This window comes from Phaseolus vulgaris, chromosome 3 (assembly GCF_000499845.2).
Source record: "Phaseolus vulgaris cultivar G19833 chromosome 3, P. vulgaris v2.0, whole genome shotgun sequence".
In the NCBI taxonomy this organism is placed as follows: Eukaryota; Viridiplantae; Streptophyta; class Magnoliopsida; order Fabales; family Fabaceae; genus Phaseolus; species Phaseolus vulgaris.
In genome coordinates, this window is record NC_023757.2 from 16,976,034 (window position 1) to 17,120,212 (window position 144,179).

At 37.8% G+C, this 144,179-nt stretch overlaps 8 protein-coding genes, 1 long non-coding RNA gene and 3 pseudogenes across 27 annotated transcripts; 5 read left to right on the plus strand and 7 right to left on the minus strand.

The window, feature by feature from the left end:
• Positions 1–657, minus strand: part of LOC137839241 (uncharacterized) — a 19,528-nt pseudogene extending 18,871 nt beyond the window's left edge.
• A 7,269-nt stretch (positions 658–7,926) lies between these two features.
• LOC137839242 (uncharacterized) lies at positions 7,927–8,726 on the plus strand. The gene is made up of 2 exons (XM_068648365.1): positions 7,927–8,016; positions 8,103–8,726. The coding sequence occupies exons 1-2, from the start codon at positions 7,927–7,929 to the stop codon at positions 8,724–8,726; spliced, it is 714 nt and encodes a 237-aa protein (XP_068504466.1).
• A 7,625-nt stretch (positions 8,727–16,351) lies between these two features.
• Positions 16,352–23,310, plus strand: LOC137806808 (C2 and GRAM domain-containing protein At1g03370-like). 4 transcript variants are annotated; one of them, XM_068607091.1, is made up of 9 exons: positions 16,352–17,339; positions 17,639–18,898; positions 19,968–20,150; positions 20,290–20,573; positions 20,682–20,798; positions 20,919–21,181; positions 22,203–22,371; positions 22,483–22,752; positions 22,893–23,310. In XM_068607091.1, the coding sequence occupies exons 1-9, from the start codon at positions 16,994–16,996 to the stop codon at positions 23,076–23,078; spliced, it is 3,078 nt and encodes a 1,025-aa protein (XP_068463192.1). In that variant the 5' UTR covers positions 16,352–16,993; the 3' UTR covers positions 23,079–23,310. The 4 variants fall into 4 exon arrangements, 1 of the variants encoding a protein (XP_068463192.1); XR_011080414.1 differs by having other exon boundaries at positions 16,456–17,339; positions 22,488–22,752; positions 22,893–23,260; XR_011080415.1 differs by having other exon boundaries at positions 16,728–17,339; positions 22,203–22,354.
• Positions 23,311–32,901: 9,591 nt separating this feature from the next.
• Positions 32,902–33,007, minus strand: LOC137808867 (small nucleolar RNA R71; annotated as a pseudogene).
• Positions 33,008–52,463: 19,456 nt separating this feature from the next.
• On the plus strand, positions 52,464–58,775 carry LOC137806809 (BTB/POZ domain-containing protein At5g47800-like). Of its 16 annotated transcripts, XM_068607106.1 has the most exons (9): positions 52,838–53,011; positions 53,137–53,178; positions 53,641–53,737; positions 55,386–55,698; positions 56,038–56,141; positions 56,232–56,301; positions 56,397–56,795; positions 56,881–57,621; positions 58,093–58,775. In XM_068607106.1, the coding sequence occupies exons 5-9, from the start codon at positions 56,083–56,085 to the stop codon at positions 58,606–58,608; spliced, it is 1,785 nt and encodes a 594-aa protein (XP_068463207.1). In that variant the 5' UTR covers positions 52,838–53,011; positions 53,137–53,178; positions 53,641–53,737; positions 55,386–55,698; positions 56,038–56,082; the 3' UTR covers positions 58,609–58,775. The 16 variants fall into 16 exon arrangements, with proteins under 16 accessions (XP_068463209.1, XP_068463197.1, XP_068463193.1 ...); XM_068607105.1 differs by lacking the exon at positions 53,641–53,737 and having other exon boundaries at positions 52,733–53,011; XM_068607097.1 differs by lacking the exon at positions 53,641–53,737 and having other exon boundaries at positions 52,892–53,011; positions 56,391–56,795.
• A 1,239-nt stretch (positions 58,776–60,014) lies between these two features.
• On the plus strand, positions 60,015–66,897 carry LOC137806810 (calcineurin B-like protein 3). The gene is made up of 9 exons (XM_068607109.1): positions 60,015–60,354; positions 61,786–61,940; positions 62,580–62,662; positions 62,903–62,962; positions 63,345–63,453; positions 63,653–63,705; positions 64,490–64,570; positions 65,180–65,292; positions 66,241–66,897. Exons 2-9 carry the CDS (start codon positions 61,817–61,819, stop codon positions 66,296–66,298), a joined length of 681 nt encoding a protein of 226 aa, XP_068463210.1. The 5' UTR covers positions 60,015–60,354; positions 61,786–61,816; the 3' UTR covers positions 66,299–66,897.
• A 1,122-nt stretch (positions 66,898–68,019) lies between these two features.
• Positions 68,020–71,181, minus strand: LOC137806811 (glucan endo-1,3-beta-glucosidase 5-like). The gene is made up of 2 exons (XM_068607110.1): positions 70,175–71,181; positions 68,020–69,339 (listed from the first exon to the last, which is right to left on the minus strand). The coding sequence occupies exons 1-2, from the start codon at positions 70,522–70,524 to the stop codon at positions 68,226–68,228; spliced, it is 1,464 nt and encodes a 487-aa protein (XP_068463211.1). The 5' UTR covers positions 70,525–71,181; the 3' UTR covers positions 68,020–68,225.
• Positions 71,182–76,133: 4,952 nt separating this feature from the next.
• Positions 76,134–78,269, minus strand: LOC137806812 (ATP-dependent 6-phosphofructokinase 2). Its single transcript, XM_068607111.1, has 2 exons — positions 77,601–78,269; positions 76,134–77,187 (listed from the first exon to the last, which is right to left on the minus strand). Exons 1-2 carry the CDS (start codon positions 78,159–78,161, stop codon positions 76,366–76,368), a joined length of 1,383 nt encoding a protein of 460 aa, XP_068463212.1. The 5' UTR covers positions 78,162–78,269; the 3' UTR covers positions 76,134–76,365.
• Positions 78,270–86,142: 7,873 nt separating this feature from the next.
• Positions 86,143–88,046, minus strand: LOC137839243 (uncharacterized). Its single transcript, XM_068648366.1, has 4 exons — positions 87,649–88,046; positions 86,873–87,507; positions 86,234–86,682; positions 86,143–86,190 (listed from the first exon to the last, which is right to left on the minus strand). The coding sequence occupies exons 1-4, from the start codon at positions 88,044–88,046 to the stop codon at positions 86,143–86,145; spliced, it is 1,530 nt and encodes a 509-aa protein (XP_068504467.1).
• On the plus strand, positions 87,550–87,655 carry LOC137808877 (small nucleolar RNA R71; annotated as a pseudogene).
• Positions 88,047–89,367: 1,321 nt separating the features above from the next.
• LOC137805826 (uncharacterized) lies at positions 89,368–90,662 on the minus strand. Its single transcript, XR_011080249.1, has 2 exons — positions 90,319–90,662; positions 89,368–89,518 (listed from the first exon to the last, which is right to left on the minus strand). It is a non-coding gene; the product is annotated as an uncharacterized lncRNA (long non-coding RNA).
• Positions 90,663–121,344: 30,682 nt separating this feature from the next.
• Positions 121,345–125,388, minus strand: LOC137839244 (uncharacterized). Its single transcript, XM_068648367.1, has 5 exons — positions 124,466–125,388; positions 123,815–124,408; positions 122,442–122,913; positions 121,570–121,973; positions 121,345–121,399 (listed from the first exon to the last, which is right to left on the minus strand). The coding sequence occupies exons 1-5, from the start codon at positions 125,386–125,388 to the stop codon at positions 121,345–121,347; spliced, it is 2,448 nt and encodes an 815-aa protein (XP_068504468.1).
• Between the last annotated feature and the right edge of the window lie 18,791 nt (positions 125,389–144,179).

Consider the following 144,179-nt stretch of genomic DNA (forward strand, 5'->3'; position numbering starts at 1 on the left):
TCCTTGCTGGGCAGTCTAACCACTTGTGCTCCAAAGCGGTTGAGGTAGTCCTTCAGCGACTCGCCTTGGTACTGTCGTACATCGAACAAATCGTATGACACCACTGCAGGTGCTTTGTTAACGATGTACTGCTCAGTGAAAAGCTTTGAAAACTGAGGGAAGGAAGTGATATGTCCTTCTGGTAGGCTCACGAACCATTCCATGGCGATTCCACTTAGTGTGCTCATGAACATTTTACAGTACACAGCATCTGAGCCCCCAGACAACATCATCTAGGTGTGGAACGCCGTCAGATGCGCCTGCGGATCTTCTACCCTGTGAACGACGCCTTCACTCCCACCAGGTTGGGAGGCACCATGGTTCCCATGACTTCAGGGAAATGCATGGGGAACGCTCTTGAAGGCGACGGCGGCCTCGACACCTTTCTTCAACCGCGCGTTCCTTCTATGCCTGCAACGTCCTCCTTAGCTCTTCATTGACGCGATTCAGCTCGTCGTTCCTACTCTGCGACGCAGCCAACTCCGTCTGCATCCTCTCTTGTTCCACTCTCGACGCTGCGGCGTTGTCCTGCAGCGTGCGCACCACTCCAGGACCTGCGCCATTGTCACGCTCCTTCGTCACAGATGGCGCAGGTGATGGTTGTCTGTTTCTTGGCATCTTTCCCAGCAAAGATTGGCAAAACTTTGGTAAGCTTCAAAAACGTGGTGTTATGGGACCACGATTCACTCGTGCCCCACGGTGGCGCAAATGATCCTGCCGACAACTCGAGCGTGGAGGAATCGTTTCGTAGCTCTCTCTGCCCCGTCTACGCGACTGTGCTATCTGCAAAATCACCCTCAAACCTTCTCTAGGATCTCCAAACGCGACCTGCAAAACACACAGACGACGCCTCTAGCGGCCGTTTGCACTCCGACGATCAAGTTAGATCACATAACCACCAATGAGAAAAACTAGTAGTGTGTGTGAAAACTCTTGCTCTCTTTTTTTTCTATCTCCCCTGAATTTCACCCTGATTCTCTTTTATGCCTCTCTCTGTATCTGGGCCTAACAGAATTCTGTTTATGCCTCTCTGGCATGTGCCAGAACCCTGTTATGCCTTTCTGCGACAACGTACCTCCAGAATCAGTAGAGTGTGAGTGTCTGTGCGTGTCTGCGCGTCTCTGCGCTTGGCTGCGCTTGTCTGTACCCTTAGCGGTACGGAGTGCACCTTTATCTGGACCACGCCCTTCTCAGATGATGACACGTGGAGGCATGCAACTCACATCTAACCATACACGTGTCACTACTTGAAGGGCTCTAGCGCTTCTCTTTGTGCGCCTAAGTTATTCCCTTGCGGAGTAACTTAGCATATTCTTCCATCTGGGTAAATCGCATACTCTCAAGAGAACGCCAAGTGTGGCTGGTCTAGGCACACTCACCAAGCGTTGCTCTCTGCGTAAACGGCTTACACTTCACGGTATCACGCACGTAATGGGTTGAGGGAATAACCAATCACTGACTGGTTTACTAGCTCCCTCAGGCCACTCTCGTGCACGATTCCCTGAGATGTGCTCATGCGAGGTCCATGCGTAACGCTCTCGCTAAAACCTCAGTCCCAGTTTAACTGCGTGTAACACGAGACCCCGATGACCATGCACCCGATGACTGATCAGTGCTCTATTGCTTCTCGTGTTCTGCCCCTAGGCGTTCATCCGGGAACTGGTCTGTTGGTGGCCACTTGGTTACTGACCACCGATCACCGTTCTGGGTGATCTGTCCCTGACTTCTCTGCCGCCTGATCTGTCGGTGGTCACTTGGTTATTGACAACCGATCACGTTCACCCTGATCTATCTGTCACCTGGTCCACGTGTCACCCTGCGAGTGGTCCACGTGGTTATCTTCTGCTGACGTCATCGACTACTGATGACCGACCGGATCAAATATATTAATAGAATAAAATTATTATGTAAAAATATTTTAATTAACATCAATTTATTCTAGCAATGAAAAATACATTAAAACATCTCTATAAATGTCATTAATTATTTTAATAGTTATAAATTAAACATGTTTGCAATTAATTTATCGTATATGAATTAAATGAGTATTATTTAGAAAGAGATTACATTTATATTTTCAACATCAAAATTTTATTCATTTGTATTATTTAATTATTTCACTAAAGTCTATAAAATAATACTAACAATTTAAAATAACTAATATTTTGATTTAAGTATATTTTTTAGTCCCCTATTAAATATAAGTGTACTTTGATTTTGGTTGTAGTCTGTTCAAACTTAAAATCATTATTTTTGGTTCCAAAAGTTTATTTAAGATAGATAAATAAAACTTCTTTTAGAATTATAATTTTTTTGGAGATCTTAAATATTAGCACTGTATCACATACACTTGGAAATGTTACCAGATAACTTTATTTTTCATTAAATATAAATACTTAGTTCCAGTATTACGTTATTATTACTTATTTTAATCTTATATAGATAATTACATTATTTTAATACATGTTCGTGTACTTCTTAAGTTTTATGTACTTCAAATTAAAAAAATATAAATTTTATAGATTGAAATAATTAATATTTTATTAAATAATATTATTGAAAATTACACACAATAAAGTTATAAAAAATAAATTAATGTAACAGTGTTAAATTAAAAATTAAAAATAATAAATTTAATTAATACTTATAAGATCAACCATTTAAATAAGAAGACTTGTACAACAAAGTAACAGATACACTTTTATAAATAAATATAACTGCTAAGAAGTTCAATAAAATGTATTATTAAAATAATTATATTATAATGATCAATAATATATTTAAAAAATACATATTTCATTTAGATAATAAACTAATGTAATTACACCCTTTTTAGATTAGTTTACATATATTAACTAGATTATCTGCCATTTTATCAAACACTTCTAAATCAATTACTAAACATATCACTTCAAATCTATAGTTAAGGACTACTAGTTAGCTTATCAGCTAGTTTTATCACACATACTCATAGTATCATAATCTGGTTATTAAATCTTTACAAGGTAAGAGTTTAATAATCAATTATTTTCTTAAGAGGAATAATAAAAAACGACTTTTATGACTAAAAAATTATTGTTAAATGTACTGGACAGACCTCGAACATCGGTGTCAGACATCAACGTTAACCTAGACATCGAACTTCGGTGGTGCAGTGATATTAATGGGCCACGTAGGTGAGCCTCAGACATAATAATAAGTTACTATCCTGACGAAAGAAGGACCTAAGTCACGAGAGGGTTCATGCATGTGGTGTTATAACACGTTCAGGTTCTAACTCAAGTAAGTATTCCTTGAAGGCACTAAAACCATGAGGGTTAAGGTTTCCAAGGATAGACTGCATGCATGACATGTGAATACTTAGGGCACCCATAGAACAGTGGCTCCGCAATGTTGGTACATGAGTTGGTACCTTGGAGGCCATACTGTTAAAGATTTTGCACTCCAGAACAGGGGCAAGTCTTGTGTCGCGGGCCGCACTAAGCTTGTCGACGCGTCACATGATGCCTCCCCAGTAACCCTAATTCCACTTAAGGAAAGATCCCCGTGGACAGGAGTTGACCTAAATACATCCTATATAAAGAGGTAAGAACCCTAAACAAGTACGTCATTTCTAAGACTGAAACTGCTTTACATACTTACTGTTTCTTAGCTCAGTAATGACTTGATCGTCGAAGTACAATCAACAGGTAGGACCCCCCTGTTTCAACGGAGCCACTCTCAACCACCCCAAAGAGAGCAGAAACCACCAGAAAATAGAAGGAGCCACCATTTGCCTTTGAAGTTAACGACGACTGAGTCAACCGGCGAGAACATTTGGCGCCCACCGTGGGGTCGATAAAACTAGGTCTCATTCACAATCGTATTAGCGACACGAGGAATACGAGACAAGGTGCATCTGCACTATAAGGAGGAGTAGTGTCTCCATGAAGCAACTCATGGAGACCATTCCACACTCTCCAGCAGGCTGTAGCGACGTCCAAGGCTGACTAGACAAGATTCTGGCTGAAGTTCAAGCCAAGCAGGCAACTAGCCAGAACCATTACCAGAACGACTTGGCAGCTTCACACGCAAACAATGAGGAACAACTTGGCAACTTCACACCCAGAAGCCCATATCACGGCTTTCCACACCCAGATGATGATTTCAGGAGGCACACACGCTATGCACTGTAAGCTGTTTATGAGTACGTTCTCAGGCACGACATTGGACTGGTTCATCAGTCTCCCTGATGGACATATTACCTCCTTCAACCAGTTCTCAACATTATTCAGAAAGCAATACATCGTCAACCAGGCTCCCCCTCCTGTCTCTTACGATCTTTTTGATGTAAAGCAGTATTAGGGAGAGCCTTTGAAGGACTTCTAGGTTCGGGGCATAGTGGTGAAGCTTCACACCAAAGATGAAAATATGACGGTACACGCCTTCAGAGGAGGGGTGCTGCCACCTTTCAGCGATTATCTGATAAGGTGCCACCCAAAGACGTTCAACGAGATTCGCCACAGAGCCGTAACCCACATCGTGCAGAGGAAGAGGTCATAGAGAACATGAAGTATCGACCCAATTCGACCTCGGGGAACTGGTCATCCTCGGCCTATGAGGGACATGAGGCCATGACAGAGAAGAAAGCCTCGGGGAAATATCCGCCATATGAAGCAAGATAGCCTCAAATCAGGGCACGTGTGAAGGAAAATACCCCCACCAAACACAATTTTTGAATGGACCTCAAAGAGCTGATTGTCATCCCTAACGTGGCAGATAGACTAAGTCTCCTCCAAAGACCGACAAGAGCCTAGGGCACAACAAAGACACTTGGTGCGAGTTCCACCAAGCCTTTGGTCACAACCTACGCAACGTTTGTGTTGGGATTCCAGTTAGATGAACTGGTTAGGAATGGTTGCTTGAAAGAATACCTGCAAGAACTGCAGGGGGCTCCGACGTCAGTAGCCCCAGCAGGAGTTCAGGGGCATGAGGTGCCCATCCATAGAGAGATCAACCCAATCTCTGGAGGATTCTCAGGAGGAGGATGTACAACCTCCTAGCGCAAGAAATATGCCAGATAAGTGATGGCAGTAGAAGCCCAGGAGTCAGACCAGACCCCGAGCCCGACCTTGTCTTCACCAAGGCCGACTTGCGGGATGCGGTCCCACATGATAATGACCCAGTGGTGATCTCGGTAGTGACAATGGGAAGAAAGGTACACCGCGTCCTCATCGACTAGGGAAGCTTGGTCGACGTGATGTTCTGGTCGACCTTTAACAAACTACAACTGTCTCCTGACCAGTTAAGGTCTACAATGGTTGTCTGTATAGGTTCGCGGGAGACCAGGTAGAAGTGCGTGGACACGTAGAGTTGAGGACAACCTTCAGTGACGACACAACTCCCACACTGCTAACATAAGGTATCTTATTGTTAATGCTCCGTCATCTTATAACATACTTTTGAGCATACCTGCTAAGAACAAGATGGAGCAGTGATAAAATAAGATACAGTTGAAGGGGCGGTGATCACCATCAAGTTTGATCAAAAAGAGGCCAAGAAGTGCTACGAGAACAGCCTCAAACAAAGAGAGAAGTGTACGCCGTCACCACCCAACCTCCAAGGGATGAAGGGGTCACTCGGGAGAAACGACCCGAGCCCGCAGAAGAGGTGCTAGAGAGAGAGAGATTGAGGGTAAGAAGTTCAAGCTTGGCAAATCCTTAGGCCAAGAGCACATGACCAGATTGTCGAGGTCATAACACGACACCTAGATGCCTTTGCATGGTCTACCTCAGACATGCCTGACATTGACCCCGATTTTTGTGTCATCATCTCACCATGGACCCACAGGTCCAAACTGTCCGCCAGAGAAGGAGAAAGTTCAATGATGAGAGGGGTCAGGTCATCAGGGAGGAGACCCAAAAACTGCTGAGCATTGGTCACATCAGGAAGATCCAATATCCAGAGTGGCTAGCAAACATGGTGTTAGTAAAGAAGGCTAGCGGGAAGTGGAGGATGTGTGTTGATTTCAAAAAATCTTAACAAATCCTGCCCAAGGACTCCGACCCGTTGCGCAACATGACACCTTAGTAGACAACGCATCAAGTTGCAGACTTTTCAGTTTCTTAGACGCTTTCTCTGGATACAACTAGATCTGGGATGCATCTCAGGGATGAATGCAAGACAGCGTTTATGACAAAGCTCTCCTGATACTGCTACAAGGTGATGCCTTTCAGACTCAAGAATGCAGGGGCAACCTATTAGAGGTTGATGGACAGACATGATAGGGCGAAATGTTCCAGGCATATGTGGACGACATGGTGGTCACCTTCTAGGTGAGGGACCAACACGTTGGTAACTTGGAAGAGCTATTCACCACGATAGCCAAGTACAAATTGAAGTTGAACCCCAAAAAGTGTGTGTTTGGGGTAGAGGCAGGAGAGTTCTTAGGGTTCCTACTCACTGAGCGTGGGATAGAGGCAAACCCTGAGAAGTGCGCTGGAATTATAGCCATGAGGAGTCCGATCTCGGTGAAGGAAGTGCAACAGTTGATAGGGCGGATGACCGCTTTGTCCCGATTCGTGTCAGCAGAAGGGGATAGGGGCATCCATATTTCCAGTGTTTAAGAGAAACAACAGGTTCGTATGGACCAAGGAGTGCGATTCCTCAAGTTGAAGGAATACTTAGCCAGCCCACCAGTACTGTGCAAGCCATAGCTAGGTACCCCGCGCTTGTACTTCATAGTCACAAATTGGGCGATCTGTTTGGTCCTTGTTCAGGAGTAGGATCAGGCGCAAAAGCCGATATATTTTGTCAGCAAAGTCTTGCAAGGGCTTAAGGTGAGATACTAGGCCATAGAAAAGACAGCTCTAGTAGTGGTGTTTTCAGCCCGAAGACTTCGCCACTACTTCCAGAGCTTCACCGTAATCGTAATGACAAACCTTCCCATTCGCAAAGGTCTTGCAGAAACTCGATGTGGCAGGAAGAATGGTGCGTTGGCGGTTGAGCTATACGAGTTTGACGTGCAGTACAAACCAAGAGGACCTATCAAAAGCTATGTTTATGCTAACTTCGTTGTAGAGCTCTCCTCGGTAGCCACACACCAAGAGGAAGCATATTTCAGATGGGTCCTCTCCCTAGACGGGTCCTCCAACCAACAGGGTAATGGGGCTGGCGTCATCCTGGAAGGGCCAAATGGGTTGTTAATCGAGCAGGCCCTACGGTTTGCCTTCAATGCCAGTAACAACCAAGCGGAGTATAAGGCCTTGATTGCTGGAATGTTGCTAGCCAAAGAGATGGGTGCAAAGAGTTTGCTGGCAAAGAGTGACTCCCTGTTTGTCACAGGACAAGTTACGGGAGAATACCAGGCCAAGGACCTTCAGATGGTCGCATACCTAGAATATGTTCAGATTCTAAAGGAGACTTTTGCGGTGTTCAAGTTAGTACATGTCCCTAAGAAACAGAATGACCGAGCTGACTTGTTAGCAAAGCTCGCTAGTTCAGGCAAGGGGGCCAGACAGAGGACAGTCATATAGGAGACCTTGAGGACACCTCAAACCACCACAGGTAGCGCAACAGAAGTCCAACAAATAAGTACCTCTGAAGGCGTTAAGAAGAGTCACCGGTCGTTGACTCAGAAACGCTGAAAACGCCCAGAATAGGCGCGTACAAATTATCAAGGGAAGATTCATTGCACGTTTTCCTAGTTGAAGGAGGCGAAATTTGGATGACACCCTAGGGAAGATTCGTTGCACGAAGGGAGATTACACGAGGTATGCACAGCGGTGCAAGCAATGCCAACAACATGCTGACTGACACAAGGCGCTCCCAGAGGAGTTGCAATCGATCCACAACCCATGGCTGTTTCATACCTGGGGGATCGACATTCTGGGACCATTCCCTTTAACGATGCGACATATGAAATACCTTGTAGTTGCCATTGAGTACTTTACAAAGTGGATAGAGGCCGAGCCAGTGGCGCAAATCACAGTCCACAAGGTCCAACACTTTGTGTGGAAAAACATAGTATGTCGTTTTGGAGTCCGGAAACGTTTGGTGTCCGCTAATGGCACCCATTTTGCAAGCCAACAGTTGGGCAAGCTGTGCACAAAGCTTGGAATAAAGCAGGTGTTTGCATCAATCGAACACCTCCAGACAAACGGGCAGGTCGAGTCTGCCAACCGAGTTCTGCTCAGAGGTCTAAAAAGAAGGTTGAAAAAAGCCAATGGACTTGGGCAGAAGAGGTTCCTAGAATTGTGTGGGCTTACCACACCACTCCCCAATCCACTACCAAGGAAACACCCTTTAGCTTGATGTATGGTTCGAACGCGGTGATCCTTGTAGAAATCCAGGAGAGCTCACCACGTTTCCAAAACTTCGTGGCTGAAGAATCCAACGAAGAAAGAAAGGTGAGCCTGGACCTACTGGATGAAGTCAGGGAGGAGGCTCACATCAAGGCTAAAGCCTTGAAGAGAAAGGTGGAGTACAAGTACAACTCCAAGTTGAAACCTCGACAATTCCAGGTTGCCGACTTGGTAATGCGAAAGTCCCATCCCTACCAGCTAGAGAACAAGTTATCTCCCAAGTGGACTGGTCTATTCCATATAACAGAGGCACTTGGGAACGGAGCGTACAAGCTCGAGACCCTAGAAGGTGGGACGATTCCTCGAACTTGGAACATAGCAAATTTAAAGTTTTATTTCAGTTGATTATTTCATTGTACACAGTTTTAGGGACACTCTTTTTCCCTCATCAGAGTTTTTTAATGAGGTCACCCAATAAAATTTTAGTTAAAGATATATTCTTAAAATGTATTGTATAGTGAAGTAAAGTGAACCTCTCCATTGCGTAAAAACGCCAAGATTGGAAATAGTATGGTTCTTAGTGAGCCTCCCTCTTGGGTGAGAACGCCAAGGTCGAGAACAATGTGGTTTCCAGTTAAAATCCTCCCTTGCCGCATAGGCAAGGACGAGGTCAATAAAGTGAACCTCTCCCTTGGATAAAAATGCCAAGATTGGGAATAGTATGGTTCTTAGTGAGCTTCCCTCTTGTGCGAGAACGCCAAGGTCGAGAACAGTATGGTTCTCAGTTAAATCCTCCCTTGCCTCTATACGGCAAGGACGAGGTCAGTAAAAGTGAATCTCTTCCTTGGGTAGAAACGCCAAGATTGGGAATAGTATGGTTCTTAGTGAGCCTCCCTCTTGTGTGAGAACGTTAAGGTCGAGAACAATATAGTTTCAAGTTAAAATCCTCCTTTGCCTCTATGCGGCAAGGACGAGGTCAGTAAAATGAACCTCTCCATTGTCTCATAAGACAAGGTCAAGAATAATATGGTTCCCAGTTAAAACCCTCCCTTGCCTTTATACGGCAAGGACGAGGTAAGTAAAATGAACCTCTCCCTTGTCTCATAAGGCAAGGTCGAGAACAATGTGGTTCCCAGTTAATAAATCTCCCTTGCCTCTATACGACAAAGGTCGAGACCAGTGAAGAGAACCTATCCCTTGTCTTATAAGACAAGGCTGAGAACGGCATGGCTCAAAACGAGATGTCTCCCTTATCCTTATACGCCAAGGTCGAGAACAACATCTTCCATGTCTTTGTTTGACAAAGGGTAGGGCTAAGTAGGAGCTCAAGCAAACATCGCCTCTACCTTAACGTTGTGAAGAAGGTTAAGGTCAAACAGGTAGGTAAAGAAGCGTGCTACTTAAGTTAGAAAGGCCCTAAAGCATTGTTAAACTAATTCGACACAAGCAAAGCAGCTAACAACAAACGCAAATGAGCAAATAAGGAGGAAAACAAATTTTATAAATAGAAATATATGTACAGAGTTATCAATTGTTCATTAGGCTGTCAAATAATTACAAAGAGAAATCATCATAGATCATCCACAAGCTGCCCATCCGCGACCTTCTTCACCAGCGCAGTTTGGGAGAGATCCACCTAGGATGCACACAAGCAACCTGGGCTATGGCATCTTCAAACCTTGCGGCGTAAGATTCTGCGGCGTCGTTGGTAAGCTCCTCCTTAGTCTGTTGGAAGAGCTCATCCTTACGAGTTAATTCTTCCTTCAGCTTGGCAAGCTGCTCCTCCAGTTGGGATGATTTCTCCTTGAGTTGAGCTGACTCCTCCTCAAGCTTGGCTAATTTCTCCTGCAACTGGGCTACCTCTTCCTTCAAGCCAACCACTTCAGTCTGGAGATCCAAGACCTTGGCATGATCCCCCCAGAGCTTCCTCGGACTTTTCGAACAGGATCTTCTTAGTTGCCAGGTCAAATTTGTGAAGATCCGCCGCGTACAAGTACAGGGCGGTCTCACGACGTTTGAGCTCTTTGACTTGAAGGGTGTCCTGGCTAACTGCCCCCCTTAGCTTCTGCATCCTAGACAAAGTAACGTTAGATGCGATGAGAATGTCCCCAAGGCACTTTGACGCGTGCTCCAGTAGAGGATCCTCCTCCATGTTCTCTAGTCTCTCTTGGTCCTGGAAGGCAGACAGGTCAGCAGGAGGCGCACCCGTGATCGCCCCCTGAGGCACTCTCCCCCTACCCTCTTGCACCACAAGGTCACAAAGGGAAGAGGCATTGGGAGGGTGCTCCTTGTAGAATGGGGCACGATCATCCGAACCTGAAGTCGCAGGAACTGCAGCATCAACTTTATGCTTCCTCTTGAAGACGAGGCCTGACCAAGTGCCCTCGTCTTCAGAAGCAACGACCTTAGCTACCCCGTTCTGCCTTTGGTCTACGGGGGCTGGGGCAGAAGGGTCTGGAACAGAGGTGGCAGGGGTAGAGGCATCAGTGGTATAGCAGCCTTGAGTTGAAGAGCCACAACAGCTAGCTACCTCCTCTTCTCAGCGTTAAGTACCATACCTGCACAAGAAGATGAAACACATAAGAGTTTAAACCAAGTAAAGTGCACAAGCAAAAGAAACATGAGCAGAACTAGAGACAAACAACTACCAATATAGCCCTTAAGGGCTTTAGGGCTGAACTCGAGTTTGAGCAACTTAACCGTGTTAAACGGTGCTTGGAGACCGGAGAGGAGGTCGCACACCTCTCGTTCCCGTGGGGGTAAGTCCTCGAGGCATCTGGACTTTTTGAGCTTAGGTTTCTCTGCCCAGTAGAGGGGAAACCCGTCCAAGAGGGTGGGTCCCTCTTGTTGCACCGAACCTTGAAGAACTTCCCCTCGAAGCCTTTGTATGATTACTGAAGAGTGTCAATAGAACCCTCACAGCGACTCCGATGAAGCTCACCCACAACTTCTTGCCTGGGCTCTTAGCTTCGAAGAAGTATAGAAACACGTCCACTAACGGCGTATGATCGAGGCAGTGACACAGGATCGACATTGACTTCGGTGTAGCTGTTTGGGTGTAGCTGGGCGAGGGTGACATTGACTTCGGTGAGGAGGGCTCGCTCGAAGCCAATGAAGGGTAAGCGGAGGGAGAGTTTTTTGAACACGGTGGGTAGATAAAACAAAATGGTCCCTCTGGGTCTGAAGACTCATCGCAACAAACGGGTTCACCTACCCTGCAAGGCATGATCCTCACAGATTTGTCGTGCTCCTTCCCAAAGATGCGAGACTTATGGCAAGTTTCGCTTTTCCTATAGGTCACTATGCTCGCAGGGGTAGTAAAGCTGGAAGTTTCCTCTAAAAGGTTGTTAGGTGCCCAGCGGTACAAGGATTTATAGTTAGAGGCAGAAGGAGTTGGGTTTGGAGTTGAGTTGGGAGTTAAGGTTGGAGTAGGGTTCGGTCGAGCCATATCAAGAAGAAAACCTAAAAAAGAAGGGAAAAAGAAGAAAAAGAGAGGGAAATGTGCGTACCCCAGAAAAACAAGGAAACGCGAAAGCGAAGAACATAAATCATAAAATGCAGAAAACATAAATAGTCATAGAACAGTTAAAGCATATTATGAGCATCGAAATAGTAAGACGAGGGCGATAATGAAGTAAAGGGCATACCTTGAAGTAATCGCGATGCGATGAGTTGAGTAAGAAAGGAGAGAAGGCAGAGTGTTATGAGAAATGAGCGTTCAAAGAAATGAGAAGTCTAAGAGAAGTAATGGAACAGTGAAAGGAGCATAGGGTTTGAGGGGTTTAAGGTACCAGGAAGCATAAGCGGCAGTGGGCCTTTACCGTTGATCTTGCCATGTGTACGTTGGTGAAGAAAGTATGGTGAGACGTCACCTCAGTGCACTATGCACGACCTATCACCCGTTCGCCACGTAGGTCGTCGTGGGCGATCACTTAGCCTCTTCGTTGAAACAAGTTACAACTCGAGCCTGGGGGCTTGTGTACTGGCCAGACCTCGGACATCGGTGCCAGACATCGGCGTCAGACCTGGACGTCGGACCTCGGTGGTCCGATGGCATTAATGGGTCACATAGGTGGACCCTAGACATAATAATGAGTTACTATCTAGAAGAAAGAAGGACCCAAGTCACGAGAGGGTTCATCCATGTGGTGTGTATAACACGTTTAGGTCTAGCACAAGTAAGTATCCCTTGGAAGCGCTAAGGCCCATGAGGATTAGGGTTTCCAAGGATAGACTACATGCATGGCACGTGAATACTTAGGGCCCCCATAGAACAGATAGCCCCGCAGCGCTGGTACATGAGTTGGTACCCTGGCGGCTATACTGTTAAGATTTTGCACTCCAGAAGAGGAAAGTCCTGTGTCGCGGTTGCGCTAAGCTTGTGCGACACGTCACAGGATGCCTCCCCAATAACCCTAATTCCACTTAAGGAAAGATCCTCGTAGGATGAGGAGTTGACCTAGATACAACCTATATAAAGGGTGGTAAGAACCCTAGACAAGTACGCCAATTCTAAGACTAAAACTGCTTTACATACTTACTATTTCTTAGCCCAGTAATGACTTGATCGTCGAAGTGCAATCAATAGGTAAGACTCCCTCTGTTTCAACGGAGCCACTCTCGACCACCCCAGGAGAGAGCAAAAACCACCACGAAATAGGAGGAGCCACCATCTGCTTTTGAAGTCAAAGACGGCTGAGTCAACCGGCGAGAACACTAAAATTAAAATATTTATTGTTAAATTTATTTGCGATCAAGTATTAGTGAAAGCAAAAATTCTAATTGTAAATCAATATTGGTTAGACTCCTAAATCAAATCCAATTTAGTAAATATAGATATATAGTTATAATATCATAAAATATTTGAGATCATATTATAATAATAATTATTATAGTTATAAAATATTAATTATTATTATTATATAATTAAATTATATAATTAAAATTACAATAATAGTAAGAATATTAACCATGGTATGATTGAATAAGGCATTTGGTATAGTAGTTTGATTATGTTTTCTCATTTTTTTTCCATTTATAGAATCCTAGATTTAGTGATTAAAATTTAGTTACTGTAACATTCCAAAAATTGCATCTAACTATTATAATATAAAGTTCAAAATAACATTCTAAAATCCTACAAATCCCAACATCTGTATGATCATTTGTTCGTGTACGTAATACAGTCATTGTAGTTCACAACACAACAAGAAAAACAAGGGTAAGCTAATGAAAATAAATTTCACAGCCTACTTAATCCATGCAAAAAGAACCAATTAGACAAATCATTTATAAATATTTCTTTAAATATTGTCATATAAAATTTCAATATCAATTCCCTCATTCATATAAACCACACATTGATCTATTTTCAATCACAATCATTGGATTTCATTTCAATCCATAACAAGATTTCATTTTAATCACATTGACTACACATGAATCCATCGTCTTCCGGAAGAGTCATTAAGTATGCTCCTAACAGATACTAACATCTAATCTGTACATAAAGGATTAAGATAAGTTCAAACATCCAATACCGAGTGTCTACAACGAGACCCGATGTATATGAACTCCCTCAATAGCTTCTCACCACTTGATATATTAGTCTATATGACTTACATCATCGGTGAATCTGGAGAATCCTGATAAATATAGGTTTTTCATACTTAATGTACCATCAAACAATTCATACATTATCCCAAATGTATGACATCAATTTGTTATAATTTTCATCATTCATATATGATACATATCATTCAATCACATAATATTTTAAAATTCATAACATTCAAAACATTTACAATGTCAAAAACAATATTTAACTTCCAAACTATCAAAATCTAATAGTTATACTTGTTGACACAACATAAAATCAAACAATTTTATCAAATAATATCACTGCAAGAGAAATTTAAACTTGGAACCACGTTCCCTCCACATTCAGATCTTTTAGCTTAGAATACTATTGAAAATTAAAGTTAGTTTCCATTACCTATAATTCCTTATTTTGATGAAATTCTACCTCAAACAGGGTAACCACTGCAAAAAAGGAACATAGAGCAAGTTTTCCAAACATTACTAAGTTTTAGTATGAGCTTAATCAAGTTGAGAGAAACAATTTTCTCAACTGACCCCACTAATATTGATGACTAAATCGACGACTAAATCACATGAAAAAAGTAAAAATGAACTTATTTTATTTGAAAATTTGATCGGATAGAAATGTACAATGACTCCTCAACTACAGTGTGACGTGATCAAATTTTGAAATAAATGAAGTATAAAAGAGAAAAAAAAAAAAGTTGGAAAATAGGTAAGGAGTGGGGCTTTTTTTTTCTGTCTTTATATTTACGGTTTCTTACCGTTACCATTGTTTTCTATCATTATTTCAGGCACTATACAAATTAGTATTGTTAACAAATTATTTAGTTATTTTTTCATCATATATTTGTGACATATATAATTAATCACTATTTCATTTCCAATTTGCAATAAACTTATTTGCATTCCTAAAATTTATTATTAAATAACTTTTTTTAATAAGGTGCTTACAAAAAAACAAACTTTTTCATAAATTAATCAAATAAACTAGTAATTATTTTGTTACCCTTACAAGACATAGTGCAAAATACTTTTGATACAAGAAACTAATTAATCAATTCAAAACTAATAAACTTATAACTTACCAAACCAATTAACTTATCAACTAGAACCTAGTTTATCAATTATCGGTTAATGCTTGTTTTGTGAAGCACATTCTTAGTATTTGCAATATAATGTTAAGAAGTAATGTATATTTCTAAAATTTAAATATTTAAAATAAATATTATTTATGTATTTTAAAATGAAATATTAAAACAAGAATTTCAAATTCGGAGAAAAGAAAGTAGAAGAATATTATATAAGAACTAAAACTAAATTAAAGTTAGAACTGAGAACCTGTTTTGAAATTCCGACAGGTCATAAATTAGTTAAGACATTAATTCAAGGTTGGATAAAATTGTCTTAATAAAATAATATATAAAATACTGTTAAAAATATAACATCATACCTTAATAATACTGAAAATTAAAAATAGCATATATTATAAATTTATAATTCAAAATAAACATAAGCACACAATAATATTTAATTTTAAGTTTCAATAATACATAATAATGTTATTTAAAAATAAAAACTTTTTCTGAAATAAAAATAAAAACACTTTACATTTATTATATTTTAAGGAAAAAAAATATTAAGATAACATTATATTAACAAAATATATTTTTTTTTCTCTTTTTTTCCTGTTGACGCACTAAGAATATATTTTTTATTGAATTTTTCGATTTTTGGCGGGTTTACAAACAAGAATAAAACTTCTCCATTTTAAAAAATGAAAATATATTTAAGATTCTTTCAAGTGACATTAGATTGATTTAACATAAAAAAATGGAACTGTATATAATGTTTATGGAAAATGTAAAGTGTTTTTTCCATTGACTTTTTAAAATGTTGTTATATGAAAATAAAGTTTTGTTAGATATTATATAACAAGTATATATTTTTTTTTACGTTTGGCTTAATGTTTAATGAAATTCCCTTTCAATATAAGTGAATTTATGTTTTAGATTCAAAAGATCATAATGATTGATGTTTTGATTTCTGCAATAAAACATTGAAAGATTGTTTGAAGAAAATAAAGTATTGACAGATGTATTTCAATTTTATGATTTAATAAGTACCATTGTCTTGAAATATTGAATAATATATTTATTAAAATAAAAAAGAAAGTAAAGATATCCAAGTAAAGTTATTTCATAATAAATATGATTATTTTGAAACAGTAATGTAATAAAACAGTTAACGACAGCTTGTGTGTGATTCCTTTGAAAATGTCGTTCTGATAAAAAGGGTAAGAAAAGGGCCTCAATTTCATAACCATGAGATTGTGATGAAATTTGTTTTGGCAAAAAGGTAAAGAAAAGAGTGGTAGTGTCTTTGTTGAGCGTATATTAAGAGGATATGGAAGAAGAAAAAAAAAATTGAAATGTTGGGACATAACATAGTAGGGTTGATGATTGCAAGGTCAAAGAAATAGCATCTGTATAAAATGGGAAAGCAAGAAAAACACAGGAAAAGGGAAAGGGAGAGACTCAACCCACCATTCCGCGTCTCCCTCCTTTTCTAATTTTGATATTCAAATTTTCCATTCATTTCTCACCCTTCAATTCGTTTGTGTCTTTTTAGGGTTTCTCTCTCGCATCACCCGCTCTTAAAATTCACCTCATTTTTTCCATTTACATTTTTTTCTTGCCATGCTGACGGGTGATGGCCCAGACTTTCTGCACTTATTTTCATTTTCCCAAACCATCAGTGATGAGTCTGTCGCGAAAAGATTGAATTGGGTTGAATTCTGAATTGTCTTTTTTTTTTTTTTTTTTTTCTGGCAGAATCAATATTATTATACATGTTTCTGTCAGATTGTTGGGTTGATTTTTCCCCTGGTCATGCGTTTTATCAATTCAGTTCTGGGTTTGGCCAATCCAATCTGTTGTTATTGGGGCTTGATTATAAATAATCTTTTTCCTTCTGCATGCACTGCATTTCCCTTTTGAAAGGTTTTTTTTGCGGTCTGCTGAAGGAAAACGTTGACTTTCTTGCCTTAAGATTGTGGGTATAATTAGAAAATGAAGCTTGTGGTTCGTGTGATTGAGGCAAAAAACTTGGCATTGACGGATACCAATGGGTTGAGTGATCTGTACGTGCGGATACAGTTGGGGAAACAAAAGTTCAAGACCAAAGTGATGAAAAGTTTGAATCCAATGTGGGATGAACAATTTACTTTTTGGGTCGACGACCTTAAAGATTCGCTTGTTGTCTCTGTGATGGATGAGGACAAGTTCTTTAATTATGACTATGTGGGACGGCTTAAGGTGCCTATCGCACTTGTTTTTGAAGAGGACATTAAATCCCTTGGCTCTGCTTGGTATTCTTTGAAATCCAAAAACAAGAAGTGCAAGAACAAGCAATTTGGTATATTGTACTGTTCAACTGAACTCCCCTCAACCTTATCCAATTGTTTAGGGCATTTTTTTTACATCCCCCACCCTTCTCCGTTTGCTTGGTTGTTTGTTTATTATGTGAAATTCATGATTTCCTCCTGTTGTTATATCGCTTTCATGCTAATGTAGACTACTGATCACGGAATGTAAATGGCATTTTGTTGAGTTTGAAGGGTCCTCTGCATCAAGTCCTTTTGGAAAATTTTGTGCTCGCATGAGGATCATGTTATTGAACTTAAATTGTGACAATTGCTTTCATTTTCTGGACAGGTGAGATTCATTTAAGTATATTCATTTCCCAAAGTAATGGATCTGGGGAGTCAAATGACATCGGTGATCAGTTAGTACCTCCAAGAAAATGTCCTGATGCAATTACTAATTCTCCTTCGATGTCTTCTGTCAGCTTTTCAAACTTGTCTTCTCCTGTAAGGGAAGACACTGCATCTTCCAGTTCTAAGGAGGAGAAATCTTGTATGCATCAAAAATCATTTGCTGGCCGAATTGCTCAAATTTTTAACAAAGGCACTGATGTAGCTTCAATGTCACCCAGCAGAAGTATTGACTCAGACCAATCTGAAACATGCAAAGTTGAAGTTGGTGAGATCAAGATTGAGGAGGACCAGGCCCCCCCTATTATTGAGACTTTCGAAGAAACTATGAAAAAAATACAGTCTGCAGAGCAAGGAAGTGAAATTCCAAGCAATTTATCAGGAGGAGTTCTTATTGATCAATTATACATAGTTGCACCACGAGACTTGAATGCATTGCTATTTTCACCTGATTCTAATTTTCCCAAGGCACTGGCTGATCTACAGGGCACTACAGAACTGCAAGTTGGTCCTTGGAAGTTAGAGAATGGTGTGGAGACCTCAAAAAGGTCGCTTAGTTACCTCAAGGCACCCACTAAATTAATCAAGGCAGTCAAAGGCTATGAGGACCAGACATATTTAAAGGCTGATGGGAAGAACTTTGCTGTTTTCGCCTGTGTCAGCACTCCAGATGTTATGTACGGCAGCACCTTCAAGGTAGAACTACTCTATGTGATCACACCTGGACCAGAGTTGCCATCAGGGGAACAGTGTTCACGTCTGGTGATATCTTGGCGAATGATTTTTGTACAGAGCACCATGATGAAAGGAATGATAGAAAGCGGAGCTCGGCAAGGTATGAGGGAAAGCTTTGATCAATATGCTATTTTGTTATGTCAGACTGTAAAAGCTGTTGTCTCAAAGGACCTTGGTTCTAGTAAGGAACAAGCTTTGGCAACATTACGACCAGAGCCTCAGTCAGACTGGAGGCTGGCACTGCAGTATTTAGCTAACTTCAAAGTCTTCTTAACATTCTTAATGGTCATGTCCGTGTTTGTGCATATGTGGCTGGCATCTCCTAGTGGAATTCAAGGGCTTGAATTTTTTTGGCTCGACCTACCAGATTCTATTGGGGAATTAGTTGTATGTGTTATCTTGGTTCTTCAAGGTGAAAAAGTAGTGGGTCTAATCTCACGCTTCATGCAAGCCAGAGCACGAAAGGGTAATCCCTTTATTGCCTTAATTTTTTTTATGATCCTTTAACTTGAGAATTTGCTTGATTTTAAACACCCATCAGATTGCCTTAAGAGAGAAAAACAAAATTCGAAGGTGGGAAACAGCAGATCCTCCTAAGAAAAACCAGCAAAAAAAGGCAAGCCGAATTGCAGCAAAGAGTAATTTATATTTAGCTCAGAAGAAATTTCTCAATCCTATGCGGCGTTTTGACAAAACCGTAAACTGAAATGTATTGGGGGACTTTTACTCCAATAATAAATTACTGGATAAAATAGCGAAATTAATACTCTCAGATCAAATAAATAAATAAGTGATACGTAAAAATTGAAAGCCTTGTACTTATTATTGAGAACGAGCTTACTTACCAGAAAGAGTTAAACCTAAAGGTGAAGAATGTATTTCATGTTTTGCTCAGACACTGCTCTGGATTCTCTCAAGTAAAGAGTTAAACCTAAAACGAATGTTGTTTATTTACATTAAATAAAAATATGACTTCAAATTTCAAAGAAATGAAAATCAAAGAAAAATATTTTGTAAGTACCAAATGCAAAATTCTCTCATTTTACATGGTAATTTTACTTTGAGTATAGAATAAATCATGTTAGATGAGGAGTACTCTGACAATGTTCGTTATTGCATCTAATGATGAATAATTCATATCAATACCAAGGCTAAACAAAGCAATGATTGCTGAATTTTATAGGATGAAAAACAGTGATTTGTTTTACAAGGATAACAATTGAAACACTCACTTTATAGGTATTAAAAACATTTTTCAGCTTTTTTTTATCATTAAACTTGTATCTTTTTTTCTTTGTAGGGAGGAAACAGTAAGAACTTGACAAATGCTAATGTAGTATGGACATTTCATTCAATTACGTTTTATTTGAATTAATTGATTATGCTTTTTCTCTGACACCTGACATGTTTATTTTTTTCATGGGTTGGCCAGGAATTTCTTCTCCCTTCTTTCTTAATTATCTAGCCCTTGTTTACATTATTTGCTGTTTATATGCCTTTCCTGATATGGCTTTTTTGGGGTATTACATTATTAGGTAGTGATCATGGAATTAAAGCACAAGGAGAAGGATGGATGCTAACTGTGGCCATAATAGAAGGAAGCAATTTAGCTACTCTTGATTCTAAGACTTTTTGTGATCCATATGTGGTGTTTACTTGCAATGGAAAAACAAGAACCAGCTCAGTCAAGTTCAAGAAATCTAATCCTTTATGGAATGGTAAATATATTTGAAACCTGATACTTTATCATCAATGTGCACCTCCAGTGATCTAACAAACGAGTCTAGTTTTCTTCTACATGTGATCTAGGTTAGATGATAAAGTATTCTTTGTTAATAAAATTGCCTGTCTTTGCAGAAATATTTGAATTTGATGCAATGGATGATCCTCCTTCTGTGCTGGATGTGGATGTTTATGATTTTGATGGACCCTTTGATGACGTTACAGCTCTAGGACATGTTGAAATCAATTTTCTTAAAACAAACATCTCAGATCTTGCTGATATATGGGTTTCCCTTGAAGGGAAGTGGGCTCAGGCAAGTCAGTCTAAGTTGCACTTAAGAATTTTCCTGAACAACACTAGACGTGGGGATGTTGTAAAACACTATATAAGTAAAATGGAGAAAGAGGTGGGGAAGAAGGTAAGGATCCATCTATGTTGTCAGGCATTTTTTTTATTATTAATTATTTTGTACTTCTGTTTTATCACCCTTTTCTACCTTTTTCTTTTCCTATTTACAAAATTGTAGATTAATTTGCGGTCTCCTCAAACAAATTCAGCCTTTCAGAAACTCTTTGGGCTTCCACCTGAGGAATTTCTCATCAATGACTTCACTTGTCATTTAAAAAGAAAAATGCCCCTGCAGGTGTGGTTGGTTTGTAATGTAGTGTTGAAAGACATTGTAAATTCTATTTTTATTTTAACGGGCTCATGTTTTCTTTCGTATTATCTCATTAAGTTGTTGTCAATTGTTTGTTTTCTTCAGGGTAGACTGTTTGTTTCAGCAAGAATAATTGGTTTCCATGCAAATTTGTTTGGACACAAGACAAAATTCTTCTTGCTCTGGGAGGACATTGAAGATATTCAGATTATTCCTCCTACATTTTCATCAATGGGAAGTCCGATAATTGTCGTAACTCTTTGGCCTGGAAGAGGTGTTGATGCAAGGCATGGTGCAAAAACACAAGATGAAGATGGCAGACTGAAGTTCCGCTTCCAATCCTTTGTGTCTTTCAATGTTGCAAACAGGTAGACTGGGGACATTTTATGTTATTGTACAAGCTTGCTTCTTCTATTTGCTTATCTGCAACAGCAAACTATAATTTTTGTCTGCTCTCTGTTTTAGCAACCCTGGTTACTTTTAGTATAACGACACCAGTATCATTTTGAGTTTAAGCCTTGAGGTTGTTTTTGTTGGAATAATGTATATCACATGATAAAATTCATTTAGTGCTCATGAAAATTAGTATTTAGGAAGCTAGGCTGAATCAATGTTAACCTAGGAAATAGTGTCTGTCTACTAACACTGTTAAGAGCCTATATGTATGAATGCTATGTGTATATGTATATAAACTCTAGAATAAGAAAGCATTCTCATTCTAAATTTTCTCTTAAAACATTTGGTTCTGTTTGTCGTCGCTCCCCCTCTAAATTAAACAATTATGATGGTGAATTAATGTTAGACATTAAAAAAATGTCCATATCAACAATTCCATTGCAACTCATTTTATCAATTCCTATCCCGATGCTCTGAAGAAAACCATTAACTTCTATTATATTTTCCTTTGTTGTAAATTGCATTTCCTTACATTAGTTGGTAACTAAATTGATATTCCAATATAACTTCATGGAACTAGAAAAATAAAGTGCGAAAGTGTTTTTCTTAATGTGCTTAGGTGTCTGCAATTCTTTGTTTAACCAGTCATACAATATCAAGTTGCCAATGGACGATGAAGAAAAACTATGCTAATTTGTGTTTTTTGTTTCATGTTGATCAAGATATGGTTCCATAGTTATTTTTTGTATGAAATATCTGATAATGTTATCTTCCAATTGTGTTTGATTATATTATTTTACACTAATGTAGTTGTTTTCCAACTAGCCACTAGTTTTTGACCACCTGAAAAAATGCCCTTGTTTTTGGAGGCTTTGTCATCCAACTTGTCAATAGATGATTTCAAGAAATTATCTGTGAAATTAATGGTGACAAACTACATTATTAAAGATATCCTATTTTACAACTCTAAAAACTATTCTGGTGCTGGTATAGGACTATCATGGCTCTCTGGAAGGCCAGATCCTTGAGTCCTGAGCAGAAGGTTCAGTTAGTTGAAGAAGACTCTGAAACTAAAAGCCTTAGAAGTGATGAGAGTGGGTCATTCATCGGTCTTGGTGATGTCAGCATGTCTGAGGTTCATTCTGGTGCACTTTCTGTTCCTGTAATCTCTCTCTCCTCCCGTCAAAAAATTATTGGTTCATTATTGATTTTTTTGTACAACTTGACCAATGCTCGTGTTTCATTATAGTTTCTTATCTTTGAATTAATTTAGGCCAGTTTCTTGATGGAGCTATTTAGTGGGGGTGAGTTGGATCGTATGTTCATGGAAAAATCTGGCTGTGTTAATTATTCTTATACCCCTTGGGTATCTGAGAACAGTGGTGTATATGAGAGGGCAGTGTATTATAAGTTTGAGAAGCGTATTTCACGTTATAGAGTTGAAGTAACGAGCACTCAGCAAAAATCTATTTTAGAAGGAAAGGGTTGGCTATTGCAAGAGGTTATGAACTTCCATGGAGTTCCCCTTGGTGATTTTTTCAATGTAAGCAAGCCAAATTTAGCTTGTTCCTCAACTTTCTATGATGTATTTGTTATATCTTTGTTTTCTAGGCTTACCTTTTTGTCGTCTTACTGCTTCTGTCTTTTTACCGTTGCCTTATATCTTCTAACAATGCTCTACAGTTGCACATTCGCTATCAAATTGAGGATTTGACCCCAAAGGCATGTAAAGTACAGGTATTGTTTGGAACGGAATGGCTGAAAAGTACAAAACATCAGAAGAGGATTACAAAGAACATCCTAAAAAATCTGCAAGAACGTTTAAAGCTGACATTCAGTCTAGTTGAGAAGGAGTTTTTGGCTAAATAACGAATGAATCATCATAAACCTTTTACAATTAGGAAAGGTAACGGATGTTCTCACAACACCATTACAATATAGATTCTTGTAGATATGATACTGGGCTATCCTTAACATTTCGTCAAAGAAAATATAGTTCTCAAATTCTACGACTTTTTTAGAATAATACTCTTGAATATCATTCAACAAAATTTCGGATTGCCTAGTGTTTCACCAATTAATAAACCAAACTTTCAGACTACACACTCCTTTCAGAACAAATATTTCTCAATTCTTCAGCTCGAACTGGGATATATGATGGCTTCACAGTATAAGGTCCATATCATTTGTTTCAATGGGTATAAAATCACAGATAATGATGCTGATTTGCTACCAAAATTTGTTCTTCCTACCAGACTACTGTTTGGAGATATTACTAACTGGTTTGTTGTAAATGGCTAATTAGACTCTGCGAAAAACACTCAGATTTCATCAGCAGTTGCTAGCAGTTCAAAATTTGGTTTGTTGTGTAATGGTTACAGTCCTTTGCTTCCAAAGTATATGTGACAAAATAATAACTAGGTGATTGTGAGAGATGTTTTGAATGCTGTAAACAATTCGCTGCTCGAGTATATATCTCTCACTTTCCCTAGTAAACTTTTTTTCAAAAGCACGTTGCAACTATGGCGTAGGCCTACCACTTGGAAATTGTCAGAATAAGTATGCTTTACACTACGATAATCGAATTGGTGCATCTGTATATACTTCTGTCTTGCGAAAATTTTCTTACTTGAAGAACCAAATTTTACTTGTAAAAAACATAATAAAGACAGACTAGTAAGCATCCACAATCAGTCTCAAACTTGGCAACAGTAACACCATAGTCATGAAAGAGTTTCTAACTTTCTATTAGTGCTCCATTTAACAAAATCATTTACTACATGGTTCATGAATTTAAACCCAATTACGAATGGGTGTTTCTCTTCACCTCATCAAAGTTCTTCATGCACCCGGGGTGTTTGGAAAGATTCCAGAAATACTAATCCATAAGTTATTTTAAAAAGGGATAAAATTTTCTTTTCAGATATTGATGGGGTGCAGAAAGAAACACTCATAACGAATTTACAAATGAACAAGAATTTGTGAATAATTGGAGTACTCAGTTATATAGGATAGGATGAGGATTAAATTGAGGAAATACCTTTTAATTGTCAGATTCAATATACTTCACTTAAAAAAGGTTTGAATTCATGCCCTTGCTTGCATTGCTGAATTCTTTTTGTCTCATTTTTTTGAATTTTTTACAAGAATAGTGCAATTTTGCACCAAATTTATTAAAATGGTCAAATTTGAAAAAAAATATGAAAATGGATTAGTCATGCTTGAGTAGCATTTCATTCTTAAAAAGCTTTTAACCCCGAACATAACTTCAATTTATAAAAGAATACACCATGACTTTGATTCGATAAAGAAGACTAAGGAAGTCGTGAGCACGACTAGGTTTAACACTAAACACTAAAAAAAAATCAGTATTATATACAGATTTTTACACATGGATCTGAGTTCGTAGGTAAATTCAGCATTACCTACGGATATTACTTACGGATATTACCTACGAACAACATTACATACGGACATTACCCACAGATTCTGAATCCGTAGGTAAAATCAGCATTACCTACCAACTATTACCCACAAATTCTGAATCCGTAGGTAAATTCAACATTACCTACGGATCTTATTACCTACCAACTTTTATCTATGAATCTCTATTACCTACCAACTATTACTCACGAATCTCTATTAGCTACGAACTATCACCCACTGATCTCTATTACCTACCAACTATTATCATAATAATTATATATATAATATTAAAAATATTAATATAATATAAAAAATCGTAATTCATATTCATAAATAATAATAATCATAACTAATTTATACATATTATTAATATTAATATAATAATTTAAATAATATAATTAGTATTATATTAAAAATATAAATAATATTAATAATAATAATATTAATGATATTAGTAATATAACAAAATTAATAATATCAGTAATAATAACATTAATAATATAAATAATATTAATAAAAATATATATAAAATTAACATTATTTATAATATTAATAATATTAATAATATTAACACTATTTATAATATTTAATAATATTAATAAATATTTAATAATATTAATAAATATTTAATAATATTAATAAATATTAATAAATATTTAAAATATTAATCATATTAAATGATATTAATAATATTAATAATATTTAATAATATTAATGATATTTAATAATATTAATAATATTTAATAATATTAATAATATTTAATAATATTAATAATACTTAATAATATTAATAATACTTAATAATATTAATAATATTTAATAATATTAATAATATTTAATAATATTAATAATATTAATAATATTAATAATATTAATAATATTTAATAATATTTAATAATATTTATAATATTATTAATATTAATAATATTTAATATTTATTAATATTAATAATATTAAAATATTTATTAATATTAATAATATTAAAATATTTAATAATATTACTAATATTTAATAATATTACTAATATTTAATAATATTACTAATATTTAATAATATTACTAATATTTAATAATATTACTAATATTTAATAATATTACTAATATTTAATAATATTATAATATTTAGTAATATTAATAATATTTAATAATATTTAATAATATTAATAATATTAATAATATTAATAATATTAATAATATTAATAATATTAATAATATTAATAATATTAATAATATTAATAATATTAATAATATTAATAATATTAATAATATTAATAATATTAATAATATTTAATAATATTAATAATATTTAATAATATTAATAATATTTAATAATATTAATAATATTTAATAATATTAATAATATTGAATTATATTAATAATATTTAATAATATTAGTAATATTGAATAATATTTAATAATCTTTATAATATTTAATAATATTAATAATATTTGATAATATTAATAATATTTAATAATATTAATAATATTAATAATAATGATGATATTAAATATATGAAGAATGTTATTAATTTTTATTTTATTAATTATATTAATATTGATAATCATACTCATAAATATAATAATAATCATAACATGACCACAAAATTTGATTAGTGTAATGGTTAAAACTTCTATGGACCTTTCTCAAAAGACGTGACTTCGAGTCTCATCTGCTGTAGTTTAGTTTTAACATTAATTATAATTGTCATAGCATATATAATAATAATCATAAAAATTGGCAAAAAATAATATTTGTAAATAATAAAAAAAATTCAAATAATAATTAAAATTTTAAAAATAAAGTATATGGAAGTCCGTGGGTATTACATACAGATTTTTTTCCGTAGGTAATGTTGATTTACCTACGGATTTTATCCGTAGATAAATTGGATTTTTCTTGTAGTGAATTAATGTTGTTAAGTTCTTTTTGTAAAGTTGTTAATTTTAGTGTAAAAGTAATACTCAATAGTCGTCATACCTCTTACAACTTTAATTCAATTTGAATAAAGTCCAATCTCATCAAAGGGAGGATAGAGTGAACTATATGGCTTGAGGCACAGATAAAATATCCAATTTATGACTGTGTTGGTGTTGAACCAAAGGTTCGGGGTTTGTCTAATTGATCGTCAAAATGAACCTGAGGCGTAGACACAAGCTTTAGTTTTAACATTAATTATAATTGTCATAGCATATATAATAATAATCATAAAAATTGGCAAAAAATAATATTTGTAAATAATAAAAAAAATTCAAATAATAATTAAAATTTTAAAAATAAAGTATATGGAAGTCCGTGGGTATTACATACAGATTTTTTTCCGTAGGTAATGTTGATTTACCTACGGATTTTATCCGTAGATAAATTGGATTTTTCTTGTAGTGAATTAATGTTGTTAAGTTCTTTTTGTAAAGTTGTTAATTTTAGTGTAAAAGTAATACTCAATAGTCGTCATACCTCTTACAACTTTAATTCAATTTGAATAAAGTCCAATCTCATCAAAGGGAGGATAGAGTGAACTATATGGCTTGAGGCACAGATAAAATATCCAATTTATGACTGTGTTGGTGTTGAACCAAAGGTTCGGGGTTTGTCTAATTGATCGTCAAAATGAACCTGAGGCGTAGACACAAGCTTTATGAGAACTAGATAAAAAATTTATTATCTGAAAAAAAAATCATAAAAAAACCAACGCACTAAGGAAATAACATGGTCTTTTATATAGAAAACCAAGAGCATCTTAAGCCAAAAAAAAAAAACACATAAATTTAGATGGTCTAAGTGAAACATACTAGACGGTCTAAGTGAACCTGAGGCTAGATGTGTTAGAATATATGACCTTAAACGAGAGGGGGCTGAATTGTTTAAGAGAGGTTTTTGAAAACTTTTTCAGATTTAACAAAATTCTTTGTGTGAATCCAGAACAGGAATCAAGTTTGCCAAGAATTTAAGCAATAAAACAACAAAGCAACAGAAAAACAATCGGTTGTTTATATCAGCAAAGCCTAAAACAGGATGTAAATGAGTTCAGAGTAAGAGAGAGAGATACACCAACAGTTTATACTGGTTCACTCTTAAACCAAGAGCTACATGCAGTCCTTAGAATACTACTAGGTAATCCACTAAGAAATCAAACCAGATTACAAAACAAAAACCACCAAAGTAGTGACCTTGAGCCCTTCAAGAAACACACTACCTTTGGCAAAACATACCAAGAGTATTGATCTTGACCACCTAAAGAACAAACAACACTCCTTGGCAACACAACACCATAAATACAGTAGGTTTAAAAAGGATTACTCTTGTTCACAGTACAAAATGAAATCAATATAATTGCAATCCCATTCCACTCTCTTTTAAAAACCCAAAGCTTGATGTGAATGTTCAAATCTTAGAATCAACCTTGTCACAACTAAAAAACACAAACTGTTTCTCTTGCATGTTTGAAAACATAAACAAACCATTTATATTTTCCAAAGATTGGTCAAAACATTTAATGAAGGAATGTATTCAGTTGAAAAACATTTAAAGCAGATTCAACATTCAAAACTGAATTCTGTTAGGATTTTCAAAGAAACAATCGGTTGAAACCACGAAACAACTGATTGTTTGACTTGACAGTTAAGTCAACCATACTAAAACAATTTTCAACCTTTTAAAAACTCATAAGAGTAAACCAACCAGTTGATTCGACAAAACAACAGGTTGTTTTTCACTTAGTTGGAAAACACTTTATTTCAAAAAGGTTTTAAATCACATCAGTTTTAGATTCAACAAAAGAGTGGATCACATTCTATTATATCCAGATCCCACCCAGAAACAACAACAACACCAGCCTTTTGATCAAACATCTTGGATTTGGATTCTTCAAAGCACTTGATCACTCTTTGATGGATTTGTGTCTCCTTTCTTGCTGTTTTTGTTGATGAATGCGGAAGCTCCATGGATTGATGGTGGAACAAGGTTCTCCTAAGAGTTGTGATAGCCTTAGAAGTGCATGACAAGTAGGAAGAGTAGGAGTGGTTCGGCCAACTCCCTTTGTAGGTGAAGGTTTGAAGATTAAAAGCCTATTCCTAAGAGAGTTTAGGCAAGGAGTGAGAATGGCACAATTTTGGCAGCATTTCACTATTCAATTAATCTTCAATTTACATGACCCAAACTCCTCTATATATAGCAAGAGTGGGCTGAAAATGAAAAGAGAATTGGAGGGAAATTCAAATGTTGGCACATGGGAAGGTGACTCCTAATTTCAGCACATGTGAGGTAGGTTCTAGAATTCTTCCATGTGATAGGAGTTCTAGAACCTTACGCTCCACTTAGGCTAAATGTGGGTTGGACCTAAGTTTAATTAGGAGTAGGAAACTCTAATTAAACTTAGGTTAGCATTTTAGATACCACTTTGCATGTTTCAACAAAAATACAAAAGAATTAAACTATGCTACTTTTGACAAAAAATGTAAAAACTATTCTACACTAGAGTTTATGACATGTAGAATGTGTCCTCTTGACCCCTCTTTGACCATAACTCTAGTGATTGCCTTAATTTGATATTTTGGTGGCCTTTGAAAGGATTGGTGTCAGGGCCTCTTCCATCACTCTTGATCAACAATCTCCCCCTATTTGATGAAGACAAATTCCTGGTTGCTTGTGTTGATCTTGATTGAATCTGAAACAACACCTGCAAAACAAAAAGCTATGCAATCCAAAGCATCTCTTATAGTAGGTTATGATCATATATCAACTAGTTTTCTGCATAAATCAAAAAGTAGAAAAACCAGCCTAAACTAACCACAAAACAGCTCCATACAAACCAATAATGCAGTAGAAACTTAAAACAGAGATATAGCAGAGTTATAACAGTTTGTAGGACAACACAAAAACCATATTCTCCCCCTATTTGTCTTCACAAATAGACTTTAGGAAGAGATAAAAACAAAATATTCCAAAATAGAGCAATACAAACATAGAAAGAACAATAAAGACTTGTCTTCCAAGCTTCACAATCGGTTGTTTCGTGATATCAACCGATTGTTTTTCTTCAATCTTCTCTCCCATATTGCAACTCAAACAAATGATTCTGAACAACTTCAATTTGTTCATCAAGGGTCTGAAAACGTGTATTCATGCTTTGAAATCTATTGTCAAAGTTCTGAAAATTTGTAACACAAAGATCATGAAGATTCCTTTGGTTTTCAGCAAAGCCTTCTAGCTTATTCACCATGTAGCTCTCAAAGGAAGACATTGAAGGAGTCCTATTTCCTTGATGTCCAGCACTTGTTCCAACACCAAAGTTAGTAACAGGTTGTTCTTCATCTGGAACATCCATATCAACACCTTCAACAGCTTCTTGATCTTCTTCGCCATGTTCAGCATGAAAGCCACTTGAGGAACCACCATGTTCACCATCCTTACTTACCCATCTTCCATTGATCTTGGTAAAGCCCATCTTGCTTAGTGATCCATTGTTCACTTCAAATGTTGATTTCACCAACTCAAATGTTTCATCCTCAAGATTCACTTCAAAACAGTTTAAGAATTTAGAAATCAAGTTAGCATAAGGATAATGATAATCACTTAACCTCGTAGATTTTTGCATGTGTTCCTTGATGATATGGATCCAATTAATCTTGATTTTGCTCATTATGCAGTATATGTAGACAAGATCTTCCTCACTTAGAACAAAATGGTTGCTCCCTCTTGGTGTTAGAATCCAAGTGACATTAAGAGCCAACAATCTTTCATTCAATTTTAACCCTCCAACCGAACAAGTTCTTACTTGTGCATGAGGATTCTTCAAACAGCTTTTGTAATATTGAATTTTGTTGAAGTCTTCCACCACACCAATGTTTCCTTTATTGATTCTCAAGCCAGTATACTTTAGGACAGTCACAACAGCCCACACTTCATGAGTGATCTCTATATCCACACCTTTGACATGAGAAACAAGATTGTTACCTTCAAACTTTAAGTTGGTGTAGAAAACCCAAATGAGGTATGGATAGATGTTCCCTTTCATCTCCAAGAACCTCTTCAGTAGTTGTTCTTTGAGAAGTCTTCTCACATCGTCCAGCTTTTGACTCTTCAACCAGCTAAAAGAGACAACTTTTGGATTGTTTATCACTTTTCTTCTTGTTTCAAAGCGATATTTCTCAATCAATTCATTGTCTCCTGAAAACCAGCCCTCAAGACATCCTCCCGATCTTACAACTCTAGTTTTAATCCTTTTTTATGATGGAGGAGTGGAATTCATGAAACCAGAATGTAAGAAATAAATAAATAAAAAAACAGAGGAAGATATGAGATTGATAAGTGCCAATGTGTAGTTTTTATGATTGAGAAAATTGAACACTTTGGAACTTAATTGTTGCTTAATGTAAGAAAATTACCCTAATTTGAGAATTATTGAATCCAATTATATATTTTGAACCAAGAAACAAATGAAGAAATTTAATCTCAATTTTTGTGTAAATTGCAGATGAATATGAAGCATTGAAAGAAAGAAAGCAAAAACTTAATTGGATCACAAGAAGATTTAGCTAAAGTTAGAGAATTGCTAGCTCAAGCTAAAACTGTCCAGAGTTGATTAAAGGTGCAGTACTAATCTAGCTCAGGCTAGAATTACTAGCTCAAGCTAAAAATGCACCGAAAGATCTAGCTTAAGCTAAATTGGCTAGCTTGAGCTAAAGTTCAATATATAAATTTTGAAACACAACTCAAAAGGAGGCGGTGGAAAAAGATTGGATTTTTATAGAGAGAGATTAGTGAGAGAAGAAGAAGGAGAACTCTGTTCTTAGGAGAAGAACTTGCTCAGATAAGCCCTTCTTATCCAATCCAGATCAAGAATGAAGATTGAAGGAGCTGTCATGAGTGGCTAAGTGCTTTCTAACTTGGGATTGAATGTAATTTACTTTGATCAAATGTATTATTGGTGATATATATATATATATATAATATTCTCTTTTCTACTCATTCTAGGTATTTTCGTTTCATGCTTATTGCTTGATTCTATCTGATCAATGGAGTCTTGATTTTGATCCTTAAATTTAACTAGAAAGTACCTTTAAGGATCTGAAATAGACAAAAATACCTGATAACTTGTAATGCTAGGAATAGATTTCAGGTTATTGATTGCATCATAATTTTGTTCCTAAAGCTGGATGATTTGTTATATATCTAAGGAATCAGGGTTTGAGAAATTATCTTATGAATTTCATCTGTGAGGAATCAAGATGAATGACTTTAAATTAAGCATCAAGAATAAGTAGTTTTGAGTATTATATATTGTATTATTAAAAAATACACATGATTGAGATAAACGCAATTCAATCCCAAGTATCTTTCTCTATATTTGATAAGTTAGTTTTGTTTTTGGTTGAATCAAACCCTAAATCTTTGAGTTACTTGTGAAATCTTTAATTTGTTTATGAAAAAGTTCTCAAAATTATTTTGTATACTTAATGAGTTTTATAATAGAACATCTTAATTAGAATTTTTCTCTGTGGGTTCAACATTCATACTTTAAAGAGTACTATATTACAGTTGATTCGGTATACTTGCCGAGAAAAATCAACAAGTTTTTGGCGCCGTTGCCGGGGAACAATTTCTTATAAGAATTTCTGAAGTATAAGTTATTAAGTATTGTGAATAGACATTTTTTTAGGTATTATTCTTTTATTCTGTGTTAATCCTAGCTTGAGTTGTCTTACTTACATGCTATTAAGAGGACAGGTTCCTAAAGATCAATTGGAATTTGATCCAGAAATTGAGAAGACACCTAGAAAAAATCAAAGCAAGAATAGAGAAGAAAAGAAGAAGCAAGGACAAACAAAAGGAGAATCTTCCAACACTCTCAACTCACACAATCAAACAGAGTTCCAAATGGCTGAAAATACACAAAATCCACCTAGAAGGACATTGGGAGACTATGCTATGCAACACGGACCGAGGCATTTTTCCAGCATAGCCATACCTCCTGCCACCAAATCATTAGAAATGAAGCCAACTTTTCTTAGCTTAATCAGCACTCATCAATTCACTGAAATGGATCAGGAAGACCCTTATACTCATCTATCCACATTCTATGAGTTGGTTGGGACCATGGGCTTTGAGGAAAATGATATTGAATCTGTTTATTTGCGTCTATTTCCTTTCTCACTTGCAAGCAAAGCAAAAGAATGGTTAAAGTCGCATTCAAACCAGATTCTAAGTAGTTGGAATGATGTAGAAGAGAAATTCCTACATAGATTCTTCCCACTCTCTCGATATATCAAGGCTAAGTCTGATATCTCCACATTCAGGCAAGGGCCAGATGAACCTTTTTGTGAAGCTTGGGAACGTTTTAAAGTGATGTTAAGAAGGTGTCCTAATCATGGCTTTGAGGATATTGCTCAATTGAACATATTCCACAATGGTTTGAGACTTGATACATGTTGGGTTCAATAATGTCAAAGTTCAAGAGGAGGGTGAATTGAGTTTTTAAAAACTTTCGCACAAATTTGATCTTTGTGCTTAACAGAGGAAAATAATCTATTTATTTAGCAATGAACAAATTTATTTTTATTTTGCTTAGTGTGTTAAGACAATTATACAGTTGTGAGATTCTGTGATATTAAGCAAGTTGATCAGCTAGCAAATGTTCACATTAATTTCTATGGAATAAAATGAAACAGCAGAATCAGTACAATACAATTCTTGAAAACACAATTGACCTTTTGATTAAACTTGTCAATTGATTGAGTTAACTTTCACTGAACAATGAACTCCAATTATGTTTAACAACCCATACAGTGTTTCAAAAAAAGTTTTAAATTGGTTTTCTAGAAAATAAGAACAGTATGAATAAACCCAAAATGAACAGATTCAATTTTAACTGAACAGGTTTATTTTTCTGACAGATCAGCAAACAAAACAGTAAATGAGTGCAGAGATCAAGAGAGATTTGAACACAACGAGATTATACTGGTTCACTCAATTGAGCTACATCCAGTCTCACCTAATCCAAGGTGAAATCCACTAAAACACAATTCAAAACACTTACACAACCACTGTTCTTGAACCCTATAAGAACATGGCACACCTTGCTGAAAAACACTATTCCAGCACACACAACTCTTCAAGAAACCCTATCAAGAAGAGTTTTACAATCACACTTTACAAGGAATTGAAAGAAGAAACGAATACACCTGGTATGAGAGTACAAAAATCTGTCTTAGACCGGTAGATCAGATTGCACACAGTGTGACAGCACCTCCAACCAAGCCTTAGAACCAAGCAAGAACAAGCACAATTTCTAGTTTTGAAAATCCTTCAAGAACATGTATTTATTCAATGCAAAAACACTCAATCTCTGTTGTAAAACTTGTTTTCTCAACGTTTATTTCATGTATGAAACAACTCTCCTTTTATAAGAAACATTTTATAAAAGACTTTCAAAAAACAGTTAAAGCAGTTATAAAATGAACAGATTGAAAATAAAATGAACAAGTTTGTTTTATGAGAGCAGTGAGAGATTTTGTTAGATGTAAGAGACTTAGTCAAACTCCCTGGTGCAAAGATAAAGTTGTGAAAACCCTTTTAAGAAAACATGGCACCAAACTAAAAATAATCTATTCATTTACAAAAGAACAAATTCATTTTTAAAATGATAACAAGAACTTTTTAACAAATGAAACACGGTCGTTTTGATGGAATGAAGACTTAGTCAAGATACTTGATGCATAAAACATGATTTTCAAAAAACACTTAATCAAGGCATCAGTTTAAGAAAAGAATCTATTCATTTAGAGAAGAACAGATTCATTTTCTATGCAGTAAAGGATATTTTTACAAAACATGTGAAAAACATTTTCATAAGACTTGTGCTTGCTCTTATCACATGGTCAGGGGTTAAGAGGTGGGTTACCCAGCAAAAAGCCCACTTTAAACAACCTCTAATCTATACCTAAGACATCCTTAAAGAAAATACAAACACTAAGGAAAATTACACATTTGGCTTCATCAAACACTTTGTCTTGAAGAGGCAACATCCATCTTCAACAATACTAAAATGATCTTGGATGCTACATAAGGAGGTACAATGAAGAGTGTTGATGCAGAACAAGCTACAAGAATCATTGATGCCTTAGCCTCAACAGATTACCAAGCTCAACACGATAGATATACAGTGCAAAAGAAAGGGGTGCTGGATCTTAGTACTTCAGATGCAATTTTAGCACAAAATAAGATTTTGACTCAGCAAATTGAGGCATTAACCAAGAAAATGTCAAAACTGCCTCAACAATTACGTGCAGTAAATTCTCCTTCAATTCAGAATCAAGCTTTGAAGTGTGATTTTTGTGGGGGAGATCATCTTAATGGCCAATGCTTTTATCAAAATCCATCAGAGGAAGAAGTTCAGTATATGAATAATCAAGGAAGGCAAGGAGGCTTTTCATCTAACTATCCAAATAACATGGCTCAAGGGTGGAGGAATAATCCAAATCAAGGTTTTGGATGGAAGCAAGAAGTTGGATCATCTAACAGGCAAGTTCCTTGGTTCCAACGACATTATCCTTCCATTCATGAGAGAACATCAAATATGGAGGATACTTTTGAGAAGTTCATGCAAGCCTCTCTATCCAATCAGAAAAATACTAAAGCATCAATAGGAATTTAGAGACACAGGTGGGGCAGCTGGCTAAACAGTTAGCTGATAATCAAGGAAGTCAATTTTCAGCCAATACACAAACCAATCCAAAGGAGCATTGCAATTCTATCACTACCAGAAGTGGGAAAGTTATAGAAAAGGAATTGGAGATAATTTAGTTATTGAGGATGAGGTTTTAAAAGATATAGAGATTGAAAAAAAACAAATTGAGTGTGAGGAAAGAGAAAGAAGGAATAAGGAAGATGTTGTAGATATTGGAGAGAAAATAGAAAAAAAATCAAAAAAGTGAAAAACAAGAGAGGAGTGTTCCTATAAAAGATGTACCTTATCCACATGCTCCTACAAAGAAATGTAAAGAAAGACAATTTGCAAGATTTATGGATATTCTCAAAAGATTGCAAATTAACATTGCTTTTACTGAAGCTTTAAAGTAGATGCCTACATATGCTAAATTCATGAAGGAATTATTGACAAAGAAAAGAAAATTCAATGACCATGAGATAGTTGAATTGTAAGCTGGATGCAGTGCTATAATTAAAAAATCATTACCACAGAAATCCAGAGAACCTGGGAGTTTCACTTTGCCAGTTACCATAAGAAATCTTACTGTTGAAAAGGCATTATTGGATCTTGGAGCTAGTATTAATTTAATGCCTTTATCAATGCTGAAGAAAATTGGAGATGTAGAAGTGAAACCAACAAGAATGAGTTTGTAGTTGGCTGATAGATCAATCAAATATCCACATGGAATAGTTGAAGATCTGTTGGTAAAGGTAGATAAATTTCTATTCCCAGTAGATTTTGTTGTAATGGATATTGAAGAAGATGTTGAAGTACCTTTAATACTGGGAAGACCATTCATGAAAACTGCCAAAGTTATAATTGATGTAGACAAAGGAAGATTGAAGGTTTGTGCTCAAGATGAAGAAGTAAGCTTTAATGTTTTTGAAGCAATGAAATATTCAAATGATCAAAGAGAGTGTTTTAGAGTGGATGTGATTTTTGTTGAACCTTTAATGACATTAATCAGGCGTTAAACTATATGACGTTAAACGAGCGCTTGCTGAGAGGCAACCCAAAGTTTTGTTTTGAAATGTGTCTTTAATTTTTGTTTTGATTTAGTAGTATGTTTTAATATTTGATGTCTTTAAAACTAGTTTGATATGTGAAATGGTCATGTAGGTTTGAAATGTTAGGTGAAATGAATGGATGGAAGAAAGCTTAGAAAGGTTTGAAACTTTTGGCAAAGATAAATTGAAAATTTCATTGCAGGGTAGTTTTAGCTTAAGCTATAACTTTTAGCCTAAGCTAGATATGCAGAAAAAGAAAGAAATTTTGTTTTGCAACTTTAGCTTGAGCTAAATTGAGCTAGCCCGAGCTAAAAATCTTTGTTGCTCTCTGTCAAATTCTAGCCTGAGCTAAAGTGAGCTAGCTTGAGCTAGAAAACTCTGTTGCTCTCGGCCAAATTTTAGCCTGAGCTAAACAAATTTGTTGCTCTCAACCAAATTTTATCCAGAGCTAAACAAATCTATTGTTATCTGCCAAACTTTAGCTTGAGCTAAAAAGATCTAGCCTAAGCTAGTGGGTTTTGTCTAAAAAAAAAAAAAACTGCAGCATTTTAAAATCAATTTGAAAATCCTGCACCCTAACTCATTTTCAGTAAAGCGTTCCCAGTTTTAAAAATTTCATCCCAAAGCTTTCATACTCATCTACATTTCCATTATCAAGGTAAATGCTTTATGTATAAATCTATCATCTCCATAGCCATCATTGTTGCCATTTCCATTCAAGCTTGTTGCCTTCTCCATTCATTTTAAAATTTCATTGCTAAATTGTTATAAACTCAAAGATTCAATCTTGTTGATATTTTAATGTTTTGTTATTGAATATGATTGTTATTTTGAGTTTATCCAAAGTTAAGCACTGTCTTCCATGGATTAAATACCAAAAATTACTCATTCAATGTCATTCTATATCATGCATACCAAGTGTTTGTTAAAATGTCAATCAAATAAAACACTTTGGTTTGAGAAATGCTTATTCTTACAAGTGCAGAAAAATGAGTCACACCAAATCCACAGTTGGTACTAAATAATTCGTCGTTGACACCCACTGAATTTGATGATTATCTATCTTGGCCTGGGGATAGGCACAATTTTTCAGGGGAAGCAGGAGTGTCTGGAGTTGGGATAGACTTAGAGAAGAATCTGAAATAAGAGCTGGAGAGGAAGATGTTATTGGCTTCTATACAAAGGATGCACAAGAAATGGGAGTTGGACCATCTTGAAAGGTTGTATAATAAAATGTTTGACTTAACTCAAATTTGTGTGTTTAGATGTCTTTGCTATATATTCACTATAACTGCCAATAGGAAAAAGTTTGATCATCGAGCTAAAATTGGAATCTTTCTTGATTTTAAACCTAACACACAAATTTATATAGTTTATGATCTTTGATATCATGGTATTAGTGTTGTTAGGAATGTTATTTTATGAGGTTGAGTTTCCTTATACAAAGTTTTTTGAAGAAAACAAAAATCCTTCATTGATTTCTTTACCTATTCATCGTAATAATCAAACTACCTATGTTATTGATTTCATGGAAATTAATACTAAGATGGAAACTATTAATAATCACAATATTATTGAGATCGAGGTTGATAACACAAAACATGAATCTATCATTGATCAAACTGTTCTTAAAATATTCACTAGGGATAGAGTCACTCTTGCATATTTTCATGATTTTTCAACTACTCTTGCATCTTGTAATAGCAAAGTTAGATATCCCATAAAATCCTTTATTTCACTTGTTAGACTTTTTATTGGATTTAAATAGGTTATCCTTTCAATTGATGCTCATTCTGAACCAATAAGCAATGAATTTTCTTCGCAATAAGAAGAATGGAAAAAAGCCATGAATGATGAACTTTCGGCCTTGGAAAAGAATAATACATGGACTATTACAACCTTACTCGAGAGCAAGACTACAATTGGCTGCAAGTGAGTCTATAAAGTATAAAGTTGATGGTACACTAGATAAATATAAAGCTCGTCTTGTAGCAAATGAGTATACTCAATTAAAGGGTTTGAATTATACTGATACATTTTCTCATGTAGCTAAAATGACGTTAGACTTTTATTATCTTTGGCTTGTTCACAATTGACGCATTAAACAATTAGATGTTAAGAATTCCCTTTTACATGGAGATTTAAAGGAAGAGGTTTACATGAAAATTCTCCTTAGCTTAAATCATAACAAAGAAAATCAAGTTTTTCATTTGCATAAATCTCTTTATGGGCTTAAACAAGCTAGTAGACAATGAAATGCTAAACTTTCCGATTTTCTTCTTTTGCATAAATACAAACAAGCCACTGGTGATCATTCATTATTCCTTAACTTTTCTGGTTCAAAAGTGACAACTTTACTTGTCTATATTGATGATGTTGCTTTGACTATAAATGACATTTCTGAAATTAATAATATAATCTCTTTACTTGACCAAACTTTTAAAATAGAAAATATAGGTGATTTAAGATATTTCACTGGCTTTGAGGTAGCAAGAACCAACAAAGGCTTACACTTATGTCAAAGGAAGTACACCCTTGATCTCCTTAATGAAACATGAATGATTGGATGTGCTCCTATCTATACTCCTATTAACTTCTCCAAACATGCATGTTCCAACTCTAGAGATCTTCTCAATAATCTTTCTTCTTATAAAAGGTTCATTGGAAAACTCATTTATCTCACAAACAATGGGCTTGACATAACACAAGTTGTGTGTCACTTAAGTTAATTTGTCGTTACACCTAATACTAAACATCACCAAGCTTCTTTGCACAATCTTTGATACCTTAAACAAACCTCTAGTTTAGGAATCTTTCTTGTTATTGATAGTGATGTCCAGTTTAAATCTTTTAGCGACTTCGATTAGGCAAGATGCCCAAATACAAGGTGATATGTAAGTGACTACTACATTATTTATCTTGGTCATTCACCCATTTCTTGGAAATCAAAGAAATAGACTACTATATCTAGAAGTTCATCTGAAGTTGAGTATATGGCTATTGCCTCAAAAACTTGTGAGATCCAATAACTCACTTACTTAATGCCAGATCTTCAAGTGCATCACACACAGACGTATCTCTTGTACTGTGACAACCAATATCTACCTTTCAAATTGACGGAAGAGGCCCAAGCACAAGCCCACATGCAAGCCCACCAAAGGGTAGATTTGGGCCAACCATAGAGTTATGGCCAAGAGGATCCAAGAAGACGTTCTTTTACATGTAGACTCTAGTGTAGAGTAGACTTTAATTTCTTGTCAAAATTAGTATAGGAACTTTATTTTTAATTTTCTTAGAATTAATTTTGGCACCTAAAACACCAACCTAGGTAAACTTAGAGTTTCTAAAAAAACCTCTAAATTTACCAAGGCCGGTCTAGAAAGCCCATGGAGGGGGTGAGCATAAAAACTAGACACACCCCTCCCCATGTGCTCATTTGTGCACTCATGTGCCATGTGCACCCATGTGCTTCACATTTACATTTCATTTGGCTAGCATTAGGGTTGCATTATGGTCCTCCTTAGCCTATAAAAGGAGAAGCCTACACCTTGTATTTTCAAGTTTATTGTGAGTAAAGTTATGCTGCCATTTTGTGCCAAGCTTTGCTTCTCCTAGAATTCTAGGCTCTAAACTTCACATCCTTCACCTTTCCTTGGGTTGGCCGAACCTCCCTATAATCATACCTATCATGCACCTTCAAGATCAACATCACTCTTAGGAGGATCTTGCACACACACCTTCATAGCTTCCGCACCATTTTCTTACATGCTTCAAGAAGACCTTCATGAAAATGCCATCATTTGGTATCAGAGCTTGGGTTCTTCAAGATGAGTTGCTTTTTGTCTTTTCATTTCTAGTTCTTATTTATTTCATATTGTTCATCTTATTTCCATAATTGTCTTGCTGTTTTTTTCATTTTAATTTGTTTTGGTGTGCTTTGTGGAAGATCCAACCGAAGCACTTTTGTTCAATTGATCTTGAACAATTTCTTGTGCAATTTGTGATAGGATTCCATACACCTTTGAGTTGTTGTTTTCTTTTAGGCTTTTGAGTCTTTATTGCTTTCTTATTTGGTTCATATTATGCTTTTGAGTCTTTAATTTCTGAATCCATACATGTTTTGTCAAGTCATGTTCATCCACATTGTCAACAATTCTTAGTAGTCCTTTTATTTGGCTTGATTGTTTCTTGATTTTGGGTATCTTTAATTGCTTTGAATCTGCTGTTCTTTGATCTTTTGGTGCCTTTTTAATTTTAGATTTAGTTCCATTTGTGTTTAGATCCTACACAAATTCTATTTCACAAATTCCATTGTGTTTAAATTTTGGTATCTTGCTGTTTTTGTTTCCAGTTTCCAGAATCCCCTGTTTCAAATTTTCTGTGCTGGCTGTTTTGTTCCAGAAAAATATTTTCACTCATAGGAAAATTTTGATTCTCTGGAATATGCAATTTTGAAGTGTTATAGAAAGGAAAAAAAAAAGAATTAGTCCAAAAGAATCAACAGAAAAAAAATGATAAATCTTTTAAAATCAGTGTGCAAATCTGAGGCGCTACAGCTGGCGTAACTGAACACCAAAATTGCAAAATTTATTAAAACAAATTGGTCCATGCGTTTTGAGTGATTCCAAAGCCAGATTTTAGCTAAGATCTTGAATATCTTGCATATCAAATTTCAGAATCATATCTTAAAAACACAGCTCAACATAAATTGGGGAAAAACACGTTTCTGGTCCACAACATTTTCCAGTGGTGCTGTTTTTTTATTTGGTCATCTAATTCTAGTGTCATTCTTATGATTCTTTTGTGTGCCTACCTTTATTTTGGTACCTTTTATTTGCTTGCTTAATATTTCTTGGACCTCTTTCTAGTTGTCATATTCTAACTCCTTTTGGTGGTACTGTTTTATTCAATTAAATTGTTTCTTGCTTTTGTTCTTTGACCTCTAATTTGGTGCTGGAGTTTATTTCTCCTTTGGTGCTTAATTGAATGGAAACTTGACTTGGGTAAGGTCTAGTCTTTTGTTAGGTGCTGGAATTGGAGAATTAAAACCTTCATTCTAAGGGGAAACAAAGCCAAGGCCGAAACAAGCTTTCTTGAAAAACACCACAAACACTTGGAGGGCCAACAAACAAAGACAACAAGGAAGTGCATTTAGCAAAAAGAGGATCAACAAAGGGAGTTTTCTTAATTTCCTTGCAACTTAATTTGTGTTAATTACCTCTTAATTACGATTTAGACGGTGAGTGTGTCTTCAAGGGCTCAAAGTGTCCAAGAAGCCTCACCTAGGGCCGACTAGTATAGAATTTTTAATTAGCAAATTGTTAATTGTCTTTAATTGCTTTCCTTGCTTAATTAGCTACGTTTTTCATTTGTGTTGCCTTGTATAAGCTTTGTTAATATGTCTTGCTTGGTTAATTAGCTAGTTGCATTGCTTTCTTGCATCAAAATTTTGATTTCTCCAACTTAATTGTGTTTTAAGTGATTTACTAAGAGAAAGTTTTGTGTGAAGCATTAAGGGATAGTTTTTGGCTAAGGCAAGGCTTGGTACTTAAGTAGTCCACTGTGACTCACCTCCCTTACCTGGAAGACTACCTTCTTTGACTTCCCTAAATTTTCTCAAGGTAAAATACTTGTATACACAAAGTTTTAGTCATGTCTTCTTCTTCTCATTCTACAAAGTCTATTGGAAGTGAATTAAAATCTTTAAAAACTCTTTTGAAAGAAGTTTCACAAACTGTGCAATCAATTGCATATAGACAATTGGAGAGTGAGACTAAACTTAATGTATTGACTAAAGCAAAGAATGAGAAGTCTCAATTTTCAAAAAATTTACATTCTCATGCATCTAGCTCTAAACATCATGATTATCTTGGGGAAGAAAGTCTTAGGAAAAATGAATATCATCAACAATTCCCTAGGAGAGCTAGGAAAGAGAGACAAGAAAACCTAACCAAGCATATCTCGCACACTCAAGCTAGAGAAATTCCATGTTTAGAATACCTTGGCATGATCAATTAGCATCTCAATGTTTCAATGAAAGATCTATGATCTTAAGGGACAAAGATGAGAATAGTAGCCAAGAAAAAGAAGCTAGTGAGAGTGAAGAAAATGTAAAAATAGAAAAGCCAGAGAAAACCCTTGGGAAACAAAAGGCGTGGGAGAAGAGTGTTCCTTCCCACAAGGTCATTCAACAAGAAGGAAAAGTTGAAAATACATTTGAAAATATACCTCTTGTTGAACAACCTAGCCTTACCTTTTGTAAAGGAACACTTGCAAGCCTAGAAAAAAAAGAAGAATCCTTAAAAAAGGCTTGCATAGATAAAAATATAGTAGATTATTTTACATACATGCCAAGATATCACCAAGTGAAGGTCAAGTCATCTATAGGCATCTACAAAGACAATTTTTTATGTGAAGTAGTGCCTAAAGAAACTTGTCATGTCTTCTTGAGACGACCTTTGCAAAGAATTGAAATTTCCATGAACAAAGGTTGTATCAACGAGACTACCTTCACACATAAAAGAGAAATTCTTCATGAAGGAGAACTCATGGGTCAAATTAGAGTTGATAAAACTCTAGAGCTTTTAAAAGGAAAATTATTGTCACCCATGAGAAAAGATGTTCAAAGACATTACCCTAGATACATTCCGTGTTTTAAAAATACATCTAAGGCGATGTCTCATGAACTCTATACTCCTTCACCTTTTGCAAATGATCCTTGGGAAGACATAAGCCTAAATTTCATATTAGATCTTCCTAGGACAACAAAAGGTTTTGATTCCATTTTCATGGACATGGATAAACTCTTCCTTAAAGAAGTGACAAGTCTTCATGATTTCTCTTCAAACTTAGTGTTGGATAGAGCTCCAAAATTTGAAAACCATCATTTGAGGATTCTCTGGGAAAAACTTGCAACTAAGTTGTCCTTTTCAAATTCTTATCATCCTCAAAAGAATGGTCAAAATAAAATTGAAAACATAGCTCTTGTTACTATGCCTAGAGAAATCATGAAAGACAACCACAATTCTTGGGATGAGTATCCTTTTTCTATTGAGCATGCATACAATAGAGTAGTCCACAAGACTACTAATATTTCTACATTTGAAGTTGTATGTGAACATAGTCCTCTTTCTCTTTTTGCGTTGTTACCACTTCCTAAAGGAATTATGCCTAAGGAACAAGTAACCACTATTGAAAATTTTACAAAGCATGAGAGGATTAGAGAACACATGCAACCATCAAAAGAGAAATATTGTAAAAAGTTGCCAAAAACAAAAGAAAAACAAAAATGGCAACTTCATAAAAATTGATTTGTATATAACTGCTTCAACTAACTCATTTTCTTTATTTGATAATTCCCCTAGGTGGACGTTTGATCCGGGAGGGCAAGCATAGTTGAAGAAGCAAGAGGTTGCTATCCGAGATCAAATCTCTAGATCTGAGGATAGATCTTCTCAAGGAGAAGGAGATGATGGACACCATCCAGCCACATCCATTTCTCTAGCCATGAAGAAGAAGAAGCAATGGATTTGAGGACAAATCCTTTTCAAGAGGGAGGGGATGATGGAAGAGGCCCAAGCACAAGCCCACATGCAAGCCCACCAAAGGGTAGATTTGGGCCAACCATAAAGTTATGGCCAAGAGGATCCAAGAAGACGTTCTTTTACATGTTCAAATGCCATTAACTCTAGTGTAGATTAGACTTTAATTTCTTGTCAAAATTAGCATAGGAACTTTATTTGTAATTTTCTTAGAATTAATTTTGGTACCTAAAACACCAACCTAGGTAAACTTAGAGTTTCTAAAAAAACCTCTAAATTTACCAAGGTCGGTCTAGAAAGCCCATGGAGGGGGTGAGCATAAAAACTAGACACACCCTTCCCCATGTGCTCATTTGTGCACCCATGTGCCATGTGCACCCATGTGCTTCACATTTACATTTCATTTGGCTAGCATTAGGGTTGCATTATGGTCCTCCTTAGCCTATAAAAGGAGGAGCCTACACCTTGTATTTTCAAGTTTATTGTGAGTAAAGTTATGCTGCCATTTTGTGCCAAGCTTTGCTTCTCCTAGAATTCTAGGCTCTAAACTTCACATCCTTCACCTTTCCTTGGGCTGGCCGAACCTCCCTATAATCATACCTATCATGCACCTTCAAGATCAACATCACTCTTAGGAGGATCTTGCACACACACCTTCATAGCTTCCGCACCATTTTCTTACATGATTCAAGAAGACCTTCATGAAAATGCCATCACAAATTGTCTTAAATCCAATTTTTCATGAACACACCAAGCATATAAAAACTTATTGTCACATTATCTAGGAAAAGCTTTATAAAGGGGTTATCAAACTCTTTTGCATTTGTTCAAGTCTTCAATAAGTTGACATGTTGACCAAAGCTTTGCTCCTTCGATGTTTTATAATCTTTGTTCCAAGTTGGGAATGCTCAATATTTACTATCAGCTTGATAGGGGGATCTCAAAATTCTGGTAGATGGTCTAATGTCTGATGTTGAATTTGTTGTTGGATAGAATCTCTAGTCTGGGTAGACTGTCTAGTTTGTGTTTCATATGTTGACTGTTTAGTGTGTGTTTTATCGTAGACCGTCTACACCTAGTCTTTGTAGTGAGCATTTTATGATAGATCGTATAGTATGTAGATTGTCTATCCCTGATTTTTCTTTCTTGCATTTTCTAGTTTAATGGTTACCAATTTTCTAGTGGTTACAAGTCTTCTATATATGTATACACAATAAATATATATATATATATATATATATATATATTTTGTTATTGTTGTTCTTTGATAGCATATTACCTAATAAGACGTGCTTTGCTTTGTTTTCTTCTTCTATTTTTTTAATTTCAATTTCTTCTTATTTTTCAATCAAATTTAATATAAAGAAATTAAGCCAAAATTTTAAGAAAATCATATTATTTTTACTATAAAATGTTATATATATATATATATATAATATTCTATAAAGACGAGTTTAATAATATATTATAATACATTTTCATTGGAAATTTTGTAGGATGTTTAAGAATGGTATTTTAAATGCTGAGTTGAGATTAATTAATTTTGTTTGGATGGTAAAGTCATTTTATTAAATGTCTATATAATTGTATATATTTCTTGAGTCTCACCAAAAATCTATTTGATTAAGGGAAAAGTTAAAATTATTTACTTCTCTAAAAATAAATATAACTTATTGCAAATAGATAATGAGCAAGTTAAAATTTTGACAACTTGTGTATGTTTGGATGAGTGTTTATGAAATTGACTTAAGTAATTAGAAGTAAGTTTGAAATAATTAAGTGTTATGTGCACATAAACTTTTTATCTTAGAAACAAATTTGTATTAAAACTACTTAGAATTCTCCCCTTATCAATTAAGCTATCCAAAGAGTTATCAGTTACCTGAGTTGGAGAATAAATCAGATGCAGAAAAAACCCTTCTTAGTCCACATAACCTACCTGCAGGTTTATAATTTGAAAAAATCTACAAAAAAAAGTGAAAATTGAATTGAAAAATACAAAATAGTGTGAGAAAAAAAAGTATATATATATATATATATATATATTAATGGTATTGTTTAATTATAAATTATTATATATGAAAAAAATGTTATTTTTAATTGTATCAAATTCTTTTTTATTGATCAACAATATAAATTTGTAATGGTCCATAACATAAAATTAAACTCAAAATATAGCTAACACGAGCTTAGCAAACTGAACTTTTCAAACCAAAATTGAGTTAAATTTATTTGATCAGCAACCTTGATTTTTTTTTTCTTTCTCAATCGATTCAAAATTATATTTAGATTAAAATTTGAAAATACTTCTACAAATTTCAAACCACAATATAAAGAAATTTAATATAAGTAAAAAAAACTATTTTGAAAATAAAGTACTTTAAAACTCTAACAACTTTATTTAACACATATAATATAAAATAAACTGAAGTTACAAGTGATAATATTAAACCCAAAGTTACATATATAATAATCATTATTATTTTGTCTCGTAGATAAGAAAGAAGCAGGTACAAACATTCACTTTGATAATTCAAAATAATAGATTAATTCAAAATAATAATAATTTAATTAAATTTGTTTTATTTTTAATTTAAAATTCTATTTCATGCTATTATATTATTAAAATGAATTGTAAAATGAGTATATTCTTTTAGGGAGTGAAAGTATATTTTTTTTTAATCATATCTTCATCCCTAGTCTTTCTATTTCTTAAATAAACCAACCCTCTATATGTTTACTTGGACAAAAAAAATGACACATTATTGAAAGAGAATATCCAAACACTAATTGAACATTTGATTAATTCAGTTTTAGTTCAATGAGACTATTGTGAATATTTTGTATCACTTAAAAACATTTTTTTTTTCTCATGAATAACTTTACGTTTGAAAGTGGTAATGAAAAAATAATTATCACCTGTATAACTTTTGTCCTCAATTCTATCTCTGCCTTCAGTTTTACTACTTTTGCTTCAAGCTCACGGATATGAGCCTGCATAATCAAATTCTGAAGTTATATATATATATATATATATATATATATATATATATATATATATATATATATATATATATATATAATAATCTTAAGTAGGATGAAAAAGTAACATGTTTGGAAATTGAAAGACTAATTCTATCAATTTAAAAGTATAAGAATCACATAATTTTGAAAACAATATAGAAATAAAAAAATTATTTACTTTTTTTTGTTTTTTTAAGGATGAGTGGGTTTGCACAAACCTGTTTCTTTTCAATAGATTTTCTGGCTGAAATTCTATTTTTGAGAGTAATTTCTCTTCTCCATATAATATACTCTTCAGTACCCTTTTTAAACCTTCTTCTTCTAATCCATCTTGGTGCTTCACCTTTAGAATCATGCTCAAAATGTTTCACCACATCTAATGTATTGCTAGCAGATTCATTACTTGCAAACAGTGAATCATGATCTATATTATTGTTTTCAGTTTTGTTATTTTCTGTTCCTTTGCTGAAAAATTTACTTAGAAAAGCAAAGTCAAATGCACAATCATACTGTTCATCATAATCACAAAAGTAATCCATTAGTAAATCAAAAGACTTTTAATAGCTTTTCTTATCACCAATCTTTATTTATTTAATTATATTTTTATCTCAGAACTTAGAGTGCAATTCAGTGTTTTATGTAAATTGGTTTTATGAATATTTGCATGCATTGTCAATGAGAATATATAATGATTAGTTTAAACTACATGTTTTTCATTTTCTTAACTACAAAGTACAACCATGTTGTGTAAAAAAAATATATGCAATATTTTAATTTAATAAATATCAGAGAGAAATATCATATATATATATATATATAATTAGTTAGAGTTCAATAAAAATAAATTAAGTAATCTTATCTGTTATTTGATCACATAAATATTATATTATATTTGAATTAAAACTGTTTAAAGAATTACATTAAATATTTTTTAATATCATCCAATTGACTTGAAGAAAAAGAAAATATAAGTATAATATTTTTTTTTAATTTCTTGAAATTGACCTTAAAGATTAAATTATATATTCCAATGAAAATTAAGTAGATGCAAGTTTTAATGTTATATTTTAAAAATAAAAAAAAACGATATGAAAGAAAATATTTCCTGGCAAATAGTTGTTAGAGATAATTTTGTATGTATTGTAATTGGTAATTTGTAAATAGCTACTGCAGTTGCCAAAAAAAATAGACATAGACTGTGTATATTAAGTTTTCATGTTTATTGACACCTTTAATACCTGGATAAAAAATAAAATAAATTTCGCAATTGGTAAAAGGTTGAGCCTTTATCCTTTTTTTAAATAACAATTAATTTTACGAAAAGAAAAGTAATAATTTGACACGTCCTTTGTTCTATAAGTCAGTCACAATAAAAAAATCATTAAATAAAAATTAATTTTAAAATAAAATAATTAATTATTATATTAATTAAATTAAATAATATGAAGATTAAAACTTGATAATAAATTAAATACTAATTTAAAAATTATTTATTAAGAAAAACAACCATTTTATATATTAATAGTATTTAATTTAATTAAAATAATAAATCATTATTTTAATATTTAAAATTATTTTATATTTAATAATTTTCAACAGTTTTTATCAGTGAATTAACCACTCTTTTAATAATAAAATATTAATATTCAAACATAAATTTAATTATTTAATAAAACACTAATAAAAACAATTATAAGATGGTTATATGAAATGATAGGATGCAAACATATCATAATCTTTCATTTTAATACTTTGCCTAATTTTCTATAATTATATACAAATTTTCCTTTTAGTAGGAAAATATTAATTTATAGAATCTAACGGATTTTATAGGTGAACTAGGCGTGGTACTGTCACATTATATAAATTTAGCTTATTTTTCTAAAATCACACAAATTTATATGAAATAGTGTGAAAATTACTAAACAAACATTTTATTTTTACTTTGGGGATGTGTACGGTATGAGGACATTCCACTTTCATTCCAGCGTCTCACAATTATCACATGACCTCCCAACAATAGGCACATGTCTCTCATTATGCACTATACATGCAAACATGTTTCTATGTTTTGTTAATGAAAAAATAATTCAAACATTATGTACATCTAATTAATCATAATAATGTATTACGAGACTCAATAAATAAATAAATATATTAATATTATGTATTTTAATGAATAAGTTTAAGATAATGTATACTTAGAGATTTGAAATTACATGATAAAATATTTGCTGAAATAAAAAGTTTAAAATAATTGAAATTTGGAGATTTGCTAGAGTAATTTGATTTATTAAGATTAAAAAAACAATTTTTTTACCTAAAATACTCAAACTTTAAGTTTTGCATATTTTATCATCTTTTAAATTTATATTGTTGGGTCAACATTCATTAAGAATTTTTTTTGAAAATTCTTAGAAGTTTTTTTCTCATACAACACCATAAAAATTATATTAAGAAAACAATTATTGTTGTAATATAATGATTCCATGAAGTGAATTATTATTGCAACCTTAAACAAATTGTGAATCCTTGAAACCAAAACTTTTTCTGCAGTGAGAAATTTTTATTTTTTTTAGTTTTATAGCCATTTTTGTATTTTCCTAATTTTTTTTTTTTCTGAATTTTGTGACTTTTGAATTGTATATAAGAAGCAAACAAAAACACAACACCATCATCACTAAAAACACAACAAAACTTACCTCACAAACATGACTATCCACCACTAATAACCATCACAAACAATCACCACCAATTGAAAATGAAGAAAAAAAAAATCATACTTTCCACCGTACTCACAAATGTATTATTAGACATTTTTTTTTTTTTACTTATGTTGATTTGGATTTTACAAAAATTAAAATCAATAATGATTATTTTTTATTTCTTTGTCAAGATTTTTTGTTGGTAAAAAGTCAATGTTATTTTTCGATGTTAGATTTTTCTTTCATTAATATTATTTTTCATTGATATTATTAGAATTTATTTTATGAACACTAAATAATGTTGATTTAGCCATTTGTAATTGATGTGAGCTACTAGAGAGGCTTCTATATTGACGGGAAAATGATTCTATCTTACTAAATGTTATATATTTTTGTAGATATGATAAAACTTTATAGCTTTAAATTAATATCGAATCTCATAACGAAAAGTGATTTGAAATTAGGAGCAAAACGTGGTTAACTTTATATAAATAGGAACAGAACGGAATAAGTATGACAGGAAATATTATTTTGTCCTTGTTTGCAAAATAATACACAATATCTGACAAAGTTGTAAATGCAGGATTTGCAATAAGATTGTTGGACAAGGGAACCACAGAGGACCAATGCATTGAATGAAGGCCATTAGTCAAACAATAGAACCAAAATGTAGTAAAAAAATTGGGGAACCAGCTTAAGTTGGTAGTATTAGTAGGTCCAATGTGATGGAGTGTGAATTGACTACGCCCATTTTCTAGCAACCATTTCCAACCCATACTCATTACCAAGTACTATTCGATTCATTAGAGGCTCACAAATACTCACTCCCATCTCCTACCAATTATTCATCATGTCTACACCAATTTGTGTTCCATCTCTTCAAATTCCTCAAAAGCGACACATGACCATGATTCATACGTGAAGGCCTGCTTTCTTAAATCTCAAGTTTTCAACCCCCACTTCACTAACCCAGACATAATCATAACTAATTAACTGCTTTTACAACATTTTTTCCTCCTTACCATAAAAACACATTTCTATCTTCATCCTTATCAAACCCATATACCCTCTTTTCGATTCTTCTTTCAGTGCTGTGTATTTGTATTGTCACCCAACTTTTACTCCAATTTCAAAACAACGGTATTGGTAGATTAGAGAGCGTCTAGTATCTTCATAAAAGTAAGTTAGGTGCAGTGACTTGTTACCTTTTAAATTAGCAACATGTTCAGAAATAATGGTGGCCAGTCATTTCCTTTGCCCTACTTAAATAACTTCTACCTTCTTTTTAAGTCACTTCGAAATATACCTGCACTATCTTAATCGGATTCTAAACAATGTGTATACTCCATTCTCTCCTTTTTCCTTCAAGAGGTTTTTCTTTCTATTTTCTGAATACAAATGAATAAAACTATTGAAGGAAGATTTATGACACTGTACGCATGCACCATGTTTGGTACGTTGCTGATTTCCAGTTTCATAAAAAATGAAATGTTAATTATACATGATCTGTCTTAATATATTTAACTAGAGCATGGCATCAGTTGATGTAACAAAAAGTTGGAAGTTTCCCTTTCTGAAAGGCATGATAAGGTAATCAACGAATTTAAGACCTGCGGGCTGGAAGATCTTCCAGGCATAAATTAAGAAATCCAACCAAGAAAAAAAGTGAATAATGTGAGACAGCTAGTTGATAGAGTATTAACTTAAAAAGTGTGAGTGAGTGAGTATTACATCAAAAGTTGCACAGTTTCTTTCATCCCTTTGAAATTTAATTAAAAACGATGCATATCCATATATGGTTTATAGAAGTAAAATATATTTAGAGAGTTTCCTTTTACAACCTTTTATGATGATGCAAGGGGAAATAAGGTTAAGGAGCAAAAAAGCACATCAGTTAAAGTGCTGCTGCACACAGAATGAACAAAATGTATTGCCATCAGACTGTCATCAGAAAGACTATTATCTTCACGTAAAGGCACATGGTCGGCTTCATCTTTTTTCACCTTTTTCAAAGATTAGTTTTAATGCTCAAAATAAATACAAAATCTAACTAAGAAACCCGAAAGAAAATGATGATAAAGATCTGTATGATCATGATCATGTTATTGAGATCATGATGCTCATCATGGCCATCGTCATCTCCTTGTCAAGGCATCATTTGTGTAGGACCATTGAGGAAATTGCTTTGCTTTGAGCTTATTTCACACAGATAGATATTATATATACATATGGTTGTAGGTCTCAAAGATTGACACCAATACCAAATCCATTGTTTTTATCTTTGTAGCAGCTTATTCTTTAAGGGTATTAAGTCATAGTTAGTAGATGTTAGTTGAGGTGAAGGGATAGAATGAATGGATGGGTGGGGTTGCTAGTGAGTGACAGGGAATCAAGTGGGTCCCCAAAGGGTTAGCAAGACGATTGACGCACGAGTGAATGAACAGGAACACAGAGAAGAAGGGCACACGCATGAAGTATTAAGCAAAATGAAAGGGTGACACGCAGGATAAAGAGGAGTGCTTGTCTGTGTTTGGCCTCCAAAACAACCAACACTCAAGTCAGACCAATCCCATCACCAAGATATAACCAACGGCATAGGGCAGGACACGTGGCTGACATGCAGATAATCCATTCGAGTAATACAACATTATTCACTTATATCACACGGCATAATAAATAACTAAATTTTAAGTCTTTAATCAGGAGTTCAATTCTTAAGTGTATACAAGCAGAAAAACATTTTTGTTAAAAAAAATCAAATTTTTAACCTGATATTAGTACTTTTGAAGAACTAATTTAGATACCCTTTTAAAAAAGTATAAGAATATCCTGCTGAGGTTTAGTGGGGGGAAGCATGATGAGGAATGCACAGAGGATCTTTTATCTCTGCACAGACTTGGCCCCACACAAGCTTCTTTTCAATTAGTATAGGAGCACTCCAAAGTCATAGCCCACTTGCAATGCATGCTTTTTGTAATTCAAATCACAGAGCACCAAATTTCAAGCTGTTGGGTGAAGAAGGAAAAGACACTGCTTACTCCTTTTGTTTTCATTTTTTTCCCATGTCTTCTTTTCCCCCTCTTCTATTCCATTCTATTTACTATTCAATGGATTTATCATGGCATGCTTTTGATACATTACCATGTTGACTAATCCCAACGAACCACTCCTTCTCTCTCCATTCCCTGCTGTACCCCGTAACACTTGGTTAGGAGACATTGTGGTACTCATTTTTCTTTAGTTGGTGTCTCCCTGGCTGTTTCTAACCGAAGCATAAGTTACAGACACACCCTATTCCCCAGTCTCTCTCTCCCTCTTTCTCTCTCTGAGGATTACTTGCATAACACTACTACTAAAGCACTCAGCTTACAGCTTCTCATGTTCATGTTCATATGTATGTTGGTGCTAGGCCACTGTATCTCTCTAGCTTCAGTTTGGTTACTCATGCTGTTTCATATAATTTCTTCAATTTGTACACTATAGCTACTTCTAAACCGTGCAGCCTTTTCAATTGTAAAGGTTTTTCTGCTTCCTACAGTTGCACCAATAATATAGCAACAGGTATGTTCTCTTCTTCCTTCTCTCTTTCAAATTCTCGACACGTCTCCAATTCCTTTGTTTGGTGTTTGATGTCTTTTATTATGTTAGTGTAGAGTAAGAACTATAGAGAGATAAATATGTGACAAAGTAAAAGTTATTTAATTAAAGCATTAAGGTTTTGACTTCTCACTCCTTAACCAATTAAAAGCTTAAAAAGGTGAAGAATACTTTTGTCAAAGGATAATAGAAGTTTATCAAAAAGGAATTTGTGCTCAAAAAATTCCAAAAGAAAAGGGACAAAAGTAAATGATAAAGCCCTTCGACAGTGGGTAACTGGCAGAGAGTTTATGAATTCCAGAAGAAGAGAATGTCTACATAATTGGCTAAACACCTTATTGAATGCCATCAAACAACATAAAAATAGATAACATTGATTCAGCACATAGCTGACTTTAACCATGCACACACATTTCTGAATTTTAGTGTTCATGGAATCGGGATCTGTGGGGATTGCCTATATGGAAAAGGTGCTATGGCTAGCCTTCGAATGCAATCTTAATTGGAAGAAAGAACAATAATGGTAGGTTTTTCATTCTTCTGTGTAGTTGAAGGCAATAAGTGCCATGCCACAAACACAGGTTTTTACTTTTTGCTTTACTACCATTTGTCTGTCAAAGCACAGACCATGCTGCATGTTAGATTTTAACCAATGAACAGTGGGGAGGGAGAGCCTATCTCTAATACCACATCCTTTATCAAAATTAATTTTAGATTCCCCTTCCCTTATTTATTTCCACTGCCTTATTTTTAATCCCTCAACATTACTCAATTTTTATCTCATGTTCTTCTAATTGCGCTGTTTGAATCTCCCAAGTTTTTTTTTTTTTTTTTTTCATTTGCAATTATGTCTCTCAATCCTTACCGGTTTCATCTTATATCTAACTCATTCTATATGACTTCTTAATTTGTTTAAAATGGAAATACTTTTCTTTTTAAATCATTGTAGTTTGAAGATGTGCTTTTTAACTGCTACATTATATTTACTCACTACTATCTCATACCTAGTTTGTCATAATGTAATTTCATTAAATATTAAATGAAAGAAAACTAAAAAGACTTGATTTGTGCAATTGAAGTTTAAATAATTAAAAAGACTAAAAATGCAGCTAAGTTTTTTTTAAAAGTCAAAATCTTTAAAAAAACGTAAGGATGGTTTTATGAAATAAAGCAGTAGTGTACTATCTCAGTAATTCCTGGCCAAAATTGAGAATAAAAGAGAAACAAATTGAAGAAAGGAGAAAAGTTTGGCCTCCACCTTTCTTGATTCCTATATGCTTAGTGGGGAATAAGATAATTGAGATGACCATAGCAGTGGACCACTCTGGCCTATTCTAAGTTTAAACTGAAAAAAAAAGTACATTGGTTAATATATCAAAATTCTCTTGAGACACGACGAAAGTGACTTAACAAAGTAGCCACACAAGAAATTATTTGCCTTCGGTTAGGAAGCTTTTGGTAACACTAGTTTTTAGCTGGGTGCATCACTTTCTCTCCGATTTTCATATCATTGTCTGAACAAAGCCACGTATCTTTATATACATGGAATTAATCAAAAGTGTATCTTCTAAAGAGATTGGCATTGGGGTGTGTATTAGTGCATATCTGTTTTGGATTTACTACACTTTTGAGAGCACTGTATAAAAGCTCTAATCATTAATGTTGCCTCACCTAACTCTTAATTCCCAACTTCCAAACATTGCATAAACATGCTTTACCACTACCCGTTCTCTAGCCAAGACCCAACCGCCAAGGTAATCATGTATGTTTATGCATGCTCAGTGCATTTTCTGCCGTGCTGCAGCTTCTTTCTTCATTTGCTATTATTATCAACTTGTGTGGGGCTGCATCAGTATTCAGTACCCAAAACATATACTATTGCCTCCATTCTACTTTTTAGAGTTTTTTTTAGTCTTTCTGACACAAATTTAAACATATCAGCTAGGGATCAAGTCATGCAAGGATTATCATGACTCGAGTCAACGTTTTAACATAATTAATACTAATTATAAGTAGCACTTTCCCAATTTCAGCTCCCTTCTTTCTCTTCTATTATTTTATACTTTGGTACAAAAACTATATGGTCAGTATCGTATCCTATGAGTTACAAGATTATCTGCCAACAAGGGTTACCAAATTTCATGTTGTTCAGTTTGTGTTACATGTGTCAGGAACTGCGGAGGAGGCAGAAAAATCTGAAGCCTGGTGTTAGTCAGTGAGAGTATTCCGCATCTGTAATACTTTTAGACTTTAGTTAACTTCACCTACTCATCTATTCTACTTTAACGGTTGAGGCAGAAACTTTCAAAAGTGTACCATAGAGAGAAACATAAAAGAATGTCAATTGGCAAAACTCTAAGCAATTGGTGGATAACGGCATAAACTGGAATTTGTTTTTTTTTTTTTTCTTTAATATGTGGAGGGCAGCATCTTCAACGAATTGAAGGGCTTTCAGGATTGTATATAAAAATCAATGAGGTTGAGGTATGGTCTTCCTGCAAATTTCTCTCTCTCTTATTAAGAAGCATTTTCTTTTTCGTAACCGACAGAGTGACCAGGACAGGATATCATGTCATATTCTTCTACCTTCATCTACAGTGATTTCTGATTTCCTTTTCTTTCTTCATCCCTTTGCTTGAAATAAAGAAATCTAAGTTGGTGCTTCCGTATTCTGCTGTTTCATGGTCATGCATCATGACATAACCCTTTGTTGGATTTAGTTCTCTCTCTCTCTCTCTCTCTCTCTCTCTCTCTCTCTCTCTCTGTGACTTTATGAGATCTATTGTAGTGTCGTTCAAGGTGTAGTCATACCTGAACTTGCAGGTTTTGAAGTAGAGGTTTTTTCTTGACGATTTCAAACAAATAAAAATGAAGTTCATGAAACTTGGGACAAAGGCAGATACATTCCACACTGAACAAGCTACCAGGTATTTTGCACTTTGCAGCAACTCTTGGCTAAAAAAAAATCGACATAATACAACTTTTTTTTCAAAATAACATGTATTGTCGTAATGCAGGACTCTGATATCAGATATAGCTGCAGACCTTGTGATACAAATCAATGATATCACTTATCTGTTACACAAGGTATCGGGATTAGAATGAAAATGTGGTGTGCGTGGAAAAGATGAATAAAAATTTAATCATTGGTTCATCTATAATTCTGCTCTTTTTAGCTGCAGTTTCCGCTTCTTCCCAAATGTGGCCTCCTACAAAGGCTTTGCTATGACACTGGTGATTCGGAGAGTGTCTCTCTTGAGCTTCATGATATACCTGGAGGAGAAGATGCTTTCGAACTGTGTGCCAAGTTTTGTTACGGAATTGCAATCAACATAAGTGCCCATAACTTTGTATCCGCTCTCTGTGCTGCCAAGTTCCTTAGAATGAACGATTCCATTGAGAAGGGAAACTTTGTTGGAAAACTTGAGTCTTTCTTCAATTCATGCATTCTTGAAGGTTGGAAGGATTCCATTGCAACGCTTCAAACTACTGCTACTTTGCCGGAGTGGTCTGAGAATCTTGGTATTGTCAGAAAGTGCATTGATTCAATTATTGAGAAAATTCTCACACCACCTCCACAGGTCAAGAGCTCAGATCCATCAAACCTTCTCAGTTTTGTGTGACCGTTGGATTTTTTTGTAGCTTATAAACGATTATTGTGTGCAGGTCAAATGGTCCTACACCTACACCAGGCCAGGTTACACAAAAAAACAGCACCATTCTGTGCCAAAAGATTGGTGGACGGAAGATGTTTCTGATCTTGACATAGATCTTTTCAGGTGCATAGTTATGGCTATTAGATCAACATATGTGCTCCCTCCACAACTTATCGGAGAAGCTTTGCATGTCTATGCCTGCCGGTGGCTACCGGGCATCACAAAGCTTAAAAGTTCTGGCAGTTCAGTGTCTCAAACAGAAGAATCTAAGGAGAAAAACAGAAAAATTCTTGAAACAATTGTAAGCATGATTCCTGCAGATAGAGGGTCTGTGTCGGTTGGCTTCTTGTTTAGGCTTCTCAGCATTTCAATTCACCTTGGTGTCTCCTCGGTGACAAAAACAGAACTCATAAGGAGAGCCAGCCTGCAGTTTGAGGAGGCAACAGTGAGTGACTTGCTTTACCCTTCAACATCCTCTTCTGACCAGAATTATTATGATACAGAGTTAGTTCAAGCAGTGTTGGAAACTTTCTTGAAGCTTTGGAAAAGAATGTCCCCAGGTGCTGTGGATAACAGCTACTTTTTGAGATCAATTAGAAATGTTGGAAAGCTTATTGATTCCTATCTTCAAGTGGTCGCAAGGGATGATAACATGCAAGTTTCAAAGTTTGTCTCTCTTGCAGAAACTGTGCCCAGTATTGCTCGAGAAGACCATGATGATCTGTACCGGGCAATTAACATCTATCTTAAGGTGAACTACCCATACCACTCCTGCACTCACTTTTTAATTTTTCACAGTTCCCTGCTTCAATGCTGCACAATTGCACGTGAAAAATCAATGACATTGACAGCTAAAATAGTGCTATTTACTAACGGAAAAAATATTAAGTGCTATGATTACTTCCTTTAACATGATTTTTCTTTAACAACAAGCATAAATATAACAAGTCTATGGTTAGAGTGTAAGTGTGAATGAAGAAGTCCAAATTGCATACGAATGGAGAGAGTACCTAGGAACATGATGTTTTAAGATTTTGGATTAGATGTGATGGCGAATTTCATTCATATATAAAGTTGAGTTGTGATCTGTTGACCGAAATTCTTAGATTGTTAGAATGTAAGAACGAGTGAAGAAGTCTCACATTATAGGAATGAACAAGTTGTAAGTCAGATTCACATTTAAGGTGCTATATGATGCGATTGAAGTTTTATTCATGAACAGATGCATCCTGAAATGAGCAAAGCAGACAAGAAGCGGTTGTGTGGGATTCTAGACTGCCAAAGATTGTCCCCAGAAGTGCGTGGACATGCAGTAAAAAACGAGCTTCTGCCATTAAGAACAGTGGTGCAGCTGCTCTACTTCGAACAAGACAAAGGGTCTAAGGCAACCTCCAGTCACAAACTGCCAAAGCCACATGAAATACTTCTGGGAGCAAAAGATAGAGCAGCTACCACAAGAGACACCCAAAGCAAACATTCTTTAGGTCCAAACAAAGAAGAATTCAACGGAGAAGAAATTAGAGAAAGGGATCATCACCACAAAACTAAAAGATCAGATGGCAAGTTGGCATTGGACATGGAAAAAAAAATGGTTATTAGAGGAGACATTGCAGAGACACAATCTGAGAAGGGCAGGGTTTTGAGAGATGAAAGTAGTTCAAGCGGAAAGGTGGACAAGGATCCTAAAAAAATGATAAGAAGGGCAAGAAGTAAATCAGAACATGGTGTGAAAAAGTAAGATTCAGATCAGCATGACAGCAACAGTAATAATAATCTTTGTAACTTCAATTCTTATTATTTCTTTTTTAACGTCTCATAAATGTCAGCAATGTATAAATCCTTTGTACTATCTCTTTCCCGAAAGAGTTTTATGTGGGGAAATTATTTTTTTACATTGTTATTTTACATCCTTTTGTTTGATAAAGAGAGATACACAGAGATAACATGTGTATTAAAAATGTCCCTTCTAACCAATACGTTCATATTACAAATGCAGTTTAGCTATGAAAGTCCATTGTAGGGAAATCAGTTTCATACCACCAGTCTTCAAAATATACAGTTAAGTTTTGTTCCTATCACAAATTTCTATAAACAACTTAAGTTAATTTTCACTCACTTTTCTTGAAAGGGCCTAATTTATTAATATTAAGTGAAAAAAATTAAATGTTAAATAAAAAAATTATATTTATTTTTTAAGTTTAGTTTAATGTTATAAATAAAAAACAACAACTTTATTTTCTATTCATTTTAATTCATTATCTCTCTAAAAAATTTTTATTTAACTTTTCTCTATAAGCTCATGAGCTTATATATCTTCTTCGTTATTACTTTTTAGATAGTTAAGAATAATTTTAGATCAACTAGTAATAATTTTGTTTGGGATAAGCTTTTATTTCCTCCTTGAATTTCAAGTTCTCTTTTCTTCATGTAACGAAAATTAAAATAAAATAAAATAATAGTTATCCAACAAATAATAAGTGATTTGTAATGCGATCTATTGTTAGATGATCTGAATGTTTTGAAAAATATAAAGAAGATTGTGAAAGAAAAATAACAACAGTAGTTGTGTGTGTGTGTGTTAATTTTAATGTCATTTCTAATTTGATTCTCAACATGCATAAAAAATACCAATAATTAAAACAACAATTACAATATAAATTATTTATTATAAATCTAAAATAGAATTTATATATACCAAAAATATTTATTTGTTACATATCTTTCTTATAATATAATTTGTAATTTGAATTATTTATTATAAATTTTAATCTACAAATATATATCTATTTTGTAAAATACTAATTATACATCATTTTTATTATTCATTTGCCTTATAAATTTTGTCAACTATGGAGGAACTAGTAATTGTTGTAGGTTGAGGATTATGAAGATAGCTAAGCATTAAGTGTGCCTTTGTTTCATATTAAGAAGGTATTCAAAATTGGAATGATTTTGTATGATTTTTGCATTGAATAAAAAAATTATACTTTAAATAAATTTGAACAATAATTAAATTTATTGAATCTTGTATCAAGATGCATTAGAATTGGAACACAAAAATGAAGAGACAGTTAGGCACGTGGGAAGGTTAGTGTGCACGTGCTAGGATCCATGACATATGGCTTCCAAAGAAGGTAATGTTTCAAATATGAAATAGGGTTATTTGGTTATGATATTCTCATTTCTACCATTCTTTCCATAAATACAATTCACAATTCAGAATCAATTGAGTGAGTTTTGTTGGGCAAACAAGATTGTTCAATTTTGCATACCTTCTTACACTTCCATTGCTCATCAACAATTTCATCAAACCCTCAATTTGTTTTTTCTTTCACCAAAAATATATATAAAACCAAAAACCCACCTTGATGCTTGCCTGTTCCTAAATTGCGATTACGATTTTCGAAGGCAGACCAACATGTCCGAGAATATTCAGTCCAACTCCCCTTCGCTTCCCCTTCTCTCTTTCTTCTTTCTCTGAAAGGTAAACCCCACTTCTCCATTTCAACTCTTCTCACCTCAATTCTGTTAAAGTTCTGTTTTTTTTTTTGTATTGTTTAATTAATCCCTTTAGATCTCGTTAGAAATCCCCAATTTTTTTTATATTTTATTTTGATGTGTATTATCAAAAATCAATGGAGATGTATCTGTTTATCGTTGCACGGTCAGTATGCGTTTAGGTTCTGGATTCGAAATCTGCAATGAGATGTGTTTCTCCAATTCAGGAGGGACGTGCCCTGTGTCACATTGTTGCTTTATTTTTGCCTTGATTGTTTCATGTCCAGCTAAAAATCCCGTCTCAATTTTGTGCTCTGCTGTTGAAACTGTGATATTCGATTACCTGGCTTTGGAAGTTATCAGTTAGCTAATATGTTTTCGTCGCATTGAATCGGATTGTCGCTTGTTTTTATAACCAAGTTTATTGGCAGATTAAATTCGTTGATTTCTCTCTGATGTCATGTTTCTGCTTTCCATGGTTGAGGGTGTAGAGTATTTGAAATTGGAATGGGGTGATTCTGTTTTATTGTGTCTGGTATAGAATCATTCTTTAATTGCTAGTTTTTGTACTACTGGCACCTTTTACTGTTAAAAAGCAATCTTTAGAGGGTAGTAGAAATACTTCCCTTCCGCACACTGCATAGAAATTTTAGGTGGAGGATAGAAGGCTCAGTCAAGTTCGGTCTGGTATTAAAATTATATTGAATTGTTAAATTCCCTAGGAAAGTGGTAACAAACAAAAGGTTGATGTTTTTGTTATAGATTCCTATGGGGTGCAAACATTTTATTGATACATACTGCTTTCTAATACTATGCATGTACCCTAGTTATGCTAATTGTAGAAGCATCTGTTGCATTAGATTTTGCTTAGTTTGTTGTCAGACAAATAAAGTTGTATCCTAATCCTTTTCTATGCCTCTTCCTCTAAGTCTGAGTTGCGACGAAGCTATGTTTCAAAGGAAATGAGAAATAAAAGGTTTTCATCCATTAAACTGTCTGAGCTTCAAAACATAGATTGACAATGTTTCATTCTGTTTGTCAACACAAGCTAGAATCTGCTTATTGCTGGCAGTATCACATATCTAACATTGTGTCAAGTCAAGCATAAGTTTAGGCTTGGTTATCTGCAATTTTCTCAGGATAAATAGTAGTCATTTGTGTGCTTCTTCTTCTTCTTCTTTGCACCATCTTTATAGGTGTTTTTGTGCAGATGTCTGCTTAAAACTAAATTGATTTGTAGGTGTCTTCCTTTATATGTTGAGAAATCTTTCAAAGTTGTTATATCAAAGGGCAGAAGTAGACTCGATATGATTATCTTACATTTAACACATCACTTTGTTTTTCTTTATCAATGACTAAAGCAAAAATAAAAATATATGCATATGATTAGCTTATCCTTTAACCTCCTGGATTTCAGGTATGGAGTGTTTTGACATCTGGAAGAGATCATGGTTCAGTGCCTAGACGGATTAAAGCATTTGTGTGCTGCTCTGGTAAATTGTTGTGATGCCGATTCGTCAAAGCAACCTAGAGGTTTAGAAAATCCAGAACTTCTTGCAAGAGAGACAGTGTGTATGTCATTGTCCCGAATTTCTTTCTTATGTTGAGTGAGGAGCTTTTTGTGGGAGTAAATAGACCAGTTATTATTGTTATTTCAGTGTTGCCATTGACAGTTATTAAATTAGCCCCCATTTTCATTATTTTCTTGTGTCTAATTGTGCCTGTATCTCTTTTTTTCCTTATCTTCCCTCTTTGGTTGTCTCAATATTTGGAAGACTAAAGTGGAAAACACTTAGTTATATATGTCTTTTACTGTTAACTGGAGATGGAGGCCATACATTATTGAGGACCAAATTACATAATGAAGATGGGAATAAAAGATTCTAGGATACAATTAGATTCTGAGATTCATAATTTAACACATAACTTGTACAATCTGAATGGGAGATGATGCTCACTTCAATATTATCATTTTATTTTATTTTAGTTCCTTTTATTGGCTACAGAAATTGTTGAAAGCTGTTGAAGACTTAGGTAACAGTTAGATGGAAATGAATCTATATAACCTTGTTCAGTTATTGTCCCTTTTTTAAGACTTGATTCAGTTATAGAATATTCATCTGTTTTCTTCTCAATTTTCTTTTTTTATAAAAATACTAGGAAAGAGATATTAACAAAATAATATTTTCCTGTGTTTTATTGTAAATGCAGTTAGTGTAAGTGAGATTGAAGCGCTGTATGAACTGTTCAAGAAGATCAGCAGTGCGGTGATTGATGATGGTCTGATTAATAAGGTTTTTTATGTTATCTTTTGCTCTGTCCTTCTGTCATTTTGTTTTATGAAATTCTGATATTTGTATTTTCAACATTCTGGATAATGGCATCCTTCCTAGTCTAACCTTTTAATCATAACTTCACATGGGCATTATGTTTTATGTACAAATCACAATATTTATATTGTTTATGGCATTTTTTTGTAGGTCTAAATGTTGCCTTTTTGTTTGTTTTGATGGTTTCCTTATTTTACATGGCAGGAGGAATTTCAGTTGGCATTGTTCAAGACAAACAAGAAAGAGAGCTTATTTGCAGATAGGGTATATAGAGCATTAACTTGTTTAATTTCCATCTGCCTTTTACATTTCCCCCCTGATGAAAAAGAAACAACAATATAATTATATAACAAATATTTGTGCGCACTGTTTTTCTGAAAATGCCATAACTTTTGATAATATTTTCAATTTCCATAGTAAATTGTTTTTCAACTACCTTTATATACTTTATAATCTGGTTGGTTTCTTTTACCATGTTACAATTTGGCCTAACAAATGTGACACTCTATGCTATTATTGTCTAATCTTTGATTTGTTAGGTGGGTGCCCCTTTCTGCGTGCTATATATTTTCTGATTACTATGAAGTTAGTTGCATAGCATATACATATCATATGAACCTTAGAAATTTATTTTTCCTGTTTGTAGGTGTTTGACTTGTTTGATACAAAGCACAATGGCATACTTGATTTTGAAGAGTTTGCACGGGCTCTCTCTGTCTTTCATCCCAATGCACCAATTGATGATAAGATTGAGTGTAAGGATGAAAATTCTTTAGAAGACTTCTGCTATCTGGTCTACATTTTTAATGTGGGTTTTGAATGGAAAGGGCATTTATTGGAGAGGGAGCTAGATCATGTGTTGTTTCTGTAGTTGTCTTTTTATTTCTTTATTGCATTTGGTATTGATTGTAATGTATATGCCTGTTGAGGAATCCCAACTTTTCCCTTTTGCAGTTTCGTTCCAATTGTATGATCTCAAACAGCAAGGTTTCATTGAAAGGCAAGAGGTAACTTTGTTTTCTCATGATGTTGAATAATGAAGTTTTTGTCTACCAACCATGTAGGACTACTTTTTAATTGCGTTTGGCTCATCTGACAACCAATGTGGGACAGAGTCATCTGTTGGGAACTTGAATCAGCCTTGAGTTGCATAATTTTTTTCCTAAGCCAATCGCATGTTTATTTTCAATTATTTTGTGGTCCATCATCCTGGGCTGAAAACAAGTCTAGCTCAAGAGTTTTCAAAGGTTGATTGGCCATCCTTATCTAAAGGCCAAGGCTTTGACACTGGGAGAAAAATAGTTCAACTATAGGTGATAACCTGTCAGGAATTAAACAACTTTATGATTTTTTTGGTGATATTAATATACATGACCTTATCTTGGAATATAATTTGACAAATTGTTCTTATCAGTTACTGATGTGAGAGCTGAGAACAACCTAGATGAAACTGGTAATGTATTGCAAGGACCTCACTTGGGAAAATGGGTTGAATATGTTTAATTACCAAGAGATATAGTTAGATGCCTAAAATCAGAATTAAATTATCATACCCGAGTTGAAATAACCATTTTTATCTTATAGCTTTAACATTGGAGGTTAAGCATTCTCAAAATTTACACATTAGTTTTATTTTTCCTTCTGCCTCTTTAAAACTTGAGTATCTTTATAATTTAACTGCAAATGAATTTAAAATCATATTTTAGAATAATTGTAGGGCAAAAAAATGTCTCTTTCCCTGGAATCTGTTTCATACTATGATAATTGATGATTGATGTTATTTGTGTATAGGTAAAGCAAATGGTAGTGGCCACTCTAGCTGAATCTGGCATGAATCTTTCAGATGATGTGGTCGAAAGTATTATTGACAAGGTGCTTAAATTACCTGATAACTTGCATGTCAAAACTTATGCTCATTACTAGACTGTATATTTTAAGCATTTGATAAGTACTTGTTTTTTGCTTGCTTTCTGTTTTTCGTAAGTTCTTTTTGTGTTAGAGTAAGCATGGCATTTATTGTTTATATTTTTACTCTTGAAAATCTATAGAAGTAAAAGTAATATTACGAAGCATGTGAAATATATATATGCAATGGGAATTATGAAGTAAAAATCTGTGTAATTTGTGTTTGTAATTGTTTACGACAGGCAGCTAGTTCTGTTGTTTCTCAAATTTAAGTATGTATGTCCTTTTGACAGTTTATGTCCATCCTTCATTGTATCTCACATTAGTGATTCATTAATGCAACAATTGTGTGTACTCTACGCAAATAATGCAACGTTCCTCATAGTCTGTCCGAAGTGCTACAGAATTTCTATTAAATAAAGTAAACCATTCCTTCAGCCTTATTCTTGTGAACATCATAAATTACTAGAGTTTTGTGTGTTCAGTTGATAATGATGAGGTTGGTATATAAAATCATTCTTGTGTTACTATAATCTTCTCTGGTGATCTGTCACTGATAGTTCTTGAGTTATTTAGACATTTGAGGAAGCTGATACCAAACATGATGGGAAGATTGACAAGGAAGAATGGCGAAACCTTGTCTTGCGGCATCCATCTCTTCTGAAAAATATGACACTTCAGTATCTCAAGTGAGTTCCTTCCTGCTATGACCACTATTTGGATTTTGAATTTGTCTCGGAAATTAGTGAAATGTTACCTAGCATATTGGGATATGTTTGTTAAAATGAGTTGCAACATTATTAATGCAAACCGTGAATGCTAGCCAGTGTTCTAAGGCAAACCACAACCCCCAAATTTTATTAAAAAATGTTATTAATGAATCCCTTCTATGATTTATATTATATTCCTTACACAATTCTCAATAGGAATTTACTATTGTTTTGTTAGTTGGCTCGATTGATTTTTTTACCAATTCAAACTGGATACCAAAAGCCTATAATAATATCTAATAAAGAGAACAGGGGGTGTTTCTTTTTTCTTCTTCTTTTTAATGACCTCATTTTTATAGTAAAAGTTTCAAATCTTTACTGACTCGAATGTCTTTTAAAAGATTGATATAGGTATTCTAAGTAAAATCATAATATAACGGAAATGATATTTTACTATTTTAAAATTATTACAATCCATGCATCTTTCATCTTCCCCTGTCCCCTCTTATTCTCAGCACTTTCATAATTGCATGTGTATTGTTTTCCACTTTCAAGTTAGGAATGAAAAAGGGAAAAAAAAGAAAAAACTTAACCAAATTGTTTCGAAATAAAAATTGTAACTAAAAGTTTAGAAGTTCTTTGCTAATGCAACGTATCATTAGAAGAATAATTAAAAAGAAGCAAAATATATCCACATGTTCATGACCTATCTCGACTATGCATGTAAAATTGTACATGGGTCATTCATATTAGAAGTTTTGTTTAAAATTGTAGCTGTTTGGATTTTGGTGTCAATACGATTACCTTTATGATTGATTTTGTCCTGGATGGCATTTCTAATAATATATCTGTGTTTTACTTCTCACGAACTATTTTATTTTACAAGCTCAAGCATCTAACATCTGACTTAAATTGTTTCCTTGGCAGAGATATCACCACTACATTTCCCAGTTTTGTTTTTCACTCACAAGTTGATGATACTTGACGCAACTAGATCATGCATGTCAGTTTCAGTGTTCTTGACTGGGGTTCGATGTGAAGGGTTCACTAAGGGGTGGATGTGGACTTTGTTTATATTTTCATTATGAGTAGAACTTTGTCTTCCCGTTTTGGATGGATGAGGTTTATAGATTGAATGAATGGGTTTGCTTATTTACTTCATTTGAGAATAAAAGGGGGAACAAAATAGATTATTCGGGCGTTTCAGCATTAGCACCTTGGCATTACTTTTGGTCAGAAATATGTTTTACCACAAGTCTTGTGCAATTGCTTCAGCAAGCTGTGAAGAGTTCTTTGAACATTGCCCAGGTTAAGAATTGCTGCTCCAGAAACATGAGTGCATGCCAGCTGTTGTGCCTAACCACCTTTGCCTTTCCTCCTTGACCAAAGGATAATGTCCCTTTCTATCCAATTTCTTTTGCTCTTATATTTGCCATTATTTTTGTGTAGGTCATTGGTGATTAAAAATCAGTTAGCAGCGTATGTTTTCTTGTAATTACAATTTTTTTGCAAGGGTATGTATTTGAGATATTATTTGAAACATTATTTTTATGAATGTCTAAAAGCAAAAGATGGATTGTCTTCTTTTCTTGTTTTTAATGTCTACAAAATCATTAGATTGATAATATGCCACTCAGAAATGTGCAGATGTAATTGTGGCAGAAGTGTAAAGGTAAATCTAATGATAACAGGAAAAAAAGTGTTTTTATTCTTTGTAATTTTTGGTTAAACTAAATTTTGTATAAGTTAAAATTCATTTATGTATAAATTAATTTATAAAAACTTTCTTATTTATTTTTTCTAATTTATGTATAAATTAATTTAATTTGTCAGAAAAAAATATTACATATATGTATATATTTTAAATTCCTAACAATTACTCCAGTTGAATAATATCAGTAGCACATATTAAATCGTGGTACTTTAACGAATAAAAGCTATAGGAATTAAAACTTAAAGAAGTGAAAGAAAAACAAACGCCTTACTTTATTGGTAGGAAGAGAAATTTAAATAAATAAAAACGTAGAACTAATATTAATCTAAATAGCTCAACTTTATAAAAATTATAATAAATTTAGACTTTGTTATAGTTAGGTACTACCTCAAAAGTTATTTTCGTTAACTTGTTTTCCATTATTTATTAAAAGGTATTGAGTATGTTTGTAATCATATAATTTGAAAATTGCGTTGATTTATAAATTAAACTCTTTGGTAAGTAATAAAATTTAGAAGTTTGTAGGTACAACACTTTTATTGTATAATGCATACTTAAGTTGGTTGAATAAACGTGCGACTTATTGTAAACTTTCCATTTTTATAGATAAAAAAGTATTACATATCTTATTTCCTATTTGGCTGAGCAAATAAATAAAAAAACATATTTAGAAGCACCTAGAGCTAAGTGTAGTCGAAATTTCCAAAGTATCGAAGTGGTTGGTGAATGGTGAGTTAGGAAACAGACTAGGAGTAGAACAATCATGAAATGAATGATCTCCATTACTAATTGAAACAATTTTATGATCCTCAATGTTTATGCTGTTTTCTGCTAAGCTTTGTTGATGATTGTGCCAGTTTTTAAGGAAGCTTCTATAAAATGTTTTTTTTTTTTTACTTTTACTTTATTCAGACGTAAACATGGATTTGGATCCTCTCCACATGCCCAAGTTAGAAATTAGAAATGGTAATAGTGTAATAGAAGTCACGAGAAGAAGTAGAAATGATAAAGGATGTGTAATATTGAATGCTGTGGTGTTGAGATCATCACTTGTATTATGATACAACAATGCCTAGTTCCTATAGTGGTTACAGAACCAAGAATGGAGTTGAATATTTTGTACTATATTATCAGCCCATATAAATCAGATATTCTACTTGACTACTACTATGAAAAAGCCAGTTATGAAACCTCGGAATCACAATGAAAAAGAAGAGATAATTTGAATTATGATTAGAAATGGTAGTAGAACCCACCACCGATACCTGGTCTGAGAAACAGAGGAGTGAGAGCCTTTGTCTGTGACGCCCACAAGAAAACGACAGTCACCAACTGAAGGGTCTCGGAAAGTGATCATACCAAGCCCATCAAAATTGCAGCTTCGTGAGTCTTGCATTTGCAACTGATAGTAACTGTTGAAAGCATATGAAATGTTACCCTTCTCCCCAATCCCGTTACATGAACCTCCATAATCAAGTGTGGTGCAATCCGCAACACTGCATGCAATTCTCATATGGTTTGCTACGTTTTGAGCATCTATGGAGGGGCTTGCTACACACCATCTGGATGGAAGATACTGCACATTCTTTGCATTCTTCAATTCCTTGTTTCCAAGGCCAAGGTTTAGAGGATACTTAGCTTGCCCATCAAACGAGAATATCCCCCAGTGTCTTTCAAACCCTCCTGGCAGTATGCTCTTTGCTCCTTCATCAAGCAGACTGAAGAGATAGATGTCCATAGGAGGAGCACCTGGCCTCAAAGGGGTCCCTTTGTTATTTAGAACATGACTGATGAGACCTTGATTAAAAACCTTTGATGCAGTCATATTTGCACCAATGGCTCCATCTGAGGGCCAACCAATTTCCCCAATTACTATAGGCATCTCACCATATCCCACTTTAGTTAGGGCTGCAACTAAAGTGTCATAGTTTCCATCAAATGCATTGGTGTACACATTGTTTCCATCTGTGACAGGATGACTAGTTCCCTCAAAGAATGCATAGTCTTGTGGGAAATCTTTGTTGTCATAGAGGCTGAGGAATGGGTAGATATTAACAACAAATGGGGCACCGTTTGAGTTCAGAAACTGAACCAGCTGAGTGATGATTTGGGTCAGTTCCGGCCGGAATGCCCCTTGGGAAGGAAGTGAAGACTCATATGCATCTGCATTGCAAGGCACAACTAGTTTAATGTAACTAGCAAGATTTGCTTTCACTAAAGACTGCTGTAGACTGAGTATGGCTGGCATCACCAAGTTCTGATATTCACCATTATAACTAGTGAGGAATGGTTCATTACCAACAGCAATGTACCTGTAACAAAAACAACAATGGTTTCAATGCTGTTAAACATCAAAATATTCTAAAGAAAAAAACTAGCTGTAAGTCTGTAACAGCTAATACTTATGGCTGGGGAAGAAGCGGAAAGTTAACAGAAGCCAGGGTTCAAAAGAAAAAGTTCTTTAACTGTATACATGATATTTTAGTTAAACTTACAGACAATGTTCTTCAGGCTAAATGAATAGGATCTTTCTTATTAGGACAAATACTTCAAGGTATAGTCTTCGATTGGCAGAGCTCAAATTCAAGACTTCAACATAATAATAACATTCCAGACTTTAAACGACTGCATTAAGCGACTCATGGCAACGTTTCTAGATATTATCGGTTACGTAAACAGTTTGCCATAAGAAATTCCAGTGCAATATGCAAAGCACGTCTCAGGGAGAGCAGAAAAACTCAATTTGTGTGTTATCTACTCTTCTTCAATAAATTAAAAATATATAAGGTTGAAGATAATCAAGTAAGGAGTTGATTCTTGACACCATTTGATTGTAAAAGATAGCTTTATCATTCAGCAAACTTCCTCCATGTGGATGCAACAAAATAAACCACTCCACACTCTTATCATGGCTTCAATATTAATGTTAGACATTGTTAAGGAAATAAATAGCTATTGATTTTGAAACTTAAGGTTTGATTCTTAAACAAGTTGTTCATGTATACTAAAAAAACTTTGTTGGAAAAGACAAAACACACTTCTTGATAATCTCTACATACACTCAAAAGAAACTTGTCTCTAAGTAAAGGTTGGTGGAGTGCTTGGTGTAATAAAAACAAAGTATGGTTTTGAAAGGAAAAGAAAAACCTGATATCAGCACCATCTTTTCCGATGTAAGCAGAAACATTCTGGCGAAGCCACAAATCAGCAGCAGTAGGGGAAGTGCCGAGGAGGGCCAACATCTGATTGGGGATCCCAACCATCACCTGAATCCCACTCCCCATGAGAGCTTTAAGCACCTCAGGCTCTGCCTCAAACACCTTTACTTTTGGAATCTTGTTATCTTTCAAGAGATCAACCACCGTTGAAGGCTGCAACTTGAGGAAAGAAACGGTGCCCCAGTTTACTCCTATTGCTGATTCTCCCATCGGAACAACCCATCTGCATGCCAACAGCCACATCACTATAGCACCACCCAACAACCTTCCCTCCAACATTCTAACACTCAAAAAAGAATAAACAAACACGCTTTAACGGCTCAAAACAAAGATTTTGCAGCAATTTCAGGGGAAGAGACACGGAATGCAGAGCTAGAACTATCTCAGTGCTCACACACTAACTGTGTTAACTGCTAACAGTAAAGCACCTGAAGTTGAATGGGAACTTCCTTGCCTTTTTTTAGCTCAATAAAGATTATTTCTACGCGGGATTTATGCAGCTTTACCTAAATACCCTTCGTGTCTTTCTATTTCTTTCTAACATTGCAAACAGAATATTGTTGTTTTCAGATTTTCTTAAGAAAATTGTTATGCTTCTGAAATCCACTTTTCATTTGTTCACACACACCATCATTTATGTTGTGTGATTAGTCACTTATTTTTGTTGTTTGGGGCCTATTCTAGTTTTTTCCATAAGTTATGTAGAAGCAAATTAGTTCTCTAAATATTCATGCATGGAAGGAGGAGAAGAGGAGAAAAAGAGGAAACAGGGAATAATCGGCTTATTGTTAACAATCAACTAAGTCACTAATCTATTAAAGAAAAAAAAATAAAGGTATTCTAACACCTTCCCTTAAAGCTGAAGTGTGTATAGCTTAGAAACAATATTGATAAAGAACTTTGATCAAAAGATTTTGTGAAAATATCCATAGTTTGGTGAATATATTTTATGGGTAAGAGGTGAAGAACTTTAGTTTGAATTTTGTCACAAATCATATGACAATCAATGTCAATGTGTTTTATTTTCTCATTAATGTTGGATTTATTAGCTATGTGTCTAGCAATTTAGCTTAGTTATCATAATAAGAGTTGGTTGGGGAATAAATGGATACACGAAAATCACGGAGGAGATAAGTCTGTCCTTGTAATTTATAAGTAGTTGTGTGACCAACACACAATATTTAGCCTCAGATGATGATCTAGATATAATATTTAGTTTTTTTCTTTTATTTCCATGAGATGAGGGATGATCAAAAAAATATGCAGTAACTAGTAATGGAACGTATAATATTGATGCACAATGCACAATCAGAATCATTAAAGCCTTTAAGTTGAATTAAAGAACTTGAAGAAAAAATAAACCTTGAGAAGGATTGGACTTAAGATATCTTAATATCCATTGAAAAGCTTGATGATGGTGATTAGTTGGATTCTAAAGGAATTGACTGATAGACTACATAACAAAAAAAATTATGATCTTGTGTTGGTGAGGTAAAGTAAACATCTAATAAGTCTACAATAGGTATCATTATCATAAAGAGGAACATTTGTCCCAAAAAGAAGTTTGGTATTGCGTGTGATTGGCATAGAATATGGTTTAGAAGCAACCATTACAATATCGACTAAAATGTCAAGAGCATGTTTTCTTTGACCAATATGTATTTTCTTGTGTGATTGAGCTACTTCAAGATCGAGGAAGTATTTAAGTCGTCCAAGTCCTTGATCTTGAAGGTTCTATCAAGAAATTGTTTCACAATTTGTATTTCAACTATGGAATCTTGGACTATAATGATGATATCATCAACATACACAAGTAAAATTGTGAAAGTAAATGTTGTATTTTTAGTAAACAAAGAGTGATCAGATTTGGATTAAACAAAACCAATGAAAAAAAGAGAGGTACATAATTTGGCAAATCATTCCTACTAGCTTGTTTTAACTCATATAAAGACTTTGTTAGCTTGAATACTTGATTGGGTTTAAAAGCAGGTTAGGTGATAAATCCATATAGACTTCATCATTTAAGTCTCCATGCAGGAAAATATTATTAACATCTAATTGTTCCAAGTTCTAGTTTTGAATAGCAACTAGAGCAAGCAAGAATTGAACAATTGTGAGCTTGGCAATATGAGAAAAGGTGCCTAGGTAGTCTACTCCTTCAAGTTAGGTATAGCCTTTTGTGACCAGTTTGGCCTTATGATGCTCAATGATGTCATCAACTCTATGCTTTATTTTATGAATCCATTTACATTAACTTTATGCTTTATTTTATGAATCCATTTACATTAACTCTATGCTTTATTTTATGAATCCATTTACATCTAATGGGCTTCTTTTCGAGTGGTAAGTTAGCCAAAAACCTTGCATTGTTAGCTTATAATGCTTATATTTCACTTTTCATGGCAAGAATTGATATGATTCCAATAACAAGATAGAGATGATTCTTTGACATTTTATGGAATCAACTTGAGTTGGAGATTGAATAGGAACTTTTATAGAAATGGATCAATGTTCTATGTTTCAAGAACTCACCAAAACTTGCACCAAAACACCAAAACTCATATGGAAGTCCATTTCTTGTCAATTGAACCGATTAAAATGTATAAGAATTGAATTGAACTGATTAATTGCCTTAAAAGTGGAATGAACCGAACAAATTCTTAGAAAAGGAAGATGAACCGATTATATTCAGCAAAGAAGAAGATGAACCGAACAAAACAACAAATGAAGCTAAAACACCGAATAGAATTGCAAGAAAAGGCCTAAGACATGTTTAAGGGGTTCATATGGACATGGAAATGGAAGAAATAGATGGAGAAGAAAGAAGACTTATGTGGTTGTAGTTCTTGGTTGATGAACACGCCACTTGAAGTGTGAATGCTCCAAGATAAGTGTGAATTGCCGCCACTTGAGGAACCAAGACACTCAAGATGAGACTAGGAAGAGGAGAAGGCAAGTTCTCACTCACTCAATCACCAATTTGGGAGAGTTTTGTTACTTCAAAAATCAATTATGTATTTAGAAGGACCCAAGTCCTCCTTATATAGGAGAATGACCGGTCAAAGAGTATACAAAGCTTACATAAGAAGCTAACCAAAAGTCCCTTTCTACATTACCCACTCTAGCGCCTATAGTGAAGTATGAAGGGACACTCTAGAATGTTCTAAACTAATGTCTAAAGATGCTTTACAAAAAGAGTTATCTTTAGGTTTCCCTCTTAGCATCTACCTACACACTATTCTATATTATTTACAAATTTATACAAAAGAAACTATAAAGAGAGACATTAATTGAAGCCCATTCTTGAAAGCTTGTAGACTTCTTTGGCTTTAGGCTTGGTCCTCTCGTTATTTTATGTCTTCTTTAAATTTTGAGAAGACTTTTTACTCTTTTGTTCATCTTTGTTCTCTTTTATTCATCTTTGTTCTATTTTGTAATATGGTATCAGAGCCATTTCGAGTCTATCCTAACGAGTGTTTGTTGGGCTTATCAGACCACCCACTATCGGACCGTTATCGGACCACCCATAATATGTTATCACACGCACGAGTTGTCACTCTCAGCGTGAGGGAGGTGTGTTGGAGATCCCACATCGACTAGATATTATGACATTTCATTGTATATAAGTGGGTGCAAACCTCACCCCATGAGTCGGTTTTATGGGGGTGAGTTAGGCTTAAAGTCCACTTCGTAATATGGTATCAGAGCCATTTCGAGTTTATCCTAGCGAGTGTTTGTTGGGCTTATTAGGCCATCCGCTATCGGGTCATTATCGGACCACCTATAATATGTTATCACACGCACGTGGGTGCAAACCTCACCCCATGAGCTGGTTTTATGGGGTTGAGTTAGACTTAAAGTCCAATTCATAATATGATATCAAAGCCATTTCGAGTCTATCCTAGCTAGTGTTTGTTGGGCTGATCAGGCAACCCGCTATCGGGCCGTTATCGGACTACCTATAATATGTTATCACATGCACGAGTTGTCACTCTCGGCGTGAGGGGGGTGTATTGGAGATTCCACATCGACTAGAGATTATGACATTTCATTGTATATAAGTGGGTGCAAACCGGTTTTATGGGGTTGAGTTAGACTTAAAGTTCACTTTGTAATAAGGTTCAATACTTCCATTAATGAATTTTAACTTCTTTTTTTATAATAGAACATTTCTAATGCTTATGCTTTAGAAGTGATAATCAGTCCCATTAAGTTGAGGAGTGACAATGACTTTACTAAGATTTTCTTCCAGGTGCAAGTAATAAAGATTGGTTGGATTCAAAGATTGATCAATGAGATTTAAAATTTTGATTAATAGAATATATGAAAGAAAAACAAGAACATATGAAGAATGAGAAAGAGAAGAAGATGGTTGCAAAAGAAACAAGAGTATGTTTTAATGCATGCTATATTTATATTGTACCTCTATAAACTATGTAAAAACAAATTAACTCTATAAAATATTCAAGCGAAAGAGAAGAGGACCACAAAAAGATTTCCCCCTACTTAATAATAACAACAAAATAAGAAATATATAACAAATAAAAGAAATAGAAAAAGAAAAAGAACCAGCCTAGTATTAAAAACCAACTAAGTCATTAATTTATTAAGAGAAAAACAAAATATTCTGATAAAACTTTGTTTGCTCAATAAGGTTATTGATTTGGATAAGTAATATTCTCTGACCATTATTATTATTATTGGTATCTTATTCTTTAAAGATATACTTAATTTTTTATTAAAATTCCGACTTCCCTAACTTTATAAACACACATACATGGAAACTAAGTCACATATGATGCTTGATTTCATTACTTTAGGAACTCCCTTAATTTAAAGGTTGGGTAATACGAGCAAAAGAATTGGTACTCTTCTCCAATTCTTCCTACACTCTAATGTTGTAGCTACACTGTGCTAATGTTTATCTCATTTGTTAAAATGAAGTCAAGTTTATTAATAAAATTTATAATATGTTTTAGCCTTGTTTTCCCTCTTATAGTGACATTCCAAAACCAATGCGGAGAGAGAGAGAGAGATGCGGTTTATCGCGAAGTTTAACGTACTTTAAAATAATATTTAATATATATAGTACACATAATGAATATTTATTTTTAAATTATTAATTAATATACATAAATATGTATGCAACGGTTAATTTTAATTGTATTATAAAATTATTTTAATTAATGAAGTTATTAAAATTATGTTTTGTCCTTTAGGGGGTTTTAATATTCCCAATCCCAATCAACACAAAAAAAGAGGCAATAAGTATATTTGCATTTGCAAGCGCAATGGTTGCTTCCTTTTTAAATTGACAAAGCAGAATTTTGGGCAAAATTTTCATTCAACCTTTGTTCTTATTCTCCTCTCCTTCGGCGTTCAAACCGCTTTTAGGAATCGAGCATCAATTGGGAATTTGGGCTCATTAGCATAGAATATTGGAAGCTCATTATCCTCATTTTTTGACTATGCTGTCTCCCACTACAACAAAAAGATAATATTTTAAACGTATAACTCTTTCTAACACCTACCATTCTCTTTGATACTCACATTTATTTATAAACTCTGAATAATTTTACACAAAATTCTAGTATATGATTGGAAAAAATAAAAAAAAAGTTAAAAAATGTGTTGCTCGCATTTTTCCCAGAAAGGAAACCTCAATGTTATCTGCAGACACTAAAATGCGAATCTAAATACTATAAACAAAGAAAAAGCATTTGTAAAATAAAGCACCACAAGTTTTTGAGGATAAGGTATCATTTTCCCTTCTAATTTGTGAAATAGATACAATAAGTTCGGGAGTTCAACCTCGCCCACATTCATAACCAACTTGTAAAGTGAATTCCAACTTCAATGGAAAATAATAAATTTAGAATTAAAAATAGTTTAATACAGTCCCATAATATATAATTTAATATTTGATAAGGGATCTCAAATAAAGTTCAAATTTTGGTAGAAAGGAAGTCGATATATAGTTAAATTCGAACATAAAAACTAGTGTTACAGAGTATGCATAAATTACACTGATTTGCAAATACGTGTTTCACTCTTCTTGAGCCATTAGGAAGATTATGGCATAAAGCTATAATTATCGACATACTTTGATGCTGTCTTTGTCTACCTCCTTACAAAATCAGGTTGGTTGGTGACAGATCTGACCCACGACCATTTATGATCTTTGGTATCAACTGGGTTATTTGCTTGTGCGACATCCTCCAAGGGAATGTATGCATAGTTTCCATTAATAGGACCAGTAACAAATCCAGTATACCCTGCCATAACACCGTGAATTGCAGAGTGTGCAAGGAGTGTACAATACAAGTTATCAGTGGCATTTGCGTGGACTGCACGAATCATGTAGGTAGGATCAATGTACTTCACCGTAAATAATTCATGGGGGTGGTCCCTGGCCCACCAATTCTTTAGCTCTGATTTCAACCATACACCAACATCTAAGAAGACCAAGTTCCCTGATTCATCTCGTTCTTCCTTCTGTGAATCAGTTCTGGGGATTATGTCCTGGCCAGCACCCTCAGCAACCACAAGCACCGCATGTCCATTTTCCTTCAGTCTCTGCCCAAGAAACTCAAAGAGCCCTCCTTTCCCTTCCAAGTAGAAATCTATTTCGGGAATTAAGCAGCAGTCAACATCGCGGCTGCTGAGTGTTGCATGTAGAGCAATGTGGCCTGTGCTTCGACCCATCAACTTCACCAGGCCTATGCCGTTCACTGCACTCTCCGCCTCCACATGAGCAGCACTGATTGCTTCCTGAGCCATTTCAACAGCTGTCTGGAATCCAAAAGATTTATCAATTATTCCCACATCATTATCCACAGTTTTAGGGATTCCAACCACTGCAACTTCCAGTTTGCGACGCCGTATTTCATCAAATATCTTCACTGCTCCTCTCATAGTCCCATCTCCTCCTATAATGTACACCTGTTTGTTCATGTGCATAATCAACATGGTCATTTAGTGTTTTTTTCTTTCTTCCTTTTTTTGCATTTCTGTATCTACATAATTTTTTTCCACCAAATACACATGTGTGTGTTTTAAACAAAATCTACTACCTCACTAGAGCTTCTTTGCATTATTTTGAACAACATTTAAAGTCAAAACACAGGGATAATACGCAATTTCAATATAGAAGAATAATAATCAGCACAATTCTTCAATCAATAGAAAACAAGGGAAAATTCAGAAGAGCTCAAAGGGTTTTCTTCTATTAATAGATTTCTAGTTTGAATTACGTCGCAGCTTAGTTAACAATCACGTAACATAGTCCTCTAATACATATGCATTGAGTGATTATTGGCATGAGGACAGAGAGGTTCGATTAGAAGTTATTAAACCTGATTGAAGGCGTGATTTTGGATGGCATCGACGATATCTTTGAGGTCAAAACCGCCTCTGGATGTCTGGAGGAGTGTGCCACCGACGTTGTGCCAATGGTGAACAAGTTTGGGGTTGAGGGGGAGTGGCTCGGAGGAGTAAAACCCTCTGTACCCAGCGGTGATGCCCAGAATATGACGGACGCCATAGAGGTGCCACAATCCCATCACAAGCTCTCTGACGACGGTGTTAAGGCCGGGGCAGAGACCCCCGCAGGTGACAATGGCGACGCGGACATGGGAAGGGTCGAAGCGGATGTTTTTTCGGGGACCGGCGCGGTGGTAGGCGAAGCGGGGCAAGGGAGAGGGGTCGTTTTCGATCTGACGGAGTACGAGGTCGGATTGAGTAAGGTAGAAGCCATGTTGTTGCAGTTGGCGGGTGTGGAAGTAGGGATTGTGGTCGAGCGGGTTGGGGCGTGTTTGGAGGTTTGGAACATAGTGGCTCAGGCAAGGTACTTCTTTCAGGTATATGGGTTTGAACAACTTGGATATGTCTGATTCTGAATTCGAACATTCCGCCATGGCTATCACTGTAGCTTCTCACTACTTCTTAGTCTCCCTTTCTAGACAAATTTCCAAAAAAGGCGCAGAGTAGGTGGCGCTGCATGGGTTCAGGATGTTGACACGCCACGCCAAATTCTCACACTAGTGCGCCATTTTTAGACACTTGTCCAACCTATTTCCATTTTTTATTTTAATTTAGTTTTAACATATTAACACCTTCTTTCTATTATAAATTCACAAATTTTCTAAAGTTTTATAATAATTATTTTAAAATCAGGTTCTATAACATATGGGAAAATTAGGTTCTTGTTTACTTTATATAAATTAAAATGAGAAATAAAATTTTAGTATAGATTTTTTAAATTTAGGATTGGAAGAATGCACTCCTTTTACTAAATATTTTAAAAACTTATTTATCATCTATCATAAAGATAAAGGTAAATTTCTTTTGTTTAGAGAGAAAGATGAATTTGATGAAATAGTTTATATATCAAAAACTTCAATTTAAAGTAACAATATAGATTAGACGTGACCTAATGAATTTAATCTGTTCAATTCATATATATAACATTAATAAGATGATCAATGATGTGTAACTATTCATCTCATTGATTCATTTGATACAATGTGAACCACTACTTTGAATGCAACAGAAGACATTTGTAACACACAAAACTGATAAAATAATTTGGATTTATATTTTTAATCTCTTAAAAATATTTAGTAAAAAAAAATTATTTTTAAAATTGTGACTTTTTTAAATATTATATTAATAATATTTAATATTTTTAAAATATTATTAAATGGTGTGTTAATATTAAGTTAAAAATGTAAAATTGTTTATTACTTAAAAATTTAATATTAATTTTAAAATGTTTGTATAATATAGAAATTGTATTTTTTTAATATAATAGTAATTGAAATAAATAATTATAATTAATTTGTAATTATAAATTTCATGAAAGACATAAATTAAAATTTTCTTGATAAGATTATTATAAACTTAGTTATAAATGATAATTAATTTAAAACAACAATAGTCAATGATGTGAGTTGATGTACATATTAAAGGTTGTTTCGTAATCTTCATTTTTGTTCTTATTTCCAAACAATCCTCCAGAAACCTTAGATATTTATTTCAAAAATGTATACAAGTCAAAATCATGCTTGTATTTTGTTTGCATGTAATAAATATATGTGAACGGTGAAGTTTATTGTAACTTAATCACACCATAAATCTTATGTTTCCTTCATTATAAATCTTTTACTCATTGTGTAAAAAATATTACACTATTTTTTAAGCATAAAATGAGTAAATATGACTTTGATACCATTCATTCTCGTGTAACCTTGATCAATTCAAATTAAAAATAATATATTTAATTTTCAAACTAAATTGTTATATTTATTAATATTAATAAATTAAACTAATGATAACGACACATTTATAACGTGACAATATGTTTATCAATAAAATTATAATAATATTTATAATTGTATATTTTCTAAATGGTAATTTTCTAATCGATATTAAATTTATAAATTTATCGACAATAATAAGTTTAAATTAATAAGAATAGTCTATAACAGTCTTTTTTTCAGTTAATAATAATTACATTATTATTATTTATTATACAATAATAATAAAAAAATTTCTTATTATTTTATTAATAATTTAAGTTATTAAATTTTGAATTTAATACTAATATTATATATATATATATATATATTAATTATCAGTGTTAACATTTATAAATAAAAAATTATTAACCGAGTCAATAAATATAATTTTCAAAATCTTTTGTTTCATGAGGTAAAGGTACTAATGAGAAATTTTGTTAAGAGATGATGAGTAATTCTATTTATTTGCCATCAAAAATAGATTAAAAAAAAACACATTTTTATAAAAAATCATTTTTTTATATTTTTATTATAAAAGTTTTTATGTTAGATAGAAATCTAGTGTTATCTCTCAAATAATAATAATTATCTGTGATCACATTAAAAGTAAAAAAAATCAGTTGACAATCCTAATTATTTTTCTTCAAAATAAATGAAAAAAATACGAAAATACCATAAAAAAAAAATTAATTTTGTTCCTGCTAGTTGACTCGATCTTCTTCGTGCGTAGCTACGAACTGAGTTTCAAGGATTCCTTTGCCTTCGTTTCAATCTTCACCATTCGCCGCCGTGAATACCTGAAACAGAGAGACAAATTGGCGTCCTCGCGGCCGTTTACACTCTGACGCTCAAGTTAGTTATGACAGAAAACACCGTTGCACCTCCGTCACAGAACACAACTAACACCGTGCTCAAGGAAATGCGTAACTCAAACTCTCTCGCTCTCAGTCACTTGTATGTAAAGTGTGAAAACGTACCTTAGTCTGTTAGTAGCGAGACCTTATATACCTTTGCCTGTGCTTCTGCCACGTGTCTTCCTCTGACTTAAGCGAATCTGTGGGTGCAACCTTACGACACTGTAGCCCAAACTTAGGGAAATCCCAGTGTGTAAGGCTCCCTTCTCGAAGTGCATCCTGCGCGGGGGGTGACTGTGTGGATGCCAACTCATGCGCCAAAGCTTTTAGTCACTCGCCCTGGGAGTGTTTCTGCCTTCCTCACGTGCCATGCATGCAGATTACCCTATGGGACGTGACCCTCCCATGGGTCGTTTCTGTCCCAGTGGATTTCTAACGATGGCGCGTACTGCCGCGTCCCCACACCTCATGCACAGATCCTTCGTGAGTTGGGTCTCTCCCTGCTGGAACTGGGCGTGTGGCTTGGAAACCACCTTTCTCGTCTATTATCACTGTTCGGCGTGCCGCCTCCTATTGTACCGTCCCCTCCACGGTCGTTCCTACCCGTGGGTATCGGGAGGTGACCCCTCTCAGATACGAGCACATTCTTGGTCTGAACCCAGTCAACGCCCAAGGTCGGTCAACTCTCTTGTTTACCTCATTGCACCCTGATGGATCCCACTATATATTGACTTTGGTCAACGTCCAATTACGGGGTCGGTACAAATTTTAGGAGAAGTTCACTAACGGAGTACCCTGTGATAAAATAACAAAGTATAAAAACCTCCATAAATGTGAATGATTTTTTTAATAAACTTCAATAATGTATTTTTATTATTTTAATTTTACTATTCTCAATTGCCGCCTTCCCTTTCCTCTCCCGCGTCATCAACTCAACCGTGTTACTACAAGAAACTCACTCTTCTTTAATCGCTTCTCTAAACCCTAATCAAAGAAATTTTCTTTATCTTTCATCTCAATCGTTCATCCTCTTCGCAAACCACACTCTATCCCTCCATTGATTACAACAACCTCACCTCTTCCCCGATGATGCATCCGCTGCTGGCTCTCTTATTTAAGTCTATTTGTGATTTTTCTTTTATTGTTAGTGTACATTGTCCTTCGTTGAAATTGGTTTTCTTATAAGTTTAAGTAATTATTGATTTATTACCAAATTCTATGAGATTTCAGTTACCAAATTGTTGATTTATTACAAGTTGTTATTCATGCTATAGGGGACAAAGCAAATGACCTTATCTTGGACCTATACAGTAGCTTCTACAAATGGAATGAGAGATTGAAGATTCAGGGTAACATTTTATATTAAATATAGCAAAATCAAATAATTTTCTACTGATAATGGGGAAATTTTGCTTCAGTGATGTTTGTTCTAATATAATCACTGTAAGAAAAGTTAACAATGAAAATAAACACTAGTTTCAGATTGAGCATGCCCAGCAATTGGCAGCCGAAACCCTTATCCAATTTGGTAGACAAAGGGTTGTTGCTTCCAGGTTTTTCATTATCATTATCTTGTGTTTTTTTCATTAGTGTTAGTACTATTTATAGCCATATATGAAAAAGGACTTGAGATTAATATATTGCTGAATAAATTTTACAATGACAAATTAACTTTTCCTCTCTCCTCTCTCACTATGCAAGCATTGCATGTTAATTGCTCTTCCGTACCAAAGTCCTATTCTACCCCATCTTATTTCTCTTGCTATATGAACTGGTACTAGAAAAATCACACCAGAATAACTACAGGGTGCAATTAGAATGAGAGGGTTGGTCCCATATTGGTTCAATCCAGTAACTAGGATTTCATTTTTACAATGATTCCCTCATCTGGAATATATGAATTATGTAATATTGGTTCTTCTTTATTCTATTGAAGTGTCTTGCAAATCTCAATAACATAAAGTAAATGTAAATGAAATCATGAAAATAGAGTTTTACCTTTTATGCATGAAAATACGACAAATGCTATGATATTAAGTGAAGAAAGCAATGCAACTAGGAGGTATTGGCTTATTACGGTACATTAGCATAAGAGCAACACAAACATATCAAAATAGTGTCCCTAGTTTTGTTTCTGCATAATTTTGTATGATCAAATAATTAAGCAACCTTTTACATCTTTAGGATTTGAATGAAACTATTGATATGTTTAGGTGACATGTGACAACTGTCCATGGGTAATTCAATAGTCAAAATTTGCATCAGTTAGACTTTTTTATTCAAACCAAAGTTGTCAAACTGCATTAAGATACATAATTTGTTTAATTTCTGTTCAATGTTTGTGCTGATTGTTTTATTGATGTTTTGTGTGTAACTCTAGTTCCCAAAACTATCATAATGTATCAAATATTAGTTAATATAATAGCCTTGTATGTATCAAATATTAATTAATATGAGAGATGAGTGTTATAATGTTTTGCTGTAATAAGGAACCCCTGTAGCGCTCCAAGTGGGCACCTATGTCATCCTTAAGCCTGAACACTTTTGAGTCATTGCTCTTTCTATGAAGGGTTTAGCACTCATAGCACCCAATACTAGTTGAGCCTAATAGTACTCCCCTACTTCGCAAACTATTTTCACTTGTTTTTTTTTTCTCAACCCTTTATCTCTAGGATAGCTCTTATAGCCATTAATATGCCTTAAAGACAATGCTAGGAACAGTCATTCAATCATGGAATTATCTAGCTATACTAATCTTAGTCTTAATAATATCACTAACCTCCTTTAAAATTATAGTGTGGCATATGTTATTACTTATATATTTCACTTCCTTGCGAACAAACAAATACAGAAGAACCTTTTGGCATAATGAATAAAGACCACGGAGTTGGATTCTATTAGTTATATATTTCCTTCACTTACATGCTTGACGTAGGCATATTCTTTTCTATCAAAATTATGTACTATTTGTCTATTTACTTTTAATGTAATGTTGTAACAATATCATTCTTATTTTATTATTATTATTATTATTATTTTATGACATAGTCAATGTGAAACTTGTGTCACTATTTGATGATTATTTTAAAGTATAAAATAATGTTGAAATTCTCTCTTTGATTTGTTTTCTAGATGACTCACTGATGACTTTTTACGGCAAGTGCACAGCGTTTGTCAAAAGTAATAATTGTCCCTAAGGACGGATATCGATCCCACAAGGAACAGTGAATTATCGAGTACAATAATCGCTAAATATAAAAACAGAACAATTAAAAGAGTTTTGAATTAATTGTGTTGACACTGATCAATAAGAAAACAAACAAAGAATAATTAATTGTTTCAATTGGAAAAATAAGGATTAGTTTCAAGTCTATTCCTAGCACTCAAATATGTTAAGTATTGTTGTTTAGGTCCGAACCCTAAAAATACCTCCCGGTCAGATTTAAGATTCTCAATTTGTCACGGAAAATTAAAAGTAAAACAACAATACCAATAATCAATCAAGAACTGAATATTAATATATAAAATATCACCTCAATACATAAGAGTTTGAGCAGATTACTCTCAATCCCAAAGGGTAGAATTAGCCACGCATACTTCTATCACCTTCCATTCTCCCAATTGGGTTACAACTCACTCTATGGTGTTTTCCTCTCAATCTGGCACACTAAGGTTGAGCCTCTAGCCCTCTATTTATCCTAGTTTTCTAGGGTTAGGTTGTCTATTGTGTCGCGCTAATGGGCTAAATGATAAAACATAAAAAAAAGCCCAATCTTCCTTTGCATCTTTTTCCATTCTGGGACCTTCTATCTTTATCTTTTTAGCTCAAATCATTCATCTTTAATCCAAATCTCCAATCTTCCTTAGAAATCTGCAATTAACACCAAATTTGGGAATAAAATACTCTTATTCAAATAAAGATCATAAAAAATGTAAAAAGGTATAAATTCATAAATTAGGGATTATTTTATATGTAAATTAGCAATAAATCCTCATAAGTGCCTATATTTTAATATGAAATATTACTAAAATTAGACACTTATCACTCTCCCCAACTTAGAATCTTGCTTGTCCTCAAGCAAAGTAAATGAATATATTTGAATTTAAATATCAAATAGCTTAATTCACTAAACAACAGATCAAATTAGAAACTTATGATGTTTCCAAATTCAAATATAAAAAATTATAGACACAATCAATTTCCAGGATCAAATCAAAACAAATAAATGACAATTCAATTCATCAAGGAATATCTTCTCATATGCTCACAGGTAAGTGTTTCTCTATATTTTCACTGAATCATAACAAATCACAATTGCTTTTCATTTCATCTTCAAATCACAAACATATTAGAAACATGAATCTTGAGGTCTTTTCCAGGGTTGTAATGAGGCTGGGCTTCCAAAAAATATTGGTTTTTCTTAGATAACAAAATGCACATCTTAAAGAAGAAGAACATACCTACAATTCAATTATAGAGAACATATATGTTATCTAGTTATCACTTTCTTTCGATGTCACCTTTTTCCCCATTTTCTTTCTTTTCATGATTTTCATGAATTTTTTATCTTTTTTTTATTTCTTTTTCTTCTTCTATTTCTCTTTTTTTTTTCAATAATAGGAAAAGATTCTTCCTATTTTCAACTTTTTGAACTTTCAAAATCAGAACCAACCATTCCCTTTTCTATATGTATTGCATCTATATTCTCCTTCCTTAGACATGCTAAAGGGTAGAAAATTATATCAATAAAGGTTAAGGTGCAATATTAACAAAAAATTTCTTAGCCCAAAGGGGATATAAAAAAATGGAATTCTAATATAAAGGTTGGCTTTTTGGCCCTGGCTCCTAATTAACACAAACAAATGCCTCAATCATCTTCATGCTCTTTTATGATGCAACAAAAATAAAAATTAAGCAACCACAACTGTCAAATCATCAGTAAAACTCTCAAAACTGTTTAAGGTTCACACACTCACTTGGTTTAAATGGTCTCATTCCTTTTTGTCTTGTCATTATCTGTCCTAATCAATCATCCTGTTAAATTTTCATGTATCATAATTTTAACTACATTTGAATAGGGATTCAATCATATTTTCTTTTCTAACCTGTGTCTAATTCATCTCACTACTTAATATTTAAACACAAATTCTTTTTTCCACAATTCAAAATTAATATTCTAGTTCTTTTTAATTTGAAAAAAATAAACTAGAAAACAAACAAATTAAAACTGAAATTTAGTCAAGAAAGATAATTCAAGACTTAAAATTACCAAACTAATAAAACAGGAAATTTATTCAAAATAAGCAATAAAAACAAACCAAACAAATAAGCAAATAAACAAAAAACAAAATAACCGAAAAATAAAATAAATAAAATAAGAAAAAATCCAAATAACTGAAAAGAAAAGAGAATTAGAGAGATAAAACCATATTTTTGTTCAATCCTCTATTCTTAAGAAGTCATCCAGCATTTTGTTAAAATTTTTATCTACAGTCTTGCTTCGTTTGCTGGATCTGCCCCCCTGAATAATAGAATCTGTCCCCAGGTCAAAAATACATAACCTGCAAAATGATTAGGAGGCATATAAGATTTTTTTATTATTATTCTTATTTACTTTTCTTTTTTATTTTTTATTTTAAATAAAATCAGCAAAGGTAATAAAACAACATAAAACTAAAATGTGGATTGGGTTGCCTCCCAGTAAGCGCTCGTTTAACGTCATCTAGCTTGACGCCTGTTTATTTCAAGGTGGAATATCTCTGTGATCCATCCTTCTGTACACATTCTTCCCCTGCATTAAAATTTTTAAGACCATTAAAAAGATTTAAAGTTACCTCCTCATCTTGAGTTCTAACTTGAAGTTCTCCTTTGTCGACATCAACTATGATTCTAGCAGTCTTCATAAAGGGTCTTCCAAGTATCAAGGGAACCTCCTCATCTTCTTTCATGTCCATCACAACAAAATTCACAGGAAATATGAATTTATCCACCTTGACGAGAACATCTTCAACCACACCATATGGATACTTGGTTACTTGATCAGCTAACTTTAAAGTCATCTTGGTGGGTTTAATCTCCAAATCACCTATTTTCTTCAGCATTGCCAAAGGAATTATATTTACGTTTGCTCCCAAATCCAATAAAGCATTGGCTACTAATAAAGCACCTATAGACACGGGAAGGTTAAAACTCCCTGGGTCCTTGAATTTTTTAGGCAAGCCTTTTTGAATAATGACACTGTATCTATCCTCCAGCTCTATATTTTTTTTCTTCAATATAGCTCCTATTCTTTCAAAATCTTTCAAATGTTGAATCTTGCTTCAAATTTCCTGCAAAATAATTTTTAGGGAGCAATTTATTAAAGAATTTTCTTTCCTTCTCGCTTTTTGAAGGAGAATGAGGATATGATAAATCTTTTTCAAAAACTCCTCTCTCCTTATTTTCACTTTTCTTCTTTATTTTTTCCTCCTCACTTCTCTCTTTCTCATCTCTCTTCCACTCTATCTCATCTTTTTCTTCTTTTTCAGCCACTACATTATCGCAATGCTCTTTTGAATTGGTTTGCCTATTGACTGAAAACTGGCCACTTTGTTCCTCCACAATTTGTGAAATTTGTTTGGTCAGCGGTCTCATCTGGATCTCTATACTCCTAATCATGGCCATGCTATTGTCCTGCGCTCTCACAATATTGTCCTGCGCGCTCACAATCTTTGTCAGAGCGTCTTCAACTTTATTCATTCTTTCAAGCATGGATGGATCATCAACTTCAGGTGAATTGTTCTGATAAAAACAGTGACCATTAGGATGAACACCTCCACAAAAATCACACCTGATTGACTGACTTTGGCTTTGAGATGAATGAACAACATATAATTGTTGGGGCAATTTAGCCATTTGTGCAGTTAGTTGCTTAATCTGTTGTGTCAGAATCTTATTTTTAGCCAAGAGTGCATTTTCTAACAACCCTTTATTCTGAAGATCTTGTCCATCATGTTGGGCTTTATAATCAGTTGATGCCAATGCATCAATAATTATTGTCGCTTGTTCTACATCAAGGGCCATTATTGTGCCACCAGCTGCAGCATCTAGGAGCATCTTTATGTCAGATCTAAGACCATTCAGGAATATGCTCAGTTGAGAAATATCTTCAAACCCATGATTTGGGCATTTTCTCAATATCATCTTAAATCTTTCCCATGTATCACAAAAGACTTCATTTGCTCCTTGTCTGAACATAGAGATTTCAGACTTTGCTTTGATGTAGCGAGAAATTGGAAAAAATCTTTGCAAAATTTTTTCCTCTACATCCTTCCAGCTAGTGAGGCTCTGATTTGGAAGTGATTTGAGCCATTCCTTAGCCTTTTCTGCCAATGAAAAAGAAAACAAGCGCATATAAACATTTTCAAGATCACCTGATTGAAAACCCATTGTTCCTACCAATTCATAAAATGTATCCAAATGTGAATATGGATCCTCATGTTCTATTGCTGTAAATTGATAGGCACGAATGAGAGTGAGAAAATCGGGATTTATTTCCAAGGCCTTGGTAGTAGTAGGTATTGCAATACTAGAAAAATGTCTTGGTCCTTGGTACATGACATAATCTCCAAGTGTCTTCTTAGTAGGTGGTGCTTGCTGTTCTGTCATGTTGCATGTTGCTTTCTTCCTAAAACATATTAGTGGAGAGAAAAAAACAGAGAACTTTTTTTTCTTTAAAAAGAATAAAATAAAATAAATTTGAAGATAAAAATAAAAACAAAATATGTAAAATAAAATAAATAAATAAATAAAACCAAAAAACAAAAATAAAACACTAAAATGACGTTAAGAGAAAATTAACAAAAATATTAAAAAAAAAATATAGATAAAATAAAAACTAAAAACAGAATACAAGAAAACTCTAAAAACAAAAAATAACGTACTAAAAAAATAAAAAATAAAATAAATACTAGAAATAAAATAAAATAAAATAAAGTTAAAAAAAAAATTGAAAACTATAATTGTAAACAACTAATATTCTAACTAACTAGCTTACGTAGAAATAAAAACTAAAACTAATAATAAAATATAATTAAAATAAATAAATAACAGTTACGTAAACATAAATAAAACTACCTAAACTAATCCTAAAAAAACTAGAATAAAATATAATAAAACAAAATCAAAATCAAAATCAAAACAAAATAAAATAAAAATAAACTAAATTAAATAACGTAAAGAAAAGAAAAAAAAATAATATAAAATCAACAACTTTCTTTTTTTTAAACAACAAATCTATTATACTAAAATCAAATCAAATCTAATTTTAATAAAATAAACAAAATCAAAACAAATAAAAAAAATAAAATATTTACAATATTTAGGAAATTATACTCAACAAATCAAATCTGGTCCCGGCAACGGCGCCAAAAACTTGATAACTTTTTACGGCAAGTGCACCGCGTTTGTCAAAAGTAATAATTGTCCCTAAGGACGGATATCGATCCCACAAGGAACAATGAATTATCGAGTACAATAATCGCTAAATATAAAAACAGAACAATTAAAAGAGTTTTGAATTAATTGTGTTGGCACTGATCAATAAGAAAACAAACAAAGAATTAGTTGTTTCAATTGGAAAAATAAGGATTAGTTTCATCTCTCTCACTCTCAAGTATTTTGATTAGCATGTCAATATTAAGTTCTTTGATTGAAATTGATGCCCGTATAAAAATCATTTATATCGATTCCTCGCATATAAAATCCTTAAGAATGTCCCCTAACTATCGATCCCTCGCATAATTATAAGAACAACTTAGAACGAAGCTCAGACGTTTAATAGCAATTAACATTTCAAGTCTATTCCTAGCACTCAAATATGTTAAGTATTGTTGTTTAGGTCCGAACCCTAAAAATACCTCCCGGTCAGATTTAGGATTCTCAATTTGTCACGGAAAATTAAAAGTAAAACAACAATACCAATAATCAATCAAGAACTGAATATTAATATATAAAATATCACCTCAATACATAAGAGTTTGAGCAGATTACTCTCAATCCCAAAGGGTAGAATTAGCCACGCATACTTCTATCACCTTCCATTCTCCCAATTGGGTTACAACTCACTCTATGGTGTTTTCCTCTTGATCCTGCCTGTTGACCGGAACGCTGGAAACTGCCTCGTCAAAGGATCGACGTGCGCACCGCTTCTCACCTCCGTTCCTCTTCGGGATCTATCTCAAGAACCTGCAAAGAAACAACACGGCGCCGCTGCGGTCGATCGCACTCCAACGCTCAAGTCAGTGACGGTATCACCAAAAACTAAGAGAACTAGAACCGTGCAAATCCTCTCTCACAGTCAGCTCTATCACTCGCAAGCGTAAAGTGTATGAACTGAACGTGCGTACCTCAGAAAGTTTGTTAAGAACTCTTATATACCTGGTGGCTTTCTCTCTCCTGGCAGTTACAGACTCGGACACGTGGCTCGCATCCAACTGTACACGTGCCATCATCTGGAGGCTCCCTGACTTGGCGCTGCTTCTACTCTCATTTTGGCTAAGTTACTTATGCATGGTACTGCCCAGTGCATAGCTAACTTAGGAGTGCGATCTCTACTGGAACTGGCGAGTTAGGGCCTTCATACACCTTCCCTGTGGTCTCGCCGGCCGCCTTTATAATCTGCTTCTCCTTCATCTTCGGCGATGTGCTCGCTCTGGCGATCTCCGACCGCTTGGTCGCCTGGGTCTACATCTGGCGACTTCATCTTCAACCTGGCGATCGCCTATTCTGGTAAGCTGGAAGTCGGAACACGCCAGCTTAACAACTGGCGACTACACGTGCCCCCCGACTTTCTTCCTTTATGCCAACCTGGCGCCTTGTCAACACGCCTATACCGTAGCAGGATGCCACGTCATCACACCCGACCACCAGGGCGGTACACCTCTCAATCTGGCACACTAAGGTTGAGCCTCTAGCCCTCTATTTATCCTAGTTTTCTAGGGTTAGGTTGTTTATTGTGTCGCGCTAATGGGCTAAATGATAAAACATAAAAAAAGCCCAATCTTCCTTTGCATCTTTTTCCATTCTGGGACCTTCTATCTTTATCTTTTTAGCTCAAATCATTCATCTTTAATCCAAATCTCCAATCTTCCTTAGAAATCTGCAATTAACACCAAATTTGGGAATAAAATACTCTTATTCAAATAAAGATCATAAAAAATGTAAAAAGGTATAAATTCATAAATTAGGGATTATTTTATATGTAAATTAGCAATAAATCCTCATAAGTGCCTATATTTTAATATGAAATATTACTAAAATTAGACACTTATCACACACTTTCTTTCTTCCCCTAGTTTTCTATGTGTCTTGAATATGCTTAGTTCACTTACTGGGAGGACTTCTTTTGTTTGACCTTGGATTTGGTGTTGTGGCCAATATTGCAATAGAGTCGGTGTTAACTTTGAATTCAAGAAGAGGGTAGTGTTTCATCTCAAAACGGTTGTGTATATTCTAGGTTCTGGTTTTTAATTAGTTATTCTATTGAGGTGTTATTGGGTTCTTAGGAATAATTTATTGTTCTCTTTTATTTTAGGTATAGTTATTTTTGGGCCAATAGTCAATTTAGTATAGTGGTTTTTAAAAAAATCAATTTGGTCCCTATGTTTTTTTAAACGTATGCAAAATGGTCCTTTCTGTTAAGTCGCACCAAACAGCGTCAACTGTTGCTTATGTGGCAAAGAGAAGGGGTTATGGGTTTAGTGTGACGTGTGAGGTGTAGTGACGTGGATGGTTACATTAGTTTAGTGAAAATTGAATTGGGATTAGGGTTTAGGGAATTTGAATTAGGGGTTACGAATTTTTAATTGCAATCAAGGTTGAGGGTTTCTGAGGTACGCTATTGTGAGATGCGATTTTGCGATTTGATCTCGTGGTTGGATTGTGAGGTGTGATCCTGTGGTGCAATCCCGAGCTCGTGAAGTGCGATTGTGTGGGGCAACGTTTGTGGAACCCGAAGGCATTATTGAGCGTGGTGCAATTTCGTGGGTGGTCGTTTCTAAGGTTAGAACTTTTTCACTTACTTTCAGAGTGGTTCTGTTTGTGATTACTTTGAGAGAACATTTACAAAGTAGTTTATGATTTAGGGTTCACCATGTGCAAGATTTTTCTATGTGTGGTCCAACATTTGGTTTCTGACATAACATGTGGTTCAACATTTTGTATGTGTATATTTATAGTTTATAGGGATAGCTTTTATAAAGTCCATATCATGGCAAAAGGTTACTTTCAGCTTGTGGTCCACCATAGTGGGACATTTTGTGATGCGAGATATGTTGGTGGTGATACATCAACATGGTCATGTGACGGTGATAGATGAAGTTACTTTAAAATACTTGACATCCTAAAGGAGATGAGGTTTTTAACAGTACAGGTATGGTATTCACGTGAAGGTTTTGGAAAATAGATTGGATGTTCTGGTTGATGATCGTGGTGCAACAGAAATGCTAAAAATTGCAAATACACATGGTGAAGTTCATTTATTTCAAGTGCATGTTGTTTCAGAGGCAGAAGTGTTGTTGACTTTAGGTGATGGTGTGGAAATCGAAGGTGTTGAAGGTAATGTTGAGGATGGTGGTGGTGTGGAACCCGAAGGTGTTGAATATAATGTTGAGGATGGTGGTGATGTGGAACCCGAAGGTGTTGAAGCTGATGTTGAGGATGGTGTTGGTGTTTGTTGAATCAAGTGTGTTCAAGTTTTGAAGAATCCAAATCCTTTGAGTTTGATGGAAGGCTGGATGTGCTTGTTGTTGCTGAGGTGCTTTAGAATAAGATCTGGGGTAGATTATATTTGTAATCCACTCTTTGTTGAATCTAAAGCTTAAGTGTTTTCAAATCTTTTAAGTTTAAAGTGTTTTTCAAACTAAGTGAAAAACAACCTGTTGTTTTATCGAAACAACCGATTGTTTTATACTTAGGTGTTTTTGAAAAAGTTTGAAAACTGTTTTGGATGCTTGACTTGTTGTCAAACCCAAACAACCGATTGATTCGCTATTTCAACCGATTGTTGGTTTGGAATCCTAACAGAAAAACAGTTTTGGTTGTTAAAAGAGCTTTAATTAATTTCATAACTGAATACGCTCCTGCTTTAATTGCTTTGACCAAGATTTGAATACAATAAATAGTTTGTTAATGTTTTATAGCAAACAACAAGACAGAAAAACAGATTAGAGTTTTCAAAGAGTTTTGAAAGCATTTTGTGTTTGAACTTGACCTTTGGTTATTTAAGAGAGAAGTGGAATAGGATTACTCTATATTGATTTCAGTTCATTCTGTAACAGTGTAATTCGTTCTATGATTTGTGTACATTCTGGTGTTGTAAAGCCAAGAAGGGTTGTGTGCTCTTGAGGTTGTCAATATCAACATTCTTGGTGGTGTATGTGCTGAGCCAAAGGAAGTGTGTCTCTTGAGGGGATCAAGGTCACTTCTTTGGTGGTGTGTGTATGTAATCTGAATTTGATTACCTAGTGGATTCCCCAGTGGTTTCTGGGAAACTGGATGTAGCTCTTGGGTTAAGAGTGAACCAGTATAAACTGTTTGTGTAATTCTCTCTCTCTCTTAAACTCTTTAATTTCAGTTGCTGTTATTTTACTGGTATAAACAACCGATTGTTTTTCTGCGAAACAACCGATTGTTTTTCTGTTGCTTTTCTGTTTTGAGCTTTGTTCTTGGCAAACTGAATTCCTAAATCTGGTTTCTTGCAGAGAATTTCATTCTATTCTAAAAAGTTTGCGAAAACCCCCTTTAAACCATTCACCTCCCCTCTAGTTTAAAGCCATACATTCTAATAGTGTGGACATTGGTGATCATCATGGTATGGAAGGTGTGGTTGAAGAAGATGATGAGGAGGACGAAGGTCATGGTGGTCAGGGTATTGGTGTGCTTATTCATGAAGATATGGAATGTGATAATGATGGTGGTTGTCCATTCAGGGAGGAACTTGAAATTAGTTAAAAATGATAATTCGAGAGTTTGGGTGTGTTGTATTGGAGCACAAGGACAATGTGAATGGTTTGCGTATTGTGGGTTCTTACCCTCAACAAGTTGTTGGCAGTTAAGAAAAGTAAATAATGTACATACCTGTACTAGGCAGTTTAAGATTGATTTGTTGAGCACTAAATGGTTGAGTGGGAGGTTGGAGAGTTCTTTAAGTTAGAATCCAAAATTGAGAAGTAATGATGTAAGGAATAAAGCTGTAAAAAAATGGAACACAAGTATAAGTAAGTCAAAAGCTCAATGGAAAATGACCATGACGTTGAAGAATCTCCATGGTTCATATCAAGAGCAGTACAAACGAATTTATGAGTATGCAAATGAGCTGATGCGTGCAAATCCGGGGTCTACAGTGAAAGTGAAAGTCGAAGACATGAATGGCTTAAAAGTTTTTAAGAGATTTTATGTGTGCTTAAAAGCCTGCAAGGATAGTTTTATATCATGTAAGTCCATAATTGCTTTGGATGGGTGCTTCTTGAAAGGCTTTTATGGTGGTGAATTGTTGACAGCAGTTGGGAGGGACCCAAATGATCAGATGCTACCACTAGCATATGTTGTGGTAGAGGTTGAATGCAAAGAATCTTGGAGCTGGTTTTTGCAGCTTTTAATTGAAGATGTTGGGGATGTAGATGTGATCCGATCGGTCATCGGTAGTCGATGACGTCAGCATCAGAGAACCACGTGGACCACTCGCAGGGTGACACGTGGACCAGGTGGCAGAGAGGTAGGGGGACGATCGCCAAGAGAGGTGATCGGTGGTCAGTAACCAAGTTACCACCGACAGATCAGGCGGCAGAGAGGTCGGGGGATAGATCACCCAGAATGGTGATCGGTGGTCAGTAGCCAAGTGACCACCAGCAGACCAGTTCCCAGACTCGCGCCTGGAGGCAGAGCGCGAGTAGCGAATAAACACTGATCAGTCATCGGGTGTACTGTCATCGGGGTCTCGTGTTACACGCAGTTAAATTGGGACTAAGGTTCCCAGCGAGAGCGTTACGCATGGACCTCGCATGAGCACACCTCAAGGAATCATGCACGAGAGTGGCCTGAGGGAACTAGTAAGCCAGTCGGTGATTGGTGATTCCCTCAACCCATTACGTGCGTGTCATCCTGAAGGGTAAGTCGCCTACGCAGAGAGTAACGTTTGGTGAGTGCGCCTAGACCAGCCACACCCGACGTTCTCCTAAGAGTATGCAATTTACCCAGATAAGAGAAGCATCCTAAGTTACTCCGCAAGGGCGTAACTTAGGCAGACAAAGAGAGGCGCTAGAGCCCTTCCAGTAAGTGACACGTGTGTGGTTAGATGTGAGTTGCAGGCCTCCACGTGTCATCATCTGAGAGGGGTGCGGTCCAGACAAAAGAGCACTCCGTACCGCTAAAGGTACAGACAGGCGCAGCCAAGCGCAGACATGCGCAGACTCTCACGCTCCCCATCGCTGATTCTGAAGGTACGCTTTCTCTGAAAAGCATGACAGGGTTCTGACACATGCCAGAAAAGCATAACAAAATTCTGTTATGCCCAGAAGCAGGGAAAGAGAGATAAAAGGCAGAATCAGAGTGAGAGCAGGGGGAGAAAAAAGATAGACGAAAAACAGAGTGCAAGTTTTTTCTCACACACACATTACTAGTTTCCAGTTTCTGGTGGTTCTGTTGGACTAACTTGATCGTCGGAGTGCAAACGGCCGCTAGAGGCGCCGTCTGTGTGTTTTGCAGGTCACATTTGAAGACATCTGAAAGAAAGTTCAGAGGGTGATTCTTCAGGAGACGCAGTCGCGAAGACAGGGCAGAGAGTGCCACGAAGCGATTCCTCCACGTTTAAGTTGCCGGCAGGATCAAGATGTATGTCAAGGCGTCGCTTTCATGTCTGACCAACAAAAGGTATATTCTTTGCTGTCAATTATTGATTTTGTCTGTGTATAGTTTTCATTTAAATATTGTATATATTTAACTATTGCATATATTTTGACAAGGTTTGTTGTCTGCCATTCAAGAACTGATACCTGAGGCAGTGCAACGGTTCTGTGTTCGACACTTGTACTCAAACTTTAGAAAGAAATTCCCAGGAAAAAAATTAAAAACTTTAATGTGGAGGGCAGTTGGCAGCACATAACCCCAAGCATGGGAGAGGGAGATAAAGGCTATAAAGGAAGTCAATGACGAGGCTTTCAAACATCTCATTGCACTACCTCCCAGACAAGCATTCATACTTGTTCTTTTACTCATGTCAGATTTGAGAATTAAAGTTATCTTGTATAAGCTATCTGGTATAAGCTATTTGTTATAAGCTATCTCATATAAGGTATCTGGTATAAGGTATCTGCTATAAGCTATCTAATAAGGTATCTGCTATAAGGTATCTGCTATAAGCTATATGGTATAAGCTATCTGGCATAAGCTATCTGGCATAAGCTATCTGGTATAAGCTATCTGGTATAAGCTATATGGTATAAGCTATCTAGTATAAGTTATCTGGTATAAGCTATCCTAAATAAAAATGTGTAAAATCAGAATTTGGAATATTTGATGGTACCAATTGAAAACAGAGTAAATTCCTTGTTGTCCTTGTAATTGTAGAATACCAGCTAACCTTGTAAATAAGTGTATAGGAATAATAGGTGTCTACTCATGTCAGTACTAAAATCTAATGTTGTGTTGGTATCAAATTAGGCTAATTGAGATTCTGTTGTGCATGTCAGTCCAATCTTTGTTTAGGCTAAAGTTTGGTCCCAAAAGGTAGGCTGGAAGAGATTGGTTTAAAATTTTAATACTGATCCATATCTTCTTGCTTATGTTGTATAGGATTCGTTAGTACAAATAAGTTAGTTAGTTTATAAAGATGTCCAACTGTCCATTTGTACAATTGTCATTCTGTTGTAGCTGTTAGCTATTTCTAACAATAGCTAAGTGATGCTTAGTAGTAGTAGCACACAGGTCCTAAGTGGTGCAGAGTCTAAGATGGTATGTAGAGAATTTTTATGAAATCATTTATTTTCCTTTAGGGTTCTGGTTCGGATCAGGGTTCACATTCACTCCAAAATGTGACTCACTTGTCAACAATATCTGTGAAGGCTTTAATAGTGTGCTTGTAGTTGCACGTGCAAAACCTATCATTACCATGCTAGAAGATATAAGAACTTATATAATGCAAAGATGGGCAAATAATAGATTGAAAATTGCCTCATTTGAAGGATCAGTATGTCCAAAGATTTTAAGCAGGTTACAAAAGGAAGCATATCAAACTTGATCTTGGATACCCAGGTTAGATGACAACTGTACCGTCCCGCCCCTGGGCGTTGACCAAAGTCAAAGTCAATGTCGGGGCCAAGGTCAACATGTGGTGAGACCATGCGAAGGGGTCAAAGAAAGGAAGTCAATAGAATAATTACACAAGGCGTCGCTAGGACAAGGCGTCGCCAAAGAAGGGGCGTCGCCTTAACATGGCGTCGCCGAGATAAGGCGTCGCCTAGACAAGGTGCCGCCAAGATACGGCGTCGCCAAACAAGCCACCGGTAGTGTCACTCCCCGATACCCGTGGGTAGGAAAGACCATGGAGGGAGTGACGCCATGGAGGCTTCGGGCCCGCCAAGTGCAGAAACAATGATAAAGTGAAGAGAAGGGTGGCTTCAAGGCCATAGTACTAGCGCCAGTGGAGAGCAATCTGACTCGCGAAGTGCCCATGTCACCCCAGAGAGGCCCTTGGGATAGATACGACTCATGAGAGGGTCACGCCCAGGGCTAACCGGGTGCAGGGTACGAGAGGAAGGTAGATACGCTCTCAAAGCGCGTGACTAGAGGTTTGGGGGCATTAGTTGGCACCCAAAAAGTCACCCCTTGCGCCAGATGCACTCCAAAGAAGGAGGACTCACACGACGAAATACCCCCAAGTTGGGTCACGGTGCTGTGAGGCCCTCCACGTGTAATAACAGCCAAGTCAGAACAGAAACATCCATTTGTCAGGTATAAGGTAGTTAAAGCTATTTAAAGGTAATTAAAGTTTACGTTTCAAGCGTTTTAAGGTACTTTAAATGCTTTAGGCGGTTTAAACGTCTTAAAGGCGCTGAACGTTTCATAACCTTAAATGCGCTTTAAGACACTTTAAATGCTAGAGGCGTTTAAATAGAACCTTGGATGTTGGAAACGCGGTTGGAACTTGATGGAAACCAAGTAGAGGATGCTCAAGGCCATGAAGCCCAAGCCCAACAAGGGGCCCAAGCCCAACGAATTACTAGGAGCATGGCAAGAGCTTTGGGACAAGAGTATAATAAAATGGCTTTTCTTATTTCTTTTGTAGATTAGGGGTGTGAATGTAATAAAAAGGTGTAAGTAGTAAGGGAGTCTAGGGGGGAGTGTAGATAGGAACCTAGGGGGTGCCAATCTAGGAAGGAAAGTCACACTTCCTTCATTGTCTAGATTGGCGCCGAATTTCATTGCATTTGTGTGCCATTTAGCTTGCATTTTCAGCACCTCTAGGCTATAAATAAAGGTGCTTAGCTTGTACAATTCAGATTGGAATTTTATAGTAGAGAGACTATACTCAATTTTGGAGAGAATTTGTGAGTTTTGAGTCTTCCTCTTCTTTGCCTTATCTTGTGAGCTATGGTGAGCTTCAAGTGGTGGCACTCCATCACTTATCTTGGTTCAAGGTTCCAAGTGGCGTGAATGGCTTCTTCCAATTCTCAAAATCCAGCAAGCATCTTCTTCTATAAGTGTTCTTCTTCCCTTTTCTTCAATTTTCCATTCGGTAGTTTTGATTCCTAGAGTTTACTTCTTTTTCTACCGTTTAATTTTGTGTTTCCAGCATTGTGTTCTTAATTCTGTTTTGGTTCAGTAGCTATCATTTAAATTCTGTCCAGTTTTAATTCTTGTTCTTCTTTCCTTTTGTTTTGATTCAAGTTGACAACACATGAACTTCCATATGAGTCTTGGTTGGTGCTTAGTTTTGGTGAGTTCTTGAATTTAGAACATTGATCCAATTCTAAAGTAAAGTGCCTTTCAAATCCAGCTCAAGTTGTTCCTAAGAATGTCAAGAATCATGTGTTCTTGTAGTTACATTCACATCAGAACTTTTGGCAAATTTTCCCAGAACACACTCTATTTGCTTTCTCGAGTCTTGAGGCTACGCACAAGGGACTAGAGAAAGGTTGTTTGCCAGAAGGAGAAAATATACACAGTTCCTTTTACCACCTTCAAAGTACCATTCTCGGTGCTCCGATACGGAGGTGCAGAGTTTTGGTGTTTCTTGCTAGCTGACTTGAGCGTCGGAGTGCAAACGGCCGCTAGGGCGCCCATTTGTCCTTCTTTGCAGGTATCCACAGATTACCAGAGGGAAGGTGTCCCTAGCTGACGGGCAAGGTTGCTCACAAGGATGTACCCAGGGCAACCGACCGGAACATTTGGCGGGTGGAGTCGGGATCGCAGTGGTTGCTCTCGGTCGACGACTCTTCCAATCAGCAAGGAAGTGGTGCAAGGATAGTCTTGGAGGGACCCAATGGTGTGCTGATTGAGCAAGCTCTGCGTTTTGCCTTTAAAGCGAGTAACAATCAGGCTGAGTACGAAGCACTGATCGCAGGGATGCTCCTGGCTAAGGAGATGGGTGCGCAAAACCTCTTGGTGAAGAGTGATTCACAACTGATCACGGGACAAGTGTCGGGTGAGTTCCAAGCAAAAGACCCACAAATGGCGGCGTATTTAAGGTACGTCCAGCTGCTGAAGGGAGCATTTAACGCTCTTGAGCTAATACATGTCCCACGAGAACAGAATGCCAGAGCTGACCTGCTTGCCAAGCTGGCCAGCTCAAGCAAGGGGGGCAGGCAGAGGACAGTAATTCAAGAGACGCTCAAAGCTCCGCGAAAATTCGTGGAAGATAACAGGGTGGATGTCGTCCATATTAGCACTGCGAGAGGGGGGCCAAGGAGTCATCGTTCCTTGACTCAAAATACAGTAAAGACACCCCATATCAGCACATACGCGGACACGCCCGAGGGAGGAAGGCATACGCAGATATATGCTTTAGCCGAAGGAGACACCTAAATGACACCATACAGACGGTATCTGGCGGATGGGGTTCTCCCAGCGGAACCAGAGGAGGGCAAGAAGATTAAGAGGAATGCTGCAAGATATACCCTAGTGGACGAAGTATTGTTCAGACACGGGTTCACCCACCCCATCCTGACGTGCGTAAGCGGCAACGAGTGCACCAGGATAATGGCGGAGCTCCACGAAGGTATCTGTGGGAGCTACGTGGGGGGAAGGTCTTTAGCTTCTAAAGTGGTACGCGCAGGTTTCTACTGGCCAACAGTGAAAGAGGATTGCGTGCGGCACGCCTAGCATTGCAAGCAGTGTCAGAAGCACGCTGATTGGCACAAGGCGCCGCCAGAGGAGCTGAGATCCATATACAGCTCGTGGCCTTTCCATACGTGGGGGATTGACATCCTAGGTCCATTCCCCCTGGCGATAAGGCAGATGAAGTACCTAATCGTCACCATTGAATACTTCACCAAGTGGATAGAGGCGGAGCCCGTGACCCAGATTACTGCGCACAAGGTGCAACACTTTGTTTGGAAGAACATTGTGTGTCGCTTTGGCGTGCCTAGGCGGCTGGTGTCCGACAATGGCACACAGTTCGCTAGCCAACAATTGAGAAACCTGTGCGCAGAGGTAGGCATCAAGCAAGTGTTCGCATCAGTCGAACACCCCCAGACTAATGGGCAAGTAGAGTCAGCGAATAGAGTTTTGCTGAGAGGACTAAAGAGAAGGCTAGAAAAAGCTAAAGGGGCGTGGGCGGAGGAAGTGCCAAGGATTGTATGGGCATACCACACCACGCCCCAATCTTCCACCATGGAGACGCCTTTCAGCCTAGTATATGGGTCAGATGCGATGATCCCAGTTGAGATTCACGAAAGCTCGCCACGTTACTAGAATTTTGTGGCTGAAGAATCCAACGAAGAGAGGCGAGTGAATCTGGACTTACTGGACGAAGCCAGGGAAGAAGCAAGAATAAAGGCCGAGGCAGTGAAGAGAAGAGTGGAGCGACAATATAGCTCCAAGGTGAAGCCCCGACATTTCCAGGTTGGCGACTTAGTTATGAGGAAGGCTCACTCATATGAGCTAGAGAACAAATTGTCTCCCAAATGGACCAGACCCTTCAGAATCACCGAGGCTAAGGGGAATGGTTCGTACAACCTAGAAACTTTGGAAGGGGGCCCCATTCCGCGCAACTGGAATGCGACCAATTTGAAATTTTATTTTAGTTGAATTATGTAAGTGAACAACAATGTAACAATATTATCAAAGGGGACACTTTTTTTCCCTATCGGGGATTTTTAATGAGGTCACCCAAGTAAAAAACAAGTTCAAGAAAAACTTTGCCTCAGTTTTTTCTCTTTCCACTCGAAGTGTAAGATCAAGGGGTAAAGAGATAAAAGACAAAGACTCGAAGCGGCGTCAGGCGTCGCCAAACGTAGGCGTCGCCAAGAAGGGGGCGTCACTAAGCATAGGTGTTGCCAATAAGGGGCATCGCCACGCATAGGCATCACCTAAACGAGACGTCGCCAACAGGAGATGCCGCCAGGATGGAACGTTGCCGAGATAAAGAGTCGCCAGCGTGAGGTGTCGCCAAAACGTAGGCATCGCCATATGGGAGTATAACTAGCCCCGACCATGGTGTTTTTAGACACCCTGAGGACGATACGGCGCTGCGGTAATATGCCTCTCCTCAGGCGTGGGCACCAAGCACTGAAGAGATAAGGGACCAGTCGCCTTGGTGTCTGAGACGCCCCATGGACGATACGGCGCTGTCATACAGGCCTCTCCGTGGGCGCCGGCACCAAAGCGCGACTTTGTCCCTAGTGTCAGACACGCAAAGGACACCCAGAGCAGGTCTCCCCTTAAGCGTGGACACTCAGTACAGGTAAAATAAACCCTCCCAAACACAACGGAGGGAACGCGCACAGCGTGGCAGAGGAAGCGAATGTAGACGAGAGTGCGCAAAAATAAAGGAGCGGCGTTTACAAAAACCAAAATAGGGCGCGAGAGTTAAGGTTACAGATAAAGTTTGAGATAAAGATGAATGAGACAAATGAGACAAACATGTATATGCCCTACGCTCGTATGAAAGTGCAATCAGGCCACCTTTCAGTGGCCTTTGGAGTCTGAATGGGAGGAGGACGAAGCCTCGTTCTCGGTCCTTAGCGCCTGGGCAAGCTGCGACCTCTGTTGCCGGTTTATCTTCGAACCTGCACCAAAGGAAACTAGCATGGTAAAGGCACCACAAGATAAGTCATGCAAAGATCTAGTAAAGATGAAGAATGGGAGGTTTTAAGGTAATCTCTTGTACATATATATTTCTCCAAGGCTTCGGCGTTGTACTCCAAACTAATCAAAGCGGCAGCGTCAAAGCCCCCCGCCTCAGCCAGGATCCGGCAAGCCACCTGGTCGTTCAAAGGTAGCCTGTTAAAAGGTTTGGACTTCAAGTCTCTCGTCTCTCTCACCCAGTACAGCGGTCCAGGGCGGAAGGCACGAGATCAGAACAACAAACTTTAAAAAATCTACCCTTCCACCCTGTGAAGGAGTTTTGGAAGGGAGTCAGGAGGACCCTACCGGGAACATTGCTGAGGGTCACCCAAAGGTTGTTCCTTTGCCTGTTCACCTCAAAGAAGTGAAGAAAGATGTCCAACGAAGGTGCGCACCCCAGAAAGCCAAAGAGTATGTCGAAGGCTTTGACGAAAGCCCAGCTGTTAGGATACAACTGGGCTGGAGCAGTGTTAATCTCTGTCAGTAGTTCCCTCTCAAACCTGGAGAAGGGCAGGCGCACGCCGATGCTATTGAAGACCACCTGGTAGAAGTAGAAGAAGGGGACCCCATCGTTGGCCCGTTCGTCTCCGCACACCGGCTCCCCTAAGGTGCAAGGGATCACGGTGATATCGTCATCATGCCTCTTCGCGAAGGCACGATGATCGTAGGAGCGCGGATCCCCCATGTGTTCCCTTATGGCCCTGGTAGAAAGTAAGCTAGAGCACTCGTCGAGGAGCTCGCGCGAGGCCCATGCGTAAAGGTCCTTGGGGTTGACTCTAGGGGGAGGAGGATGGGTAGACATGTCGGTACAAAGTATCAGTGAAGGAGCTGGAAGATCGAAGGAGAACAACGTGTTAGAAATGCGGAAGAAAAACGCCAACTAGGAAAAACGGAGGAGGAACTCTTTGTGAGGAAGAGGAGCGGTGCAAGGAGGGTGTGAAAACACAGAGATGATGAGTGCAGGCGCAATATTTCAAAGACCCAAATATTACAGTTGGAGCGCCAAACAACGCAAAAGAGAGCACCGTGCGATCTAGCCACGTGTCAGGGGATGGGAGGATGACCCTGGCGCCACTAGTTAACATTCAGAAAACGTCGCGTCGACATAATGCCCAAGGGTACGATGCGCCGTCGAAGATGGGAGCATCTTGTCAAAAGCTAAAAAAATGTCAAGATCAAATCAAGCAAGGGAACATCCCATCAGCCATATGGGAAATGCCACGTGGATGGTGCGGGCGAGACCCTAAGCTTTCCGCTACGGCAAGTGTCGCGCCCCCAGGCGTCGACCAGAGTCAAAGTCAAAGTCAATGCCAAAGCCAAAGTCAACAGATTGACCGCACCAGGCATCGCCAAGACCTTGAAGGCGTCGCCAGTATAAGACGCTGAAGGCGTCGCCAGTATAAGGCACCAGCGACATCGCCTCCCCGATACCCACAGGTAGGAAAGACTGGAGGGAGACAAAATTGCGAGAAGCCAAACAAGTCATCAGCGGCGTCGCCTCCCCGATACCCACAGGTAGGAAAGACTGTGGAGGGAGACAAAATTGCCAGAAGCCAAACAAGTCATCAGCGGCGTCGCCTCCCCGATACCCACAGGTAGGAAAGACTGTGGAGGGAGACGAGATTGTCAGAAGCCAAATGAGCCACCGGCAGGGTTACTCCCCGATACCCATGGGAAGGAAAGACCATGGAGGGAGTGACCCTATGGGGGGCTTCGAGCCTTCCCGGTGCTTGGCGTTTCTAGACACCCTAAGGACGATACGGTGCTGCTTTAGTAGGCCTCTCCTTAGGCGTGGGTGCCAAGCACCAAGAATTAAGGGACAGATCGCCTTGGTGTTTGATACACTCCATGGACGATACGGCGCTGTTAGACAGGCCTCTCCATGGGCGTGAGCACTGAAGTGAGACCTTGTCCCAAGTGTTTAGGCCTAGAGCAGGTCTCGAATTTTGCGTTTGCAGCAATGGCGGAGCGGCCAACGCCTTCACGAGGCAGAGGCCTCATAGATACGAAGGCTGAACAAGTTTTGAGGTGCACGTTAGAAGTGAGGGGTAAAAGAAAGAGGAGAGAAGGCTACGTGCTACCTAAGCGCCATATGTACAGGATCGCCCAATACAGCGAAAGAAACAGATAGAAGTACAGGTGAAGCAATTGAAGCATACAAGAATGAAGAACGAAGGTGAAGATATCAGCCAAATAATGCTTAACGCCTCAAAAGTATGCAAACGTTAATGTCAGTTACAAAACCCATTGTTCCAACAAAGTGCAAATGGTTCAAAATATTTACAAGGTTATCAAGAACAAAGAAAAAAGCACAAAGAGTAAAGGTGGAAGCTGTGAGTTTGCGGTTCAGTCGCCCAATTAGAGAGGCACAACTTTCCCGTCGACGACATGGTGGGTAGGGTCGCAGTTTGAAACATTGATTCCCGGGTTCTCACAAGACACCTGAACCAGAGCCTCTTGGAAGCCCTCGTTGAATAAGCCCGCCATCTCTCCGGTAAGCTCTTGGACTTCCCTCTCCAGCTCGGCGATCCTAGAGTCCTTGGACACCAGCTGTTTGTCCAAGAACTCCTTCTCCACCCGACGCTTATTGACTTCAACTTGGAGAAGGTTCAACGCTTCGACCTTCACCCCCAAGGCGCCCTCACTTTCAACCAGCTTCTGCCTCCAAGCAGCATTCAGTTCTTCAAGCTTTCTCTGCTGCTTTTCGGAGGAACGAGCCACCTCTTGGAGACCAATATTTTGGATTTGCTGGGAGGTAAGGTGGGCTAGCATGTCAACATACGCTTGCTCAACTTCATGCGCGTATGATTCAGCCCCCTCCTTACCCTCCTGAGCCAATTTCAGCGAAGCTTGGTGAGCTTCCTCCCTGAGCCCCCAAGTTTGCTTTTCCTGTTTTAGCGCCCCCATCTCTTGCTTCAGTTTTCGGAGGATCTCCTTCCCTTTGGCAGCACTTTGAGCCTGGGAGCGCCAATCGAGGGCTACCGCCAAGAACGCCGCCATATAGTAAGGCATGCCTCCTCCCCTATGAGGGCTTTCAGGCGACATCCCTTCATTGAACCCCTGTGCCAACTGCCTGTAGACAGGGGGGGGGGGAATCAGTAGTTCGCGGGAGGAAGGAGCGGGAGCCGGCGCGGGAGGAACAGAGCCCAAAGCCGCAACCACTTCAGACAGGGTTAGCGGCGGAGGAACCGACTCAGCCCCTTCATCTTGTTCCTCTTGGACTGCTTGGGTCGATGGCGACGTAGCGTTGGGAGGGTCATCCCTTAGAGAGTTCCTGCCACCGGGAGATGTGGCTGACATGGTAGGAACCCTCGCATGTCTCCTCTTTTTGAAGACCAGGGGACTACCTGAGTCTTCACTGTCAGAGTTTATCTCCAGCACCCTTTTTCCTTTGTCTGGGCGTGCTGGAGCATGTGTTGATGCGGCGGCCAGGGGGATCGCAGCAATGGGAGGAGGGGAGGTAGGAGTTTGGCAGGTTTGGGGAGAAGATGTTGGAGTCAGTAGGGAGGCGACGGGAGTTGAAGGAGTGGTGGGCGGCACGTCAAGAGCGACGGAATCCCCATCTCCTTTGGTGGATTTTTCCTTCTTCAGGAACTTGGCAAGTGCAAGGCGCCTTGAAGAAGCCATCACCGAACCTGCGAAAATCATAGCAAAGACTAATTCAGATAAGGCAGAACGGGAGCAGCAATCAAGCAATGCAGAGTAAGGTCATATAATCCCAGTGGTTCATACAATGCAATCACATTCAAATAAAACCAAGCAGAGTACAAGCAAGTTCTAGTGGGGGAAATCAAAAGCAAGTACCAAAATAGGTAGAGAGACCGTGGGCATTGAACTCGTTGGCAATGAGCTTGGCGGTGTCAAAGACCACCCCGAGCCCAGCCAAAGCCTTGCACACCTCCCTGTCAGCGGGAGCGAGATCATCCAAGGCCAGGGGCTTAGTCGATATGGGCTTTTCCGACCAGTACAAAGGGAAGCCCTCCAGTGCAGTGGGATCGAATTTGGTTGCACGCACCTTGAAGAACTTCCCTTTCCACCTATTGAATGAATTCTGGAAGAGGGAGAGGATAATGCGGCCGGCGACGCCAGAAAAGCTCATCCAGAGGCTTTTGCCCTGTTTCTTTACCTCAAAAAAGTGAAGAAAGACATCCACGGAGGAAGGGATGCCCAGATATCCACAAAGAATTTGAAAACCCCTCACGAACGCCCAGCTGTTGGGATGAAGCTGGGCAGGGGCGGTGTTGATTTCGGTGAGCAACTCCCGTTCGAAGGGAGTAAAGGGGAGACGCAGGCCCACTCTCTTGAATACCATTTGGTAAACGAAGAAGAAGGGGCTTCCCCCAGTAGCCCTTGCGTCCACACAAACGGGTTCCCCAGGCTTCACGCGACATACTAAGACGTGGGAATCATGAGTTTTGTGGAAGGCGTTGAAGTTATAGACCGTGGGGTCACCCCTGTGAGCCTCTACGTCTTTGACGGAGTTCAATGTAGAGCACTCCGCAAGGAGGTCATCGGAGGCCCATCGATTCTCCTCTTTGTAGGGGGACCCGGGGGGCAGAGGATCGGTAGTAGCTTTGTCTCGTGCCATCAGATCAAAAGCTGAAGAGTGAATAAAAAAGAAAGGGTTCAGCGAAAAGGGGTTGTTGAAGAAGAAAAAGGGGGAAAAGGAGAAACCCTAGGCAAACCCTACCCACGCGAGAAAAAGAAGAACGAGGGGAAACAAAGAAACACGCGAACAGCACGAGAACACAAGAAAGTAAACAGCCCCAGGCAGTTCATACATACATCACAGCAATGCAGTGAAGAAGGAGAGTCAGCAAGGGCAGAAAAACCGTACCTTTGAGTGTCGAAGTAGGGGAGGAGTGGAAGAGCGAAGGAGAGAACAGAGATTGCAGAGAGAGAGAGCTCGAAGGAGATGAACAGTGAGAAATGCGAAGAGAATGAATGAAACAGTGGTTTCGAGCACGAAGTTTGGGTAACTTAAACGTTACGAGGAGCGCGAGGGGCAATAGATGGTGACCGTTCGATGATGCCACGTGTCGTAGGATTAAGCGCTCGCTGGGAGCGCAAGGGACTTTTGATGATGACCGCGTGATGGGCCACGTGAGAGCGATTAAGCATGGCCCAAAAAGCATCACTTTTCCCGTCTCAGAGGATGTCCCATCAGCCATTAAGAACGTTTCAACGACTCAGGGAATGTCACGTCAATGGTTTGAGGAGTGCCGTGTTAGCAAGAATAACACATCATCAGGATGCCACGTGGATGGCGTGGGCGAGGCCTTAGTCTTTCCGCTGAAGACAAGTCATCAGCTCAAGACTGGGGGGGGCTTGTGTACCGTCCCGCCCCTGGGCGTTGACCAAAGTCAAAGTCAACGTCGGGGCCAAGGTCAACATGTGGTGAGACCATGCGAAGGGGTCAAAGAAAGGAAGTCAATAGAATAATTACACAAGGCGTCGCCAGGACAAGGCGTCGCCAAAGAAGGGGCGTCGCCTTAACATGGCGTCGCCGAGATAAGGCGTCGCCTAGACAAGGTGCCGCCAAGATACGGCGTCGCCAAACAAGCCACCGGTAGTGTCACTCCCCGATACCCGTGGGTAGGAAAGACCATGGAGGGAGTGACGCCATGGAGGCTTCGGGCCCGCCAAGTGCAGAAACAATGATAAAGTGAAGAGAAGGGTGGCTTCAAGGCCATAGTACTAGCGCCAATGGAGAGCAATCTGACTCGCGAAGTGCCCATGTCACCCCAGAGAGGCCCTTGGGATAGATACGACTCATGAGAGGGTCACGCCAAGGGCTAACCGGGTGCAGCGTACGAGAGGAAGGTAGATACGCTCTCAAAGCGCGTGACTAGAGGTTTGGGGGCATGAGTTGGCATCCAAAAAGTCACCCCTTGCGCCAGATGCACTCCAAAGAAGGAGGACTCACACGACGAAATACCCCCAAGTTAGGTCACAATGCTGTGAGGCCCTCCACGTGTAATAACAGCCAAGTCAGAACAGAAACATCCATTTGTCAGGTATAAGGTAGTTAAAGCTATTTAAAGGTAATTAAAGTTTACGTTTCGAGCGTTTTAAGGTACTTTAAATGCTTTAGGCGGTTTAAACGTCTTAAAGGCGCTGAACGTTTCATAACCTTAAATGCGCTTTAAGACGCTTTAAATGCTAGAGGCGTTTAAATAGAACCTTGGATGTTGGAAACGCGGTTGGAACTTTTGGAAAATTTTCCCAGAACACACTCTAGTTGCTTGCTCGAGTCTTGAGGCTACGCACAAGGGACTAGAGAAAGGTTGTTTGCCAGAAGGAGAAAATATACACAATACACAGTTCCTTTTACCACCTTCAGAGTACCATTCTTGCTGCTCCGATACGGAGGTGCAGAGTTTTGGTATTTCTTGCTAGCTGACTTGAGCCTCGGAGTGCAAACGGCCGCTAGGGCGCCCATTTGTCCTTCTTTGCAGTTATCCACAGATTGCCAGAGGGAAGGTGTCCCTAGCTGACGGGCAAGGTTGCACACAAAGACGTACCCAGGTCAACCGGCCGGAACAACAACATTGATACACTCTTTAAAAAAGTTAAGCAGGTTACTTGATACATATGTCTAACCAATTTCATCATCACAACTCTTCCGTAGATCATCTATTTGAATTGAGACATACCTCTACCATTGGAGAAAAGTTTACGGTTAACTTGGACATACATAACTGTAGTTGCCAAAAATGGATGTTGACTGGAATACCTTGTTGTCATGCACTTTCTGCAATGAAATTTGTCATTTTCGATCCAATCAACTTCATTTAATTTTGGTTCAAGAAGGAAATGTAAGAATTGATGGCTTAAACAAGAAGGGGGTGAATTATTTATCTAAGATTTTTGCAAATATTGATTTAAGAATGAACCTTTATCAAACAATCACAGATAAGAAATTAAGGAAAGCAATCAAACAATGATACAAAAACTATTTACATAATTTTAACCGATTGAAATTACGTTTTAATCGGTTGTTTATATCAGCAACAAAAGCAGAATTAAAACAAACAGTTATAAGCAGTTTTAGATAGAAAGATTTACACAACAAATTTTATACTAGTTCACTCAACCTTGAGCTACATCCAGAACTCAGAACAACCTCTGAGTTCCATTAGTAATCACTCACATATTACAACACCCAACCACAAAGAGGTGACCTTGAAAACCACAAGACCCACTCACCCTCTTTGCAACTACACACCTCAAGTCAGAACACCCTCTGACTGTGCAGGATTTCACACACACTTACAAGTTTATGAAAGTACAATAACAAGAATCATGAAAGGAATAAAAAACACCTGAGATTACACAAACCAGGAAGTCCTATGATCATTATGATCTTATATAGCCATAACCCTTGGTTAAAGTTAGCATTATGTGGGTTGTTTTCAAAACAGAAAAACAAATCAAATCAGAACCATAAAACTGTTTTTGTCAGTCAAACAGAAAGTATAGAAAATCACATGTTGATTTGACCAAACTTTAAAAGTAGTTTTAATTTCCAAGATTAAGAGGAATCTGATTCATAAAGAGTAGTTATAGCAGAGATAATTTGTATTCAAACATGTAATTAATACAATATTGACCACATATATCATTGTGTTTGAACAAAATTACAAATCAAGACTTAGAAATTAAAAACAGATTTGCTAGTGCTAACAAGGAGGAAACAATCGGTTGAATTTCTGCATTGATAAAAAGTTTTGAGAAAATCATATTTTCAAACAGTCATGCTATATTCAAACATCAAGGTTTATAATGCACACAAATTTATATAAGAACAAAAGGAATACATGCTAATTATAATATAAGCATAGATAACAACATAGAATTGGATTTAAGAACCAATGTTCAACAGTGAAAAAAACAAGTAATTATCCTTCAGATTTAAGATACACAAAAGTAAGCAGTACATAGAGTCAGGACAAGGCTTTGAATTACAAGCAAATCTTCTTGAGATCCTGATCATTCTGACCCTTCAAGTAGAGTAAAAAATTTGCAAAACAGAACCTGTTAAATCACAAGATTTGATCCCTTAAAGAACTTGGGACCTTTTGTGTTAGACTTGTCTTTGGAACCATCAAATCATCTTGGAATCCATTTAAAGATCCCTTTAGGAATAAGAGACTTTCGAAACCTACAAAACGTAATTGAATGACCTTTCTTCATGCAATAGAAGCATGTAAGAACCGGTTGAATCGACCTTTTAACCGATTGTTTTTTTGGTACAGACGAAAAAGGTTTTGAAATCTCTTTTCCTTTGCTTTGTGGATAAAAACCTAAACGAGCTTTTCCAAAAACACAATTTTGAGATGCAAGAACATCTTCTAAGTTGGATTTTCCAGTTGTAAGTTTGTAAAAGGTTTTCAAAAGATAGTGAATCTTTCTTTCAAGATTTTCACAATTTTCACAAACTTTTGAGTCACAACTGCAAATTGAGTTTTTGTAAATGAAATCAATGTTTTCAAAATCTTCCTGTTTTTCCCAACTCTTCTTCGAGAGACTTGACTCTATTTTCCAGCTAGTTATTTAGACCTTTCAACCGGTTGTGAGATAGTGCTAATCGGTTAGCCTCTTCATGAGTTTCTTTAAAAGCTTCAAGCAATTGATAATAGTTGTTACATTTGATTGAAGAGGATAAACTCATGCTACTGGATACAAATGTTCTAAGGCACAGGTTTGCTTCTTCATCATCAGAAGAGCTAGAGGAAGATACCTTATTGTCATCCCATGCAACATATGCCTTCTTGGCTTTTCACCTTTTCTCATTTTTGAAATCTGCTCTTTCTTTGCTTTCATTGTTGGGGCATTTTGCCTTGATATGACCCTATTCACCAAAGCCATAGCAAGTGTACTTGTTAAGATTAAAATCACTAGATTTTTTAGAGTTATACCTTTTTGAAGCTTGGCATTTCTTCTTCAAGAACTTGCTGAATTTTCTTGACAACAAACTCATGGTGTCTTCATCACTCTCACTTGAGTCTTGTTTTTGTTTATGATTGCAAGCTTTGAGTGCATTGCCTTTGCTGTGTTTGTCCTCACTTTCTTGGACAACAAGCCTATTAATCTCAAGCTCATGCTCCCTAAGCTTACCAAACAAGGAAACAGCTGTAATTGATGTCAAATCTTTTGATTCTGAGATGGCAGTGACCTTTGGTTGCCATGTTCTATCAAGACATTTCAAGATCTTAATGTTCAACTTCTTCTTATAAAAATACTTACCAAGACTCATCAAATGATTGACTATGTGGGAGAACCTTTTCTGCACATCAAAAATGGTTTCTCCTTTCTGCATTCTAAAGAGCTCAAACTCTTGGATAAGAGCATGTTTCTAGCTCTCTTGACATCATTTGTCCCTTCATGTGTGACTTCAAGAATGTTCCACATTTCCTCGGACATCGTTGATTGCTAGTAATGGTGGGTCACGTAAGTTGGGTCCCACAAGCGGCATGGGCTAGTGTCTCGCAAGCGGCATGAGCTAGGGTACCGATTAGTGGTCGGATGTCGATCACTAGGATGTGTCGTGTGTCCTCGGCAACAGAGTAAGGCCTATGTGACATCGGACATCGGTGATTCAAACAACAGAATTGAACCACGGAAGGTGGGTCCCAGACAACACATCAATTATCAGTAGGGGAAAGACTAAGTCACAGGGTGCCCATGCAAGCGGTGTGAATGGCGCCATTGGGCGCGACACGACTAAAGAGCCTTGTAAGCCGTGAATGCCTGTTAGGGTTAGGGTTTCCAAGGGAGGCTGCATGCATGGCACGTGATAGTTAAGGCACCCCCAGAACGGATGCCCCCAGAGATTAGGTGCACAAGTAGGTACCCAGGCGACCATTCTGTTAGAGGTTGCAATCCAATAGGATAGCCTTACACGCTAGATTGCACTAAGATTGGGCAATAGCGGCGCAAGGGCATTCCCCCAGAAACCCTAAATGCGGGTAACAGAAACAAGAAGAAACCCTAGAATATATAAAGGGTAGTAAGAAAACCCACACGGTATGCAGTTCTTGAGACTAGAACTATTACACACATTCTGTTTCTTTTCCCCAATATTGACTTGAGCGTCGGAGTGCAAACGCCCTCTAGGGCGCCCCTTTGTCTTTGCAGGTACAAAGTGTTTCGATCAAAGCAAAGCACGAACCAATGCAGAGGGAATCGGGCGTGTGATTTTCGTTGGAGGCACGAGGGCAATCGAGTCAACCGACAAGAACAAATTGTAAGAAGTTTCTGGTACATTTTCCAAAAATTATTTCTTGTTGAAATCTTATGGAATAATCACAAGAGAATTTGGAACGAAACGCGACAAATTTAAGCTCAAAGGGACGAATATTCAGTTAGAAAATGATCAAACAGTTTCAAACAGAAACGAACCGTCCTTTCAATCGTGGCAATGATGAATAAAAAATTCATTGCAAATCAAATGGAACGAATTTTAGGCTCAAATCTCAGCCACATCTTAATACACACAATAAGGAATGTCTGGTAAAAATTTCAAATATAAACACCCAACGAATAAGGCGTAATAAATCCCGGACCGAGGGCAAACAAAACTGGAAAACTTGTTTTTCTTAAACACAAAACGTCCTTGCTTTTCTTCCTTATATCTTTTTCTGTGTTTTCTTTTTGGACGTGCCTCCTTGAATGGAAACAAACGACATATGAAAGTACTTGTGTAAGTGTTTTCGAGAACTTTTTAGCGTAATATGAACTCATAATAAAATTGCAGAAACTAGAGCAAAATTTCGCTAAAGAGGAAAAAGGAGCGCCTTGGAGTGCAAGAACTTTCAGGAACATTTTCCAAAAAATATTTCTTTTTGAAATCTTATGGAAGAATCCCAAGAGAATTTTGGACGAAACGCGACAAATTTAAGCTAAAACGAACAAGTATTCAGTTAGAAAATGATCAAAGGGTTTCACATAGAAACAAACCTTCCTTTCAGTCGTGGCAATGATGAATAAAAAATTCATTGCAAATTTTGTCGAACGAATTTGAGGCTCAAATCTCAGCCACATCTCAATACACACAATAAGGAATGTCTGATAAAAGTTTCAAATATAAACACTCAAGGAATAAGGCATAATAAGTCTCGGACTGAGAGCAAACAAAACTCAAAAACTTGCTTTCTTGAAAACAGAACATCCTGACTTTTCTTCCTTATATCTTTTTCTTTGTTGTTTTTTGGACGTGCTTCCTTGACTGGATACAAACGACATGTGAAAGTACTTGTGTAAGTGTTTTTGAGAACTTTTTAGCGTAATATTAACTCATAATAAAATTTCAGAAACTAAAGCAAAATTTCGCAAATCTGGAAAGCGGAGCGCAAGAAGTTTCTGGAACATTTTTCAAAAATAATTTCTTTTTCAAATCTTATGGAATAATCCCAACAGAATTTGGGACGAAACACGATATATTTAAGTTCATGCGAATTTTCCTTTTTGTTGTGGCAATGATCGATAAAAAAATCATTGCAAATCTTGTCGAATGAATTTGAAGCTCAAATTTCAGTCATATCTCAATATACACAATAATGAATGTCTGGTAAAACTTTCAAATCGAAACATCCAAGGAAAAAGCGTAATAAGTCCTAGACCGAAACCAAAAAAACTGGAAAACTTGTTTTTCTTAAAAACAGAACGTCCTTGTTTTTCTTTCTTATATTTGTTTATGTGTTTTCTTTTTGAACGTGTCTCCTTGATTAGATACAAACGACATAGGAAATTACTTCTGTAAGTGTTTTTGAGAACTTTTCAACGTCATATGAACTCAGAATAAAATTGGAGAAACTAGAGCAAAATTTCGCAAATCTTGAAAGTGGAGCACCTTGGAGTGCAAGAACTTTCTGGAACATTTTCCAAAACTAATTTCTTGTTGAAATATTATGGAAGAATCCCAACAAAATTTGGGACAAATCAATGCAAATTTCAGCTCAAACGAACGAGTATTCAGTTGGAAAATGATCAAAAACTTTCACACAAAAACAAACCTTCCTTTCAGTCGTGGCAATGATGAATAAAAAATTCATTGCAAATCTTGTGGGATGAATTTGAGGATCAAATCTCAGCCACATCTCAATACACACAATAAGGAATGTCTAGTAAAAATTTCAAATCTAAACACCCAAGGAATAAGGCGTAGTAAGTCCCAGACCGAGAGCAAACAAAACTTGAAAATCTTATTTTATTTTATTTTATTTTTTTTTTTTTTTTTTTCTGAAAGCAGAACGTTCTGGCTTTTCTTCATTATATCTTTTTTTTGTGTTTTCTTTTTTGGACGTGCCTCCTTGACTAGATACAGAGGACATATGAAATTACTTGTGTAAGAATAAAATTGCAGAAACTAAAGAAAATTTCGCAAATCTGGAAAGCGGAGTGCCTTGGAGTGCAAGAATTTTCTAGAACATTTTCCATAAATAATTTGTTGTTAAAATCTTATGGAAGAACCCCAACAGAATTTAGAACGAAACGCGACCAATTTTAGCTCAAACGGACGAGTATTCAGTTAGGAAAATGACGAAAGGGTTTCACACAGAAATGAACATTCCTTTCAATCGTGGCAATGATGAATAAAAAAAAATCATTGCAAATATTGTGGAACGAATATGAGGCTCAAATCTCAGTCACATCTTAATACAAAAAATAAGGAATGTCTGGTAAAAATTTCTGATCCTACCGGTTGACCTAGCGCAAGAGCGTTGCCTCATCACGATCCTCCTCACCAGCTTGACACCACGTGCCCTTCAAGTCCACACCACAAATAGCCTCTCTGAGAACCTGAAAAACATAAGGTGGCGCCTCTGCGGCCGGTGGCGCTCCGACGCTCAAGTTAGTGACACAAACACCCAAAAACTGAGAGAAAATATACTCTGTAGAACCGTACTAAAGTGCACACAACCCTAGCAATGAGCCGTAATGAAAAATGTACCTCTCCAGATTCTGTTAAGTTTACCTTTATAGCTAGGTTTTTTCTCTCTCCAGGAAGTTACACTTTGGACGCGTGGCTCGCATCCAACCCTGCACGTGTCACCATCTGGGCTGGGGTCCCAGGTAGTACCCAGCCCTACACGTGTCATCATCTGAGCTAGGATAGCCCGAGCGTCATTTCTCTATTGCATCCAACCCTACACGTGTTATCATCTGGGTTGGAGTAACAGGTAGCATCCAACCTTACACGTGTCGTCATCTGGGTTGGGGCAACTTGGACGTTATTTCTGTGTAGTAACCAGCTGCGCGGTTAAGTCCTCTACTCAAGGAGCAAGCTAGCACGCAATATGCCCTAGAACACCACCTGACAAGGCGAGTATTGGGTGCAGCAAAGTGCGCCATCTCTGTGATATCGCTTGTCGCTAGTGGCACCTTCCTCATCACTGCGCCATGCACGTTCTAGCTGAGGAAACCTTGCCACCAACGAATGTCCACTATGGGAATCCTGTCGCTGATGGGCAAGCTGTTCGCTTCAACCCACACGACCTTCACGCCATGTGTTGGCACAACAATCATCTTACTGAAATTATACGCTTGAACTTACCCTTCCGAGCCTCCAGCAGCTTCAACTGAGTTTACTGGGAGATCCGGTGATGTGCTCCTCGCGGCGACGTCAGACCACCTGATCTCCCATTATCTAACACGTCGATGACACACAAACCCGGCGACAACTGACCACGTTCATTATAGAACGCCAGTTCCATGAATCAGCGACTATGCTCACTCCTGGACCATTCGTTTCTCACTTTGTCCACGTGTTCTGCTGAGCACGCCCCACACGGTCACGTGCCAGGCACATCATCACAACCGATGACCTGGTCGGTACACAAGCCCCCCAGTCTTGAGTTGCGACTTGTTCAGCGAAAAGGCTATACAGTTAAATTTTCGGCGACCTACGTGGCCTTGCGCGTTGGCGCTCATTCTGTTCATCGATTTGACACTTCACCAACCCCCTTCGATCGCTCGACACGTGGACGTATCAACGACCATAATTCTGCGTCGCTTGCGCTTCTCACAACTTTCGGGATTCTTCAACCTTTAAACACTTCGCGCCACGTCACTGTTTCATTAACTTCTTCTTCGCTCCAAACTCCCTGAATACTCTAGAGAAAATACTCTAGCGAATGCTTCGTCTCCTTAATCACCATCTTTCTGAGCGCTCTTCCGATCATCAAAAGGTAACTTTTTTATCACTTTTACTGATATTAGTTGCATTTTAATCTGTTTGCATCATCCATTAATTGTCTGGAGCATACGTTGTGGGATGTTTTTCTTGCTTCACTTTTTTCTGCGCTTAGGGTTTCTGGATCTTTCTCTGCGAGCCCCCCTTGTTCTTCTATCTCCTTCTCTTCTGTCGAGTCTCTCTGCTTACGAACTCTCATATCTTCCCTTTTCGTCTTCTTGCATCTTCTTCGATGGCTCGCTCCAAAATTACACCAAACCCTCCTCCATCTCCTCGCAACCCTCTGGCGAACACCCGTAGGGCAAACCCTTCCTCCTCCCGCGACCCCCCAAGGGACCCTAACGTCCCTTCGAGCCAGGTCGTGAGACCCGTGCCTTCTCGACCCAACGAAGCGCAGCCAAACCCACCTCACACCAGCGCAGCTGTGAGGCCCCTTCCCAACTACAAACAACTATATTCGTGGGCCTCCGCAACATTGCTGGGTGAGACTTCATCCATCAACTCTGACCACGATATCCTCCGTCTCAAGAAAGGTGACCAAACTCCTAACTGAACTCGACATAGCCCCTGCCCGCTTCATCCCAACAGCTGGGCGTTCGTCCTGGCCTACCAAATCATTTGCGTGCACTTGGGACATCCGGCCTCAGTGGACGTGTTCCTCTATCTGTTCGAGGCCAAGAACCCAGGCGATCGTTTATGGGTTAGCCTGAACGGGGTCGCCGGGAGGTCTGTCCTTTCCATCTTTCAGCAATCTTATAAGCACTGGAAGGGAAAATTCGTTCGCGTTCGCTGCAACGACCGAGACCCCTCCCTCCTCGACGAGTTTCCCTTGTACTGGGTGAACAAGGGAAAGAAAGAGTCGAGCTTCAGGAAGGCCAGGGAGCCAGAAAAAATGGGGGAGCTCGACAAGGACGTGTGCAACTTCTGGAAAAGAGTTGCCTCTTCCAACGTGACTCTGCCTACTTCCTCCATCATCGCCTACGAGTTTCTCGAAGGCCAGCTGGATGTTCACATAGGTTTGTCCTTAAGTCCTTGAGTTCCCCTAGTTTACACTTGCATCGCCCTGTCTTTACTTTGACGTTGCTGTTCTGATTTGCGTACGGTTTTAACTTTCCCCATGCATTGTCTTACACTGCTTATCTTCCTGTGCATTGTTAACTACCGAATTTTTGTGCTGGTTGCTAACTGTTGGCCTCTTTATGCAGATATGATGCTGGGGAAGGATAGGATGGCTGAGCTACGCTCTATAGCCAAGCTCCACAACCTTGCAGCGGGCTCCCAAACTGTTCCGAACTCTGTTGCAGAGATCGCCGCTGCCCAAGCCCAATCTCCGCCAGTCAGCCCACCCGCTGCCGCTGCTCTTCCAGCCCCCCAGCGTAAGAAACTACCACTCAAAAAAGGCTAAAAGGAAGCCCCCAGGGTGGTGTCGGACGAAGAGGCAGACGAAAGCACCGAGGATGGGCTAGTTTGCAAGAGGAAGAGGAGAGCTGCGATCGAGCCCCCAGCAACTGAGAGCGCCACCCCAGACTTCGTCGAGAACCCCCCCCCCCCAACGCCTCCACGCCGTTCGAGTCTGCAGGGAACGTTCTTGCTTCAAACACCTTAGTTGCTGAAGCTATGCCTGAACAACTTGCCGATACGCAAGCCTCTTCTCAAGCCGCCGAAGAACTTCCCTCCTCACCACCACGCCTCGAGACTCACCTTGCCATCCAACCTTGCGAGGGTGGTGGTGAGCACCAACCCCCACCTCCTCCTCTAACACCGGGCCTCCCAGCTTCCCTCCAAGAAGCCTTGAGAACTTTCAACGTGCGCTTACACGCCATGGCCGATGAATGCCTCCCTCAAATCGCCGCCGAAGGGCTGAGGGGCTCCTTGGAGAAACTTGAGCTCGATTGCCACATCCATCAGGAGGTGGCAAGCACCGCGAGAGCCGAGGCCGAGAAAGTCAAGTGCGACATGATGATGCAAGGCCTAGAGTTCTCGCGGGTCGAGAACGCTCTCAATGAAGAGCTCTGAAGCTTGTGTAAGGACAAGAAAGAATTGCGCAAGAAGTTGCACGACAAGCTTCAGGACGCCGTTGAGCTGGAGAGCAAAATCGTTCCTATGAGGAAGCGAATCGCGGGGCTGGAGGAGGCCCAAAGGTCCGACGCGGAGCAAATGTCTAAACTGGAGAAAAGGTCGACCGAGCGGGAAACTCTTTTGGGCAAGGTCGAGCAAGATCGGGATAAGGCAGCCAAAGATTTGAGTGAGACAGCAACCGAGCTTGCCCGAGTTCGTGAGGAGAACAGCGGGTTCACGCAAAAGATCAACGAGCTTCAACTTGAAATCACCCGGGTTCGTGAAGAGAACAACGGGTTCAAGACAAAGATCGACGAGCTTCAGCTTGAGGCTACCCAAGTTCTTACTTCGGCTTTGATGTAGTTCGCTTGCAAATTTCCTGATCTCGACCTCTCTGAGTTTTCAGTGTACAATGAAGTGGTGGATGGCAAGATCATGCCTCCGACTTAACTGCTGCTCCCATCTGCCACTTCAACTTTACTGCCTTTGAAACTCTTGTATCTTTGGAATTCTTGTATCTAATTTGACTTGTATGTAATAACTTTCACTCTGCTTGAACTGTTTCATATACCTGTGTGTATATATATATATATATATATAAATATATGTGGTCTTCTAATTTATCTGTTGTGCGATTACCTGGTTTGACTGGCTGATTTTTACTCAACCCAATGCACTTTGCACAAATTGGTACTTGATTATCTTGAAATCAGCTTAACTTGAACAAACGGTTAGTCTGTAGCAATAACGTTTAACGCGAAATCACTTACTTGGCAAAAAGGCGTAGGTCGATCTTAGCATTTGAAATCTCACTCGCCTGATCTGCCAAAGGACAAGCGTATTTCTATGTTATCGCCCAAACTTCGCTGATCTGGCTCTCTCCGTGTGATCCTCTTACTATTTCGATCTCAAAGCCATGGGCCTTTGGCGACGCCATTTTCCTTTGACTGAAAACATCCCTTGCGGGACCACCTCATGACTTCACCTTTGCTCATCTGGAAGGAGAGCTGCCTTTCGGATCTCCCTCTACCTTCCCCGAGTCTTTAACTTGAGATAGCTTAAATCATTGTCCCCTCATCTGGGGGTAGAGCCGCCTTTCGGATCCTTCTCTACCTCCCTGAGTTTTAGAACAATGACTTAGGTGGTGAGGTGTCCTCTGTGAACCTTCCCCGACCACCCTTTAACCTATTTTTTAACTGGTCTTACTAGGTCAATATTGATGTCTCACTCAAGGGGAAAAGAGTTCTTCTCCAACCCTCCTTTCCCATACTTAAGATTATTAACACCCTTGACTTTTCAGTTTCATCTTGCCTGAACTCACTCGAGGGTGAGAAGAACTTTTCTGGATGCCTCAACTTGCCCAGGGAATACATCTCCTCCCCTAGATGCATTGAGGGCTTTCAACTTGCCTCAATTTGCTCACGCAAAGAGGTCTTGTGATCTGCTCTTGCCTGTGCTCGCTCAGGGCGAGGAGGACTTTAATCTTTTCTCGCCTACACTCGCTCAAGGCGAGGAGGTCTTTGATCTTTTCTCGCCCACGCTCGCTCAAGGCGAGGAGGTCTTTTAAATCTCTTTCTCGCCTACACTCGCTCAAGGCGAGGAGGTCTTTCAAATCTCTTTCTCGCCTACACTCGCTCAAGGCGAGGAGGTCTTTTAAATCTCTTTCTTGCCTAGTAGCGATCAGAAAATTTAATACTTGTGCCTCCGATCGCCGGGTGGCGGTGAGGACTTAAAACTTAAACTTGCACCTCCGATCGCCGGGTGGCGATGAGGGTTTAAAACTTCATGTTTCGAAAATTTTGTACTGGATGCATGCGATTTGGATTTACCATTGTTTAAAACTACATAAGGGCAATAAAATCTCTCCCCACAAGCTTGAAAAACAAACAACATGCAAACTTAATAACTGGGAAACTTCGATAAACTTTGAAACCTTCTTTATTGGGTGGCCTCATTAAAAACCCTCCTTAGGGAAAAAAGAGTGTCCCCTTGAAAGATTGTTTAAACTGATTCATCTTAAATTGTTTGAGTTAATTGCTACTTACAACGCCTTAACTGTAGTAAAACTTGAGATGGGTGGCGTTCCAAGTGCGAGGAATCGCCCCTCCTTCCAGCGTCTCCAAGCGGTAGGCGCCGTTCCTGAGTGCTTCGATTATTCTGAACGGTCTTGTCCACTTGGGTGACAATTTGTTCTCCATCTCGTACTGGTGGGCCTTCCTCATCACTAGGTCGCCATCTCTGAACTGCCTCGGCAATATCTTGGAGTTGTACTTACGCTCAACTCTTCTCTTTACTGCTTCGGCCTTCACCCGTGCTTCCTCCCTGACCTCGTCCAGCAAATCCAAGTTCATTCTCCTTTCTTCGTTCAAGTCTTCCGCCACGAAGTTCTGGAATCTCGGCGAGCTTTCCTGGATTTCGACTGGAATCATCGCATCGCATCCATACACTAAGCTAAACGGGGTTTCATGGGTTCCCGATTGCTCTTATGCCCACACTATGCGGGGAACTTCCTCGGCCCAAGACCTCTTGGCCTTTTCCAACCTCCTCTTCAAGCCTCTCAGCAGAACCCGATTAGCGGACTCCACTTGCCCATTCGTTTACGGGTGTTCCACGGAAGCAAACACCTGTTGTGTCCCGATGTCCTCGCACAACTTCTTCAGCAGGTAGCTTGCAAACTGAGTCCAATTGTCTGATACTAGACGCTTGGGCACGCCAAAACGACACACAATATTCTTCCACACGAAACTCTGGATTTTGTGCGCGGTGATCTGGGCTACTGGTTCTGCCTCAATCCATTTCGTGAAGTATTCGATCGCCACAACCAAATACTTCATTTGCCTGATCTCCAACGGGAAGGGTCCCAGAATGTTGATTCCCCATGTGTGGAACGGCCAGGGGCTGTAGATTGACTTTAACTCTTCTGGGGGCGCCTTGTGCCAATCGGCGTGCTGCTGGCATTGCTTGCAACGCTGGGCATATCTCTTGCAATCTTCCCTCATTGTGGGCCAGTAATAACCTGCACGGACAGTCCTTGTTGCCAGAGCTCGACCTCCAATGTGGCTCCCACAAATCCCTTCATGGAGCTTGGCCATAATTCTCGTGCACTTCTCTCCATGTATGCATACAAGAAGAGGGTGTGTAAATCCGAACCTGTACAGCTCACCGTCGATGAGGGTAAACTTGCTGGAGCTCTTCTTTATCTTCCTGGCCTCTGTTGAGTCCATCGGGAGCATGCCATCTGCCAAGTAGCGCTGGTATGGCGTTATCCACGTATCTGGTTCGTGGATAGCGCAAACTTGCATTGTTTTTACCTTTTCCACTGGGCGTGCTCTGACCCTCGGCGTCCTCAAGGTCTCATGTGTTAGAGATCTATGGCTCATTGCCGTCCTTTCCATCGATCTGCAAACGTGAAGGACCTGGTGATCTGCGATAAAAGCCCGAGGGGTCTTCAAAGTTTCTTGAATAACGGTCCTCTGTCTGCCCCCCTTGCTCGAACTGGCGAACTTGGCTAGCAAGTAAGCTCGGGCATTATGCTCTCTTGGCACGTGCACCACTTCAAACAAAACAAAGGATCTCCTTAACTCTTGCACGTACTCCAGGTAGGCAGCCATCTGCGGATCTTTGGCTTGGAACTCACCATTTACCTGCCCAGTGACCAACAGCGAATCACTTTTGGCCATCAACACCTTTGCTCCCATCTTCTTTGCCAACAGAATACCGACGATCAAAGCCTCATACTCCGCTTGATTGTTGCTTGCTTTAAAAGCGAACCTCAGTGATTGCTCTATCAACACCCCGTTGGGTCCCTCCAAAATAACCCCAGCCCCGCTACCAAGCTGGTTAGACGACCCATCTACCGAGAGCACCCAACGAAAGTCATCCTTGGCGTTTTGTGTTGTTCCGAAAGACAGTTCGACCACAAAATCGACGAAGATTTGCCCCTTGATCGGTCCCCGGGGCTCATACTTGATGTCGAATTCCGACAGTTCCACCGCCCACTTCACCATTCTCCCAGCTACATCCGGTTTCTTCAAAACCTTCTGGATGGGTAAGTCAGTCATTACCAACATCGTAAAGCTCTGGAAGTAATGGCGCAGCCTCCTCGCCGAAAATACAACTGCCAGCGCCACCTTTTCTAAGGCCTGGCACCTCACTTCTGGGCCTTGCAGCACCTTGCTAAAAAAGTAGATGGGTTTCTGGACCTGGTCCTGATCCTGGACGAGCACCGTGCTTATTGCCCTCTCAGTTATGGAGAAATACAGCCTGAGAGGCGTTGTTGCTTAAGGTTTGCATAGAACTGGAGGGCTCGCCAAGTATTCTTTGAGCTTTATGAAAGCTTCTTCACACTCCCTCGTCTAGATGAATCTGTTATTCCTCTTCAAACATTGGAAGTATGGGTGGCCCTTATCTCCACTGGCGGACACGAATCGGAGCAGAGCGGCCATCCGTCCCGTGAGCTGTTGTACCTCCTTCACGGTGGTGGGACTCTTCATCGCCAATATTGCAGCACATTTTTCGGGGTTGGCCTCGATTCCCCTTTCCGACAAGAGAAATCCCAGAAATTTCCCTGCCTCCACGCCATAAACACACTTCTCAGGATTCAGTTTCAGCTTGTACCTGGCGATGGTTACGAACAACTCTTCTAAATCGGCGATGTGCCTGCTCTTTTCCAGGGACGTCACGACCATGTCGTCAACATATGCTTGCACATTTCTCCCGAGCATGGGTGCGAGCACCTTTTCCATTAGCCGTTGGTACGTGGCCCCTGCATTCTTCAACCCGAAGGGGATCACCTTGTAGCAATAGCTTGACCTTTCCGTCATGAAAGCAGTCTTTTCTTCATCCATGGGGTGCATTTTGATTTGGTTGTAACCTGAGAAGGCATCTAGAAAACTAAGCAACTTGCACCCTGATGCGCTGTCTACCAGGGCGTCTATACTGGGCAAAGGATAAGAATCCTTTGGACAGGCTTTATTCAGATCTGTGAAATCAACACACATCCGCCATTTCCCGCTGCTCTTCTTGACCAGAACGACGTTGGCGAGCCATTCTGGATATTGGATCTCCCTGATGTGGCCTGCTGCAAGGAGTTTTTGCGTTTCGTCCTTGATCGCCTGCCTTTTTTCCTCGTTGAACTTACTCCTTCTCTGGCGAATGGGCCTGACTTGGGGATCCATTGTTAAGTGATGGCACAAGAAATCGGGGTCGATCCCCGGCATGTCTGAAGCGGACCACGCAAATGCATCCAGGTGTCTACTTATCACCTTGGCGATTTGGTCTTGTGTCTCGCTGTCTAAGGTTTTCCCCAGTTTAAACGTCTTGCCGTTGATCTTCTTCTCAAGCCATTTCTCCACTGGCTGAGGCTTCTTCTCGCTGGCGATCAGCGCCCTCGCGATACCTGCTTCCCTGGCGGTCTCCGAGCAGTTTCTCTCTCCCTCCACCCGAGCGGCGCTCGGACCTCGCCTCGATATCTTCGATTGGCACATCGCCCTCGGCGGCCACCTCCAACGCCGTATCCGAAACTCGTCGGTTTTCCCGCGTAGGCTCCACGCCAGGGGGCGGCGTTGTGGTTACGTGACATACAGATCTCTTGTTCTTGAGGCTGTTTTCGTAGCACTTCTTCGCCTCCTTTTGGTCAGAACAGATGGTGATGATTAAACCTTCCATAGACGGTAGTTTGACCTTCATGTGCCTTGTTGAAGGCACAACTCCTGTCCTGTTGAGCGTTGGCCTTCCCAACAGTATGTTGTATGCCGACGGAGCGTTTACGACAAGGTACCTGATCTTCTCCGTTCGTGAGGCCAAACCATCTTTGAACGTCGTCCTTAACTCAATATACCCCCTAACCTCCACTTGATCGCCGGCGAAACCGTACAAGCAGCCCCCATATGGCCTCAATTGATCGGGGGACAATTGTAACTTTTCAAAAGTCGGCCAAAACATTACATCTACCGAGCTTCCTTGGTCGACCAGCACCCGGTGGACGGTCTTTCCCGTCGTGACAAGAGAGATCACAATAGGGTCGTTGTCGTGAGGCACAACGTCCCTAAGGTCTCCTTTGGTGAATGTGATGTCCACGTCGGGTGAGTGATCCTCAAAAACTTCCACCGACATCACCGACCTTGCGTACTTCTTGCGCTGCGATGTAGTACACCCTCCATCTGAGAATCCACCAGCTATGGTGTGGATCTCACCTTGAATGGGCACCTCGTGCTGCTGTCCTTGATTGCCCGCCGGTTGGGGACCTGTTGATTGGCCCGCTTGCTTTTCCAGCAAGTAATCTTTCAAGAATCCACACTTGACCAACTCGGCGAATTGGTATCCCAAAGCCAAACACGAGTTGATAGAATGGCCAAAGCTCTTGTGGAACTCACACCACACGTCTGGTTTTGGACCCAAAACCTTTTCCGTTGTCTTCTCAGGCACCTTGAGCCTGGCAGCAATATTCGGGATGGCGATGAGATCGGCCTACCCCATCACGAACTCATACCTTGGGGGGCGATTAGTCTCTCTGGGCCGCCTCGACCCCTTCCCCTTATTCTTCTTAGGGTCATAAGGATGACGCATCCTTTGGTCCCTCTTCCTCGCCGCTGCCTCCATTACCCTCTGCGGCTGGACCCTTGTCTGGGCGTGCGGCTTAGCTGGGGCCACGTTTCCCCTTTTCTCGGAGAATTCGCTTTCAACGGTGATGTGAGCCACGACACGTCGCCGGATTTTAGCAAACGTGGCAGGGTGACTCCTGATAAGCGATTCACTAAAGGGTCCGGGCAACACACCCTTCTTGAAGGCATGCACAAACATTTCCTCGTCTTTACTTGGCAAGCGGACTATCTGAGCTCCGAATCTGTTCAGAAAATCCTTCAGGGACTCCCCTTGGTACTGCCTCACGTCGAACAGGTCGTAAGACACCAACGGTGGTGCCTTGTTCACTATATACCGCTCAATAAACATCTTGGAAAACTGTTGAAATGTGGTATTGTGGCCAGTAGGTAAACTGATGAACCAGTCCAGCACTGTTCCACTAAGAGTGCTCATGAACACCTTACAGTAGACCGCGTCCGACCCCCTTGAGAGCATAATCTGGGTGAGAAACGCCGTGAGATAAGCCTCAGGGTCCTCCACACCGGTGAAAGACGCTTTCATCGCCACCGTATTGGCCGGGACCACTGAGTCCATGATCTCTTGAGAAAATGGCATGGGAAAGCTGCGCGGTGGGGATGAGGGTGCAGATCTGTCCCCGACCGCACGCTCTTCCCGTTCTTGAAGAGCTTTACGCAGCTCTTCGTTGACCCTGTTGAGCTCCTCATTCCTAGCTTGCAAGGCCACCAGCGCCTCGTGCATTCTTTCCTGTTCAGAACATGATGCAGCTACGTTCTCCTGCAGCGTCCTCATCATAGCCATGACCTGCGTCATGGACACAACATCCTCATCTGTTGACGGCGCGACTGAACTAGACCGCGTTGTCCTCATCCTTTCCTAGCAAACTCAACAACTCAAAGAAACTCCAAATGAACGGTGAGAACTTCGAAAACCGACTGCGACAACAAGCAGTTGGACAGAAAACACCAAAACTTCAGCAAACTCGAACTGTGGTTGGGAATCACCTTTTATACGGCCCCACGGTGGGCGCCAGATGATCCTGCCGGTTGACCTAGCGCAAGAGCGTTGCCTCGTCACGATCCTCCTCACCAGTTTGACACCACGTGCCCTTCAAGTCCACACCACAAATAGCCTTTCTGAGAACCTGAAAAACACAAGGTGGCGCCTCTGCGGCTGGTGGCGCTTCGACGCTCAAGTCAGTGACACGAACACCCAAAAACTGAGAGAAAATATACTCTGTAGAACCATACTAAAGTGCACACAACCCTAACAATGAGCTGTAATGAAAAACGTACCTCTGCAGATTCTGTTAAGTTTACCTTTATAGCTAGGTTTTTTCTCTCTCCAGGCAGTTACGATTTGGACGCATGGCTCGCATCCAACCCTACACGTGTCACCATCTGGGCTGGGGTCCCAGGTAGTACCCAGCCCTACACGTGTCATCATCTGAGCTAGGATAGCCCGAGCGTCATTTCTCTATAGCATCCAACCCTACACGTGTCGTCATCTGGGTTGGGGCAACTTGGACGTTATTTCTGTGTAGTAACCAGTCGCGCGGCTAAGTCCTCTACTCAAGGAGCAAGCTAGCACGCAATATGCCCTAGAACACCACCTGACAAGGCGAGTATCGGGTGCAGCAAAGTGTGCCATCTCTGTGATATCGCTTGTCGCTAGTGGCACCTTCCTCATCGCTGCGCCATGCACGTTCTAGCTGAGGAAACCTTGCCACCAACGAATGTCCACTCTGGGAATCCTGTCGCTGATGGGCAAGCTGTTCCCTTCAACCCACACGACCTTCACGCCCTGTGTTGGCACAACAATCATCTTACTGAAATTATACGCTTGAACTTACCCTTCTGAGCTTCCAGCAACTTCAACTGAGTTTACTGGGAGATCCGGCGATGTGCTCCTCGCGACGACGTCAGACCACCTGATCTCCCATTATCTAACACGTCGATGACACACAAACCCGGCGACAACCGACCACGTTCATTATAGAACGCCAGTTCCATGAATCGGCGACTATGCTCACTCCTGGACCATTCGTTTCTCACTTGTCCACGTGTTCTGCTGAGCACGCCCCACACGGTCACGTGCCAGGCACGTCATCACAACTGATGACCTGGTCGGTACAATTTCAAAATCTAGACACCCAAGGCAAAAGGCATAATAAGTCCCAGACCGAGAGCAAACAAAACTAGAAAACTTGTTTTCCAAAAACATAATGTCCTGGGTTTTCTTCCTTATATCTTTTTCTGTGTTTTCTTTTTTGGACGTGTCTCCTTGACTGGATACAAACAACATATGAAAGTACATCTAGAAGTTTTATCGTAACATTTTAGCATAATATGAACTCAGAATAAAATCGTAAAAACTAGAGCAAAATTTTGCAAGTCTGGAAAGTGGAGTGCCTTGAAGTGCAAGATGTTTCTAGACCATTTTCCAATTATAGTTTCTTGTTGAAATCTTATGAAAAATCCCAACAGAATTTGGAAAGATACGCGATAAATTTTACCTCAAACGGACGAGTATTCAGTTAGAAAATGATTAAACAGTTTCACACAGAAACAAAACTTCATTTCAGTCGTGGTAATCATGAATAAAATATTCATTGCAAATCTTGTGGAACGAATTTGAGTATCAAATCTCAGTCACATCTCAAAACACACAATAAATAATGTACGGTAAAAATTTCAAATCAAAACACCCAAGTAATTGTTGGGTTCAATAGTGTCAAAGTTCAAGGGGGAGGGGGGGGTTGACCTTTTAAAACTTTCGCGCAAATTCAAGTTTTATCACAGTACATAGAAAATAAATCAATTTATTTAGCAATAAACAGATTTATTTTTACACTGTTTATGTATTAAAGCGTTTATATCTGTCAAGTAATTCTTGAAGTTATGCAGATTGATTTGCAAGCTATACACACACTGATTTTAAGAGGATATTATGAAAATAAAAATCAGTGACCTTCAATTTTTTTTTAAGCAAGTGATAAAGGTTCAATTATTAGCTTGACAATCAATTCGGTAACCTATCACAATCAAACTGTTTCAGTTGTAATTAACAGTTCATATATCTTCTTAATAGAACCAAACTGATTTTCCAGAAAATAAGAACAGAATGAACAAACCCAAAAAGAACAAATTTATTTTTAATTAAGCAGATTCAATTTCTGCCAGATTAACAGATAAGCAATAACCGAGTGCAGGGATAAAGAGAAATTGAACACACAACAATTATACTGGTTCACTCAAATGAGCTACTTCCAGTCTCACCTAATCCAAGTTGAAATCCACTAAACAAACGTACAAACACACTTACACAACCACTGTTCTTGAACCCTACAAGAACCTTGGCACACTTGCTGAAAAACACTATTTCAGCACACACACTCTTCAAGAAACCCTATCAAGAAGAGTTTACAATCACACTATACAAGAATTCAAAATATGAAACGAATACACCTGATAGAGAATGCAGAAATCTGCCTTAGACCAGTAGAACAGATTGCTCACACAGTAGCAACACCTCTAACCAAGCCTTAGAGCCAACCAAAAACAAGCACACTTTGTGATTTGGAAAATCTTTCAAGAACACATGTTAATTCTCTGAAAATCCTTAGTTCTCTGTTGTAAAAAGTGTGCTTGTTCTTGGTTAAAGTTGTTATAAAAAGAACAGATTAAAAATAAAATGAACAGATTTATTTTCAAAAACAGTTAGAGAATCTGTTATGTGAAGGAGACTTAGTCAAACACCCTGGTGCAAGGATAAAACGTAAAAACCCTTTTAAGGTAATCATGGCACCAGACTAAAAAGAATCTATTCATTTACATGATTTTCAAAACACTTAATAAAAGCATCAGCTTAAGAAAAGAATCTATTCATTTAGAAAAGAACAAATTCATTTTTTATGCAGTAAGGATATTTTTGCAAAACATGTGAAAAACAGTTTCAGAAATCTTGTGCTTGCTCTTATCACATGGTATGGGGTTAGGAGGTGAGTTACCTAGCAAAAAGCCTACTCTAAACAGCCTCTAAACTATACCTAAGACATTCTTAAAGCAAAGGTAAATACAAACAAAATTTATACAAATGGCTTCATCAAACACATGTCTTGAAGGGGCAGCAACCTTCTTCAACAATCTCCCCCTGTTTGATGAAGACAAATCCCCATAGCTCTGTTGCTTTAAGAACCTGTACTGCACCAAATACCAAACTAAAAAGTTGAAACAATGCATAACATGTGAATCAGTTTTAAGGTGCAGAATGTAACTTTCTGTTTCACCTAGCTTAACCTAGCATGGTGAGCTATTTTTCTCCACCTTTGGATTCATCAAACAACATTTAAGCATAGAGAAAGATAAAAACAGAAAGATAACACAACCAGTCCAGAAACAAATACAAATTGTTCAACATTACAGAAATATAAACTGATGCAAGGAAAGCATGGAAAGCAAGATACTCCTAATCTTTGTAGTATAACTCTGCCAGCTGCAACTGAACTCCTTCAATTTGATCATCAAGATGCTGAAACCTTGCTTGAGTTGTATCAAAGTATGCCCTCTGTTCTGCTGTCATGGCATCAAGGCGATACAAAACTTGCCTCTCAAACATGGATAAGGGTTCACCCCTGTATTCTGGAGTTTGATAGGCAACAATAGCATTTTGATGAGTTGCAACAGCCTCTTCATGCATTGATTGTGGAGCTGGTGAATCTCCTCTGATTTCGACAGATGGTGAACTCATCCTTTGACTTCCAGCATGATAAGCAGATGGTTCTTGCCTGTAAGAGTGATGGATAACATAGCATGAATGTTTTGCAGCTTGAAAAATGTCATTTTCCATGGGAACAACCTCATCTCCATCTTCATTGTTGAGATTTGAGGCTCCATGTTCTTCTTGAGGAGTTTTGCCTTTGAGAAACACCCAGCTGTCCTCCACTTTATGAAATCCCATCTTTGTGAGAGTTGAGTTATCAATCTCACTTACAGCTTTGATGGTTTCATTTCGCTCATTAGAAGTGTCAATGCCAAAGTAGTCAATTAATTTTGAAACAAGAATAGCATAAGGAAAGCGATAATCAGTTAATCTTTTGGATTTCAGCATATGTTCATTGATGATATACACTCAGTTAACCTTGATTAGATTCATGATGCAGTATAAAAGAATTAAATCCTCTTCATGTAGAACAACATGATTTGTACCTCTAGGGATGAGCTGCCATGCTATGATGTAGGCAACAAGACGTGGAGTTAGGTTCAGATTACCTGTATGGAATCTGCTTATACTCTAGGCAGGGTTTCTCATACAACTTCTGTAATATTGGATTTTGTTGAACTCCTGAATCCCACTTGTGTTCCCTTTTCCAACCTTTAGACTAGAATATTTGATTCCAGCCACTGAATTCCAGACTTCACTGGTGACCTTCATTTTGATGCCTTTCACATAGGATACAATGTTCTTGCCATCCAGATTTAGATTTGTGTAAAACACCTTAACCAAGTCAGGGTATACATTACCAGTTAATTCCAGCAGCTTTTTCAGTTTCTGATGCTTCAGTGCAGACCTTGTTTCAGCTAGTTTTTCAGATTTCAGCCAGTTGAAATCCAACACCTTGGGTATGTTGATCTGTTTTATGCTCATCTCGTGAATGTAGGCATTGATTCCTTCTTCATCTCCAGCAAACAAGCTTTCTAGAACTCATTGAAAGGTACTTTGTCTATCCTGGTTTTTCTTTTACTGTCTTGAAGAGGAAGCCATGGTTGAACAAGAATTTTTTTTTCTAGTGATTTAAATGGTGAGCAACGAGTATGGGCAGCCAATGTGGGTAGCAATTTCACATAGATTTATATTGAGAAATGAATAGGTTGATGGAGCAGTTAAGAACAAATATGCATGTGGATTTTATTCTCTAAAAATGTGCAGAGAATCTTTGAAAAGGTGCAGCAAATATTTGGGGTCACGATGCACACATATCACACCTTAATTGAGCAGCCAATGCATCAAATCGGTTACATAACCATGACCAAAACCGTCAAAGGTACAATGGTTAATACCCACTAAGTCAGTCAATCAGTCAAAGTTCAAACTTTCTCTTTCCTAGTCATCAAAGAATATCAGTACCAAAAATAAACACATTCAATTACAAATAAACAGATTTAATTTTTTACTGTGAGGCACAATTGACATTTATAATTCTCAATTCATTAAGCAGAAAATTAAACCTATCTTTAGCCAATGGTTTTGTAAACAAATCTGCAAGCTGTAAATCTGTACCAATGAACTTAATATCACGTGTTTCATTTGATATGTGTTCCCTTAGAAAGTGATGCCTAATTTCAATGTGTTTGGTTCTTGAATGCATGACAGGATTTTTGGTTAAGTTGATGGCACTTGTGTTATCACACAACAAAGTTATATGGTTAAGTAAGATACCAAAGTCATTCAATTGTTGTCTTAGCCATATGGTTTGAGCACAACAACTTCATGCTGCAATGTACTCTACTTCAGCAGTGGAGAGAGCAACACATGCCTGTTTTTTGAATTGCCATGAGATCAAGCTTGATCCAAGCAAGTGACAGGTACCACTGGTGCTCTTCCAATCAATTTTGCAACCTACAAAGTCTGAATCAGAATAGCCAGTCAAACTTATTAAAATGTTACCTGGATACCACAAGCCAACTTCTTTAGTTCCTTGCAAATATTTCAGAATCCTTTTAGCAACATTGAAGTGTGATTCCTTAGGAGCAGATTGAAACCGAGCACACATGCACACTGCAAACATTATGTCAGGCCTGCTGGTAGTGAGATACAGTAAGGATCATATGATTCCTCTATATTTAGTTTCATCAACAGGAATTCCAACTTCATCATGATCCAAGTGACAGCTAGTTGAGAAGGGTGTGCTGATTGGTTTGCACTTGTCCATTTCAAATTTCCTCAGCAGATCTTTACAATACTTGGCTTGATTTAAGAATATGCCATCATTGAGTTGTTTGACCTACAAGCCTAGGAAATAATTCAACTCACCCATCATTGACATTTCAAACTCACTCTTCATGATTTCCACAAAAGTTTCACACAATTCTCCATTGTTTGATCCAAATATGATGTCATCCACATAGACTTGTACAAGAATTGTTTCATCTCCTTTCTTCTTAATGAACAAGGTCTTATCTGATGTGCCTTTGTCATAGCCTTGTGAGATGAGGAAGTCACTTAGCCTCTCGTACCATTGCCTAGGAGCTTGCTTAAGCCCATAGAGAGCCTTTTTGAGTTTGAACACATGTCTTGGATGCTGATGGTCTTTAAAACCTGGTGGTTGTGAAACAAATACCTCTTCATTTATATAACCATTCAAGAAGGCACTCTTCACATCCATTTGGAATAGCTTGAACCCTTTGATGCAGGAGAAGGCAAGTAGCAATCTGACAACTTCTAGTCGAGCCACTGGTGCATATGTTTCATCATAGTCTATTCCTTCTTCTTGATTATACCCTTTAGCCACTAGTCTAGCCTTATTTCTGGTAATCATCCCATGCTCATCCATCTTGTTTCTGAATACCCATTTTGTTCCAATGATATTCATTTAAGGTATTCTAGGAACAAGAGTCCAGACCTCATTCAGAGCAAATTGATTTAGTTCCTTTTGCATGGCCAGAATCCAGTTACTGTCCTTGAGGGTTTCATTCAGATTTTTCGGCTCCACTTGAGATACAAAGGCCATTGTCTCACAAAAGTTATTCAGGGATTTCCTAGTTGATACTCCCTTCTCAATGTTCCCAATGACATTATCAAGGGTTAGGTCTCTTGGGGTTTTCCATTCTTTTGGCTAACCTGAAGAAACAGTACGTTCTCGGATAGCATGTGAGTCAGCAGTATCAATATGAATCGATTCATTTTGATTTAAAACATATTTAAATTCATCACATTCAAGGTCATCTACAACAGTTTTAGATATGCTATGATCAGCTTCATCAAATACAACATGCATTGATTCTTCTACTATGAGCAATCTTTTATTGAACACTCTATGCATGACCATTCAAAGCATAACCAATGTGAACACCTTCATCAGATTTAGCATCAAACTTACCTAAATTCTCATTGCCATTATTCAATACAAAGCATTTACACCCAAACACTCTAGAGGTGACTCACACTATGTTTCCTGCCCTTATACAATTCATATGGTATTTTCTTAAGAATGGGTCTTGATCCAGTCGGTCATCGGTAGTCGGTGACATCAGCAACAGATAGCCACGTAGACCGTTCTTAGTGGAACACGTGGGACAGGGAAGCAGAGGAGTCATTGAGTAAGTCGCCCAGGGCGGTGGTCAGAGAGGATGCGCGATCAGTGCCTAGATAAGCTCCTGGAAGCAGGAGGCATAGCGCTATGGTGCACCGATCGGTCATCTGGTGTAAGCGATGATCGTCAGGTTTTCGTGTGGCACGCAGTTAAGCTGGAAACGAAGGGTGATTCCCAGGGAGAGCGTTGCATACGAGCCTGGCGTGGCAGAGTATCAAAGAAAGGAGAAGTTATGTGCTTGGTAGTGCCGTGCACGAGAGTGGCCTAAGAGAGCTAGTAAGCCAGTCGGTGATTGGTGTTCTCTTAACCCATAACGTGCATGGTGCAAAGCAGGGGTGATCGTTCACACAGTAGGTGATGCCTAGTGCGTCAGCCAAGCCACACTTGGTATTCACACTAAGGTTACACGAGCCACCTAGGGAAAGGAACGCGTTAAGTTACTCCATGCATGGATAACTTAGGCGCGCAACAGAGTATATAAAGGGCATTCCGCGCTCATGCAAAAGGAGGTAAGATTCATTCTTGCAAGTTACTAGTTTACACACACACAGAGTGCACACGAGTCTCGCAGAGATTCTTAGTTCTTGGGTGGTTTTGTAAGGCTGACTTGAGCGTCGGAGTGCAATCGGCCGCTAGAGGCGCTGTTTGGTGTGTTTCGCAGGTTTGCTTGGAGTTCTTGTGGAGTTCCTGCAACGTTCTTGCACTTATCGCGGTTGAGGAGGTGGAAGATAGAGTTTGACGTGGCGAATCCTTCGACTTTTGAATCCTTTGCAAGATCAGGTCTAATTAAGGTTCTGTTTAACACATAATTTGCAGTATAGACTGCATCTGCCCAAAAATACTTAGGAAGCTTAGATTCATTTAACATAGTTCTAGCTAGTTCCTCTAATGATCTGTTTTTCCTTTCAACTACACCATTTTGTTGGGGAGTCCTAGGGGCTGAAAAGCTATGTGATATCCCATGTTTCTCACAAAACCTCTCAAATTTAGCATTCTGAAACTCACCCCCATGATCACTTCGAATTGGTTTTATACAACAACTACTTTCATTTTGTAAAACCTTTGCTAATTTCTTAAAGGCATTGTAAGCATCATTTTTATGTGCAAGAAAAAGAGTCCATGTAAATCTAGAGTAGTCATCCACAACAACCAAAGCATACAAATTTCCAGCCAAGCTAGCAACTCTAGAGGGTCTAAATAAGTTCATATGCAATACATCCAATGGATTTTTTTGTAGAAACAATGTCTTTTGAATTGAAAGAGGATCTGATTTGTTTACCTTTCACACAAGCATCACAGAGCCTGTTATCCTGAAATTTAATGTTAGGTAAACCAGAAACAAGATCTTTAGATTTCAATTTATTTAAGTGATTAGTGTGTATGTGAGCTAACCTCCTGTGCCACAGCCAAGACTCATCACTTCTAGATAGTAAACACTCATTTGAAGAATTAGTTTCCATAATATCCAAGAGATATATGTTATTCACTCTCTTACCAGTAAACAACACCTTACCAGAGGAGTCACTTAAGATTGTGCAGCCATTTGACTTGAAGTTCACCTTGTATCCTTTGTCACAAAGTTGACTGATACTGAGAAGGCTATGCTTGAGTCCTTCTACATAAAGCACATTCTCAATAGTGGTTGAATTCCAGTTCCAACAGTGCCTCTGCCCAGAATTCTTCCACGGTTACTATCACCATAGGTTACATGTCCCTCTGCCTTGAGCTTCAAGCTAGTGAATTTTGTCAGATTTCCAGTCATATGTTTGGAACAACCACTGTCCAAGTACCATTGATTTCTCTTGCTGCCTTTCTGCAAAACAGAGCAAAGATGATACAAATGGTACCCTTTTCAGTATAGGGTCCAACACAGATTAAAACCTTTCCTTTGGTAGCCATTTTGCTAAGTTCTTAAGAACAAGATGTTTTCTAGCAATGCATGACCTAGAGGTATGACCCGATTTCATGCAATAAAAATAGGTAACATGGGATGCCTTTTTGCCATTGTTAAAAGCTGAGAAACCTGATTTTGCTGGAAAAAAAAAACTTGAAAGCTTTTTGACATTGGTTACATTTCCAGGGTTATAACCAATACCATTCTTCTTGAAAACAACATTCTGTGAACCAAGGAGAGACTCAAGATTCTCTCTTCCCTTGGTGAATTGGAAAGGATTTTTAGCAAATACTGCACTTGTTTTTCCAATTTTTTTGTAGTTTTCACAGGTTTTAATATAGGCATGCAAGCATGTTAGTTCAAGGCTTACCAGATTTGTTTTGGCCTTATGCAGTTCTTCCTTAAATTTTTTTACTTTAGGTTCAAGCACATTATTTACCTTTTGCAACTTACTGCATATTACAGCTAGCCTATTTGCTTCATCATGTGTTTCTTTGAAAGCAGCAAGCAATTAATCATAGTTATCAGATTTCATAGAGAAATCACTTATTGAATCCGAGATTGACCCTTCATCTTTCACCATGAAGCACAGATTGTTTTCCTCACTCTCAGTTGAAGAGCTGCTGGTTGAAGATACTTCATTTTCTTCCCACGAAATGTAAGCTCTTCTCCCTTTGCTCCTTTCAACCTTCTTGCTGGCAGATTTTTCCTTTGATTGATTGTTTGGACAATCCATTTTTTATATGCCCTATTTTACCACGGCCAAAGCAAGTGTAGTTAGAGGAATTTGATTCATTAGGTTTAGGATACCTTCTTTTCTGTTGGTTCCTATCTCTGTTTTTCTTCTTCAGGAATCTGCTGAACCTCTTTGTAAGTAAGTTGATTGTCTCATCATGTTCAACATCTTCTTTCTCTTCATTGATATCACTTTGTTCACTTGCTTTCAGTGCAAGTCCCTTGGGTTTTCTTTCCACTGTTTCTTGCTCTTTAAGTCTCTTGAGCTCCAGCTCGTGCTCCATTAATTTCCCAAAGAGTGCAGCAGTTGACAACTTTGACAGATCACGGCTTTCTGATATGGCAGTTACCTTGGGTTTCCAACTTCTGTCGAGGCACTTCAACACTTTTATGTTGAGTTCCTCTCTGTCAAATTCCTTTCCCAATCTAGTAAGATGATTCACAATATGAGTGAACCTTTTCTGCACATCAGCAATGCTCTCCTCGGATTGCATTCTAAACAATTCATATTCTTGGATAAGAGAATGTTTTCTTGATCTCTTCACATCTTCAGTACCTTCATGAGTAATGTACCGCCCTGGTAGTCGGAAGTGATGACGTGGCATCAAGCTACAGTGTAGGCGTATTGACAAGGCGCCAGGTTTGCAGAAGGAAAGGAAGTCGGGGGGTTCGTGTAGTCGCCAGTTATTAAGTTGGCGTGCTCCGATCTCCAGCATACCAGGCGATCACCCAGTTGAAGATGAAGTCGCCAGATTGTAAACTCAGGCGACCAAGTGATTGGAGATCGCCAGAACAAGCACATCGCCGAAGATGAAGGTGGTGCAGATTATGAAGGCGGCCGGCGAGACCACAGGGAAGGTGTACGAGAGCACTCTACTCGCCAATTCCAGTAGAGATCGCGCTCCCAAGTTAGCTATGCACTGGGCAGTACCATGCATAAATAACTTAGCCAAAAAGAGAGTCAGAAGCAGCGCCCAAGTCAAGGAGGCTCCAGATGATGGCACGTGTACGACTGGATGCGAGCCACGTGTCCAGGTCTGTAACTGCCAGGAGAGAGAAAGTGACCAGGTATATAAGAGTTCTCAACGAACTTTCTGAGGTACGCACGTTCAGATTACACTCTTTACGCTTGCGAGTTCCAGAGCTTACTGTGAGAGAGAATATTGCACGGTTCCTTGAGATTTCTTGAGTGTTCTTACTCTTAGTATTTGGTGGTTTGGTCACTGACTTGGGCGTTGGAGTGCGATCGGACGCAGCGGCGCCGCTCTGTTCTTTTGCAGGTTCTTGAGGTGGATCTTGAAGGAGGACGGAGGTTCGAAGCGGTGCACACGTCGATCCTTTGACGAGGCAGTTTCCAGCGTTCTGGTCAACAGGCAGGATCATCAGGCGCCCACCGTGGGGCCGTGTAAAACTTGCTCCCATCCACAGCGTGAGTTCTTGGAGGTTCTCGAAGTTTTCTGCGTGGTTGTGTGCTGGTGCAACCATCGTTCGCTGTTTGCTTGAGATTTGTTCGGTGATTTCGCGTTTTACACCGTTCGTTTGGGTTTTTGATCGGGGAAGTGAGATTTTCTGCTGTTTACGCGTGATTTGTTCGGTGGAGTTTAAGTTCTTTCGCTCGTCTGGTTATCCGCGGGGAAAGCAGTGGTTTCTGGTGGACTTGCAGGTTTGTTTGAAGGTTTGCGGTGTTCTTGATTTTCTTGCGGAGTTTCGCACAGTTTTTTCGATTGATCGCTGAATCGATCGTAGCTGAAGTAAGTGTTGTTCGCTGCATTCTGTGATTCGCTGAGTTTCATGAGAAAAATGAGAAGCAATCGTTCAAGTCCAGTTGCGCCCGTCGCTGCTGAAGGCGCCGCCGCCATGACCATGGCGCAGATGGTAGAGATTATGCGCTCGTTGCAGGCAACTGTGGAAGCCTCGTGCATAGAACAAGCAAGAATGCACGAGGACCTGGCCGCCTCTCGGGCCAGGAATGACGAGCTTAACAAGGTGACTTAGGAGCTGCGTCAAGCTCTTCAGGAGCAGCAGGGGCGTTCTGTAGCTGAAGAGGTCGCGCCGTCGTCGCCACCTCGTGTTTTTCCTATGCCTTTCGATCAGGCGATTACTGACACGCCCATTCCTGCGAGCGTGGTTCCGGTTAAGGCTGTTTTCACCGGCGTGGAGGATCCTGAAGCTCATCTCACCACGTTCCATACGCAGATGATGCTGTCAGGGGGATCAGACGCCGTGTATTGCAAGATGTTTGTGAGCACGCTCCAGGGAACGGCGCTGGAATGGTTTGTGAGCCTGCCTAACGGTCACATAACCAGTTTCCAACAGTTCTCGAAGATTTTCGTCGAGCAGTACATCGTGAATAAGGCACCGCCCAGGGTGTCTTACGACCTGTTTGATATAAGGCAGTATCAGGGAGAGTCCCTCAGGGACTACCTAAATCGCTTCGGAGCGCAGATGGTCAGATCACCGGCCAAAGATGAAGAAATGCTAGTCTATGCATTTAAGAAGGGCGTGTTGCCGGGACCATTCTGCGAGGCGTTGATCAGGGCACACCCCGCCACGTTTGCTGAGGTCAGGCGACTTGCGGTGGCCCACATCGTCGACGGAGCGAAGTCGCCGAGAAGAGAGGGAGCGTGGCTCCCACTAGGCCACGCGCCCAGACCAGGATCCAGCCACAAAGAGTGCTGGAGACAGCGGCGGCCAGAAGGGATCAGAGGACTCGCCATCCTTATGATCCAAGGACTATGCTTAGGGCTATCATGAAGGGCAGCCACAAATCTTGGGATGAGTACCTTCCCCATATTGAGTTTGCTTACAATAGAGTAGTTCACAAGACTACTAATGCTTCTCCTTTTGAAGTAGTATATGGCTTTAATCCTCTCACACCCATGGATTTGATACCCCTTCCTAATCCACAAGATTTTGTGCATAAGGAAGGCATAATCAAAGCTGATTTTATAAAGAAAATGCATGAGAAGATTAAACTCCAAATACAACAACAAAATGAAAAGTACACAAAATACAACAATAAAGGGAAAAGAGAAATAATTTTTGAGGAAGGAGACTTAGTTTGGCTTCACCTTCATAAAGATAGATTTCCAACTCAAAGGAAGTCCAAACTAAGTCCCCGAGGAGATGGACCTTTCCAAGTTCTCAAGCGAGTCAACAACAATGCATATAAATTGGACCTACCTCTTGAATATGGAGTACATGACACTTTTAATGTAATTGATCTTTCTCCATTTGTAGGTACCAATGACGATGACGAGCTGGATTTGAGGACAAATCCTTTCCAAGGGGGAGGGGATGATGGAGGAGGGCCAAGCACATCTAACCATGGGAGCCAAAGCCCACACCATGAAGAGCGTCTAGACCAAGGAGAGCGTCTAGACCGTGAAGAAGGGAAGCGTCTACCCATGGAGCGTCTAGGTGTGGCACTAGACCGTCTAGGTCCCCTCACAAGATCAATGGCTAAGCATGTACAAGCACAAGTGGATGAAGCCACGGATGGGAGAGAGAAAGCCTTGTATATGTTGCATCAAGGCCCAATAGGGGTACTTAGTAGAGAGGGTAGTGTAGAAAGCACATTTGAAAGAAACCTTCTAGAACTTGGCTAGGTGTGACCGGTCATGGCACATGGTCTAGCTTTGCATTTCATTTGGTTTACATTTCATTATGTTTTAGCTTAGGATTTACGTCCCAAATAGCCTATAAATAGGGAGGCTATCTCATGTATTTTGCAAGTTTATTGTGAGTAAAGTTATGCTGCCCATTTGTGCTCAACTTTGCTTCTCCCTAGAATCCTAGGCTCTAAACTTCAATTCCTTCATCTTTTCCCTTGAGCTGGCCGAACCACTCAATACCCATACCTATCATGCACCTACAAGATCAACACCACTCTTAGGAGGATCTTGCTCACTCTCATTCATTGCTTCCGCCCCATACTCTACATTGATTCAAGAAGAACTTCATGAAAATGCCATCAGGAAGGGCTCTAGCGCTTCTCTTTGTGTGCCTAAGTTACTCCCTTGCGGAGTAACTTAGGATATTTCTTCCATCTGGGTAAATCGCATACTCTTAGGAGAACGCCAGGTGTGGCTGGTCTAGGCACACTCACCAAACGTTGCTCTCTACGTAAACGGCTTACCCTTCACGGTGTCACGCGCGTAATGGGTTGAGGGAATCACCAATCATTGACTGGTTTACTAGCTCCCTCAGGCCACTCTCGTGCATGATTCCCTGAGATGTGCTCATGCGAGGTACATGCGTAACGCTCTCGTTGGGAACCTCAGTCCCAGTTTAACTGCGTGTAACACGAGACCCCGATGACCATGCACCCGATGACTGATCGGCGCTCTATTGCTTCTCGCGTTCTGCCCCCAGGCGTTCATCTGGGAACTGGTCTGTTAGTGGCCACTTGGTTACTGACCACCGATCACCGTTCTGGGTGATCTGTCCCCTGACTTCTCTGCCGCCTGATTTGTCGGTGGTCATTTGGTTGGTGGCAACCGATCACGTTCACCCCGATCTATCTATCACTTGGTCCGCGTGTCACCTCGCGAGTGGTCCACGTGGTTCTCTGCTACTGGCGTCATCGACTACCGATGACCGATCGGATCACATTCCATTGAACATAGGGGGTCTACTGACAGATGATCCCTCAGCAAAATGCACTTTAAACTCAGACGTTATTGCAAACAAACTTGATTAAAATACAATACAAGTCCTAGCTCTTGATACCAATTGTTGGGTTCAATAGTGTCAAAGTTCAAGAGGGGGGGGGGGTGAATTCACCTTTTAAAACTTTCACGCAGATTCAAGTTTTATCACAGTACACAGAAAATAAATCGATTTATTTAGCAATGAACAAATTTATTTTTACATTGTTTATGTATTAAAGCGTTTACATCAGTTAAGTAATTCTTGAAGTTATGCAGATTGATTTGCAAGCTATACACACATTGATTTTAAGAGGATATTATGAAAATCAAAAGCAGTGACCTTCAAATTTTTTTTAAGCAAGTGATAAAGGTTCAATTATTAGCTTGGCAATCAATTGGGTAACCTATCACAATCAAACTGTTTCAGTTGTAATTAACAGCTCATATATCTTCTTAACAAAACCAAACTGATTTTCCAGAAAATAAGAAAAGAATGAACAAGCCCAGAAAGAACAAATTTATTTTTAATTGAACAGATTCAATTTCTGTCAGATTAACAGATAAGCAATAACCGAGTGCAAGGATGAAGAGAAATTGAACACACAACAATTATACTGGTTCACACAAATGAGCTACATCCAGTCTCACCTAATCCAAGGTGAAATCCACTAAACAAACGTACCAAACACACTTACACAGCCATTGTTCTTGAACCCTACAAGAACCTTGGCACACTTGCTGAAAAACACTATTTCAGCACACACACTCTTCAAGAAACCCTATCAAAAAGAGTTTACAATCACACTATACAAGAATTCGAAATATGAAACGAATACACCTCATAGAGAATGCAGAAATATGCCTTAGACCAGTAGAACAGATTGCTCACACAATAGCAACACCTCTAACCAAGCCTTAGAGCCAACCAAGAACAAACACACTTTGTGATTTGGAAAATCTTTCAAGAACACATGTTAATTCTCTGAAAATCCTTAGTTCTCTGTTGTAAAAAGTGTGCTTGTTCTTGGTTAAAGTTGTTATAAAAAGAACAGATTAAAAATAAAATGAACAGATTTATTTTCAAAAACAGTTAGAGAATCTGTTATGTGAATGAGACTTAGTCAAACCCCCTGGTGCAAGGATAAAACGTAAAAACCCTTTTAAGGTAATCATGGCACCAGACTAAAAAGAATCTATTCATTTACAGATGAATAGATTTATTTTCAAAACGATAACATAAACTTCTTGACAAGTGAAACACAGTTGTTTTGATGGAATGAAAATTTAGTTAAAATACTTGATGCACAAACCATGATTTTCAAAACACTTAATAAAAGCATCAACTTAAGAAAATAATCTATTCATTTAGAAAAGAACAGATTCATTTTTTATGCAGTAAGGATATTTTTGCAAAACATGTAAAAAACAGTTTCAGAAAACTTGTGCTTGCTCTTATCACATGGTATGGGGTTAGGAGGTGAGTTACCTAGCAAAAAGCCTACTTTAAACAACCTCTAAATTATACCTAAGACATTCTTAAAGCAAATGTAAATACAAATGAAATTTATAAAAATGGCTTCATCAAACACATGTCTTGAAGGGGCAACATTCTTAGGTTCTTAACTATTCTTATAGTAACTCCTGCACCTGAACTAATAAGGGCATAAGCAATAACCAATTTCTCACTATGCCTGTAAAGTGCAGTCTCCTTATCCTTATCCTTTTAGACAATTTAGATGCACTCCACATGTACAATTGGGGTGCAATTCATGAATCAGTTGTTTTCTTGTATAACTCGGGCTTCCAAAGTATATTACCAACAAAGGAATCTGTGTGAGATATACTTAGTTGGTTGTTTCGTTGTATTGCAGGTATGTTCAAAATTCACGACAATGGACGATATAGTGTATTGTTCGTAATATTAAAACAAAGGTTTTTATTCACTAATGTTTTTGTGTGACAGCTGTGGGCAGTTGAACATGTTGGGCTTGGTAAAGCGGGAAATAATTCTCGTTTTCCTCGATTTTTGCATTGATCGTGCGTAAACATTCGGTCAAGAAAGATACATGATGTTTTTTATTAGATGAGGTAGATTATATTGTTAACTTTGTGGTTGATATTTTTGCCTTAATTTGTTTATAATAATAAATAATTTTGTATTTCAGATTTCATAGGAATGACCCTTGACTGAAGAAGAACGAAGGTTGGACATTGTTATTAAAGTCGTACGTTTTAGTTCACATGAAAAACATGAATGTACTGGCCCTTCTTTTAGTGAATGGGAAACAATTCTTCAACAACATGAAGTTTCCCAATTTTAAGAAACTTTGCAATTCTAAAGTTACATGTACCATGTAACAGATGTTACAGATGTAGTTGAAAAAATTTGTGCATCTTTTACTTTAAATTGACTGTGGTACCATTGTGTTAAATGTACAAGTACATGATCATTAATGGAGTACTTATTTTATATTATTGAAGTTGTCGTTGGTTTATTAAAATAGTGTGAATGGATTGATGGACTTATTGGTAGTGGGTGGATGGTCTTAAGGTTTATTTTTGCATTTTAGTTTGTCACAAGTGATGTCGTGGTTATTGGGTTTTTTACAATAATAAGTCTGGATGACTGCATGAATAACTACTGATTTAATAAGCATGATGTTCATACAATGACTTTAAAAGTTAGTAATGCATTTTGATATGTCATACAAAGGAAAGCAGCCTTGATCATAAACAACGTCTTCAACTTCTTTTTTCGACATTTTCTTGGTCATTCAATAATGCTAAATACTTTGCATCTAATAATACAAAGGCCATTGAAAATATCAATAAAATTGTCACATTATATACATAAGTGTAGATATGTAAACTTATGATGATGTACATGTACCTAGAATTGGTGGAACGTGCACGAATTAGTTCTTCAGTTGGTGGACATATGTAAAATTTGAAAACCTGATTATTGTCAATATGTTACCGCAACAATGTCAATATATTCATTGATATGAGGTCTGTCAATCATAATATTTGCATGAAAAGATGTTATATAAATATGTGTTTGTACAATCTTCGGCATTTAAAACGTGAAGGCACGACCACTGGGTACAATTGCATAATTCTCCACTGGGCAGAAAGTTATACTTTAATCACCACTTATTTAGACCGGCATCACCACTTACCAATACCACTGTGACAGTAAAAATTTGAATACTTCACCAACTAAGTTAAATCCAAAAACACTATGTGTTGTGTGCATAAAGTATTACACCCATCACCACTTATCCATGCCCTCATCCCCACTTGTTGTATGAGATAACCCAATGACCACCACACCACATCACCCGTCATCAACTGGAAATGCAAAAATTACCTTGGGAAACCCTAAACCCACCACCAATATGTCCCTGAATCCATCCTCATTCTTACAAAACGTCAATTCAAAACATGTATAATTCGTCAACTGGGCAAAAAGTTATACTTTAATCACCACTTATTTAGACAGGCATCACCACTTACCAAGACCACTGTGACACTAAAAAAATTCAAGCCTTCACTGGTTAAGTTAAATCCCAAAATACAATGTGTTGTGTGCATAAACTATTACACACATCACCACTTATCCATGCCCTCAACCCCACTTGTTGTGTGAGATAACCCAATGACCACCACACCACATCACATGTCATCAACTGGGAATGGAAAAATTACCCTGGGAAACCCTAAACCCACCACCAATATGTCCCTGAATCCATCCATATTCTTACAAAACATCAGTTAAAAACATGTACAATTCGTCCACTGGGCAGAAAGTTATACTTTATTCACCACTTATTTAGACAGGCATCATCACTTACCAAGACCACTGTGACACTAAAAAATTCAAGTCTTCACCAGCTAAGTTAAATCCCAAAACATTATGTGTTGTGTGCATAAACTATTTGATGAGAATCAAAAAGATGTTGTTAATAGGAAAAATGGACAAGGGCCAAAGCATTTAAAGTTCTTCTTATTA

Coding starts and splice junctions, on each gene's coding strand:
- LOC137806811 (XM_068607110.1), bottom strand. CDS start 70,524: ATGTTGGAGGGAAGGTTGTTGGGTGGTGCTATAGTGATGTGGCTGTTG. Junction 69,340..70,174: donor AAAGATGGTGCTGATATCAG/GTTTTTCTTTTC, acceptor TTTTTGTTACAG/GTACATTGCTGTTGGTAATG.
- LOC137839243 (XM_068648366.1), bottom strand. CDS start 88,046: ATGACAGAACAGCAAGCACCACCTACTAAGAAGACACTTGGAGATTAT. Junction 86,683..86,872: donor GAGAGATGAGAAAGAGAGAA/GTGAGGAGGAAA, acceptor TTGAAAGAATAG/GAGCTATATTGAAGAAAAAA. Junction 86,191..86,233: donor TTAGAACTCAAGATGAGGAG/GTAACTTTAAAT, acceptor ATTTTAATGCAG/GGGAAGAATGTGTACAGAAG.
- LOC137839244 (XM_068648367.1), bottom strand. CDS start 125,388: ATGACGCAGGTCATGGCTATGATGAGGACGCTGCAGGAGAACGTAGCT. Junction 124,409..124,465: donor GAGACTAATCGCCCCCCAAG/GTATGAGTTCGT, acceptor TATTGCTGCCAG/GCTCAAGGTGCCTGAGAAGA. Junction 121,400..121,569: donor CAGATGGCTGCCTACCTGGA/GTACGTGCAAGA, acceptor CTTTTATCGCAG/ATCACCAGGTCCTTCACGTT.
- LOC137806809 (XM_068607096.1), top strand. CDS start 56,083: ATGAAGTTCATGAAACTTGGGACAAAGGCAGATACATTCCACACTGAA. Junction 56,142..56,231: donor CACACTGAACAAGCTACCAG/GTATTTTGCACT, acceptor GTCGTAATGCAG/GACTCTGATATCAGATATAG. Junction 57,622..58,092: donor CAATTAACATCTATCTTAAG/GTGAACTACCCA, acceptor ATTCATGAACAG/ATGCATCCTGAAATGAGCAA.
- LOC137839242 (XM_068648365.1), top strand. CDS start 7,927: ATGCGACATATGAAATACCTTGTAGTTGCCATTGAGTACTTTACAAAG. Junction 8,017..8,102: donor CGCAAATCACAGTCCACAAG/GTCCAACACTTT, acceptor CCATTTTGCAAG/CCAACAGTTGGGCAAGCTGT.
- LOC137806808 (XM_068607091.1), top strand. CDS start 16,994: ATGAAGCTTGTGGTTCGTGTGATTGAGGCAAAAAACTTGGCATTGACG. Junction 17,340..17,638: donor GTGCAAGAACAAGCAATTTG/GTATATTGTACT, acceptor TTTTCTGGACAG/GTGAGATTCATTTAAGTATA. Junction 21,182..22,202: donor TCTTTCAATGTTGCAAACAG/GTAGACTGGGGA, acceptor GTGCTGGTATAG/GACTATCATGGCTCTCTGGA.
- LOC137806812 (XM_068607111.1), bottom strand. CDS start 78,161: ATGGCGGAATGTTCGAATTCAGAATCAGACATATCCAAGTTGTTCAAA. Junction 77,188..77,600: donor AAAATCACGCCTTCAATCAG/GTTTAATAACTT, acceptor ATGAACAAACAG/GTGTACATTATAGGAGGAGA.
- LOC137806810 (XM_068607109.1), top strand. CDS start 61,817: ATGGTTCAGTGCCTAGACGGATTAAAGCATTTGTGTGCTGCTCTGGTA. Junction 62,663..62,902: donor ATGATGGTCTGATTAATAAG/GTTTTTTATGTT, acceptor TTTACATGGCAG/GAGGAATTTCAGTTGGCATT. Junction 65,293..66,240: donor ATGACACTTCAGTATCTCAA/GTGAGTTCCTTC, acceptor TTTCCTTGGCAG/AGATATCACCACTACATTTC.